The sequence below is a fragment of the Haliaeetus leucocephalus genome, unplaced genomic scaffold (genome assembly GCF_000737465.1).
Source record: "Haliaeetus leucocephalus isolate CR32 unplaced genomic scaffold, Haliaeetus_leucocephalus-4.0 Scaffold656, whole genome shotgun sequence".
NCBI lineage: Eukaryota > Metazoa > Chordata > Aves > Accipitriformes > Accipitridae > Haliaeetus > Haliaeetus leucocephalus.
This window is the reverse complement of record NW_010973092.1, coordinates 18,180,450-18,324,628: the sequence shown is the minus strand read 5'-3', so window position 1 is coordinate 18,324,628 and position 144,179 is coordinate 18,180,450.

Below are 144,179 nucleotides of genomic sequence, written 5' to 3'. Positions count from 1 at the left end.
CAGCGCTGCAGGAACGCGCATTTGCTACCTCTGAATGCACCACGTACCCTGTGCTTTGTACTAGAGAATGCCTGAAGAAACATATAATGCATATATGCACCCCAAAATTGAAGCAACACAACAGGCTACAGATAATCTACTGGCTCGTACTATGCCTGCTAGCAGCAAGGCATATATAGCTCAGTTTAAGGATAGCAGATGAGAACATGATAGATGTACATCTCCAGAGTGTACAGCCACCAGCCAGCAAGCGAGAAGTGCAGCCACCAACTAGTTAAAAGATGCAGCTCTGTGGGGACAGGAACACACATCAGCTATAGCCATTAATAAAATCGGGCAGCAGCAAATGGCAACACAACCCGTTTCTCTGAGTGCTGCTGGCAGGCTGACCTCTGCCCACGCGTTGCACCCCAGCTCCCCCGCTGCTCCACACCCTTGCCATGCTCTCCTCCGCTTGCTCCCCGTGTGCTTCTGCATCCGTCAGGAAACAGGACAGGGTCTAACCAATTTAATGCATCAAAGACCGCTGTTGTTTCTGGCTACATCATTATTCTTAACTCTGCAATCTTTTCTAGGTATAAATCACTCTTTTCCTTGGTTTGCAAGCTCAGTCAATGTTAAAGATCAAATATCTGCCTGGCGCACGTTAGAGCTTTGACAGGTCTATTTATAACCTCATGAACAAACTATCAACTAGAAGTGGTCTTTGCCAATGCTAATCAAGCTATTTGTTAGCCTTGGGTATTTAAATATAATTAGAATTCTTCCTAAAGCTGCAGGTAGTGTGAACCTCATTGTATCATCTCTATGTGGAAAGTAATATTATTTAAGATGAAGGGTGAGAAATCTTGAATACCATTACAAAAAAAAGAAAAAAGGGAAAAGCAAATTGAAAGTCTCCCAGTCAAGACATAATTCTTATGCTAGTTCTTTGAACGATTCTGTGATTTGGCATTAATTTTAAACCACAGTTCTGGATCCCACACATTCCTGGAACATTATATAGAAAAAAGGAGTTGGAGAGGTAGGCCATTCACCTTACAACTGAGTAAACTGAAACATGACTGGAAAGATTTCCTCAAGACAGCAGCAAGTCGGGGCAGAGATGGAGGTGGCGACACAGCCCCTCCTGCACCAAACGTGGGTCCCTGCCAGGACCGGCTGAGCTGGGGCTCTTGCCACCGTGGTTCGGGCAGGCTCCTGCTGCCCCAGCTCCTGCAGGGGCTGCCCAGGGCACCAGTGAGATGCCACCATGTCCCCACAGTCTGTTGTGTTCCCCCTGCACGCCGGTGCGCTCGCAGGTGGCTGCAGTGGAAAATGCACGTCTGTGGTACGTGCAAGGGATGCACTGCCCAGTGTCACTGTCACCTTCCCACTGCCAGCAAAACAAAAACAGGGATTTCACTTGCCTTTCATCTAGAAGTTAAGGTGTGAAGAAGGAAACACAGAACAAAGTTCGTTCAGGTGTCTGCTGGGATTCTGTAAACTTTTGGTTGGTTTTTTTTTTTAATAGTTTGGATGAAAATTCAACTTCAACTCAGCACACTTGTGCTGGAGATAAACTTGGGAAGTGGGATGCAAGTGAAAACATTTAAAGACACGAGCACGCCCTGGGCCTCAGACTGAAAACTACAAATGAAGTAAAAGACAAAAGCTGTGAGCTGTGTAAGGCGGTACATCTCAAAAACTATTGTTATTTCCCAAGATACTGTACAAACTCAGATCTAACCAGCAGTGCAACAATATAGATCTTTACAGAAATGTAGCTCATGTATAGCCCCGCACAGCTGCCAAGCAGTACAGCACTTGGAGGGGCACTGCTGAGGACACATTCGGTGTTTGGTTTTGACCCCACTGCAGCCTCTAAAATGTTCCAGAGACTGAGACACATGATTCCAGCATTAAAAACAGCCCTAAGAATGTCTCGGTGGTTTTTTTTTGCCTTTTAAAATAATAAATGTAAATTCTTTCAAAAATCGTTTAAGGACTCTGGTACTGTCTTAGAAAGCTTGCTAGCTTAGCAGGGTAGAGAAGACACAATCCATATAAGCTGACAGAAAGACTCCCTTTGGCTTCAGTGGGTTGGATTCAGTCCCTTATACAAATAAGCAGTAGCACCATTTAATAACGATGGAATCAAAAAACACCACACAGCAGTGGGGAACAGACTGCCTGGAATATAATTATAAAAAATTTGATTCAGAAAATAAAGCAATCAGATAACTTTTTATAGAATAGTTGGGGACTGAGTGCCTATATTTTGCTGCAAGGACTACTTTGCTCATTTGTTTTGTCTAACAGTTGACTTTCCATTAGCAGCCACCTCCTATTTCATTTCAAAGGGTTTCTACACTAATCAGTCTGTAAAATGTTCCCCAGCCCAGGACAGAGGTGTGATTACAACTGCTGTATTGCTCTGAATTACATCTTTATGACTCTGGCAAGCCAAACTGTGGTTCACGGAGCAAAGAAAATTCAAAGATGTTTCAATTTGTTCTTTGCTTATAGAAAGTTCAGAGGAATCTGAATTACTGCACCAGACATGAATGTTAATAGACCAGTTGTGAACTGGTGTAGGCTGCTGGCGACACAATACACAGTGGCAAACCCTGCTACATTTGAGCATAATTGAGATCGATAAACTTGAAGCTACAGAAAAGTCTGTCTCTACTTTTGCGTGTGGCTTAGCTACCGAAGTACCTGAGAGTGGGGCTGTCCTGGCGGGGGAGGTTGACTGGTGTTGCAGCCCTTCCCGAACACCTCCCAGGGCTCATGGCTCTCATCCTAGGGTTCACGGCTCTCATCCTGGGTCAGCCTCCTGGGATGTTCAAGTAAGACTAAAGGTCATGGCCCCAATCTATCACACATGTCAGACGTGACCTTTGGGTCAGGAAAGCCTCTGAGATGGAGAACTGCTCCCTGCGTGAGAGCTCGGCTGGGGGGCTGGTGCGGGCACCGGCTGCCGCTCCCACGCCCCGAGCAGAAGCAGCTCTGCACTTCGCACTCGCATCCTGAGCATCCAGACAACGAGCCATGTAGCTACCGGCCAGCTGTGAGATGTGGCGTAAGTTATCTAAGAGCCATCACAACATGAATCTGAAGCAGAGACTGAGGCAGACCCCATTTTCCAATGCTGATGTTATTTACCTTAGCAGGAAGAGCCTCCTTTCTCTTTGCTCAAAACCCATCTCATTCGCCCCTTGCTGCCTACCTAGTACAGGAGATACAAGGTGTCCTGGCCCACCAGCCCCAAGCCCATCCCCACAGAGCATGCTTCCTACACACTGAGGAAAATTAATATGATCCTGTCACTTATGCCAACAAGGACTTTTAACCTGGCTCGACAACGACTGCCATACTGCTTCCAGATCTAAGCTGTTAAGTACATGTTCTTCTGATGCCCTCAAAGCTTGTTTATATCCCTGAAAGGGAAACGATGCCCATTGCCTTACAGGTGTCCTAGACATTACTGTAATTCTTTAAGTCGTTGTTAAAAGGCTGCCTGATGACAGCAGCGCCACAAATTGTCACTCAGTGGTGCATAAGGCTCCCGTTGTAGCCCTGAGCAGCATCACCACAAAGCAGCACAAAGTTGTCCTGCTAAAAGGAGCTCAGAAAGGGCAGGATGAACTAGCTGGACTCTACAGCTTATGTACTGGGGCAAAGTCTGCTTCTAACACAAGGGCACCAACTTAAAACTACAGGATGGATTAGCCTGGATTCAGATGCACACAAGGGAACACAAAGTAATGGTTAGCAGAGCTGGTTAGCAGAGCCAACCAGTGCAACGCAATTTTCTCAATCTTCACTAACGTTAATCAGCCACAAAGAAAGGGAGCAGGGCAGAAGCAAGGCAGAGAAAGCACGTTTGAGGGCAAGGCACATTACGTCAGGAGATCATTCTTACCTTGCTTTTTAGTCATGTCTTGGTGAGATCAAGGTTTCCTTAATAGGTTCCCCAGTGTGGTATTGTATAGCTGTATCAGAGTTCTATAAACTGGCAACTTCACCACCACTGGACAACATCAATGCCCCAGAGCAGCCTATAAATCTCTTCATGGGCTCCCAGCCTGACTTAGGAGATCAACACTTCTACTACCCCTTGACTGCATTCTGCAAAGCCATGACCTGGAAAGGGTTAATGGTTTTCAAGGACCATGTTTTAATATAAAGTTAGATATCTATTTATAGAGTTCACAGAGCCTTTACCACAGGCAGCACCTGCAAGGTATGCTTTGACAGAAGGGAAAACTTTACTCTTTCTAGCAGGTACCCTGTCTGCTCATTTTGCAGAAGCCAGGGTTGTGATATTAAAGACATGTTGATGCTCCATCATATGAATGACAATGTATTGCCAGATAACAGACTTTGTCCTTTCTGCTCGATATTTGGCAGTTTAGGATAACTTAGACAAAAAGGCCCGATAAGAAAATAATTACTACATGGTCATTTCATCAGAAGTTCAAAAAATGCCACAAGAAAGGTGCCTGTGCAATACTAATTGGAATGTGCATATGCCACATGGAGTAAACAGGTATTGTTCTTGAGTAGGACCCTGGTTTTATCCCTTCAGAGGGGATGGAAAAGCTTTGGGAATAACCCCTTGGGCTGTAACCAGCAAGATTACCGTATGCGGGAACATGGGGTTCTCACCCAGTTCAGGAGTAAAAGGTAAAGGGGAAGCAGGGAACTGCAGGAAGAGGAATGGCTGGTCTCAAAATTGGGTAACATTATTCTCCTGGAGAACGGGCTACACCTCTGCTACAGAGTGCTTGTTAAATCACTAATTGCAGGAATAGTCACTAATTGCACATTCATCATTCTGTGCTCAGAATGAGAGGCTGGGACTTGATTTGTAAAATGCTGAGTACCCAACAGCTTCAGCTGAAGTCGATGTGAGCTGTGCTTTGATCCTCTAAAGCACTACAAAACAGGGAATAACTTGAGAAGTGAGGCCATGGGTATTCTCCCTGCACGGCCGAGCCCTGTGTGCTGATGGTCTGTGTGATCACAGCCTCATCATGCTGAAGTGCTGTCAGGATAAACGTATTCAGGTTTATAAAGCAGAGGGTGCTATGGTGATGGACAGCTCAGGAAAGCGAATGCATAAATTGTCTACTTACACTTTTGGAAAATATTTTTCTATGGCATTTGTGAGACTTCAAACTGACCATCCACATTGGAGGTTGTGCTACAGATACCCTGAGCTATAGATACACACATTAAACGTACCAAAGATTTTTATCTCCAAACAATATACCTCCAAGCACAGCCCAGCATCCTGTGAAGGTAACAAACCTCTCACAGGCGCTTTGCTGCTCTACAGAAATCACCATTAATCCCTGTCTGGAACCTGCTCCAAGTTAACCCTTGGCTGGCAGCTGCTGCAGATAGGAAGAAACGCCATTCTCAGACACTTTCTTCTCGGCAGCATACTGATTTCTCATGAACTGTTAGAACAAAACACTCAGAATTATGTTCCAACCTTGTGTTAACCACGGTACAGCCTTGAACCAACCGCGAGAGCTTGAGCACTGCAGACAGAGCACTAAGCTGGGAGAGAGAGTCTGTCACCTCTTCTGACAACATGCAGAGAGCGTAAAGCATTTCCAAACTACAGATGGCATTCCTCTCCTCCCTCCTCACCCTCCTTTACGCAGGGCATGCAGGTAGTTGTTTCACCTTCACCAAGTAAAAACTGAAGCATGAGAAAGCACCTTTTCAAATACAGAGAGCTTTCACTTCTTACACCTTCATAGCCTGACTCAAGTTATGTTCTTGTTGCAATGTAGAAAAACAGGAATCCTTGCCTGAGAATGTAGCTGGGATACGTTTCTAAAGGATTCGGAAGAAATAATGCCACAGAGGAACCAAAGAGGGTTTCCCATGTTTTTAACACATACTAAGCTTTTGTATTACTGCTTTAATTGACTAATATGTAAAATCTGCCTCAGCACAGGCCATTACCAAACTAGGGCAGTCTGTTGAAGCTTAGGGACTGGAGGAACACGCCGGGTGTGCGTGCAGCCACTCACCTCCACCATGTACCCTGGGAAGGGAACCTGCAGGTTCTGGGAGAAAGTATTGTAGAGTGAAGCTGCAAAGCACAAGACAGAGCAAGAAGGTGGGAATGTTTCCCCTGCTCCCTTAAAATGTGTCACAAAGCATTTCACCATCATTTTTACTAGTTTTTGCAGAATACTGGCATTCTTTTCACCCACTACCAACATATCTATTTTTGTTTCTGTACAGATGCATCTGAGGATTTTTGGAATACGCTTCTCTCCTTCAGGCATGTTTTTCAGACAGGAACAGTAAACAGAGCTTTTTCCAACCTCAGCCAGCAGAAACGCTCTTCCCAGTCTCCAAAAATACCCACCGTATTTTTCCAGTTCTTTGCTTTGTTCCTTTATTTAACATATAGCCACCACAAATATCATACCTTTTATCAAAGCCACGGTGAGCACCTGAGAGACAGCCATGTTGTCATAGCACCTCCAGGGACTTGCCATAGCAAGGGCAGAGACACTTCTGCTGGGCAAAGCAATGACTGTTTTAGGGAATTCACATTTAGCAGATCAAAATGCCTTAAAGCATCTCTGCCCCACCGTGTAAGATGTTTTTTAACTAAAAGCTGGGTATGTATAAAGTGGATGTTACTTACATGAATAATCCCTACATGTTTGCAGCACAAGCCACCTGGAGACACAGTGCTCCTAGCAGAGCTTTGCATTTGGAAGCACACGTAAGACGTCTTTTTACAGCTGGATGAAATTTGGTTTTAGTAAGAGAGTTGTTTATCAATTTTACTTTTAAGTTGATCTCCAGAATATCTAGATTTTTTTGGTTTGGTTTGGTTTGGGGGGTTTTGGTGTTTTTTTTATTTTTTAAGAAAAAAACTTTCTATATACAGGTGCAAAATACAATTTCAGGCTAAAACATACCAGAGTGAGCCTAGCCTTTTCTGCAGAGCAGCCAATAGCTGGAAGCTGAAATTGTCACTTGGGCAAGAGAAGATGCAGGTACAGGTCCCCATCATGCCTGCTTCAAACTGAGGTCTCAGCCCAGACACTGCCAGGGTGCTGCTCTGGTTGCCTCACACCCTCATCTTTCTCCTTTGTAAAAACCTGGTTTGTCTCAGTTTCATCCTTCTGTGGAACAAAAGAAAATGCTGCAATATTCTCAAATCCCGCTCTATGGCTGAACAAGTTTCCCACCAATCTTTTCTGGTTCACAGGTCTTTTGGGATGAGATGGTTTGCATGTGGAGATTTACAGGACACAAGGAAGCCAGGGAAAGTGACACAGTGCTAAGCAGAGCCTTAGGAAGAGCCTACTGGACATGGAGTAGCTGTGCCCATCAGCCACTGCCACAAGCTCAACCGAAGAAAGAGCTGCTCGTCGTCTCCTGCATCCTCTGCCTCCTCCCCCAAAGCTGAGCAACTCCTGTCCAGAGCACACAACAGAAAGCCAGACTCTCTTAAGCTGCGGGAATAAAGCCTGCTACAGAAGAGAAGAGCAGTGCACTTACTATGTTTGAAAAAATGGATTTCACACCTTCCCAGCGACAAGGTAAGAAACATGTATCAATAAGGCAAAAAAATTGTTTTGACATATCCTGCTCCTCTCTAATGGAGTTGGAGCAAGAGGCAGCCTAAGGCTGTCATCTGCCCAGCAGGCTGGCATCAGTAGCACAGTTTCAGGACTATCTGGGAGTGCAAAGCTACTGGTAAAAATACAAGAAGACTAGGAAGCAAGTAGCTTCTTAGACACAGTGCAGGTTACAGGAGATGAGCTCCAGCAGCTCCTCAGGCAGTGACACAACTGACATTTCCCTGGGTTCCTCTGACATTAGCAACCTTTGATTCTCATACAGCAATGTACAATTACAATTACTTTACGAAAAAAAGTTCAAATATATTATTAGAGGCAGGAAGAGATATCACTGTCAGTATGCAACACAAATTACATAGAAAGAAAGAAAAAAAAAAAGCTTTATTACACATCTGTGAAGCTTTGAATAATTGCAAAGACCATCCCATCCACTGGTACTGTTGGCTGCAAATTTGTCAGCACTGAAGTCTCTGAAGGAGACTGAAGTCTCTGAAGCACTTCAGTTCTTGGCAGAACTCAAAAACTTTGCAGTGCTCTTCTTACACCCACCTACTCTTATCTTTCAGGCTTATGTTTTACCCTGGTGCAGGCCACATGATCCCAAATGCAGAAGGCCTGTGCACTTCCAACCCATCTAAAAGCACCACAAACCTGCTTCAAAGGCTGTATCTTCCAGGTGACTAAACACATCATTACGTGCCTAGATGTTTCCCAGGTGCACTCACAAACTTTAGCCAACAAAATCCAAGTCTGCTAGATATTCTGCTACTATTTTCAGAGCAAGTTCAGGAGCTCCAAACTATAGGTGTGTTATCTAAACTACCCTTGACACCAGCTGAACTTTTTGCTCCCTGACATTTGGAGTGTGCCAAAATACTTGCACTGCTTTTTGGAGAAAACACTGAAATCCAGTTCAAATGAGAAAAATTACATAGGAACATATGTTCTAGATCAGACAATGAAGATAGGAAATGCTTCGGGAAGAGTCTACGACCAAGGAAAATATACAGGTATGTCTTCCCAGGCGCCAGCTATTTGTGACTCAGGGACTTCTGGACTTAAAAGTTGCTGTCTTTGTATTTAAGAAAGCCTATTTTAACACATAGTGTACTTGGAGTTTCATTCTACTGTGGAAAACGCTCACCTAAAGAAGCAGTTGATGTTTGATGTGGAGAGCAGGAAGACAGGAACTGTCACTGAAGCTCTCATTTGCTGTCACTCGGTGTCCCCATGTTACATGAACCGGACACAAGCAGCACTGAACAATTCTCAAACTAGACATCATCTCTGAAGATCACAAGCCAATTTGGTAAGACAAGTCAAAAGGAAAAGTCTCTCTCACATTCAGAATGCTATATTAGGCATGTAGGAAACTGTAAAATTAAGGAATTAATCATTAGTATTGGAAATGTCAATTCCATGAGTGATTATATTATATTTACGGAGACTTAATTTGTCCAATCCTGTACAAAGCAGGAACACCAAGCTCCTCCCCTGCAGTTTTAGACCAGCTCGGAAAGGTATGTTTACAAAATGCTTGTTAGGGATAAAATCCAGCCCAAAACCAAGCCAGAGCACAAAGCTTTTATACCAAACACAGACCACATAAGCCCCTTCGTGAGTTTTAAGTGATCCAAAGGCTTTGCACTGGCACCCAGCTGACTCCTTCCTGGATGGCCCAGTGCTTAAAACTCAAGCAGTGCAGAAAATGCTTTTCAACAGGTTATCACAGTGGGGGGTTTGCAGGAGGAATTAGTCTCGAGTTCATTACTGGTTTGGTTTTGTTGAATACTTAAAATCCCATTAAAAAGCAGAGTTCCTGCAGTGAGGAAGAAACCAAATCTGCATAAAGGTGAAGCTCGAAGCCATCTGAACATTGCACAAAGGGAGGGTGTGGAAAGAAGCAAGGACAAAAACATAAGCAAGGAGAAGAAACTTGGCGTGGAAGGGAAGCGCAGTAGTTACTGCAGACATTTGTAAAGTGGTTGACAGATTTAGAGTGCTTTGAACCCACAAGCCACTCAATACTGGCCCATGGAGGAAACCGCAAGGACAATCAGGGTCAGAAGGACTTTGCAACATTTTTGATGATTGCCGTGCTTTGAGGAAAACAGAAATACCAAAGCCAGGAGAGCAATGGTAGCTGAGGAGTAGGATCCCAGTGCTTGCTCTTTCTCAGATGTAATCCACCCCCTTTCCTCCAAACCACCACCTCTGAAAGAAATCCCTGCTCTCCTGAGCAGCTGCGCAGTGTCAGAGCAATGGGAAGGAGTCACAAGTTACCTCCCCACAGCAGGAACAGAGAGGTGGAAAGAGGTAAAAAGGAGACAGCAAAACATCCAAAGACTAGAAGATCAGGAATACAAAAGGGAAGAATAGGAGGGGAATCATGTCACAGGAAAAGTAGAAATTTAAAAAGAAAGGTTTAGAAAAGAGCAGGATGTTTAAATCAAGAAGCAATTAAAATAATCAGTGCCAAAATGCCTGGAGACCAGGCCAGAAACTTTGGCAGCAGGACAGCACACTGGCAGAATCTGCATCAGGAATAACTTCTTCACCAGGGCCCTTTTATTATTCAAAATACAGCAGTTTTGAAGCTGGAAAACGAAGAGTAGGAAGTGTTTAAGTGCTTTGTTAAAGGTCTCCAAAGATGCCCCATGCAGATACAAGCTTACTAATCCTATAGAAAAACTACAAAGCCCCACCTGAAGGGTGACTCTAAGCATTTGTCACAGCACAGGAAACATCCCACCACCCGAAACACTGTTTTATCAGCCTATGACCCATTCCCCATGTCTACATGGACAGTGGCATAACACTGTCATCCTCCACAACATCCAGAGAGAAGTTTCCTTTGGTTATTTTTAGCTTTGTGAGAAAAACTGAGCTTTTGACGACTGAAGTATTTGTTTCAGTTTGAGCTGCCAAGGAGATCCCCCTGTTCCCTGGGCTTTGCTGCTTTTCCAGTTGGGCGAGGGGAGAGAAATGGTGCTGCACACACTGTACCTCAAGCTAAGCAAGTCACAGTTTTTAGGCATGCACCTCTGAAACTTCACTGTTTAAGGTAACTGTGCTGCATCCTGAGCGTGGTGCACAGGAAGGGAATAAACCGGCAGCAGAGGAGGGGAGGGAGCTCTGCACGGCTACACCAGCAAGTCCTCACTTGACTCGTTTCACCTTTGAGACTCTGGACAAGAAGGAAATGAGATTAAAAGAGATGTATCTGAAGGACACACAGAGGTAGTCGAGTTGAGGAGGAATGTTAATGTTCACATTTTTGTATTGCCAGTCACGCAGCATCTGAGATCCTCCTCTCCCGCATACACTTACACACGGATGAAATGGGAAACATCAGACTTTGAAGTTCCCCACCTAACCTATTCCAACCTGGCTACATGATGGAAACTCTGATGCCTGCTGCTTCTCGAGCTATTTCAGACAGCCTGCACAAAACCTTCAGTAACACCCTGAGCACAGAGCCCACCCCACTGACAGCTTTTTATCCTGTTCCTGCTTTCAGAGACCGTTTCCTCCTCTTCTCAGGTGCTAATTATAGCAATAGATACAAGCCAGCAGTTTGTTGATGCAGTTTAACTACTGAAAATAAGATACAGGATCCATGCTCCACAGCCTACCAGCGATCCAAAGCTGAAGGATTTGCATTAGCAGGGAATCTTTCTTTGCACTAGCCTGAAGATGGGCTGTATAACGTAAGTCAATTTTTCCCTATATATTATAGCCATACTTAATCATCAAGGCATGGAAAACAGATTAGCATCCAGAAGGAGCACAGGTCATTCCTGTGCCCAGGCAGCTGCTGATGCTGCGGAGCTCCTGCTGCCGTCAGTCGCTGTCCCCACCTGTCCCATCTCACATGGCTTGTGACAATAATAGACCTCAAGGTTTCCGAGACCCAAACTCTCTCTTTATAAAAACGGGTAATTCAATAGCCCAGGCTGCATTGGTCGCTGCCTTTCCAGAGAGTTCCTCGCCTCTGGTGCATGAGACAAAGTGCTAAGAATAACGCAGCGTGAATAGTAAGAATAAGCAAAATGCCTATCAGAGGGGTCACTTCCTTCTCCAGCTGAAATCAAAATCTCGGAGCAGCTTTAAAACACAGGGTTTATTAGGGCCTGATCCAAAAGCTCGCACTGACTGCTCTGGGACATGTCCTACCTGCCTGCATGTTTTTACACCCTTGTTCAACAGAAGCAAATTGTTTCCCTGCCTTTTCTTTGGCCGAGCTAGATGGACCGTTGGATTCCCTTTGCCACCTTGATAACGTCATCTGCTTTCCTTTTTTTTTTCATTTTTCTTTCTGCATTTTTCTTTTACAGATTAATACCAAATAACTCTCCCCTTGACTAAGACTGGGGAACACACAGAAACAACGTTGATACTAGAAAGTCATACCATTTTTAAATATAAATAAAAGAGTCTTGCTTCTTCCTTGGAGCAATTTTGCATGTATCCATATAAAAATACTAAGCTGGCTTTGCATGGCCCTTGCTTGTTATACTGTACTTAAATTTACAAACACATATAAACCCTGGTGAGGCAATCTTGACTGTCCTAGAGATTAATGTCGTACCTAAAAAAAATAAACATGTGAGGTCCTGACATCTCCTAATAGAGATGCAATTCCTTGCCAATTAATTTTCATGACCCCTTCTTCATTTTGGTCCTAACCTCTTACCATGTTCCTTAAGACAACGCCAATCTACCCCAAGGATACACTGGGCTGTAACTCAGGCTGGAACTTCTTGACCTTCTTCTAGTCATTTCAGTCCCATCTCCCAACAGTGGCTTCCTGAAGCAGGTTAGCTCCAGGCATGGCACTGAGGGAGTGAAAAAATGCATTTTGCCAAGGGCAAAAACCTCATTCCCTTATATTCTTTTCTCAGCTTGTCCCTGAAGCTCAGGAAGTAGTGAAACAGTGAGGACAGCCCATCATACGAAGTAAGAGTTCGGACTAGACCTTGGACTTCTTTTTAAGAGCTTAATAAAGTGAACCTTCATCTTTTGAAGGCTTAACGGCTTGAGTTCAGGCAAAATCTAATCTGCTTATTTGAAAGGATGAAAAGAGGAAGTGGAATACTCAGAGATAGGACGTGTACTTCTGACGTTGGGTAGCTGCAAATTTTTCTCAGTATCAATCACTCCTATTCCTTCCATGCTTGATTAAAATTAAAAAAGCTACAAACTAGGACAAAGATTAAAAACATTTGTCACCACAAAGGCTATATAGCAGATAGACAAGGTCTTTGGATGACGGCAATAGGGTGTTTTTTAAACAAATACCCCCCCCCCCTTTGACCTTATTAATTTATGACCTTAATTCAATAATCTTTCTCTGTAAAAAATGGTGCAGTTTCTAAGCAGCACATAAACAGCTTTCCGAGCTGTATGCACGATGATCTCACCAACCTTGCAGTGGTACCAGGGAGCCCACCTCATGCCAGTATCCTAAGGCCATTAAGAGCAGGGATGGTATTTACAGCCTCAGGCAGTGCAGTAGCTTTGCTTAAGGTGAAACTATGGATGCATCATAGTTTGGCAAGCAACAAGGGAAAATGTGTGCCCATACATCCTGTCATGTCTATAGCATGCTGATCACAGTGCCGCTATGTACTTACATTTAGGAGTATTGAGTTATAATCTGTTTAGGGAGGCAGTCTACAGTTTATACCAAAATTATCTATTAAGCATAGACAATGATTGCATTCGGCACAAACTGTACATGAAAACAACAAAATGGCTGTAGGTACAATATCTCCACACATGCCTAAAAGTCAGTGGGGAAAGCTGATAGCTTTCAGCATGTTTACCCATATAGCAAACTGCAGCCCAGTTTTGCTGAAACCTGCAACTAGAGGATGGACGAGCACAGTCGGTAATGAAGTGGCACAGATCCTGTGGAGGGCAAGTGAGAAAAGAGCAGGGTTGTGAGCTGCGAGAGGAGACGTGGGTGCGTACAAAGAGGCAGGGCAGGAGCCCTGTCAGTGTCCTCTTGCAGAAGATGGTTAGATACTGGATGAGTTTGAAATAGATTTTGTTCAGTGGTTTAATGACTTTTTTTCTTTAATGCAATTTGCCTGGGCAATGGCTAAACCTCTACAGGCTACTGCAGGAAATCTACTGAAAAATCTACCCTCTAGAAGAACTTGCCAGACGCTTTGGAAAAGCAGGCAGCACCAAACCCCTCCGGTTTCCAGGGGTCTTGGTGAATCCACGAGGTTGAGTTCAAAGGTTTCTCTGAGGAACACTAATCTGCATTTCACATATGAATGCAGCACAGCTGCCTTCACCAGCTAGAAACTCACCACTGAGCTTCACTCTGAATATCTACTGCTACTGGATTTAATCAGTTGGCTTTTAATGATATACTATTTGCTTGTCACTTGCCAAAACAGTGGCTCCCTCCCACTTTCCTACAATAAAACAACCTAAACTGTTGCTGCTGACAATAGAGCTAATATTTACAATTAATTACTGAAAATATTTTAAGTTTTGTGGATCCTTCAGTGAAAGATGACAATGACAGATAAATTTACAATATAAGATGAGTCACAACAGACAAAATTCCTTGGAGAGCTGGTATCTACAGGTATTTAAATAATTCTGTAAATCATATAGACATTGTACATGCAGAAGCTCTTTTAAAATAGCTGGTATGATGATTTCTGCCTCATGTGGGAGAAAATGGATACATCAGAGTGAAGCTGTATTCCTCTTCAATGCTGTACAGGCGCCAAGGCTGATGTTGGGTGATTTATCATCCCACACACTTGCTAGAACTCCTTCAAAAGACAGTAGCAGCGTGTGCTCAGTTGGGCTGGCCACACTTTCTTTTTTCATTGGGCTTTAGAAATGAAAAATGTCTTTTTGAACAGTACCTTTCAGGGAAAGAAGACATATAGGGTTCAAGAGGTTTTAATCGAGAGCAAATTTGGATTCTCCTTTCTGCCCTCTTTTCCACCAGCGAAGGAATATATCAAAACATGCTTTGTGTTTTACACCAAACAATATTAGCTGTAATAAAAAATAAATTATCTCCAAAGTTTCATCGTATCTTTAAAAGTTTCCCTATCTTTTGGTACATTTTTGTGATCTGTATTAATAGTTCAAAAGGACAAAACCCTGTCCTACTTCTGCCTGCCACCCTTGCACAGAAAGACACGTCCTATTTGGCTTTAAAGGAACTTGTGGAGACTGCTAGAGGGGAAGCTCTTAAACAAAATACATTTCTACCCAGAGAACAAGGAGCACACCACTTCTTGTTATACAAGCCTCTTCCTTGCTTTCCAACTACTGTTGTTGCAACATCCCTATAAAATCAGATGCATGGGGCCCCACTCACCCTCCTTGAGCAAAAGAGGGTTTCCATTGCTTGAAATGTAAATATATTTCTAAGCTGGCTGATAAATAAGGGCGCTGTGTTTCCTACACATCCCTAAGTGATAGTGGCGGTATACGGCGATTCTGGCGGACCAACGGGGAACGGGACACCGCTTTTCAAGGCAGGTGCCTCGCGCCCAGGAGGGCCCTTGGTGGGTGCTGAGCAGCCCCTGCGCGGTGGGCTATGGGGAGGGAGCAGCAGGAGGACAGACTGCGTGGGAAGGGGCTGCAGCCAGCCCCCTGCACCGCAGGCCTGCTCCCAAGGAGGTGGCAAGATAAAAGCCCTTCCCAGCCCTCTGCAAAGACTTGAGGAAGCTGTAGACTGAGACTTTGCTTCCATGCCTTTAAGTAGGTTATTGGTACCAAGGGGAGCAAGAGCCTGTAAATTAACCTGTATGTTAATCTTCTTTCTGCCCACCTGCAATACCAAAGTGTGCAACTTCAGAATAATTGGGAAGGGACTCACTGAAGAGAGCTGCATCAGCAGGAGAGCCAGCCCCAAACTTACGAGGCTGAATCAACCTCGACAAGACTTGGTAAGGTCCTGGGCAATTAGTTCATGCCTTCAAACTTTTCTGCTAGACTCAGAGGATGCTTTAAAAGGCAGGCTAACATTTTTTCCTACACTTGCTGGAGTTTAAAAGGTAAGGCTCAGGGAAAACAAGACACGTGCCAGCTTGAGGTGTTCAAATTGAGAATCTTGCATATGTTTCAGCTGGGAAACAAGGAGGTTTGGGGGGCTGGATTTTACAAATCCACATGACTATTTTGTGGAGGTGTTAAGGGTGACTAATTAGAGTGCTGCAAAAATAAAGCTATCCAACTTATTTACAGTGTTCCCCTACACTGCCATGTGTCAGCAGGTTTAGCATCCAAAACTGTTCGCCGATAAATCCCTTCTGTAATGTGATGTCAACAGCAAACTGCATTACAGTGAACATCAACAGAAAACAGAAACACAAGTGATCTTCCTCACATTTGTAAGCAGTTTCATTGTGCAAATATCTCCTTTCCTACTGCAGTCTAATAAACATCTCTAAGATGGAAGCAGAAAACAGGTGAATACTTATCTCTGGTTTTGAGACTGAACTTATTTACAGGAATTTAAAATCTCTGCTGTTGTTCCTCTAAATTCTCTTTAATTCTGCAAATATCTTACTTATGCTTTAGGTTCTCTGCTTCAAAGCTACACAAGCCTGCAAAGACTCCAGGCACGTGCACTCGGCTGCATGCTCCAGGAGTGCGTGTCCCAGAAATGCATATGCATGAAACGAAGAACCAAACAGCAGGGAAAAGTGTTTTGCTCCATTTTCTGGAATGCCTAAAATGAAAACAGAGGAGGAAAAGAGACAATTTTGGCAGCATCTCCACATTTATGTGGACCATGAAATGCAAATCAATTTGAGGCTCTTTTACTAGTACAAGAAATATTCGGTTATCGAATGCGTTGTTCTCTGGGAACCAGACCTAGAAACCATCTTAATATTAACTTTGTTAGAATTTAAGTCATACTCTGCTGTTTTTTCCAGCACAAACACAAACACCTCCATCTCTGTCTGCTGCTCTCTCCCCACTGCAGGTTCCTTCACACCACCTTTCACAGCAGCAAACAGGTTAAAATCCAAAATGCTATTTACTGAAAGATCAGACTCAGAAAATCAGAGAAACAGGAGGAAAATAGAAAATGTACATTAGTTCATCCTTTCACTTAGCTTGAAGTAACTGCCAACTTGACTAAGGGTACCTTGCCCTGAATTGGAATAAGGACACTCTTCAAAATGCACAGAGAATTTAAAACATATGGATTTGAGCAGTTACTGCTGAGTTCTGTTCACTCTGTACAGTATTTAATGGTAAATGACAAGAGAGATCTCAGGAAGGTGATGCTGATTTCCACGCACACATGTCCCAGCCTGGCTCTGCGGGTTCCCAGCTTTCTCTGTCTGTTCCCGCACCACACAAAGGACACACTCAAACATTCCCACTTGTTGAAGACCACAAATGTTCTCACTGGTGTCCTACCTCCACTGTCCACAACCATACCTGATTTCAAAACATCACTGCAAGAAATCCCTTCTCCTGTGCACCTCCTCCAGCTATTCAGCGTGCTGTGGGAGCCTCTCTTACCCACCCTGCAAGACACCTCACTTGTTCCTCCAGATCTGGTACAGAAAAGTGCAGGCCCTCATCACACCTGAGAGGTAGTGATGGGAGACGACGACTAATCTGTTGCACTGTAATGGTGCTTAATCTGCCAGTATTACAAGAACCACCATGCCGTCCTGAGCTCCTTCAACCACAAAGGATAAAACTGGTTCTTTCTCTTCTGTCTGTGTATCCAGCAAAAGAGCTCCTAAACCCAAGAGGTGCAGAGGAAATGAACTCTCCTGAACTGTTGGAAAGGGTCATAACTCCCATCATGAGACAGACAGGGAACAAACATTTCCCCTCCCACGTTGGGAAGAGACCTATGCCTGTAGCTATCTCAGCATCATGTAAGCCTGTCCACAGCACTGTCAGCCTCTCAAAGCGCAGCCCTGAAACGATCTACAACATCAAATCTACTAGTTGCTTGCAGAAAGCAAAGCAGGTGGTGGTGACGCTACAGAAGACAGTGACTCTGGGACATGGTCTTCAAAAGTGGCCTTTGTTATTCCAGCCATCCTGTCGCTGCCACATAACATCAGTGACTACTAGCTGACTGAAACAGGAGTGTTGCTCCACAGGGAAAAGCTTCTGGAGGTAAATGCTGTGTCAGACTAGCTGCTTAATGTCATCCTTACCCTTCGCCACTGGCAACAGCCGCAGCAAGCTCCTGAGCCAAATGCCTCGTCCGCAGCAAACCCGCTTGCACATCTGCCTCGCGTGGTACTCGCAGGGTGGTCTCTGTGCTGTCTGACGCTGGAAAACAGCACTCACAACATGAATAATGATGCCTTAGCTTTGACCTCCCACTCTCCTAAATCTCGCATGGTTGGGAGCTATCTCATAATGCTTAACAAAATACAATAAAACTAAATCACAGCAAGCAGGCAAGTGACAAGCAATTAACTTAGGCAAAACTCTACAGCTGTTACAGTTATCGCACAAAAAGGGACAGCAAGCCGGTGCGGATGACCAAGGGTGCTGACGCTCTGCGGCTTGGCAGCATCCCATTCTGGAACCGCAGACCGGCAAATTCAGAGCAGCGGGTGCAGTGGAGACACAGACCCAGCACCTTGCACCAGGTCACAGGGAAAGCACAGATGGAATCAGATCTCTTACAGCATTGTCCCCACCTCATCCTGACTCATGAGTTTAATTTATAGGAAAACGAAGCTCTTAAACAGATTGCTTTATGTGCATGGCTAACAGGACAGAAACACACCCATTAAGTAAATGAGCATGATCTGGGCAGGCTTCTGCAGGGAAGCACCTCTTCGCAGAAACACAAGGAGATGATCAAAGGCTTCCTCCTTGCCTTGTGTTCTTTCAGGAATTCAATGGAATTTGAAACATTCTTGCTGCTGGAAAACATTATCAGGTATGCACATACCTCTAGTATTCACGTATATTTGTTTACCTATTTTTACACATGCAATTCAGGCATATTAACTGAAAATACAGGGCCTGACCATAAACTATACCAAGCATTTTAGGGCACTGGTCTCCAGGTGGGAGCATGTCCCTTAGAAATGCCAGATGCAATACTAAAGCAGAGAAGCAAAGCTGCACCTGTGCTTCCCAGCTCTGCCAGGGCCATTAGCTTGGCCTCCGCTCTGGCACTGCTGGAGCCCGAGTGGAAAGCGAGGCGAAAGCAGTAGCACAGCGGGGTGAAGGAGAAGCAGCTGAGGCAGAAGAGGGGAGGGCTTTGTGTTTTCTGAGTGATCAGAGCCCGAGAAGTCAGAGTCAGTGTGGGGATCACGGCATTGGGTTGCTAACTTCACACCCCAGCAGCTTCTAACAACTCTGTCTGGTTTTGATATGGATGGAGGTTAAGAACATTCACCAGCTAATTCCCCACTATCAATAATTTCCAGGCAACAGTTCTAAGGGGACACAGTTTTGCTAAAAATAAACAATGCAAAGAGACATGACAAAATTAATTCAAAGTCGGAGAGTTTCCAGAGTTACCAAAACATCTCACAACCTCCACAGGGTAAAGCAAAGTTTCAGGTTTGGACCAAACTTTTAGTCTAACCACTAATTTGCTTTATAGGTTTTACAAGCCAGTAGTACACACAACATGAGAGTACATTTGCTCCAACAGATATGGCCCCGCATTTAACTTACACACCATTCACCGAGATCTGAGTTGGGCTGTGGGTGACCTCAAAATGGCACATTGCTGTGTTCCCTCTTGTGCGTTGCTGAACAGCAGCAACAACCAGCGCCCATGGAAAGCACACAGAGTGCTCTGATTTCCTGCACCACACGAACTTTTGAACTGCAAGTACTTTACCTCCATCAATAGTCAGGACAGAGGAAAAAGAAAAGGCAGCATCAGCTAAAAAAAAATGCAAATGTGGCCATGTAAAGGGCTGTAAGCTGATAGCATTACCCAGAAAATGCCTGATCAGAAAATTCCCTTTGTTTGACAGCATACTTTCCTGGAGGGCTGCGGTGAGCCACATGCAACCCAGTGCTCCATCGCGAAGGTGATTAGAAATGATAGGGCAGTAGCTCAGCTGTACTGTCCTCAACTCCTGCCAAGTAGAGGATGCCAAATTGCTGTTGTAAATAGCCCCTTTTAATGCCTTAAGGCCCTGGAAATGAAAGGCACTTTGCTGAAAGATCAGTGTCTGGTTGGCTTTCTGTCCCAGCACCAAACCTGCTCTGCCTGCGGGTCCGGTTGCTGCCTACACAAACAGGAATGGACCTTGTGGGACCAGATTTCCTTTGCAGAACTGCACACGCTTGCCTTTGCCCATCGTTCAGTACGTACAAATGTCCACCCAGGCAGGATTTTCATCATGCCCTAATGCAGCTCTGTCTAGTTGCCTACAGCCTGGCTAATTCTGTATGCACAGGACTGCAAACTAGACCTTCTGTCAGCTCACATGTTAAAATATTAGATAAAAACAAACACCATGTTACAGGGATTCAGATCCATACAAGGACACACTTTCAATTCCTGGGGTGCTAGTATCAGTTTGGGGTCATGTCTGACTCTCCCAGAGCAGCATGTAAACTAGTGTGCCAATTCAATTACACTGGCTTATTAGGATTAGCAGACAGCAATCCTCTCTGCACTGACACAAAAGTTTCCTGCTTCCCATTTTTTTCTTTTCATGCGCTGCTCCCAGTTCAGACAGCAATGCTCAAGTCCCTTGAACTGTGAGGATTAAGAGTGCAAAGGCGTGCCAATGCTCCCTGCTGCATCATGGGCTTCACCTGCACACGATGAAACAGCTTTCCTAAGGGAAATTGCCCTTCCCCACAAATGCCATGCTGGTTCCCAACATTTTGCAGCCAGGGAGCGAACAACATTATCCTTCACAGGGCTGTGTGCGTACCCTACAGAGAGCAAGCCTCAGCTCACGCAGTTTGATGTGGTAAATCAGGGGCCTTGCCTGAGATTTCAGCTGATAATCAAAAAATCTATGGGGCTGCTGTGTAGCATCACTCACTAGAAGAAAGCAACAGCAGCCTGGGAAAAAATACCTGGGTGCTCGGCCCCGACCTGCAGGCAGGCAAAGTTAGAATTGTTGTCAAATCATTCAAGCTCCGCTTCTGAAACTGTGCTCTGTCTAACTGGCTACAATCTTGTGAACATAGCTTGTTTCATCCATATTTTCCTGCATATAAATTTGACAGGCAGAAACATTTATCTTGTCAGAGCACTAAAAGCCCCTGATGTTCAGTACTGATCTCTGGCATGCTGTAATTCGGCTCCCCCCCTCCGAGGTCACACTCTCCCTTTCCACTAAGTACCCTTCAGCAGAACGATGCAGGCATCTCTTGGGTTTCCTAGAAACCTGCCTCCAGCAGCACAACATGTATCCTCACAATCATGTTCTCCAGTAGCTGTTCTCAGCCACAATATAAAATGTCCTGTGCCTACCCATTGGCTTTTAGAGACCGTAGCTGTGGCCATCTATGGAAATTCTGGGCACTTCCCAACTAGCCACCCACAGAATGAGCCTGCGGGAAGAGGGTTTTTGTGGAGCAAGAGATAAGCAAACACTGGTGTGTGTGAAGAGCTGCGGCTGTTGAATATGTCAAGCAAGTAATGTTTGGATTGAGGAAAGCCAAACAGATGTAGCTGAGCTCTGCCAGGAAAGGATGGCTCTGTTACCCAGTTCGTGTCTTCCTTAAAACGTCCCCGCACCACGGCCAGGCCAGCTCCCCTGCTGCCTTGGGCTGCCTCCCTCAGCCTGCCCCGCAGGTTTGAGTTCAGCCTCCCGGGCAGTTCTGCTGTCCTGCCTCTGTCTGCTGGCACACAGTCCTTCCCTGCCTCCCCGCCAGCCACGCTTACTGCCTGTGAACTTTGCCTCATTTCTCCTGTGGTTTGTTTGGACTCCTCAGACTAGCCCCATCACAGCCTCCCTATCCCCATCAGTGCCAGCATGAGTTACATCCCCATTTTCATGAACACAGTTAGAAATTAACTGACCACTATCTGTACAGTTTTCAGTCCAAACCAAAGACATCACCCCACTGTGATGGCCACAAACACAGAATGGAGATATCTGGGCATGGCTTCCTTAATTTTTGACTCACTTATTTTGAAACTGTGGATGCAGTTTACACTTTTAACCATTTTTGATTTGCTAAGTACAATCCATCTTGCAATAAGTTATTCCCCTTCCTTCTGGCATCTCAGAAACAATAAAAGGGGAAAAACTGAACACCTTGCTTGGAGCCCTCAATATATTTTGGTTAGAAATGCTGCTGTGGTACCATATAGCTCTAACCTGCATTTCCCAGTCGGGTAAGACCCCTGCCATGCATTTTGGTACCTTACTGCAGGGGAGGATATGGAGTACCCAGAGCATCCTGCACCTGCTGGGAGACACCTCTTTGAGAAAAATGCAGAAGTTTCTTACCTTGCAAATAGCCATGGTATGAGCAGCAACATGACTCAGAGACCCTAAGCAGGTACCCAAACTTTCTGCATCACTGTACCATTACGTTCTCTGAGTAATGATTTTGAATAAGAAACACAGCACTTGACAACTTGACATAAAGACCCGTCCGGGTCTGTCCCATGCTGCAATGGAGGAAATACTTTAGCAGTCACACTTCTCTATTTGGTTCTAAAACTACAATAATATTACAAGCCAATGAAGTGTTTGGAAAGTTTTAGTGAATAACGACAATTATCAATTTTGATTAATGAAACATTTCAGCTAAAAAACCAAAACACTTAATTTTTGAAAAATTTGTAAATATTCAAGGTTTTTAATAAAGCTTAAATAAATAACAAAATAAACATTTTGATTGTAGGTTTATAAGTAGAGAAAGAAAACATTTTTATCCCCCCCATTTAACCAAAATCAGCATGAGTTTATAACTTGCTTTGGTTGACATTGGTCTGCTTTTTTATAGATAAGTTTTTCCTTAAAAGATTTGTATAACCCTAACTGACTCCTGTTTACATATTCGGTGATATTAACAACTGTAAAGCTGGGAATTGGCCAAAACCTCTGTTAAGTATTAAGTTCCAAGCTTTTCAGATCTACAGTGTTAAATATTTTCAACTGCAAAAATCCAAGTTCTTCCTAGTGCCCATTCCAGACATCAAATACCCAGTAACAGACACTGGACGAGCTGATGACGATAAAAGTTGGAAGATTACCAAGACTGGAAGTTAAAAGTTGGAAAATATCTTCTGTTTTACCCTTTTGGATTACTGTGGAGCAAAAAGAAACTTCAAAGCACTGCAGCCTACTAGCATGCAAAACTGAAGTCTCTAATCACCTCTTTTGTAGTGGGATTTCATGGCTCTGCATGGATGTGCTACACTTTGAGTGGCACATAGTACCCATACTCAAGGGCAGGAAATAAGCACACACGTATGCTAATGCAACATAACATATAACACACTATGTAATCTACTTTCCTCCATCCATTTTAATTTATTCCAAACCTCCAAGCTGGGTCTGACTACAGCATTTCAGGCAGGTGCTGTATGCCTGTGGGAAGCACTCAGGGACACACATAGCTTATTTTAATTTAATCAGTGCTTTCCACTCTTAAGACCAGGTATTTGAGATCACTCTGCCTCACTGCCAGTTGTATTTATAGGGAAGCAAGCAGGAAACAAAGCAAGAGGCAAGGGAAGAAATTTAGAGCTAGCAAATGCACAGGAGCTAAAGAAATTTGGGCTGAATGGTGGGGGGGTGGGGAATGGAAGCAGCCACAAGTCCATAAGTTCTACCCACCTCTAAGCAAACCCACATCCATGCGAGCTCTGGCACAGGGTTGCTGAGGACACCGGGAAGCAGGGTGCAAACAGCTCTCATGCCTCTGTGCCACCCATTGCAGGCACGTCCCAGCCATGTAGCTGGGATGTTTGGTACCACGACACCAAGCAGCCTCCCATGCACCTCTGTGCACTTTGGAGAAACAAAGTGTTTCACGCAAAGTGGCATATTCTGAGGAACACTTATTGGTCATCACAATTTTTTCAAATTGCTTCTGATGGAGTGCTTACATCAAACAGTTTTGTTGCTGAGTGCTGTTCCGTACAGCCGTTACAAAGACAATTTCTTGGAAAAAACTGCCTGTCAGACCCTCAGTTTTCAGCTCAGGCAGCTGACCACATACCTGACCTGCCAGACTGCATCGGGTGATGATCAGAAAAAACTAGGGAGAGAAAATGAGATGTCAGTGCCGTGTATTGGCTCTCGGGCACAGCCAGGAGAAACCAAATCAGCCATTTCTTCCATTCACTCAAGCACCTGTAGGCTCAGGTCTCCGACCAGGGGGATGGATGCTCTCCTTGCTCTAGAAGGAAAACGGGTGGGGAACTGAGATCTTCTCTCCATTAACAAAATACCCAGGACACAGGGTTGTATGGTCAGAGTCTTTAGGACACACACATTTGTTCACAACAGTGACAGCTGTCAAGTTTCTTTGAGGAGCAGAAGCAACAGAAGGGCAACTTTCAAACCTTTTCTTTCTGCCAAACATGAACAGATTTTTGAGGGGTAAATGCAAGTCTGTTGCTCCTCCCAGATGAATTTCAAAGACCTACTGCGAATAAAGCCCTGGTAAACAGCTTACAAGAGTTATTTTGTAATGGTACGTACTGGGCAAAGTAAATACCAGGGCAGCTCAACTGCCCAAATCTATCACCTCCATTCTGCAGCTGTAGATCTAGGGCTGAACAGGACCGATTCCTTGAAACACTATTGAACCACTTTTTCTCCTTTTGAGTGGAGAAGCAGATTGTTGTAGCACAGGGAACTGAAAGGGCACAGCCATGACCAGCAATCTTAGGAGCTCAGGTCAGTCTGATATTCTTGTGAAGACTGACGAGTCAAGCAATGTTGAGTGGTTTCCTGGTTAAGTAAACCACTTAAAAATCCAGCTGATCAGACACAAAATATGATGCTTTTGGACAATAAGTCATTTCAAAACAAACTTTCCCTCAAAACAAAGTCTAGAAATTGATCACTATAAAAATGGCCCAACTGACATTTTAAGCAAAGTGAATTCCTGCTGTTAGCTCTTGCAAAATTAAACAACTGTACTCACATTCAACAGATGCAGATTCCCAATTGAAAGTGGTGCTGCTTTCTGCTAGTGCAGTCAGGGTAAGAGCTGGGGCCTGAAGCTCTAAGGCCAACAAGATTCGGGTATTGAGAAATATTTGAGTTTTATTTCACTTCCACTGTGCGGGGGGCAAAAGACAAAAGAAAGAGCAAACGTAGCTTATCCCTTATTCCTTGATTTTCCTTTTCTACTGTAATTGAATTTGCCCACAAATGGCAGTGTAACCATCCCCACTGCACACTACCACAGAGATATGGAAAGCAGTCAAAACAAGAAATTCCCCCTGCTTTAGCAATCTGCTAATCCGAACGTTTCCATGACAAATATGGAAATGGCTGATTCTAGCCACGAATTTGGTAATGATTGGCTGCAGACTGTAAAAAACACATGAAAAACCTTTATTTCTGCAGCTAGTTGAAACCAGAGATGTATTTGTGTGTGCATTATCTGCTGTGCTGGCCCCTCTGCCTTTTAGTGTTGTTGTGGTTTTGATTTCTTTTTCCCTAACTCATTTATTGTTTTATTGCTTATGTTTGCTGGAGGATATACAAGCAACTGAAAATTCTCAAGCCCATCTTAATCTTGTATCTAAGCGCTAACTGCTCATGTACTAAGAGAGGACCAAGCACTCCTCCCAGCTTTGTTGGCGTTTGGTCCATACTGAGCTCTTAATGTTTCTTCCTGTTCCCAGTACCCTCAAGTCCTTACATCTTTAGGTTTTTAAAGTGACCGTAATCCCAGAGCCAGAGGGTTGGTGAGGTTGGAAGGGACCTCAGAAGATTGTCTTGTCCTATCTTCTCCTCAAGGCAGGGTTAACCACAGCAGGTTGCTCAGGACTGTGTCCAGTGGGGTTCTGAGTATCTCCAGGGATGGAGACTCCACAGTCCCTCTGGGCAGCCTGTTCCAGTGTTCACTCACCCTCACAGTAAAATTTTTTTCTTATATTGAAGTGCAATTTCTTGTATTTCAATTTGTGCGCATCGCCCCTTGTCCTGTCACTGGGAACCACTGAGAAGAGCCTGGCTCCATCACCTCTACTTCCCTGCATCAGGTATTTATACACTCTGGTAAGATCCCCCTGAGCCTCCTCTGCCACTGGCTGGACAGTCCCAGCTCTCTCAGCTTCTTCCCATATGTCAGATGCTCCAATCGCTTAATATTCCTCGTGGCGCCTCAGTGGACTCAGTCCAGTAAGTCCCCACCTCTCCTGTACTGGGGAGCCCAGCACCAGCCACAGCACTGTGGATGTTTCACCAGTGCTGGGCAGAGAAGCATCACCTCCCTCGACGTGCTGGAGATGCTCTGCCTAGCGCAGCCCAGGAGGCTGCTGTCCCCCTTTGCTGCGGGGACCCCTTGCTGGCTCACAGTCAGCTTGTACCCCAGGACCTCAGCCAGGCTCCGCTAGGACCCCAGGAACGCTGCGCAGCTTTGCTGGTCTGAGATATAAGCAAAGCAAATGTGGTAGAAAGAGGTATTATCTTTTACTAGGGCAACTCAGAATGCTGGAAAAGGCAGACAAGAAGAATCCCAACAGTGAATGAAGTTACAGTGCCATCAATTGAGATCAGAGGAAATAATTTCTAATGAAATGTACAAATAATCTGTGGAAATGCCCCGAGCCACTACTGAAGCAAACAGCACAAATCTCATAGACTATCCAGGGACACTCCAGTGAACAGGGAAAGCTTCTCCAGCTTTACTGATAGGATTGCAAATCTAAGATGTAGAAATCTTTATCCCGCAGGACAGGGCACGTGGCTAATAACCTGCCTAGAGAAAATGCCCAATTATATTGGATTAAGTTTTCACATTCAAGCCAAACGAATGATCTCCTCCTCTACAAACCCACAACACTATCCACTCCCAGAGACAAGGTCTTGCACTTGATGGACCACTGCTCTCAACTTTAAGGCAATTTCTGTGCTACTCTTTCCTTTATTGATTCAGGCTCCCCATTTTCATTAAAACAAGGAATTAAATCTTGTACTCTTGAACAGCGCTACAATATATCCTCAAGCATTGCTGCTCCCAGCTGGAATAACTGAACCAGCCACGAGTCCCACTGCCAGCGCCCCAGACCCAGCCACGAGCGGGGTGTGAGGGGGAGCAGTGGGAGCGGAGCCGTGTCCTACACTAGAGCTGGAAGGATTCCGCACAGGCCACTTGAGCCCACCATGCCAGGATCCACCACGTGCTTACTGATATTAAGCAAGCTCTGGAAACTCCTCACCTTAGACATGACCTGTTTATTTTACCTATTCTTAAAACAATATACATGCATGGTTTTTGCTTCTCGTTTATTACACCAAAGATAAGTAGCTTCAGATACACGAGTGAGCTGCTTAGCTAGAAAAGGCTACATAAATTGTCTTCAAACTACTTGGAAGAGCACATATTTACCAAGATGACAGTGTATTTGCAGAGGGGTGGATCTAGCCCTGTTATAACTATTTCTTCAAGCCCTTGTTTTAGCAGCAGTATTTAACTCCTACTTAAATCGTGAAATATTCAAATAAACACAAAGATAGATATAATAAATAATAGTAGATGATAATCTAATAATAAAATAGATAATAAACACTTTACTCAATAAAAGATAGACACAACAACATCAAACGGAGCAGTTACACCCAGGCATCGTTGGCAAGGTGCCCTCTGGCAGAAAAGGCAACCTGCACAGCTGGCTGCATCAACAGCCATGCAGCCAGCACTGGGACGAGTGATCCTTCCCCTCTGCTCAGCACTTGCGTGAGCACATCCAGAGTGCCGTGGCCAGTTTTGGGCTCCCCAGTACAAGACAGACGTGGATACACCAGAGCAGGGTCTAGTGGAGGCCACCAGGCAGGATGGCCTGGGGCTGGAGGAAATGCTGAAGGAATGGGTGGGCAACACTAAGGGATCCATCATGTAGTGATGTTTGACTTCTACTAACTATTTAGCTCACAGACAAAGAATAACTTCAGATTGTATACAAGCCCAGCACATATTAGTGTGTTTCACTGCTGACAAGGTGAAGCGCTCACAGTCAGTGTAAAACACACCTACCAGCTCAGAGGCATGCGTGGCAAACATGCCTCTGTGACTTCCTTTTGGAGATCTGGGGGATCCTCTGGGCATCGGTCTTGAACATCTGCAACTGACTGAAGTCAGCTGAAACCAGCAGCACGTTGTTGTGTAATGCTCTTTCCTGCCAGGTAAATAGTGACTAAAAGGTGTGAAATTCTGTACTGGCTTTGAAAATAGCCAAGAAAAACAAAGGAATTTCTTCCAACTTGCTGTCTCCAACTGGGTGCCCTGCTAACCAGCAACACCACATGGATAACACATCAGAGCCAAGAGGAGATAGCTCTGGGAACACAAGTTTTGATAAATATAGCTGAACAACCACTGCCAGCAGGCATCAACAAGATTGAATCCCACTGTAAATGTTCAAATGTGTGACCAGGTGCTGGATTTTTACTGCTCGTGAACTCCAACAAAAAGCAATTTCTTCCACCCACCAGAGAGTTCAGCCAATCACAAGACAACAAAGTAGTAGAGAACAGATACATTCAGCCAAAAATTATCTACGTTTAGTGGAAATCAGATCCAGCTCCCAGGTTTCTGGCAGGTGGATAAGACAGCCCTTGGTGTCACAGCAGCCACTATGGCAGCGCACTGTGTTCAGCTCTCATGTACTTCACAGTGCCTAAACACAACTCTCACAGCTTCAGGTGTGACTCAGTGCTTAGACAATCATACAGTTATGCTTGCATTATAAATAATATCATAAACATTCCAGACGATTGTACAATTATGGTTGCATTATAGCAGCACAGAAAGGTAAATTGTAAAGCATGTACACGCATTTCAATGTAAAATTTTATTCTACCCTACCCGTCTTGTACCAGGAAAACAGAATTTTACACTTGCTCACAAACTTGCCACAATCCAATCCCCTGCACAGCCCTTCCCCATTTCTCCTTAGAGTGATTACTTGATGTTTGATATTTCCCAAGACAATTTTTAATTTAAATTGCTAGAAAATCCATACCAACCTGCAATTCAAAAGTATAGATATGAACTGAGCAACAGATCCAGTGGAAATAGAGACCTAACCTAGAAATACTGAGAGACTGTTAAATGCAGAGGTTCTGGCAGGGAATATTTCCAAACAGCAGAAACACTTGCTGAAGTTACAGAGTCTTTCTGTTTTCTAAATAATACTCATTCTGTATGGTATGGACGTGCCCCTGACAGTGCTTTTAACTTTCTGCTCACCAGCACCCTGGAATTTTTGAATTAAGCCTGAAGGAAATTGAGCAAAGCTCAGGCAAACACTACACAAACCAGACCTGAAAAAATCAGCATTTCACAGCCGGTATTTATAGATTTAAGGATTAAAATCCCTGGAATTGCTGCTTACTTGCTCATTTTTCATGAGCTTCTCCTCCTCTCCTTCTTTATGAAACACCCTAATTTTTTTCCCCTCTCGATAATCTTTATAAAACACACATCATTAGTACTGCACACTTAGTGCTGGATTACTGAATATGCAACACTGACTCTAACAATACTTTCTGAGACAGAAACCACAAGGTATTGGGAAGAATTTGCTGTGTATCTGAATCTTATTCCCTCCTCAATAGGTTTATACAACATGGGATTTGGAAATAAACAGGTCTTTTCTGCAAGTGCTCTGCATATGGAGTCACTGAGTTTCTCATACATGCTTGTACGAAGGATTACAGTATTTCAGATGCTTTTCACCCCCAAGCCCCTCCACAGCAATTTCCTCATGCCCACACGTTTCCTCCACCACCTCGCATCCCACTCTCCTCTGCAAATTACACCTCACATAAACATTGCTGGGTTACTTGCAAGTGGCACATGTTCATTTTCTCCTCCCTTCCTAATATAAATTTCTCTCCTAGCAAATATACAGAAGGGACAGGAAAAGCAAAACAGGAGGTCTTACCTTTTGATGGTCTTCTTTGTTTCGTTTGTAGAGAAGAGAACGTACCCATTACAGCACCCATTGCAAAAGCTACTTGTGAGTTTTTGGGGAGGATTTATTTTGGCTGTGGGTTTTTTGGGTTTTGGGTTGTTGTTGTTTTTTTTTTATTCTTCTCACCCCACCCCCCCACCGCCAGTGAACAAAATCTATGTGAAATGCCCCCAAGAACAAAACAAAACAGAGGAAGTCAAGAGAAGAAAGAAAAGAAGAAAGGAGGAGGGAAAAAGCAAAGCACTGCAGCTCAGCGTTCAGCAAGCGTTAAGCTTTGAGGGTTTTTTTTTTTTTAAGTCAACACACATGCACTGACTCACAGCCGGCTGCACTGTTATTATTCAAAACAGCTCCCCATCAAAATTTAAATGCTAGGTAGATTCCCTCAGACCAGAGCTGGCAGCAGATGCATCAAAATATTTACTGGAGCACAGCCACATAAACACACAGGCTAATTCTTCCTCCCGTTCCCTTATGGCTCCAACCAGCAGCCTGTAGGTCTAGTGAGGGAGCATCAGTGCATCTCTTCCAGTGAATACTAAACTGGAGTCCTGTAGACATGCTGAGGGTCTCAGGGGGGAAGCCAGGGCTTTGGGCTGGGTACCAATTCGGAATGAATGGAAATCTTCTGAGTGGGAAACGGTAGTGAGCAAGGCATCAAAGCCCCAGCTGCGCGGACTGCGTGCTCCTGCTAATTAAGAGTCTGACAGAAAGGTAGGAAGCAGCAATCTCTAACAGTCTTCTCAAACAGAAAAGTCAGGGGAAAATAAGTAAGCGCAACAGGGGAAACCAGAAAATTTCACTACAATCCTTTTCCTTTGCATACTTTCTCATGCACTAGAAGCAAGACAGTTGCTAACAACTTATTTTTCTGCCAAGTATGTATGCGCATATCCTTTTTAAGGATGTTAAAACAACAAACCATTGAAGCTAAATTGTGCAAACATCCAGTGGCTCGGAGGAGGTAGGACAATTCCCAGCATTTTCTTCAGTTCTGTCATATTTCAAAAAATCAGCTATGCATCTTCTTATGTTTTCTCAGAAGGTGAAATAGCAAGTGCTCAAGTACAGAAAGAGTTAAATATACCTAGGCAGCTGTCAGAACCAGAATTAATTTGCTATTTGCACACGGTGACTGAGATTAAGGCGGCATCTGTGCAAATACTGTATTTGTCTAAAGAAATTCATTTTACACCAGAGACCAAAGCACCTTGTCTCAACAGGTTTCCCCAGCTTTCCTCTAACTTTGCAGTAAAGATTTCATCAAACGCAGATCCCAGAGCCCCCAGGATCAGAAGCTGCACAGCATCGGTGTCCCTGGAGGTTAAAGCCCTGTGTTACCTTCTGCTCACACGCTGCCAGCAATGCTGTCTTTCATTCACAGGTGTATTTGCATCCCTAGTGTATACCAGCAAAGAGCTTTCAATTAGTTGCTAGTTGCAAAAGGCATTACACAAAATAATTTGGGGTGGGTTTTTTTTCTTGTTTTCTTTTTTTTTTCTTCTTGTTTTACAACTCAAAACACAGCAATTAAACTTTTTCTGAGGAACATCTGAGGTAAGGTCCTGTTTAGATACCAAAGTCCTAAACTGAAACATATCAGTTTGCAGGCAGGTGCCAAGTACCTGAGACTTGGGGCACACAGTGCTGCCACTGTCATCGTGGGGGGAGCCTGTCCTGCCTTGTGCAATGCTCCCTGCCTGCCCCCAGTTCTTCCCCCAGGCTAGCCACGGCTGTTGTCCCACAGCCCCAGGGCTAACAGGCTTCTCCATCCACCTGGATCCAGATGGGGGTTCCTCAGACTAAGGTGATATCCACAAGGCACTGAAAAGCTGTTTGAGATTCTTAAGCTTTTTTATTTAAATATTTATATTTATTTTATTAATATTTTATTTGTGTTTACACATTGAAATGTTAGATAGGCTACAGCACGCATGTGGAAAATCACTGCTCTTGGTATTTGTGCACACAACAAAGGCTGGAGGATGATTAGAGGCCATGGCAGTTGTGCCCTCACGTAACAGTGGCTGCTTCATGCCATGGTTGCCGGCATGAGAAACCAGCAGGTGAGGACGTGCCTGGATTTCTCATTTCTCATGCAAACAGGGAACAAAGAGAGATGGTGGGGCTCCTGTTTGGCAGGCTGGGTTCGCACCCCCTTTGCCACCTCAGTGATACATTACTACCCTTACTGGACGTGGGTGCCATGACAGAGCCTCCACAGCTCTTGGGGCAGCAGCTGTGCTGGATCAGGCCTTCACTGGTGGGTGAGGGCTGCGGTGGTCCTGCCTCCCTGCAGCAGGAGGTCTCAGTGCCACCTCTGGACTTCTCTATTGGCATCAAGTCAGCTAAAAGCATCCTACCACAAAAAGCAACAGCTGTCAGTGGGACACTGTGCTCCCCTGTCCTCTGCTCCCAGGCATGGTGTCTCCAAGACATCAAAAATGGAAACCTCCTCAATCTAGGCAAAGTTGTCACTAGCAGAAGTCAATGAGCTGCAACTCCTGTCACATCATCCACTCGCAAAACCACACATGAGTTGACTCATGTGAGACAAGGGGAGTCACTGATTGTGGAGTCTGTTTTCCGCACGTCACATGCACTGGGGAAAAGTGTGTTAGACACCGAAGAGGTCCAAAGCAAATGGTCGCAAAGAACTACATGGATTATCATAAAACCACAGAATCATTTAGGTTGGAAAAGACCTTTAAGATCAAGTCCAACTGTTAACCTAGCACTGCCAAGTCCACCACTAAACCATGTCCCTAAGTGCCACATCTACACCTCTTTCAAATACCTCCAGGGATGGTTACTCAACCACTTCCCTGGGCAGCCTGTTCCAATGCCTGACAGCCCTTGTGGTGAAGAAATTTTTCCTAATATCCAATCTAAACCTCCCCTGGTGCAACTTAGGGCCATTTTCTCTCATCTGATCGCTTGTTACTTGGGAAAAGAGACTGACATCCACCTTGCTACAACCTCGTTTCAGCAAAAAGCACCTAAAAAGTAGCTGGCTTCAGGATTTATCCTGACATCAGCTGGATCCCAGCCACGCAGAAAGGGCTCGGCCTGGGAGCGACAGATTAGGCTGCCGATATGGTGAGATACCCTAGAAAAAAGTAATTCAGGAAGGTAAAATTGCACCCCTGATGCTGCACTGTTGTCTACTTAAAACAGCATTGTATATGAAGACAGAGGGCAAATGTGAATATTTGGTTTTCTTTGAAACTTGAAAGAGAAAAGATTTGTCTTGGCTGGAAACCAGTATTGACAGATCCCTATGAAATCAGGGGGATAAATGGTTACATACATTTCTGTTTGTATCACTCAAATATACAAGAATGGGGACAAGAGGAGGGACGACGTCTGAGACTGGGTGGACAAGCACAGAATCCCAGATCACCAGGTCAGAAGCAGCCGCTTTCTCTCACAGCCAAAAATCAAGACCTTAGAGGAATAGAAGCATTGCAAACACTAATGAATTAGGGTATTTGCCACAGCACACAGGAATTCTCTTTCCCCAACAAATTTATCAACCTAAGAGATAATAATTGAGACTTAACAAGTGCTGATGGTCACCCTCTATCCAAGGAGCTGAATAATTTTCAGAGTATTTCCTTTAGAGGTGAGATGAAGACTGAGCTCTGACTGTGATGGTGAAATGTACAGTTCTAGCTGTGTGCGTAACTAAGCCAGCATCCTGGGTAAGAGCTACTATCAAAGGATCAAAAGTACCTCAAGGAAAGGAGATGCCATATTATGCCAAACCTGACTGCAGCCTGCAGTATTGATTTGCAGTGCTCCAGAGTCCAGCCATTGCTAACTTCCCAGTGCAGTCAGAAACCCCAGCTGCACATCGTGGGGCTCTCTCACGGTATGATTTACACAGTTCTCCAGCATTTGCTTGCACAGCTGAAGATATGTAATGCTTCATGATGCCTGTGCCATGCCTAAACCCATCCACTTTCCAACAAAAATGTCACCCAACAGGTGACTTGTGTGACCGTCCCAGCAGTCACTGCTAAGGAGGGGAGAGTCCCCCACAGGAAAGGGCCACAAGTGCTTTATGCAGGCGACGGGCAGGCACACACCAAGCACTCACAGATACAGCAACACATGAAAAGCATCCATTGAGGTATGCCTCTGCCCCAACAGAAGCCTGTGTACATACTCAGCCAAGCACTCAATGCTGGGCGCTCATCTCCCAAGCTAGGTCAGATCAGCAGGGCAGACATGTCCCCGTGGGTCACCGCTAATCCATCATTATTGTCTCCCAGCAATGAAACCCCATTCCTTTTACCACTACTATATACCATATTGTAATAAATTCTGTCTACTGACTAACAAAACCATGACCTAATACTATTCACTGACCCTCTTCCTGATTTCTTTCTGCCTCTTAACTCTATGCTGTTGCTTTTAATAAGCATCCGTGAGACTTTGAAACATCAGAGCAAAGAAGACAGACACTAGCAGTGATGTAGGTGCTTATTTGTTGGATGTAACCAGAAGGTTTGGTCAGAATAAGTAGTTCATTATTTTTAATAAATGCAAATATAGCATCTTCAATTAGGGAGTCATATCACCAGCTAGCTGATACCGGTACAGGATGGAATTCTCCTGGGAGCAAGGTCACAAGGATTGCTACAGCTCTGCTCCCTGATGCAGGATCAGGTTGTCTTGCCACTAAAGACAAGTGCAGTCTAGCAAAACGGAGCCAAACCACACTTGTGTTACATCTATCCCGAACTACGCATTTCTGGTATTTTTGTGGGTATATACAGGAAAGTAGAGCGGGAGGCCGTTTTTTTCATCATGCAGAAATGTGGACTGTTGCCAGGAGAATACACCCTCCCTAAGCACAGTATCTAGGGACGTAATCTCTGTTTACCAGCCATCCTCTCCTACAAGGCAAAGCTGGCGACGTCGATATGTAGGACTAGCAAGGGAATGCCTCAGACATACCCAGATTTTAAAACTTAGGGCATTGGTAAAATTCTTTCTGATGTATTTTTTCTGTCTCCCAAAGTACAGCAATAAGCATTTGCATAATAGCAACACAAATAAAATCTGAAAACTGCCTGTTTATAGCAAGCCCTTGTCATTCACTCTGTATCTATCAGCTTTGAGTGGTTCCAGGTAGGCTGTGCTTTAAAAAACCTATATAGAGCTGGAAGTGATAGATTCCTTTTCCCTTCTGGGTATTTTACGAAAGAGACCTAGGCAGCATTGGTCAGAGTTTCTTTCTATGTGCTTAAGACTAAAGGAATTTCATTTTTCATATGTCAGTAACTAACACTTGTTTCAGGGAAGCATTTTACATTCACCCAACAAGGAGTGCTTCACTTTAAGGCAGAGGTGACTTTCTGTTCACCTGAGAAGCTACTGTTTTTCTTGAGGCCGAATGTAAACCAAGCCCTTCCGACAAGCAACTGAGAGCATACAAGTAGCAAACTGGGAGCTGGGATGATGCCGCCTGAGCACTGACATAGAAATGCCAGGACTCCTGCTTTCAGCTGTGTCCAATCAACTGTAGCTTGGTCAGGTGTTCATAATTGGGACCCATGGACACCAGCCCAATTACCGCTCAGTGCTCTGGCACAAAATCACTTCCAGCCATAGTGACAAGCTGGGTACCCCTAGCAGTGCAAATGCAGTTGCTCCTGTGGTACTCTGGGCATGGATTCCTCCATGAGGGACAGCAGCCGGAGTGGAGTAGGAGGCATGAATTTTGCATCAATTGCACAGGCACCGATATGGCAGCCCCCCTGCAGAAGCTGCCCGTGCACCATGAGCGCTGTCCACAAGCTCTTGCCCTCTCTTCCAGCTCTCCCTGATTTTTAAAGCAATTCATGAGACACTGAGACTTGGCTATCCAGGGGGTGGGGGGAATAAAAATCAAAAGCAACAAGGAAAATGTTCCTTTTCTAAGAGAATGAAATGAGAGTTTCTGTTGCTTAGCAAATTTTTAACCAGTTGCTGTCCTTGGCTGTCTGTGCCAGAACATGCTCTGCCAAGTGCTTTGCCTGACCCTAAGCCCAAGGCTCCACAGAAGACCTGCCAGGAGCCTCTCTGAGCCATAACCTGTCCAATTGCTGGAGTCACTGCTTGCTTGGGTGAGGAGTTACAGAGAGCATATCTACCCCACCATGCTGGAACACTCCACATGCTCCTCCAGTGTCACTGAAGGGCTCATCCTTCAGGTCATCTCAGTGGTAAGGCTCCAGGCAGCAGCACTCCACACAGTCATAGACCAACTAAGGAAGACAAAGGTGGAAAAGCATGGTAAGAAATGGATAAAAATAGCTCCAGCTGGACGCTGAAGAGAAGAGGTAGAAATCATCACCGTCACAACCACATGCACAGAGCTTGGGATGGTGACAACACTCCATAGTGCAGCCCTCCCCAGACTGAACCCACAGGACTCCAAGGAACAGGAAAGCCGAACATACCACTTCTCTTGCAGTAGTAGTCATCATTTTTCTTTTCTTTATTTCTCTGCTATTATTAAATATAATTCTTTGATTAGACTGCTAAGGTTTCAATTACACTAACCAATACATTTTGAGGTGTGTTTCTTTACTACAAATGTATATTATTAACTCACTGAAATTGTCCCGGTTCAAAGCAGGAAGGCAGACAGCTAAGAAAAGTCCACCTACTGAACAAACACACACAGCCACTGCAAAGACATACAGGGATAAACTGAAGCAGCATGGGACAATCTGCTCTGCCACTGGAAACCAGCTTGATCACAGAGACCAAGATGAGGCAGTTTTTTGCTGGCCTATACCTGTAAAAAGTGTTTGGGGATCTTTGTGGGCCATCATTTACCTTTTTATCAATATAAAGACATATCGGGTCTTCCTACTCTAGATTTTCACGAAGTCAGAATTCACCACATGTATTTTTTTTCCAGCACCTATTTTTTGGAAATGCTTTTTTCCAAAAAAGCAACAATACACAAGGGCCTAATTTCATTCTGTTTTTCTCTATTCATGAGCCATTATAATAAATGGGGATGTTTTCAAAGACATCTTTTGCTCTTTGTAAGGACAAGGTAGCAGAACAGGAGCTATTAAAAGATTCATTACTGCACCTCTACAGACCCAAAGCAAATTCTCATGCTAGCTAGCTTTGGCAGATCTCAAAAGCTAAAGGTCCTCCCTTCCATTTTGATGGAAATATATTTTTCATGACATGAAAGCCAGCGAATAATAATGCTGAGAAATCAGATGGAATAAATGAGCCTTAAAGCTTTGGGATCATCTAGATTTTCACATAAATCAGGCAGTGACAATATTAAAGTGTGGGAAAGCCACTTGCTTTCCAGTCTATAGCAAATACAGCTATGCAAAACCGAACAAAATAAATGTAATGGTCACTTAATACTGCCAAACAGGGAACAAAAAGCCAGGCGTTGAGGTCTGAGCAATAAGCAGTGCTCCTCTTCTTTAACATCCTGAGAAGGAGAGTGGAGAATGGAGCTGGCATTTTGCATCCTCTTGTTCAGAGCAAGCAGTCAAGCATCGGTCTCCTGAAATCAAGATCAGATATCCCTGCTCTGTTCTGGCCTTTCTTCTTGCAAATACCAAAACAGATCACCATTGCAGCTGCACATAGGTATGCATGGACATACACATTTGTGTACTTAAAGGAAATAAAAAGAAAAAAGAACAACGTATTGTTTGGCTTATATGAAGCAGCATAGTGAGATATAAAAAAACCCTACACTATTGTCTGCTGATTCTTCTTTGTTATAGTAATAAAACTGGGCAGAACTCCACTGAGCAGACCTAATGTTTGCCCTAAGGTTATCACATTAAAAAATAGATAGCTGAGAGCTCAGGAAGGGAATACTTCACATTTCTAGTGACAACTTACAAAATATGAGGTTACTGGTTTGTAGCTTTGGTTGGACTATTTCTTCACTAAAGAGAGGGAGACTGTTTCCAGATGAGAACTTGAAAGAATAGGAGACAGATGAAACCTGGGCAAAGCACATGCCCGAAGTGCAAGGAGAAATGCCTGATGACAGGAGACGAGGGATGCTGCAGGAGCACCCAGCGGGGTTGTCCTGGCACACCACTACCAGCGGGTGGGAGTGAACGCTGACAGACGGGCAGCAGGACACTGTGCTGAACTGTACGATGACCTCACCTCACGTCATAAAGGTGACGACAAGAAACTTCAGCTAGGCAGAAGGCAAGGGAGCCAGGAGACCATCAGAAAAGACTGACGGCATTGGTGTGCCAAAATGAAAAGGAAAGTGGCAAACAACAGTGATGTGAACCCACCTGGTGAAGGGAAGGAGCTGAGCAGAGGCCAGGAAGCAGGAACAGGAAACGGCTGCGCTGCTCCCCAAAACACGAGCCTTTGACAAGGAAACTGTCAGTAAAAGGTGGGGTTTGGGGACAGGGAAACAGAAAAACTGGAAGAATTTCATAACAGCATCCATCTGGGAGCAGGAGGAAGACAGGAGTCAGTCCTGAAACAAGGCTGCGGAGCCAGAGTGCTCAGAGGAAGAGTGTGTCTGGCACAGCCAAGGACGCCCGAGAGGAGGCTGCACGCAGAGGAATCAAGAACTGCAACCTTTTGTTCTCAGGATGCCATTACAGTAAGGCCTGAGGATGAAAAAGCTCATATTTCAGTAATGAAAACCATCTATTACCCCATGAAATCTGTTTGCACGTTGTGCCAAGTGAAGTCTTGCCTTTCAAAATTATCAAATCCATACATGAGAAATTTCAAGATGGTTTCAAGCAGAAAACCCTGAGGAATATTACTCAGAACCATCAGGCCACAGAGAAGGCTGAGAAGCAGGACACCATGACTGCACTGTGGGAACCACACCAAAAAGAGTTAATGTCATTTGAAAAGTAGTACATGGATGTGAATGTAACATGTTATGGCATCTTTCACGTACAGAACAAGGTGTGAGAGACTGAAAGAGTTAATGTCTCAAACATTGTGGTGGGGCAAGTTCTGCTTAAAGACAAACCCTGCACAGCAAGGAACCAAGGTGAAAAGCCCATCAGCTCAGACATCAGCAACAGGAGGGGGAGGGCGTGCTGGAGGGTGCGCAGCTCCCTATTCTGATACAAATATCAAACAACAGCCACGTCTGCAGGGAAGGAGAAGTTACTCCACAAACCCACAAACCCAAAGGCTCACAAACTGCTCATTAGCCTGAGGAGTTCTGGTGCCCGCCCGAAGGAGGGGCAAGGATGATAAGGACACAAACTGAAGCCCCACGTGCGCAAGCCCACTGGAACTGGACGCCTCGGCTGACTGAACCAATGCTGGACCCAGGACTGGTGAAATCTTTCTGTCTTCCTTTTTCTCTCTCTGTCTTCTTCTCTCTTTCCTTTTCCTTTTCCACAATCCCTACACCTCATCTGTTTCAAGACATAAACTGTTGACCAAATCTGAAACTAAGAGTGGATCCAGCCACCCCTGGGCCCTTCTTTGAGAAGGAGTCTGGAAAGCAAAGGGGTCTGCTCTGAACCTCGGGACTCAACAGGAGGGATCTCCTTATTCCCTGAATCAATGTATTTGGTTACCCTGGGTTACACGGTTTACAGAAGTAGTCTTATGCCAATTCCTGTTGTGAGAAACCCCGCCACCTACTATCATGCCTCGCCAGTTCAGTTTGCTTCTGTCATAAATAAAATCTTTAACTGATCGTTTGGTGTTGTTTCACCTTAATTTAGCCTGAGGGAATTTAGAATTAAACAGGACTCCCTGGTCTGTCCAGTCTGGATGGTGACACAAGGGGAGAGCTTTTAAGGGAATTTTGGCAGCCAGTGGTAACAGAAAATCCCCAAAGCCTTTTCCCTTTGTGGAAAGAGAGGCCGGGGCAGAGATGCTGCATCACACCGTGTCGCGCAAAGCACGATCGAGACTGGCCTATGTAAGGGGAATACGATAACCTGGCCACCAAGTAAACATTTATTCCTGGTCCCTGTGATGACACTGACAGCAGAGATGGCAATATTCACAAAACAGGCACTTGGCTGCTAAAAACACCCCAGGGAACATCAAGCAGCCAACACCAAGTACCAGGTAGATGCACAAACCCAAAGCTCAGTAAACCACTTTTTTATCTTAATACGTGAGCATTTCTAACGCATCCAAACATTACAGAGGAAGCATACAGCTAAATTAACAGGCTCAGAGTGATGTATATTGTGACCAAACACAGAAAAAGACCACAGGGCAACGTGTCCTGGTCATGTGCCTGATGACAAGGACATCTCTCCCAACAGCTGGGACCGGCAGTGCCAGAGCATGGCATGTACTTGCTGCCTTGCTCACACACCCAGCGTCAGCTCGGCACTGTTTGAACTTACAAACTAAGCAAGCTGAGCGACAGGCAGGAATTCAATGGTGTTTTGTTCCCAGAAGCATTAAAGAGAATATGTCAAAACTATATAAAGAACGTGAACAATAAATGTCAATCCAGGTTAACAGCCAGTTTCATTTCTGTCTTGTGATAATGGTCAAAGAGGCCTCATTGAGAAAGTAAAAGCAATTTTTAATTATTCAGTATTTCCATGGACGACTGATAAATTGACTCCAAACAATTCTACAGTGAGTGAGTTTGCTTTAGGGAGGAGAAGAGGGTAGAGAAGACATTCAGATGATCTTGGATCTCTCCTTTCCTTTTGCTTTAATGCACTTCAAAGAAATGTGCCAAACTAACCACATATAATTCAGGTCATTGAACAGAGGCACATACCGCTGGGTAACTAACGTGGATAGTTAACCAGCTATTTTTGTTTCACATTTCAATTCTCACCATAGGGTCTTGTAAAGGAGAACAAGAGCAGCCATTAGACACCCCCAGGTAAGTTCAGCTCATGTCAAGTTAAATCACATCAGGCAAAAAATATGCTAAATAAGAGGATATTCTGTTTGTATATTGGTACTGTTTCATTCTGAATGTGCTAGGAATGCATGCCAGACATGGATGCTCCCCTGGCCAAGTCCTGCTAGAAGGTGCTCTAGAAAAGTCAGAATTTTCAGTTTTCTGATCATTAATGGCATCACGCTTTAACTGAAATGATGTACAATGTTCATCACATCATTTCTTAACTTTCAAAATAAGCACAACTTTCTTAAATGAAGATTCATAGTTTTATGTTTCTGTTTTATGCTGTACTGTTTCCTGCTGGGAAAAAAAAAAAACAACTGATAGGATTATTCCACTAAAAAATGCTGTTTGAAGCTGGATAAAACAATGCATTAAAATGGAGATTAGCTTGGCAAGTTTCATTAAGATAAAGTAAGCACCAACACCTCCCAAACTCATCATATCCTGCACACCAAACAACCAGGTTTATGTGTGTCTGAATTTTCCATCCTGCAAATGCACACCATCTGATGCTCCACCTGTACAACCTTCCTGCAGTAAATTAAGAGTTTGGTTTTGATACAAAGGTGCCCCTCGGTACATTAGCATCAGTCTAGCATATTGCCTGGGAATATTTGCATCCATTGTTAATGTGTATTGAACTACACTACTTCTGTGCAAGATGGAGCATACTTGCAGACTGGACATAAACAGGCTTTGAAGTTAAGATGTGGCACCTGCCCTGAATACCCAACTAAAACCAGATTATGTCTGATACCTAGCTATAGCTACAGCAATCCCAGACAAAAGCTAGCTTAGGAACAAATGTCAGATGTTAGCAGGGCAGTGGTTTACCAGTATCTATCCAAGCAATCATGGGGAATCACAGCGTCCCTATGGAAACCTCAAGGTCTGTGACATGTGCAATGATTACTGCCAGCAGTTAATATACTGAAGTCATTCACCAAATTAAAACAAAGACTAAATTACACCAGAAAGATCATACTCCAGTTTACATATAGAAGTAAACGTAAATTAAGTTGGATCGGGGATGACTGAGAAAGTAGGGTAATAGTGTGATCTTTAAACTGAAACCTCCTTAGCGTGTGACCCACAGGACAAAGTAAAGTTTGTTCTACAGTGGGTTTCATGGGGTGGGGGGAGGTGGTGGGGGTGGGGAATTGTTTCAGGTAGCTCTCAAGTCGTTAAAATCACTGGCATTGTCAATAAATGTTTTCAGGATTGATGAAATCCTGAAATCATAATGGGAGCCAAGTCCTACCTTCCTTTGACCAAAGGAAAACAGCAGTCTTTTTGGAAAAAAAGGTTTTGAAAATCTGTTTCTTAGGCAGCTAGTTTTTATCTAGATTCAGTAGCATTATTAGATGGCAAAACTACAAAGATATGATGTGAAAAATCACTGTTAAGACTCTCAAAAATCTTGACAAATTTGGAGGTCTCCGCATTTTGCAGAGAATCACCTGTTTTGGGGATTAACTGCAGCGTCCCTGTAATGTGTTTCTTTCAGCAGTACCAGTGAGTATTTCCATCTGTAACTCCATCTTAACTTCATTTATGTGAGAGAATTCACATTAAGGTCGCAGCAGATGAAGAATGCTTCCAATAAAAGGAATATGTGCCATTCCTATAGTGCTAGCTGGTGGACTGAATTATTATTATTATTATTACAGTTACATAATAACTTTCATCCTGATGCTGAAGTGCTCCCCAAATCACATCATCCATGACAGTTATTTTCAAATTCTGTCCAATACACCAATCCAGATACTCTCTGGAGTTATTAACTAATTAAAAATATTCCATTTCAAGATGTACCTATGGCAGGGTGGAGACAGCTCTGAGACAAACTGCAGTACTACTTCCATTGCTGGCAGCAAACTGGTGTGTGCAATAACCCCAACTAAAGCAAATGGAACCAAAACTCAAATGCAGATACTCAGGTCAGAATATCTATATTATTTTTAATTTGCCCAGTCAAGGGTATCTTCAGAACTGAGTATCAAGACTTTTTGGAACACATCACCACTAAAGTGCGAGTTTAACAAGCCACGCTGGCAGAGTATGATTTCTCTTAGCCACAGAAGGGCTGACAGGGAAGCAGCGTCCCTGCTGTGCTACCAGGGCCAAACCCTCAGCTGGAGAAAGGATCAGCACACGTCGTCACTTCAGGAAGCAATGCTGATTTCAGATACACACAGGAGTCTGTCAAACATTGCCACTCCTCATGCATAGCCCCCAGAGATATATGGACAAAAGAAGAAATTTGTTTGCAGAATAAAATTTCCAAAGCAAACAGAATTAGTCTCTTGTCCATCAGGTACTTTTCACACATGCAGAAAATTGTACTGTTATTTTTGCCTTTTCCCCCCTCCTCTATCGGAATCCAGAGCATACCTTCCAGTAGCCTAAGAAGTTGACCCATACTAGATTAGTGCAAGCAGTATATAAAACTCTGTTATTTGTTACTGGAGACTTGTTTCAACACACAGACACAGACTGCATGTACACCAAGAGTGAGCACTAATCTTCTTTGGGCAAACCAAGTATTTGCTGCAGCAAATACATTATTAGCCAGCTGTTGTCTGACCTGTTCAGTGTTCTTGCAAGGGAGACAGTGTTTTACTCCTACGCTGGACAATGGGCAAGTGATTAGCGTTCCCATAGATCCCCTTCTCAGTAAACCCCTGCTGCTAATCCCTGTGGGGTAGGAATTTTTGCATCTCTGCAGACTAGCAGGGTATAACTGGGAATGCCTCTCAGTGGAAGAAAAGCTACACAAACCTCTGCCATAACATGGAGGGAACATTAAATAGCTAGACAACTACAGCATTAGCAATTTTCTCATGAAGCTGATGAATAACTTCCCATCAGGTGCAGATCAGTAAATTCCAGTCAGCCCTTTGTTTTCTTCTCAGGTCCCCTTCATTTGGCTTCTGCTGAAGACTTATTCCTTGGTTTGGATTTAATTCTTGCCAGAGAAATGACAGCAAAAAAATTAATAGCAAACTTATACGAAACAAATCTTCAGCAATCCTCTTTCGTGAGCTATGAAGACTGTCATCAAGATTTCATTAATCTAGTGGAAAAAGCCCTTGCATAAACCTGCCATCAGGAATCTAAAAGATGCAGGTTGGTTCACAGCTGTGGCTGCTGCATTCCTAGCCCAGGGAGTGGGTTCTGCAGGGCCCCGAGGGCAATGGGGGTCCCGGCCACTGCTTCTCTGTCTGTGCCTTTACCCTTCCAGTTTACAGAAGCCCCTGAAGTCAACTGCCCCCCAGCACAGCTGGTTAATACAAATTGCAAGTAAGTTTGGGTATGAACGGGGGCAGAGAGAGACAGGCAGACGTCAGCTTTAAGTTAAAGATGCAAACCCTAACTGGACAAACACAGAAAAGTATTATGCATGAGGTTATAATTTTCCCTATGACATTCAGACTACAGCACCATTTTAAAAACTGAAATACATAGTATCTTCTGTCCTTAATGCGTCTAGATGAGAAAGTCTAATATTTTCTTGCCCTTCCACATGGAAAGATAAAAAAAATTTCCGGATTCACTGAACAGCACAAGAAAAAAATGGGAATGAAGGCTCACTGCTTCTGATCTTAGTGGAGTCACTCGCTTCATTGCTGTAAGATACATAAATACGCAAATAAAGTAATTCTTTGTTCCTTCTGTGGATATCCGAGTACTCCAGGAACATAAATCCGAGACTCACCTAACCACGTACAATAAAACACCTACTGGGATGTACTGACCTTTCCTAGCCTTCTAATATGGGCCTGGCATTCTAAACAAAACAGTGTCCTGTAATAACTAGGAATTATTTCCAATGACATGGGCAAAGGAGGAAAAAAGGAAACAAAGGAGAAGAGAGATCCCTGTTGCACCCAATTCTACCAGACCAAATTCTGGGGAAAGTCAGAATGACAGTTTCATAAACTGCTGAAATTTGAGCAAGTTTTACACAAAAGTTGAGTGTATTCTATATTTTGGGGCATGAATCTTCAACGTTCACTCTAAATATACGTTTGTGGGTAACAAAACGATCTCCTAAGTCTCCTTGTTAGTTTTTTCTTTGCTGCCATTTACATGAAGATAAATACTCAGATCCCAAATTGAAATTCAGATTATGCTTTGCCAAATACTTAAGATAAGCACACGTACAGCCATTGTTCTAGAAACTGAATACAGAAAAACACATGTATACGCACAGCTGCAGGCTTATGCTCGTAAACAAGAGTTCTTGCACAGATCCTTATAGTACCAGACAGAGAACATACAGGTCTGCTTACATGTTTACATATCCACAGTGCTGCATAATGTATATATGTGGAGTTAGTTCCTAGTCCAAAACACCTGAAGGAGCTATCTGCAACTTTAAGCAGAATTAAAAGTTTAACCTAGCTAGCCTGAGATCTGAATGATGTATAGATCCCAAGAACAGTTCTTTCAGCACTGAGCTGCTACAAAAGAAGCACTTGTGTCAGGGCTAAGCCTGACCTACTGCTGAAGTTATCAATTTGAAATAAGAGCCAAGCCCAAAGGGGCTTTTCCACTCATCTCTGCTTTGCATATCAGCTCAGTGGAATAGATGTTATAATGCTACAACATGATACATTTTGCAGCAGCAGGGAAAAAAAAAAAAAGAGTAATGAAAAGCATTCCTCATCGTTTCATTTCTTTTCATGTTGGCAAATACAGAAACCTTTCTGGCTGCAAATCCATGCTGGTTAGAGAACTCATGCACCGTAAATCTAAAAATGTTGGGACTTGTGATCTGGTTGTTATATAGCCACTCCAAAGCAATTTATCCTTTGTTTCTTGATTACAAATATTTGTTAAAATTATTTTTCATAGCTTCCTGTCACAGGCAAAATAGCTGTGCCTAGCATTTAAATTATGGCATTCAGCAACCTTGCTTATGCTAACTGATACTAAATATATTAACAAGGCATGGATTAGCATAACATAAGTATTCACATGTGAAAATGACTGGTCCAGACAGAAGCAAAAGAGATCAGCAGCAGCACATGCATTTGAAACTGTTCCGTCAGTACACTCAATCCAACATTAAAAACATTTAAAAAGGGATGACATATATAAAATGTGCTGTGCCTTGTCATAGATAAACCTGAAAAAGAACTCACTGCTTCGGTGATGAGCAGAAAATCTCTCCATTGGCTGAAGTTACAGAAATTCATGGGCAGTGAAGGTAGAGAGTAACTATCGCTGAGAAAAGGTGTTTTCCACAAAAACCTTGTGTGCCCTGTCCCTGCAAGATGCCGACCACAGCTCAGAAGCTGGGAAAGGAAGGGGCCCAGCTCTAGAAAGCAAACTCCATAAGCAAACAAACCATTACAAGCAGCAAACCTGAAACAATTTTAGATAAATTCTACTCATGAATAAATGCCTCCCTATTCCACATGCACCAATACCAAATCTTTCTTCCTTTACTAATCGGCATCCAAATATCTGACACTCACTCTTTATCTTGTGCTCAATATAGAGGATGAGGTCTAACACTACCTCATGTCTGTATTCCTGGTGTTGACTATGCCTCAGTTGCACTCTGTGTCCAGGGTCAGACAGCAATAAAACTGGAATTCAACATGTACCAAAGGCAGCTGAAAGAAGAAACACAGGGCTGAGCTGTAGGGCATCACGTGGGAGGATGAGCAAGATAAACAAAATACCCAACAGGCTTGTTAAAGCCAGGCTTTTCCTTTAGTCTCTCACAATCAGAATTGCCCACAAACGGTAACAGCATATTAAATATTGAATCGGGGTGGGAAGAGTAAGTGCACACAGCAAATGAAAGAAAAAACAGGAGAGGAGGATATAAAATCTTTTTTTTTTTTTTTTCCCTTTAAATTATTTCATCCTTGGCCCACTTGAAGTTGATTAAGCATCACTTCTCTAAAGTTGTCTTCCTGGAGTGCTGGGAGGCATCACAGGCTCATTACATTTTGGCTGATCCTGGGTGAGCGTGATTTCCTCCAGCATTTTCTCCCTTCCTTGTGGCAGGTTTCTATCTTTCTGGCATCTGACCTCCACTTTGCCAGGTGAGCACTGAGGTTGAGAATTCATTAAATCCCTCTGAGAAATGTCTGCTGTTTTTGTCAATAAATCGCTTCTTGAAGCCCTGCTGAATTTTTCAGTGACCTCTTGTTCCTTTTGTGCCTGAAAAATTTCAAGTTCTTTAACTTTTTCTGCAGTTTTCCTTTCTCCCTTCAGCTTTGCTTTGCAGTCTTCTCCTACATTGTGCTCAGTATTGTTCTTTGATCTTCTGATGCTTCTTTTGTAATTACATCTGATGCTTCCACTCACCCAAACCTTTCTGAAGCTGTTTTGGGAGGTTGAATTTGAAGGATCACCAGGCAGAGGCATTTCACTTTCCAGTGAATACAGTCTTGACCAGCAGTAATACTGCTGTAACAGGCCATATTTTCTCTCCAGATTGCATATGTAATCAAATATTCACTCTCACTTTCTGTTTAATGATGGTGACTCCAAAGAATTCAAAGAGCTATTTTGGTTGTAATATTTTCTAATTGTTTCCCTGGGGAGGTGGAAAGACTTTAACTAGATGTTGTATCACGTCTTCATCACTACTTTGAGGTAGATAATATGCAACTTCGGATGTACCACAATTATTCCCTGCAATTAATACTTCCTTTTCATTTTTTGCCATTAATATAGTTTTCCTACAGCCTAGTTAAGTGCTGTAGCCTGCATTTATTCCATCACTGATGAGCTGTTGAACAAACCAGTACAACAGACCAACATTACTTGTCTTTTCTATAGTATCAGAGCTTATTGCTGATTTATTTGCAAAGTATCTGGACCTGTTGATTATGAATTAAAGAGCATTCCAGGTGTAGGAACACTGGGATCCACACATCCAATAGGGCAATATTGCTACTGCAGAAGGGCTGTTAACTTTGCTTACGTGTTTTTAAAGTTGCCACTTGCTTTTTCTCCAACTTGACTTTCAATATAGAAGACCTATGTTGGGTTGCTACTTATATCACTTACCCAGACTAAGCTGAAAACATGACCAAGTAAATAACAGACACGACCTTGCTTTTTTCACTGCACAAATGACAACAAAACCTGCCACATTTACAGAAACCAAAGCCACATTTACCTCTGTGATAATCTGTCACAAAGTAAAAACCATTTCATCTTACCCCCCAAAACCCCAGGTAATTACTTTGCTAGCTTAGACAGGTTGTCTCTTCTGTCCTTTTGTCTCTATGGCATCAGCTTTTAGCCAGGTAACAATCTTTTTAGCTTATCAAATAGTAATGGATCGATAGCTCAGGACACCTTCTTGGGGAACCCCCTGTATCAGAAGTGCAGGTGAGGGGAATGGAGCAGCCTTGATCACTACAATGAAGGTGCCCATCGAAAGCACCCAGCCTGTAGGCCCTTGGCTTTCTGTGACTCATGGATTATGCTCTACTTTAGGTTCAGTCCTGTGGGAGTATTTTGTAAAAACTGCTGTTAAGGTGGGATACTTAGGACGTTGGACATCAGTTTACTTTCAGCTTATGTTCTATGTTCTAACCTTTTAACCTATCTTCAGAGGATAATGGGATAAAGACGGTCCCCACGATCTGTCACTTGAGAGCCTTTTATGCATAGGAAATGCAGTGTATGACAGAAGAGACGTACAAGGAAGACAGGAGGCAGCCACTGCATGTGGCAAACGCTGAGCGAAACCCTTGTGCTAGGATGCAACACAAACATGCACACTAAGACCGCATCGGCCAACTGCCCCGGGCTTGTTGGATCCCACTGACATCTTCTCAGGTGTGATCAGGCAGCAGCGTACACTTGCTTTTTCAACTGAGTATCAAGAAACCAACATTCACCAAGAGACTTAGTTCTAAAATCCAGCTGAAAACTCCTTGAAAGCAAATTTGAAGACCTTCACTCATATAAAACAGTAACAAATATTTCAGACTTACAGAAGCTGATGATTAACTAAGCTTAACATTGCTGCGGTGCAACTCTGGCATGTTATCAACCTCCAAAACAAGGAGGGCTGCATAACCATCCACCCAACACTGAATTATCCCTTAAATAAACAATCAGACCTACAGCAAATTTCTTCTCCCCAAATAACTGCATTGCTAACAGATGGTCTTCAGGGCTTGCAAAACAAGATAGAAGCAAACTGCAAAGCCAACAAGGTCCAACTAACACCCTCCTACAACTAACTAATCACATGTCAGAGCAAAGGAGAGAGTGTTTTGCCTAAGCAAAGAAACCTGAAGTTCATCGATTCTGACAATTCTGGTAGCCAGAAAAGGTGGGCAATCCAACTCTTATAATGTATTTACATTACAGATTTACATTACACTACATTACATTTGGACAGTACAATTGGCTTGAGTGTACGACACTTTTGTGGGTGAGATATTAACAGAAACTGCCTCTCAATCTTAGAAATATGCTGTGTTTCTCCTCACTGACATTACTGCATCTCAGTCTTCTCAGAAGAGCAGGATTCTTCCGTAAAACATACCACTTTTGTATAGCTCATGCTAGGACACTTCTCAAATTTAGTCATGTTTGCAAATAAACACAGTTGGTGATGTTAGCTAGCATTAAGAAAGATTTCACCCATTACTTCAATATGCCACCACTAACATCCTATTAATAAATATCCTGGTATGGTTACTTTCTTTTATTTCTAAACTTCAGTCCATGCTGGCACAAGGTGCAGAAGTGCTGTGCACATGCAGTTTGTACTTCTCTCCAGAAACAGTGGCACAAGACAGGATATTACTGAGTCAGGTGTATTTATGTCAAAATATCTTTCAATAGAAATCAAAACACATAAGAACCAGAATCACAATGCCATCAGCTTCAGCATCTGTATTTGATATGATAACTCAGTGTGAAAACTCCACAGGAAAACTCACACTATTCACCCCATTTATTGTGCATGCAGATTCCCTGCTGAAGCTTCCACATCCTTATGACAGTTATTTTTATGCAAGTTGACCAGCACTTTTTAGCGTGCTTCAGAAACACAGCAGTAGCAGAGGCAGTGCAAGCACAGCATGCCCACAGCCCAGCTGCAAACAGCAGCCACAGCTCTGCTGAAGACATTTCTGTCTTCATCCCTCCTTCACCCCTAAATCCACCTCTCCTTTCTGGCCACGAGTGTTTCTGCAGCAAGGCTCTGCAAAGCACTGCCCAGCTCCAGAGCTCTAACATGAGGGCACTGCATGGGCACAGCCTTGGGCTCTGGTGCTCAGCATGTACATTATTTTTACGTAGCTTCTTCCCTGTAATTACCAAAATGTCAGCTCAAAATTGCATGGCAGAATTTCAATTCATTTTTAGTTCTGTGGAAGATGATTGTGGCTCTTTAAAAGTTCACTTGATATCTAAACAGCCTAGAAAGAGCAAATGTAATTAAAATCTTCCAGGAACATTGTGGTTGATTAGAAGTTTAATCACCAGCAGCCAGTGAAGGAAACTGCAAATACCACCTCCTCCACTGCCATCAGGAAAACAACTCAGCTGCTCTCGGCACATATAGCCAGCTCCTGATTTGATAACCTCTGTGTTTTTATAGGTTACTTATTATCGCTATAAGCATATGGAGATTTCCCCAACTGCCCGTAAGTACACCATAGAGCACAAGAAATGGGATATGCCTAACTTCAAACATTTATGTATTTCCACAGAATTCCTCATCAGCTGCTTGTGCTCAAACTAAAGTTTTTAACTCATATAGAAACTTCATGCCATAGGTAATGCTGACCAAGATATTAGTTTGCAACCAGCCAGCAACAGACTTATGTAATACATAGGCATTACGTACATCTCTAGCTCCTCTTTCATAATAAAGTTTGAAAGGTGACTCCATGGGCCTCAGAATCATTATTGTTTTCAAGTTACGGAGGAATGTTTTTAGCGAAGAAGTAGCTCGACAAAGCCAGAAATAAAACATTTGTTACACTTTTTCCATTCTTAAAAGAGAAAGGAAATCACAACCAGTCATTGCACCACTCAAGCTTCAGTAAACAAAAACCAAGTTCCATGTGTAGTACATGAAGGAAGCAGAGATCAAAATCATGTCAGATTGTATCATCCAACACAAAAAAAGAGGTTTCATTTTTTACCCAATTTTTGTGTGAGCTTGCAGAGCATGAGCACTGCCTTGCAATATCTGAAAGTCACTAAAGATAAAACACTTCTCAGTTGACTTTATGTCCTGAATGACTAAGGAAGACTGACTGGCAAAACCAAAAGAATAATTTTTAAGCAGAGTTATGTCTATGTCTGCACATCGAAAGTTTCACAAGGGGTCATTTCAATATTGGCATGTTCTTTTTAAAAAAGATTTTCTTTTAACTTGCTGCTTATATAAATTTTAAAAATCCAGATTAATCCCATTCCCCCTCCCCTTTTTTTTAATCAGAAGCCTCATTTTTCAAAGTAGTATATTTAAAGTATTTCATCATGGCACATTCACAATCTCACATTAGTGGTAAGCTTTATCAGCTGTTTGCCACTTATACTTGTATATATCAGATCAGAGTAGATTTGCAGGCACTTCAGTGAACACAGGCTATAAAACAATGGGAAAAGTAACCTTAAAACAGAACAGAAGGAAATTTGAATTTTGATGGTCACCAGCAGCAAATGCAAATTCTTATTAGGTCCTACTGGGTTAGGTATCTGTAATGCCGTTGGTCTTTGTACTAACAAAATTAATCAATGTTTAAATAAGCACCGTTATCATGCACTGATTACTGATAGCAAGCAATAATACTTGCTCTGACATTGACTCCAGGTGAAGTAGAAGCAAGTTTGTTATCTTGAGTATGGAGAGAAGGAAGGATTGGAAATAAGAAATAAGAAAAATATACTTTATAGTTTTCAGGGAAAAAAAACCCCAGGGCCATTCTGAGTGTAACACTTATTACTTATGGGTAACAGGAGACATTGCTTATGGGGGAGTATCTACTGCAATTCTGCAGCCTTAGCTCCATGTTGCAGCAATCCTATATACACACAGAGAACTTAACAGTAATTAAATCTGCATTTGCCTTTAGGTATGGAGGTGAGGGTTGATCTTTTCTGTAGAGCTGCAGGAAAGACAAGCATTTATTAAAAAATCATTTCCTAATGAAAGAAACATCAATAACTGATAGCACTCTTTGCAAGAACCTATTCAACCAGTGTTGCTTTTTGACAGCCTGGGAGTCACAAACTTCCTACGCAGCCTTGCCTTAAACACCAAAGCCAAAACCCAATTTGGAACCAAGTTGGGTGTAGTGCCCTTTAACATATGGGAAGCTTGGCAAAGATGCCAGAGAGGAACAAAACAAGCATCTGCCATTTCTGTGCTCCTTGCACTTGGACAGGCCAAGCCACGGTTTAAAAGGAGTTAATGCCTTGGTCAGAGAAGGATATTTTCAAACACAGCTCCCAGAATTACAGTGGCTTTTTTCACGGCCATAACACACAGAAATAGAGTACTTGATCTGCAGTGAGACATTCAGTGACAGAATTTCTACCTCCGAGATTTCTCCTCCCTCTTCAGTGTTATATGTGATAATCTTCCTTTAGAAAGACTTTCTCTTTTTTTTTTCTTAAAATGAATTGGTTCTTAGTAGATATTCCACTCATTTTTTTAATAGTCATTGATGCCTTTTAAATTTCTGTCTCTTCACTGGTGTTCCAATGCCTTCCAATTTAGTATCATCTGCAAATTTCATTAACGTCCTGTTCAACACATCTTCCCAGTCAGCAATGAACTTGAATCAAGTCCTGCAATTGATTCTGGCAGCTCTCCACCAGAAGCTTTCCCCACGTCAATGCACTGCCTTTGTGTAAAATCTTTCCGGCAGCTGTCAGTCCGCGTGGTCACGGTCCTATTTAAACCAACTGGGATTGGTTTTTTAAATGGCAATCTGAATGAGGAAATATCAACTGAGTTATTAAAATCCAAATATATCACATTAGGTGCATTCTCTTAATTCACTGAAGCAGTTATGGCAATAATTAAGTGAAAGTAAATTGGTCAATATCATTTATAGATAAAAACTCAAGACAGCAGGGAGCTGTTAAAGCAGGTATCTGAAGAGAGGAAATATTTAAAAAATGCAGTACAATCCAGCTAAACCACTTCAACAGTGTGCTAGTTTCGGCTGTGGTAGAGTTAATTTTCTTCATAGTAGCTAGTATGGGGCTATGTTTTGGATTTGTGCTGGAAACAGTGTTGATAATACAGAGATGTCTTCATTACTGCTGAGCAGTGCTCACACAGGGCCAAGGTCTTTTCTGCTCCTCACCCCACCCCACCAACGAGGAGGCTGGGGGGGCACAAGAAGTTGGGAGGGGACACAACTGGGACAGCTGAAGCCGACTGACCCAAGGGATATTCCAGACCATAGGACATCATGCTCAGCACATAAAGCTGGGGGGAGAAGAAGGAAGGGAGGAACGTTTGGAGTCATGGCGTTTGTCTTCCCAAGTAACCATTAACACGTGATGGAGCCCTACTTTCCTGGAGATGGCTGAACACCTCCCTGCCCATGGGAAGTAGTGAATGAATTCCTTGGTTTTCTTTGCTTGTGCGCGTGGCTTTTGCTATACCTTTTAAACTGTCTTTATCTCAACCCACAAGTTTTCTCACTTTTACTCTTCCGATTCTCTCCCCCATCCCATGGAGGGAGGAGTGAGCGAGTAGCTGTGTGGTGCTTAGTTGCTGGCTGAGGTTAAACCACAACAAACAGCAATCACATAATCAGCCATGCTAGACTAATTATCATTAAAAATAAATAAATAAGAGGGAGACAAATATTGTTCATTAGACCGCTATATAAAGAGCCAGTGTGGTTCTGGGGGAGCTGTTTCTCTGGTTCAAGCAGTGGGCATGACAGCCTGAGTAGAGGCGGCTACTGGACAGGCTTTAGTGGTGGAAAGCCCAGATCAAGTAACTTCCTAAGTCATTGCTTGTACATAAACCCAAGATTTTGAGCCATTTGTCATTGTCCAGAAAATCACTGTTTGACCCTGAGCACGTAATTTAATTTCTTCAGGGCTCATTTGCATCACAGCTGTTTAATATGTTACAGATTGTGATGCTTAATGATGTTCACCCTCTTTATTTGTGTGTAACACGCAGGTTATGAGTTCGCCAGGCAGGGATACAAGCAGTGAGCAAAACCAACTTAGGCATGGCTCAGCACAAAAATGCACCAAACTGAGGTCTGAAAATTTAGCAGCATTTGCGCACCATACACAAAAGCACAGTTTCTGCTAGAAATATGCAGATGCAGCTCTGTTACCTGAGCTGTGAGTACTGGAAGAGCCCAGCACAGAGGTGACAACTCGAGGGAGGGTGGCTCTGGAGAGCCTGTTAGCTCCAAAGCTGCTGTTTAACAGCTGACTTTACCTATCCTCATGATGCTGTGACTGATTTCTGAGAAGTGCAATATGACCGCAAGTCTTAAAGGACTTACACAGTGCCTCCTTATGATTGAGTATCGATGTTTCATAAATACCCTAAAATATTTAACAGAAATTTTCCAAAACACAGGAATTCCCAGAACTTGAAGTCAAAACACCGAACCAGCAGTATGGTGAGGCTCACAGCTGGAAGACACTGCAAAGGGAAACCTACTTCTGCCACATGTAGAGTCCCTTAGTTGGGGCACTAACTTTGAACTCCCTCAAGTTCTGCATTGCCCCATTGTGCAACAAGCACTTAATAAATGTTGTGATTTTACAACTCCTTGCTTATTTTCAGCACTTAAAAAAGCGCATCTTGCTCTAATATGATCTGCTTTCACTCAGAGCTAGCACTTTGGGGAAATGCTAGAAGCACTGAATCAAACAATATCTAAAGATAAGCAGTAGCCAGGCTGTCGAGATATGCTAACAAGTGCTGACCTTGTATCTGCTTCCTCAGAAGTTGGACTTCGGTTTTGAAATATATGACTATACATCCTACACTGGTATTAGCAGAGTCTTAAAGCTATCAGACTTCAGGGAGGACTTACAGCCAATTGCTTGTATTAATCAGTTTAGGATCTGACTTGGGTGCAATCCAGGCTTCTATTATTTACTACTGACATATGCTTAGTTAAATTTTTTTCTAACATATCTGCTTGATTCATAAGGACTCTAACAAGAATATTAAATACGAGCCATTAAATTTATTTTGACTTGACTAGGTTGTCTTAATAATTAAGAATTCTATTTAGATTAATACAAGGAAAACTCCTGACATATATTGCCTAGCAGCACTGAAAAGATTATGGGAAATGACTGTGTGCAAGAAGGCTTCTCTTTGAAGTACAGTATTTGGGTAGAGACAGCTTGAGCAATGCCTGTTAGGCAAGCTTCACATTCTACTGCTCAGGCGTGTATTAAAACCACAAGGCTCAAGCATCTAACGTGCTGCAAGTTCAAGCGTCTGCAAAACGACAGTGTTGCCATCGTGCTGCCAGTCTAGTAGTGCCTTTTTCTCTCACATACGCACTGCATAACGTTGGCCAGGTGAGGAAGGATGGGTGGTTTCCCCTCACACAAGTCTAATACCGCTTCTCAGGAAGGATCTCAGGGAGCATTACCACAGTCCTTGCGGTGGACACCCTTTGTCTTCCCCCTCATTGCTCCCACACACACTTTCAGCAGACAGCTGCTCAAATGAACCACTCGAACCACTCTCCTCTTAACCCAGTACCTACAAATGGGCTGCAGTCCCCTGCACCTCGCCTTGCCTCATGAGCCTTTCGTCAGAGGAATAAATGGGTTTTCATGGCTGCTCTGAAAATAAGCAAGCCAAGATGCTTTCACAGATGGAAAGAAGCAAATTTCAGATAGAAAGTCCCTCAACAAGAAGCTCTCCATCTCTGACCACTAGCTCAGATACTGGCAGTAGACTCATAACTGCCCATGCAGAAGCTCAGAGACTATTTGTGTCTATAGAAATGCAAAAGTGGAGACAATTTAGTTCCCAATAGAATAATTTCAAAATCCTGTTGAAAACTTCATGATATTTTAAATCATAGATGAAAAATGCCCTCTGGGCCAGCTGGCATTTTTGTCTGAAACCAGCTTCAGCGGGGAAGCTCCACTGAGGTTCTTCATGATACTTAAACTGGATGCAGAATATAAATGGTTCACAAGTCTTTTTCTAAACCAACTTATTGTTACAAATTTTGCCCAGTAAAATATATTAAAAATCTCTCACTATACTGTGAACATTAACCTCTGTTGCTAGGCTCTAAGCATCTCATCCCTATTCTCTTCCCAACTCACATAGGAGCTTTTAGCCAAAGTTACAGGAGATGCGTTACTTTTCTACAAAGCAGCTCTCACTAGAGGTGGTATGGTACCACTCTGGGTTTGGACCATGCAGACTTGAACACCAGGAGCACAAAGAACCAATGTGGCACCTCTTTGTCTCATTTTCAATGCCTTTCTCCATCCCAAGACAGACTCCCAAACTCACCTCATTTAAAAGAATTGCCTACCTTAGATTACAAAACAAAACAAAACCCCCAGTAAACATGGTCCTCTTACACACACTAACCATTTGTCACCCACCTGCGTGGGTGACTTGCAGGGTGTCACTGAAGCACCTTCTGTTTTTTTAAAAGTTGTTTTTTCCACCTGTTTTTTTCTACAGTCTTTCTGAATTTCTGTTTCACTTTCTATTTCTACTAACTTACTTTCTGGTTTCCCCCACCTAAATCTCTCCTCCAGACCTCACCTGCTGTGTTCTTCCTCTCTTTCTATTGCTCTCACTTCTCCTGCTGACATCTCAGTACGGACTTCTCTCCCTAGCTAGGTTTTAATCTCATTTTTCTTTCTTCACACAGAAAACATCCTGTCCCCCCAAATTCTTTCTTTCTAGGGCAGGAGAGCATTTCTTACCTTGATATATTCTGTTCCTCACTTTGATCAGCATCTGCTACTTTATTTCCATCTGTGCATCTTACCTACCAGCTCTGGCTCTGTTCTTTGCTTTGAATCCTGCCAGCCGGTACCTGCTGGTGGGTGAGCCGGGGGTGTTTGAAACACTTGCAGGAACTCAGCAAGAGTCTCTACACCACAGAGGACCACAGCAGGGTCCCTCGTCCCGGTGAGGAGGTGGTAGCTGCCAGCTACCTCTTACTGGGTCCTTCTGCTGCCAGAGCCACAGCTGGTGAGCTACTGGTTTAGACTCGGTGCTTCACCTACAGGTAATTTAATCCAAAGACTCTCACTGGTTTCTGACTTGAGGATCTCCTTGGTTCTCTCTCATCCCTTTCCAAGTACTGGGATCACAGTCAGCTGTGAGTTAAACACTCAATTAACCTTGCAGGAATATCTTGCTAGACTAATCAGGTAACCGAAGCCCATAATATAATTATCCTTTCCAATGCTCACATTAAATTTTATAGACAAAATTAATCATCAAATCAAAGGTGTCAACTGCAGATTTTAAGAAACTATCAAAATAACTCTGATATTACATTAGCTTGAAAAGGGCCCAGCGGTAATAACCGATCTGACAGGAATATAAACATTGGCATTGGCAGAGGTAGTAAACTAACAGAATCTGGGTATTCACTCCTTACCTGCACAGCCCGTCCCTTCATCGTAGCAAGTTATATGCTGCACTCAATCTGTGCTACTGTTCCTGACTGCCTCCTCGTCCTCCCAGGTTTGGGAACAGTCTGCGAGAGGACGTGCTCCCTGCAGGGACTGAGGCACGGCTGGTTGGCCTCTTGTACCCCTGGTCCTCTTCCCTGCCTTTCTTAAACATGAGTGCAATAGCAACAACATTTCTTCAGCCATCCGCAACCTTCCCTAGTTGCCGTGTTTCTTCATAGATGATAGACAACTGCCCCAATCACTTTGACTAACATTTTCTGCACCCTCCAGCTAATCCCACTGCGTCAAATACATCCGTCTTCGTCACACAGTCCCCAGCCTCTGCTTCTGTGGCTGCCTCTCTCCTTCCTTCCTCCAGCGCTACACACAGGGGCAGCTGGGAAGATGCAAAACAGGCGCTGGGAACTACAGTCTTTCCAGTATCACCTGCTGCTGGGTGTCTCTGCCAGCCATCAGCACACAGATTTCGGAACACGGTTTGCAGAAAGCGTCACCTGGTTGGCAGGGTGGCCTGCACAGACCCCACCACAGCAGCCCCCCTGCCCAGGGCACGCTCTCTCCTCTGACCGGCACTAGGGACCTCTGCAGGCTCATCATCGGCTTCTTACTGGAACTCTGCGCAGCGCAGGAGATGCACTTTCTTCTTCTTCATTATAACACATTTCTTTCTGCAGTACAGCTATTACAGCCCCTTAATGGAACTAATCAGTATTAAACCCAATTAACTTCTTCAATAATTCAGTCTCTTGCCATTTATTAACCTAACAGTGGACTGTATATATTAATAATATTAAAGGTTACTTGGTATAAAACCTATTCACATTGTTAAGTGTGCCCACAGTTAGAGCATTATGTATGCTCCCTGAGCTAGTCTCAAGTGCAGTTCTTACAGCCCCAGTACATCCAAAACACAGGGAATACAATCACCTCGAAGTACCATGATGTTTACTGGTTACTGGAGAACAACTTCTAAAACCATGCAACACACCTTTCCCATTCCTTCCCTGCTCTGCTACCCCAGTCAAGGGTTTCTTAAATGTTAATTAAAATGCTGACCTTCAGTTGCACAAGTGCAACATCTTCCGTGTCTGTGTGTTTTAACAGTTTTTCATCTACAGCAGAAAGAGGCTGGCTCTCTGAGGCTGTTTACAAGACATCACTGTTTTTATACTGCTCCAGGGACAAAAGCATTGAACCCAAAGCACACATAATATCCAACAGTCATTGAAAAAGTACACCACAAAAGCTTCAGAAAGTATCAAGAAGTTGTAGTGTGCAGCACAGATGCTTTTCAAAAGCACACACCTCACTGCTGAAATCATGTGTATGAGGCAGAGGCTTAGAAAATTATCAATATTTCTTTCCAAAAGCCGTTACATAGCTGAAAATCAAAATATTAACATGGGAGAATTCTTTTCCCTAAGCCAAGCTCAAGGCACGTGAATCAACTACAAAGAGCTGTTGCATGGTTTAGGCAGGCAGTAGAGGGATAGCTGAACATGTTTCTCTTGTATCTGGTTTTACTTCGCTCTAATTAAACACTTCAGACGTGCACAGAGATGTCACTTGGCTCCCACGCCAAAGCAGGCTCTGTGTGGCTCTGGGGTATTTATATTACTATTCCAAGGCAGCATTCTAAAATCACAGTTTTTGGATTACTTTTTCCATTTCTTACAAAGACTTTCAGTCTCCCCAGAAATAAAAAATTACCATGGAAACACACACCCATGAGATACACATGACTTCGCTTCTGAGCTGGTATATAAGGCACTTGGCTGCTGCAGCCCTTTTCTGCAGAATGGAATCATCGGTTCAGTGATTACTGGTTCTTTTCTCCTTCCTATCATTTATGCTCCTAATGAATTTGGACTAATTACACAATTGGGTCGGCTTACATTCCAGCCTTCCATAGACATTATACTTAAAACACTAGCTACTAAAACCAAAAAAAGCTAAGACATTTCTTATAAACATTTTTCCTAGTTTGTTTTCTAAGATCTGTAGTTATGATTTTACTATGCTTGCTTCATAGGGCAGATTTGCTCCTTTCGTTTTGCTTTAAAGCTATGCGATGACAAGGATGAGTGGTTTGACAACGCAAATCCCCCTCTCTGCATTTTGTTCTAACTGGCTGCAGCCTGTTACAGGAGGGAGAAGCATACGTGTCGGCCATGCAACCTTCCTCCTCACTGCCGCTGTTCAGATCCAGTAGGTTTTGAAAAGGGCAAGGAAAGCAAGTGAGAAAGGAGACAGGCATCACGAGGGAAGGGTGAGAAGAGAGAAACAGAAGAGCTTCAACCCAGAAGACCCTGCTTCTGCAAGAACATGCAACTGCTCTCAAAGGCCTGACTTCATCTCCCCTTTTTGAGCAAAAGCCCACTTGACAGGACAGACTCAAACTTGTTGCAGTTAAACTGTTTCCTTCTCTGCATTTTTAGGTTTTGTTTCCAAAACAAACACATTTAATTAGGAAGGGAAAAATAACCCAAAGAGTACAGTGAGTATCGCGACAGCACGTCCCCAGCGCCGTGGCACCCTGGAGCGGAGGCCAGGCAGCCCTCTGTCCCTGCAGGCTTCCCAGGCCACCTCCACGCAAACTCTGCCATTGATTTTTCTCAACCTGCAAAGTGCTCACAACCTGAGCGGTTTTCAGAAGCAATGTGATCATATCCCCCCCCCAAAAGGGATCTCCAAACCACAAATAGCAGCTCTGAAAAATACTTAGCCACTTCTGAGTCTAAAAAACAGTAGCTCAGCACAGCAAAAGTAAAACATAGAGGGAAAGGCACCACCTTTGGAAGTCATACTTCGATTTTTTCCAACTATATCAGAAGATTATTTTTTTTAGTAAATAAATTTATAGGCAATAAAAGAGAAAAAGCACCAACACACAAAGGCGTATTTCCTAATTCAGATTAACATCATGGCACATGGGCGTTAAGTATCATGACATGTAAATAAACGCTGTATTAGACTGAACATTTGAGATGGAGGACGTAGGATCCCCATTCTGCCGCCTTCTTTATAGTGACCTCAGCAAGCAATACTTTCCTCTGAACTATTTCTCTGTTTTGTCTCAACCTGGAAATGCTTTTCTTCTGGAGGCAGAGTAAGCCTTTTATTAAAGCTCCATAATCCAACTATGTAAGATAATATTACCAGTAACAGTTTTGTATAGGCTATGCGTGAAAGTGGGTTTCTCGATTAACCACGTTATAGGATTCAAATAACCCTAAATTATTACTGTTGCATTTAAAGAGGACATTTGATATCTAAAGAAAAAAACTCTCTTGTTTTACTGATGACTAACAATATTCTCCCATCTGTTGAAAAGTTGCTAAAGATGTTAACTTTTCATTGAGCGGAGTAATGCAAGATCACAGCCTTAATTAATTTTATGGGAGAAAACCCAAACTGATTTTAATTTTTCCTTTTTTCGCAAGTGAAAATCACATAGTTCAGTGAAATGTTATGATCAAAAAAAGCCTAAATTTACCAACATAAGTACTCTAAAAAAAGCAGCAATTGTTTTCAACCGGTTAGTCATTACTATACAGAGAAGTTTAACTCAAGTTTCTGACGTGAAGATGTTTCTGGAACTTTTTTTTTTTTTTAAACCTATTGCATTTGAAAACTGAAAACAGATTCTATGAGGAAAAAATTTTGAATAACATGTATTTTTCAAAAAGGCATAGGGACATCTTTAATAGTCTCTGTGGTTACTGAATACAAGTCTTGCCAAGGAAATTCCTCCTAGAAGCAGCAGAGGCTCACGCTTTGCTGCAGGAGATGGGAGGGGACCCACCTGCTGCCATTTCAGGACCCTTTTCAGGATTTCTTTCCCCTGCCCCTCCAGACTCCCCCAGGCAGCTCTGCTGGCCTCTGTGGGGGATTGCTGAGGAAAGCTTTCCACACTTCTTCCACAGGTCCTGTCAAGGGCAGCATTTTTCCTGCTTTATATGCCATTGGTTGCAGCGTGCGCTGTGCTGGCAGGAGATGCTGCTATTCCCAGGTTCCCCGCCTGAGGCTATGGCATAGTCTCTATGGAGGCACTTGCTTGTCACCTCTCCTCCACCACAGCCAGTCTCAAACCCACCAGTCAAGCTGCCACTCAAACCCAGCAGGCCTTAAAAGTCACCATGAGCCCACGCACGCAAAGCCACCCTGGAAATGACACAATCAGGTCTGCAAGGCAGCATCCTCAACTTGCAAAAACCAGTTCCCTCCACTCTTTCCAGCAGTGTGCAGAGTTAACATGCTCCAAACATGCTTTGGACAGATGCAGTATCTGCAGCTGTTAGGTTAGCTGCACGTGTGCATCCTACCGATCTAGGACATCCACAAAGAGTAAAAGACGTTTGGGTCCATACAAAGCAGAGACACACTACGATTCATTGCAGGCAGACCTCATCCCATGCACCATTATGTTCTAGACTATATTTCTTTCTGTCTCATAGGATGAGAAATCCAGGTCACTTGGGGCCCTCCTCCAAGACAGCAATTCTCTTCTGTGCCCTTGGAAGTAGGATGCCTCCCCTCCATTTCTCCCCTCTGCGTTTTATTCCCAGCTAGTGCAAGTGATTCCTGCCGAAGGAGCGTCTGAAGACTCTCCTTTCTGCCTCTCTCGGCATACCGTGAGGGAAGGCTGCCAGTCCCTCCAAGTGCTGAGGCTCCCGCTTAGCGCCAATAAATACAAAAGACGAATTTCTGCATTACTACGGGGTATTGCAGACAGCGAGTACTGAGACTGCTCTACCTTCGCTACCCTAGAAATATCCCTGAGGGCAGAGACTATGGAGGTGCAACTTTCAACTCTACAAATCATCATGAAATCAGCCATTCAGTTTTCTTCCTGGGATTAGAGCTGCAAAATAACATGAGAGAAAAATTGCTGGTCTCAAAATCCTTCCTGCCTGCTCTGTTCTTTATTGTTGCAGGAGATGCCCTGTTGAAATTATCCTGATACCTCTATGAAGGCAGAGCTTGAAAGCAGAGTACTCTGTGCCAAGAGCCACAGAGTTTTGCAGGGGCACATCCTCAGGGAACTACATGCAGGATGCCTCTCCCTGCCATCAGGCTGCCTAACACAGGCTGGACAAATGAGGTTAACTGCCCTCCCTCTCCCTCTGAAAGAAGGCTTGCCAATATACTCAATTAACCCTTTTCTAAAAGCAAAGGTGAAACTCCTGCCTTACTGATAAGTAAAATGCGGCGGTGCAGGTTTGTTAGCATTTAGAAGCAAACACGGGCAAATCAAAGCCATCAGGAGTAGTGATGGGACTGATGCCAAGAACAGGGGTCGTGACAAAAGGCAAATGGGCAACTTTCCTGCCAAGGGTCCAGACAAGCTCTTTGAGTGGACACATACGAACACATACAATAACTGCAAACCTCCAAAGAGTGCACACTCTCCATGTAAGTGTATATTCACGTTATAATGGAGTTTGCAAAATTCTTCCCTATTTTGAGGGCTTTTAAGAAAGAAGCAGAGCTGGTAGGACATACGTGGAAGTGTATAGGTAGGTGTCTTTATTAAGACCTCCGGGGAGACAGGAGGAACTTGAATTCAGAGCAGCAGTTTGGATAGGTAGGAGCAAAAGCCATCACATAACAAGGGTTGCACGTGACGGGACCGTTACTTCACATTTCCTCTTTTTTGGCTATTGGGTTTTGTGAAGGGAGTAGAAGTTAAATAAAAAAAAAAACCCCACAACAACAGAAAAGCAATTGACAAACATTCACTTAGGTATACAAAAAAGGACACGCTTTCATGCTGTCAAACCCCTTCAGGCTTCTAATCCTGCCATTGATGTTAGAATCTGAAACACCCAAGCTGGATTCTTGGCTGGACTTTGGGAATCAAAATAGCTCTAGGAATTCATTGACATTACAGCCCGTGGGGTGAGCTAGCAGAGCACGATGTCTGATGGCTGTCTGCACCTCCTCTTCATTAGGAGCCATAGAATGGGATTTGCCATAAGCAAAGGCAAGTGGCAGAGTCAAGCATTGACTTTGCATAGGACAAACAGAATTTGTATTTCCCATGGGTGAACAATAAAGGGCTAGAGAAGTAGCTGGGTTAATCATGTCCGAAATTCAAATGACATACTCAATACTAGACTTTAAATAGCATTTTCAATTAATGTCTAAACATACACTGGATTTTACAATGAAATTAAGTTACTGCAAAAACACGTTACTGTCAGCTGAACTCTTTTTCTGCTCACAAATATATATGCAGTGTTATTGATGATCTAACGTACTCAGAGATTTATGACATCACCTACTATTTTTCTGACCGCTGAACAGCTCGCACGCAGCTCCCGAGTGCGTGCTGTGCACAGCGAGAGCCTCTCGTGTGCACATGCAGGGAGTCCGAGGAGGAGGCTACAGCGGCACGCAGCTGAGAGCAGAGGACGTGCAGAAACCGGCTTAGGGGGCACATGCGTTAAAAGATGAGCACAAAGAGAAATATTGAACAAGCTCAAGCTGCCATTCACTGAACGACACCCTGTGGAAAAAATACTGTGTAATCATGTAACTGAAGGCTGTGTCATAATGCAGGCTCACAAGGGAGGGAAATAGCATTGTGCAAACATTATTAATTCTGTCCTTCTACTTCAGAGTGCTTAGCATGGTTAAAAAAAAAAAACAAGTGACTGATCACAGTGTGTTGCATAAAATTTCCTCTTTTCCTAAAAGAGGAAAATCCATTCTGCATGACCCAAGGAGGATCTGCACACCATGACGCACATCTCTATCACTTGGGCTGAAGGTCAGACTACAGAAGCAGACATGAGAGGCAAGTAGTTATCCCTCTGTGGACCAGCTGCTCTGAAGATAATATAATTGCAGGTTAAATGTGTTTGAATAGCTCCATTTTACATATGGAACAGATACAGATCCAGTCACGGTGGATTTTTCCTAAAAGACAGAAGAGTATTCACACAGGTTATCTTTAGTCTGTCTAGGAGGCTTCTCTCCAGAATCTGCTCCACAGCCAACAGTCAGAGCCTGGCTCTGGACAGTGATTCACACCAGCTAAATTGGTCTCCTGCTCTCAGTCCCTCTCCAGAGGGGCTGCTCATTCTCCATTCTCTTTACAGTGGCCCCTGGAAAGATGAGCCTCACGAGGCTGAAATTAGCCCTTCTGAATACCTTCCTGTATCTAAGCAGCACAGAGTCATACTGATCTCCGAATTTGCTGCCAGCAGGGATTATTTTCATTGTATCATGCTGGCAGGGAGCATGGTTTTATTGCTTTCCTCAACGAGTGGAAACACTCAGTCATATCTCGTCTCATCAGTTCTTTGCTATGGCAGGACCCCCAGACACAGGCAGCTCCTGTGCTTATCTGGTTCCAGCGTGTAGCACACGGGCATGCTATTCTCATTGACCAAAACACTTCTGGTCTTCACTACCTATTTTTGACAACAAAAATTGTCTTCCTAGACATGATGATGCTCATATAGGCCTCCAGTTTTGAGCTTGCCTGCTTTTAAGCTGCATGAAAAGGTGAAGGAGTTGCGTTCTTAGCTTGAAAGCCTCCAGAGATCAGAAACAGAAATTTTAATTATTTCTGACGCAAAGAACATCCAAGGGATAAAAACCCTCTCTTGTCCAGTGCCCTACAGTGACTAATGAAAAGAAAAAGTAACACAAGCAGATGTGTGCGGAGACTGTTTGCATCAGCTTGAGTCTGTTCAGTGAATTAAGGCAGACAGCCTGATGTGCCATTCATTTCATGCACTTCGCATTCACGTGTTTGTTACAATTTTCACTTCAATTTGACCAGCAGGCTGCTTTTTTTCCCTCTTTGTTGGCCTGCTTCCCCCACCCCTCCAGCTTAGCCAGGTAGTGCTAGAAATCAATAGTTACATCAGTATTAAACCTCGGTTAATAAGAGGACAACAGAAACTGCAGAATCTTACTGTAAGTATTTGATACTCTCATGTAGGGAATTGAGCTGGTTTCCAAAAGAGACTCAGCTGGTTTAAGCTGCTCCTTCCAGGAGAGCCAAAAAGAATTTCATTTGGCAGTGAAAGATATAAAATGCAATTCTGTTAGGAAAGTTAATGAGATTTCACAGGCAATAACTCATTTGTATGGCCCCAAACAAGTCACAGAGATCAAAATACCTTTCTGTATACAGTGGAAACTATTAAAAATCCTATAGGCTTCCCACATCGACAGCTTCTAAAAATTCAAAGAGGTACCACACTACAGGCAGCAAAATCCATATTTCAAACACATACATTCTAGTCCTGTATCGCTTGTAGCAAAGGAAGTATGGTTTATTATGCAGCAGACCCAACATGCAATGGAGTTTCAAAGAAGAAAAAGTAACAGTCCCTTCCTCCTGGCTCAGTAGCCATAGCAAATAAAAAATACTAACCCCCCCTAAGAGGCTCCACAGACTGTCTTTTAAAGGCCAGCACTGGGCATAGCTGCCTGGGGTTTGGGGCTTCAAGAGTTTAAGATGATCCTCTACCCTCGCAGATGCCACAGGCTGGTGGTGCTGGTAGAGAGAACTGACAGGAGAATTTCTGGTGCGGAATGCCCTGTTTCCCCACACAAAGAGAAATATGTTGACTACCTAAGAGGACACTGATAGAACAATCCAAATATACCCTGGATTTTTAATAAAAGATAAAACATTCCTTAAATCAAAAAAAGTTAAATGACTGTGAAGCAGTGCCATGCCTGTGCAGATGAAGTGAATCATTAATATTGAACAAACAGCTGGAAGGCTGTTTAACTTAGCTGTGCTATGAAATAATCAAATACATAACCTTTACCCAATTGCTTTCTGCAGGTTCCAGCTTCTAGCAATTTTTGACAAGTGAAGCTGACAGGGAGCCTTACACCACACTGGATCTGTAGCTCCACAAAGTACCTTCCCCATCGCCTTGCCAAAAAAGATCCTGGTATGTCTGCTGTGAAGAGCCCCCTCTGACAGCTACAGCTGTAGAGTTTTTCTGTTACTATGTGCCTCAGCTACAACTATCAACACAAATTATGACAGCATTAATCTTCCTCTCTCACTTAAAGTATGATTTGTCTCAGAAGTGAAAGGGCAAAGATGACACCCCCAGATACCAGAGCTGATTATTCGTAGCCCCTCACAGACCCTTAGTTACTAGAACTGCATGAACAAGCATAAGGAAAGGTAGATTGGACTGGAAAAGAAGGAACGAATTTGCTTTAGTTCTTTTAAATTCACCTGTCATCATTACTACATGACTAAATAACAGATGTAAAAATTACCTTTTGGGATTTTCTGGCACAATTTAATCTGTCACTCTAAGAAAGTGCACAGATCCCTCCTGAAGCTCACTTTATTTACTCATATTCTATGAGTGTTACAAAGAGGGACTGTTCAGTGCCATGTCATCTCATGGCGTAACTGACCTCAATTATTACTGCATACACTTAACTGGCTTGTTTCTTTCCTTAATTTCACATTAACAGTTGCCCAGCTCTTTCATTCAGGAGGTAATTTTTAAGATCAGAATTTTCTGAGATCAAGACTTCCTTACAGGTAGAACTGTCACATTGCCTGTTTACCAAGTATAAAAAACCTCAGCAAAAATTAATGTTGGAACATGAAGAACATTGCATAACCTGAAAGCTTGGCATTTTATTACTCATAAAATCTAAGAAAATCTAGAAACAAGGCTGAGAAGAAAACAGACAGTGAACGCCAAGCTAGCAGGATACAAAAGATGCTTGTACACAAAACTGTACAACATACAACTATACTTGTTTTATCAGACTGGTTAAATAATGCCACAATTACTGGCAAATGAAAGATTTCTAGCATTGCAGTCTGCTGCAGTACAACATATTTTCTCTCGTTTCTCCTCTTGCAATTCCCACAGCAACAATGAAGCAGCAAAAACTTATAAATTTTGTCTGACTTTGCATGCATGCTCACATCCCCATACCCCCACCATAGCCAGCGTATCCAAACGGGACGAAGCAATGGATTTCATCTGAGACCAAGTCACATTACATAAAGAATGGTTAGACAGATAAATCTGGAAGTCCCACATTTAGCATGTGAGAAAGACAAGCTAAAAGGAAAAAATAAGCTTTAGTTGGATGAAGGATTTCAACAGGCTGCATTCAGGAACACACATATAGGTAACCCAGTGACATGGGCAGGCGTGTGTCTCCTCATCTCCCCAGAGTGGCCTCCCTGCATGCAAAGGAACAGATGAATCTTGCCTTACCTACAAACCATCAACCTGTTTCCCTTCTAGAAGAACAAGATGATGATGAAAAGTCAGGTAGTTTATCCTCTGTCAGCTGCACCAATTGGTTCATTAGCGGCACCGGCTCCTGGGAAGCCAGAACCTCCTTCTGCAATGTGCATTCACAGAGTTTTTAATCAGAACTTATCCCTCCCCCCGAGCTAGCTAGCTGCCAAAGAGTGGGGAAAAAAAGTCTTCATGAAACATAAAAGCAGCTCATCAGAACCCTTCTTTTAGGAGGAAAAACTGCTGAAGCCCATTCAGAAGGCAGGAGCCACTTCTCGGAAACAGTAACCCTCAGAGGCAAGTGCACAGTTAATTATTCAGCAACAAAGGCTTGCGATAAAACCTCATCTGCAGATGGATGCTGACCACTTAATGCAGCTCCTAGCATGCTGTTCATCAAAGGTACGGCTCATCTGACCTCAATTACTATGACCCTCTTACAAGTTACTTCTGAGAAACTATTCCAAAGTTTTGGTGGAGCTGTGAATAAAGGGTTGTAATAATAAAAGTTCAGATTTATATAATTCTCTGCACAGCCAAAGTGACCTTAAGAAGTCAGGAAAACCACTTCAGAATCTACCTGAATGTTCACGCAAAGGTTTAAGCATCTCTGCAACTCCTGTGTCAACACAAGCAGTTCTGCTATTTGTTTGTGGCGATTGCATGTGCCAATAATTACACACACACACCCCCCCCCGATATATCTTGTGATGCAAGTAAACATGTTAACATTTTCCTCTGGAAAAATCTGATCCACTATGGCCATATCTTTTAAGTATAAGCTTTTTAGTAAATGAATGCTTAAATACTTAAACAGATAATCTGATGCTGAAATGCAGCCATCTCAGAAAAACATTTTTTTCTTCACTTTGTTTACAAAACAAAAAGACAACTCTCTAAATATTTGTAAGAGAGTGCCCATACAATGTTACAGATTTTACTGTAATTTACCTAACTTGCACAGAGACTGAAAAACAGTTTGGCCACCTGACATAACAATGTAACACCTGTAACACTACCATACCAGCAATTCAAAATAATTTTCCCACCTGCCAACTTGCATCATCTATTCGCACCACCCTGAGCATCCAAAACCCAGTCTAATAGGCAAAATGCAACATTGGCAGATTTGATTCTGATACAGGAATAAGAGCCCCACTTTACTGCCTCTAAGTAGCATTGAAAATGGTAACATCACAATATGTGTTTAAATTTCCCCCCATAATAAGCAGCAAAGTGGTGGTCCCATCATCCTGGACCCAAGTACAAAGCAAAGGAAAGCCATTAAATTCATTCTCAGCCTATCCACTAACATTCCTCCTTGCCAGGCTGCAAAAGCCCTGCAGAAAGGACCATCCACAGGAGGTGACATTAGTCCAAGAGTCTGAGAAGCTCCTTGCTGCTGTCAGCTTGCTGGAGTAGAAAACCAACATGCTCCTCCTTGCTCCACTCTGGTGGGATTTACAGCTTCAGCTCAGAGTGTCTCTGACCTTGCAGGGTAAGGGCTAAACCAGCTACAAGGCACCACTGCCATGGAGGTGATAGCACAGCAGCCATTCAGACAAGTACTGGCTCTGCACAAAACTTAAGCAATCATTTATTTTTATAAGTTAATGAAAAAGAGTACGATACCATTACTGCAAGAGATGTGAGTGATGTGAAGCTGCATTCATTGAGCTGAGACATCTTTTCTAGCCCTAAGACATAACACAGTTTTTGTGTGTAACTACTACAGAAAAAGATACGATAATGGTGATGCTGCTCTGTCCACTAAGCTCTGAGGAGGGGAGAAAAAAAACCAAAAGAGTGGGGGAAAAAAATTAAGACAAAAGCCCATCTTCAGGAGGCTTGGAGCAGAAATGCTTAAGTACTGCTGGAGAGGTACGGCACTGCCAGGATGAAATTGATACCCACCAGAACGTTGTGGGTCATGGGCTGCCCAGACACCAACTCACTAGCCAGAGTCCTGTGAACGCAGCCCCTGCGCGTGCCTTCCATCTGCTAGCCCAGCTGGCTCCTGTGCTACTGCTGAACGCTTTGGAGGAAGACTATTTCACAACATGCTGCTAAAGTGCAGATTTCTGTTATTTATCAAATGTGCGGCATACTGGGTCATTTGACACAGACAGTATCCTGATGCTGCTTCTGCCCCATCAGAAAACAAGTTATTAGTGCATTTTCTGAAATCTGCTTTCAGTTGTACTGGTGAAACAAAAGATCCATTAACTTCTATAGCAGAAATTCACATTTACCCGCTTGTTCAGCCAAGCTTTGGAGAAGATTCCCTAAGTATGTGAACTCTCAACTTTCAACACATCCCGGAAGACCAGCATGTTTTTAAATCTAAACCACATGAAATTCGCAATTTAAACTAATTGGATCAATTCTGCAACTTCACCTAAGCTCTGTTTTGAAGTTTAGATGAAATCTCAAACCAACACTTAGGGGCTTAAGCCACAGAAAGAAAAGTTAGTATTTTGGGGGCAGTTCCCATTGTCACCAAGAATTGCTGGTTTGGTACAGGATCAAATGTCTCCTGCTAAAAGAAATTTGTATTACTTTCTAGCTTTTGGGTATGTTTTGATACTCATCACTTCTGACACCTATTATCATCCTCCTCATCACATCACTAAGATGGTGAGCATGATCTGCTTCACACGGTACACCATAGCAGGGACTCACTGATAGGGACAGGGACCACATGGGGACAAGAAAATTATTCTTCTTCTCAGATGTGTCCCTGATATGTACACCCCATTGGACTGGAAATTGCTACATTGTCCAGGTGTGAAGCAAAGACAGGGAAAGAGAGATGAGGATATCATAGAGATTACAAAGCAGGAGAGGAAACAGGAAGCATCAATCCAAGATGTACTATGCAAATCTGAAAAGCAGATTTGAGAAACTGTATCTCACTTTTCACATTAGCGTTGAAACAAGCTGGATTCACCCTCTAAAAACTGCTTGTCATTATACTGATGCTATTTTCCATCCCAAAAGACAGATTATTCAGGCCTGGTCTATGTCAAAAAGCATGATTACAAAAAGGACTGTAATCTTTCTTTTTTAAAGCTAACATAGTTAAATCAGCAGTGAGTACAGCTATCCTAGTGTAAGTGTGACTTACAGCAGTTGAGCTCAATAGTCTCTTGCATGAGAACAGATATACCTCCAGAAACGGGGCTACACTGATGTAACTGTATCCACCAAGGAGGTATTTTACTGTCGTACACCGGGAAGACAGTTAAAGCAGCACAATTCTGATGCCTCCAGGCCATGTTGTGCTCGCAAGGGAGCAGCAGGAACAATTACTGAGGTTTGGGAAGGTATACATTAGTACTTTAAAGTTTAACTGATATCTTCGATAGTATCAGCAGCCCTTTAAACAGCCACAGAAAAGCTGGTCAAATAGTTAGTTGTCTTCAAAATGTGTCTGGTGGTGTGACCTCACCCAGCTGCCTCCAACCACTTCTGAACTGAAGAATTCTTGCCACCAAACAGGTTTTCATTTCCAGTTACAAAGTGAATGAAATGCAACCAAAGATTTACAGAAACAAATTTAATTATCTAGGCCAAGCTATTGCCATCATACATCTTTATAGAGCAGAGGTGGCATCTGAAATCTGGCATTTCCAGCACCACAGAGTAGAACTGGGCACTACAGTAACTACAAAGCAAATGGCAATTTCTACCAATAAACCAGGGCTTTGGATTTTCCCAGGTCTCCTCCCTGCACTTACTGACCAGAGCAGATGCTTCAACAAGTCCCTAGCACACTGCAGCAAGGCACCCAGGGTCCAATATCTTTAAGGCAAACTGGAAAATATATCTTTTTTTATTATTATCTACTCTGCAGATCTCTGGTGTACGAAAAGCAACTCAGGTGCCACCCACTACAGCCATGGTCCAAGCCCCTTATACCGCCATTGATTACGCATCAGCAGGTATGCTCATTCAACAATCTTTCTGACCCTGTGGCTTTTTGCATAGAGGTCTTGAGTATCCAACGCAGAAAGTGATTCAAACTTTGGCAGCAGCTGTGGACAAAACCTGCATTTCATTCCCTACACCTTGCCCTCAAGCTTCATTTTCCCCCCATTTCCTTGCAACGAGTTAATATCACCACCTTTCTTACACCTACCTTCACACACTCCCCCCCTTACTCGCTGGTGCGAGGAGCAATGAGGAAACATTTGGCTATTACAGCCTTTTATTAATGCCATACTCAGCAGAACTGCAGGGAGATTGCTGACAGCTTTCACCCGTCAGCACAGGCACATTGGGCAGCCGTGCCAGCCCTGCGCAGTCGGAGAGCCCCATCTGTCCCCACTGCGGGGCTGCCTCGCAGCACACTGGCCAGGTGCTGGTCTTCACTATTCATCCAGCTGTAACCAGGCTAGTCTGGCAGGCCTCTGCTGTTTGCACATTTGCACATCTCCCTCCCTTTTATTTATTTATATATTTATTTTTTTTAGGAACACACAGGGGGGTAGAACTCTCTGAGATGAGTCAGAAACAGAAAAACTTAAAAAACAACACGCAAGATTCCCTGTGATTCCACTGATGTGAAATGGTGCAACTTTTCTCTGTAAGATTTAACTATGTATTTGAATCGAAGCTCAGAAAATAACTTACCACAGCTGCACAAGAAAACAGCACACAACCCGTTAATACCTGCCTCAACAGGAAGAGAGATGAGAAAACATTACTGCTTACATATCTGCAATGAAAGATCGGTCCTCACGGTCTGAAGGAGCTGTGACACAAAACAGAACCAAAAGCACATTTGGGGAGAAAAATGAAAATGCAGAAAAACTGAGACATTTTATGAATTCCTCTTAAGTTGCTGGGATATTCTGAATGAAAAATAATTCTAAGATGTAAAGACTGCTTCTGTACATTTTAGTGAAATATCCACACTTTTCTCCCTGCAACTAGTGTTTCCCTATTTCCTGGTATTTTAAACAAGGCACAGAAAAGAAGATTTAGAACACCAGAACTCCAAACAAAGCAGCACAAACCCAGGACAGCATCCCTCGCTATTTCTAACCTTCCCCCCCATGCTTTTAAAGTGCCACTCCACCACAAAATCAGTTATTACCTAGCCCTGGCCCAGAGACAGCTGCTTTGGGTGAGGCAGCCAGTGCATTCCCTGTTTTCAGTTTCACAGGAGCCCTTGGAGAATCAAGGGCTGCACATTAGAGAGTCAGGCCTCTAAGAACACATCACCATAGTTGGCCTGACTGAAAAAGGTAAGCTGCCTATAAATGACTGCCTGGATGCTTTGTATTTTAGCTATCATGCATACCATATACAGTAAGTGGGAAAGCTGCATCAGGTTATAGATTTAACCTTAGGCAGAGAAAAAAACACCCCAACCCAAAACTATTTCCAGCTTATGACTTTTGATTAGTCAATTCTCTTGGCTGTTGTATGTTGGCGTAACAACATTGGTTTCAGAGGCGATCTCTTCCAGTTAAGAATATGACCATGTTATGACCATAAATTTCTGTATTTCTACCTATAAATATACTGAAAATAGCTGTATTTTCCACTTAGGGGGGCGCTGAGAATGGACTGGTATTTGCCAGCATGCCATGACAAAAGTTCAGAAACAAATATCTCCACTTTTGTTTCCCACTGCCAGACTAACAGGTACCTGCCACATCAGGCTTCCTCCCTGCTTCAACTACTGACCTGTGCTGAACCACCACTGCTGTTCATCACCACTTCTTCCCCCATTTCTTGATACATTCACCACTGATGATTGTCCCAAAGAGCCTGAGAATCTGTTTCTCAATCTGATGAGGGTGCACAGCTTATGCTGCTTCTAATAATGTACTCCAACCCTAACGCATGGGGCTTACCTGTGCACAGGGGCTCAGGCACCACTTACCCCATGACTTCCAGGGCAAGCCAGATAACATAAGGAGGGTAGCAGCTTCAGCGATGAGAACATCCATCCCCACAGCTCATGCATTGATCACTGTCAATACTTTCCCCTTTACACTTAGCTGGCAATACATTTTTATTTAAGACTTAAACATCTTTCACCGCAAGCTTATTCTTTCATCACATGTGTACCCATCACATTTTATTTCATAACAAGGTACTGATTTTCATGGCATCTTTGTTGAAGTCTGCCCTGTGTGCTATCTGAGCGGTACAGTGGGCATTTGGCAGGGGGACACTTCGCCTTCTGGAGGGTGCTGGGTTTCACATCTCAATCACAGCAACAACTCTATATAAACAACAGGTCCTTTATTTTAGGAGTTTTAGAAGCAAGTTACATCATAATCTTATTGCTGCAGAAAGGTTATAGAGTAGGAAGGACAGGACTGAAACAGATCTCAAGAAATAAGCAACATTAAAGAAAAAAATCAAGACAGCTGACTGGCGTTTTATTTCTGTTCTACGTCCTTGTCGAGATAATTTACTGAGTTATTTAAAATAGTTCACCATCAAATTCAGCATTAATCTCCTAACCTTGCTGTTCTCCAAAGGATTATAAAATTCATTATTATGGCTATTGAAACCAATCCTGCAGATGCAGAGTTTCAAAAGGACTGGATAATTGTATAACTGTGAGTATAACTAGTTATGCAAGATGAAGTAAGGAGGTCAACAAAGTATCGTGCTTCAAGGCATCCATACATTAGAGGGGTCAGGAAGGAATTACACTCTGTGTACAGCTTTGCAAACCCAGCTACGCTTTTTTCGCTGAGACAGAAGATACTATCTTGTGTAAGAGAAAAGATGAGAGTTTGCTGCTCCTACACATTTTTCTTTTGAGTCAACTAACCACTAAATCCCATTGGGTTTAGGAGGCAACACACAAGAAGGACAAGAGATCCCCAGGTGGTGAACTCCTTTGTTAAGGAAAAGCTGAATTACAGAAATACATTTAACTCTTTTTTTTTTTTCAGTCAGCTGCTCTAAGTCATCCCAGGCTAGATATGATCTAAGGTTTTCTCTAAACTTTCTTAAAGTACATCCCACGGAGCCTTCCTGCTCCCTGCAATGATGCTGACACTTTTCAGCTCTGTGCTTGGGAATGGTAAAATAATGAGTACAAACCAAGTGCCTTGGCCATGCAGAGCTGCCACAGGGCTGGGGCTCAGTGCTGGGGAAGTGTCCTGCTGGACTGCTCCTTACACCTGGGGGACTACAGCCATGTTCAGGGGCAGCATGCTTATTTTTTATATATACTCTTATATAAAATATATATAATGTATAATATACACACTTGCACGTAATTTGCCTTTTTTTTGTCCCCAGCTGTAACTATGACCTTACAAAATCCTTGGCTGAGAATGCTTTGGTGAGGACGTGATATTTTTGTGAATACTTTTAAGGCTTCAAACAGACCTGATACCTTGTCAAAGATGTCTTTCTTGGAGCAAACACCTACATAAAAAATTATTTTAACACAGATAATAAATGACAGAGATGACAGTGCGCTTAACCACATGTTTATCTGCAGACTCACTCGCCCAGCCAGTCTACCTGGCATGGGGGTTATTAAGTCAGCTCTGGTTCTTGCAAGCGCTCCCTAAACTTGAAGGATTTCTGGAATAATCACAGCAGCCATGTAGCAGCCCTATCCCACTGTGCTAGAACGGATTTAAAAATGATAAAGACTCTCCATGAAAGACTATTAAAACAGCCTTTGTTTCAAAAGCAGAATCGCCTAACAATTGGGTGTCTTTTATAGAACAAAATTATTTGACTCTTTCTTTCTTCCTTCCACTGAGGAAAAAGCACGTATGCAAACAAGGGAAAAACAGGTAGGAAAGGAAAAACACACAAAAAAAGGTCAAAACTCAAGATGCTTACGTTTGGTTAGACATGGACATTCTCTGGGAAAAATTCTACTAGCTTCAAAAAAATGCATTTGAGAGGAGAGAGGAAGGAGAGAAAAGCAGCAGCATTTTCTGACCTGCTCTATGAAAAAAAGAAACTATTCTGCATACAGAAAAGCCCCTCCAGCTTACAGTGCTGCTGCTCCCCAGGACAAGACCGCCCCCATCTCAAAATGTGCTAAACTAGAACCCTTCCTCAGCACAATATTGATGTGGAGGCGCAAAACCCTTTGTACACCTACAGAGTGCAAGTATGAGGCTTAACATTAGCCTTGAACACAAACCTGCAATCTGCACTCCCCTGGGACTCATCCAGCAGCAATGTTGCTTCCCTGTGACAGGCAGCAGAAGGGGCCAGCACGGCACACGAGCCAAAATCAAACTCACTCAGGTATGTGAAAGATTATCCTCATCCCAACCGGTATTATTTATATTCTGCCAGCAAAACCTCAGACCTACCACTGCAAAGTTACCATTTTGAGTTTGGTTGTTTTTTCCCCTTCTCCCTCAGCCCTAAGTCAGTGTCTTCCCCTTTTTAAGGGCTTCCTCCGGTCGCAGTGACAGGAAGAGGTGGCACTTGATACAGAGCAGAAGCCACCTCTGCCTCCCAGCAGTGGCTCTCCGCTGTGCCATGTCAAATTAGGAAAAAAACATACCCAGTGATGAGTGCCGGGGGCTCAGGAACACCCCTCGCCACTGCCGCCCGCAAGAGCTTGCAGGAACCAGAGCTGGGAGGCAGGTGATGCACATCACAGAACATATATTTATGAACTTCGGTGCTTCAGCAATACACCGGCAAAAGCCTCTTCTTTTCCAGTCCAGTTAGCAGTTGTAACACTGAATGTCCAACCAACTGCTCCTTATTCGCCCTGCCTCCTAGGAAGGCAGCGGTTCTCCCAGGATGGCTGGGGCGTCGCACAGCACCGCAGCGGGCTCCAAGTGATGGCGGGTTGCCAGGGCACCCCTCTAACGTGGCACTCGTATCCCACCAGCACACATCCCTCTTTTCTGCACTTTATGAACCTGCTCAAAGGAAATAGAAGGGCCTCAAAGATGATTTCCAACCTTGCCATCAGAAAAGGCAACCTCACCTTCAAACCTCTTCTAGGGGACCAAAAAGAGGCCAACACTGCACGTGCATATAGCAATGCTCTTCAATAAGATGCATGGAGAATAAAGATATATTAAACCAAGCAGAAAACACCACAAAAGTTGTTTTCCCTATCTATCTATATGATGTTATGTAGATAGATTAATGGATATATAATATTATATAGACAGAGAAAAGTATTATGATTGAACTTCTCCAAGGTCAGCCCTCTTGTACACCTACAGGCATTTTTATTGCAGCCTGTGCTGGCTTTGCTTGGTGTACGTGGCAGCAGCACTCACTGCTTTGTTTCAGAAAACGTGGACTGGGTGTTCACATGTAGATCGTGGGTTGTCCATAAACTCACCTCAAGCAAGGCAAGCACTTACCATCATTACGGCAAGCTAAACGATATTTTGTGGTAATATATTTTAGTAACAGAAACATGAGTTTTTAAACACTTACGGGGCAGAAGGAAAAAGAACACATGGTTCCAGCACTGACAAAAGGCGAAGTCATGCTAGACATCAGGCAGCTTCACAGCCAGATCCCGGTAACTGCAGACTAAATGCTTCCAGATACCGTCACAGCAGGAGGATCCCTTACATGTACTGTGTGGCTTACCATTTATAGCCCCAGTGCAGTCTCTCACCACCAGTGCCTTCGCTTACCCACACCGAAAATGTTGGTTAGGGACGTCTTTCCCTAACTCTTGTTCATTGAGTTATCTGCACTAACTTAATCTAATTATCCATTCTGCTTCAAATCTGAGTACAAAATACAATGCAGCATCATGATGGGCATACAGTATAAGCATATCAGTCATTGCATTAAATAACAGTAATGTTAAGGTAAAGAAAAAGTTTTAAATGCCCAGATGACTTTTTTTTAAGAGAGAGTGTAAAACTGTTGAAATACTATCTTTTAGAAACATCGTTAAAAGACAATTTCACTTTTTTTCTTGCCAATTTGGAACTTCAAAGAGAGTATAACAGGAGCAGCAAAATTACCATTTTGATACCAGTAAGAGTTTTGCCTTCATGGATGTATAATTTAAGCTGCCAGACTTTTGGAACATTTATGATACAAAACATAGTCAGTCAGTAATGATCGTGTCCCTCAAGACATCTACTAATTTGTTTTATTGCCTTTTTATTTTTGTCCCCTTTCATTTTCTGAAATATAATCATAGTTCAGTGACTTCATCTGCAAGGAATCCAGCAACAAAGCTTTTGCTGTAATGATGTACAACAAATGAATCACAATTCCTTAATCGCCCCGTTCCCTTTATTGTTGCCTCATTTGAATTCATGGATTCCCCCCAAAATTCAATTATATTTGCAATTTCTTCACAAAAATTACACAGATAAAGAACTGAAAGCATAATGGTCCCTACACTTTCTGAAAAACAAAGCAAAAATAAAAAATAATCATAAGTTACTGCAAAAATAGAGAGTACGTTTTCAGACATCAAAGCTTTCTTCGTCCTCAGAGGAACAAGAAATGGGACTGAAAGAATACATGTTTTTTTCTGCCATGTGATGTTACACAGTGCACAAAAGCAACCTTCCCCACTGGAGTAAGACCAAAGGTGCCGTTACGAAAGAATCATGAGAGGAGATTGGAATTACAGTAGGGTTTTTTTATTCCCATTTAAGACTTGATAATGGCTAACAATATACTCCATAGCGAGAGGAATCAACACCATGGATGTAGAACTGCTGCACGAGCAGCCAGACGCACGTGGCTGCAGGGCCTCATTATTGGCTGAAGAATCATCTTCAAAGTAATTTCTTAGTATTTGCATGGAAGGAAACACTTATGTAGGCTTTTTTTTTCTTATTGTCTCTTGCTGTCACGATGATAAGAACAGTAATGAAATTCCCCTGTGCTGTACCTCAGAAACTGCCTTTTCTCTTGAAGGACATGCTCCTGCCTGATAGCTTTGATCTTCCTTGTGAATCTTTTTGGTTCAGAGCATGTCCCACGCCTCATTTACTTCAGTGTTCTCATGAGATCCCAAGATAAAAAGGCCAGCTTCTGTAATACCCTCTGAAAGACTTTCTGCAAGCCTCAAGAAACAGTTTTTAAGCATTTCTAATGGATCTAGTATCCCGGGGACTTTCAGGAGCAAGCAGAGATGCGTCCCCCTGCCCCATCCCAAAGCAAGTCACTCAAAAGAGGGGCTGAACAGGCTTGGCACGACCCACAAAGCCTGTCAAAGTTTTGAGGAGAGAGAGCCTGGTTCTAGAGCACAAGCAAATGCCACATATTGAAGTCTGCTCAAGAGATAAAATGAGACAAACTGGTATGTACCTGTTCTTCCCTTGAGATAATCATCTTCAGTTTCAACCAGTTTATCTTCATATTTTGGGTTTCCAGTCCACATACCCAAAAGTAATTTGCACATAAAAACTGGGCAAGTAGATGTTGTTCCATGTGCTCACAGCACCCAAATCCTGTTGGTGCATAAAAATTACATTTTTCCTACCCCCAGAAAACTGACACACTAAAAGGAAAATTATTTATCTCTAGGCAAGTCAAGAGACATCAAGAATAAATATTTAATCATGCAACTAACTTTAAAAACAAGGAGATCTGACAAAGTTCATCACATTAAAAAGAATCCTTACCTGAAGTAGGACCATTGTACTTAAACTGGATGCTAATATTCAATTCCTACATTGAGACCACTTGAAAATTTGGCTAAGGAGCTAAGGCCATATCCTGATCTTACTGACGCTCTCGTAAATCCACTGACACCAAAGGAGTCAGTCTAGATTTTCACCCAAGAAATGGTAATTTTGACCCATATTTGGATCAGTTTTGTTGGAAGATGTGCCTTGGAGAGGTCATCTCTCTCATTTAATTATCTCTTTCTTTTTTAGGGGAACAGTATAAAATCCCACCAGTCCAAATTTCAGGGTATTCTCCTTCTGTTGGGAGAGGAAAAGACTTTACACACATTGATACAATTATTTCCCATAAGCTCTATGCAAATCCAAAGCTTTCAGTTATGGAAGGTGAGGAAATGTTGCGCTTCCAAAGCAACCACCCCAGATGCAATTTTGCAGAAGCAATTAGTAATAAACTTGAGAACAAGAGAATTTAATTCTTCTCCTAAGAGACAGTAATGCTCTTTTAAATATATGCACAGGCATTTAGATATTATATGTGCACTAGAAGAACAGTAACTAATGAATAATAATTTGCAGTTTGTTCTCATTTTTCCCTTAGCTTTGGCTTTCAGCCCCGTGGGGTCCAATTGCACTGCCAAGGCCAGAGGGAAAGTAGCAGAAACTATGCTGTGCTGAAACTGTGAATGCTGTCCAGTTTCTCATTCTACAAACCCATAAATATGCCCAGCTCCTGCAGCTTCACACAGAACCAAAAATCAATGCTATAAACCAAATCTTGGGTGACTTTTGCATAAAATTCTCAGATTTACAACTAACCCTTTTTAACGTTCGAGTTCCTGACAAGAAAAGGTATGATGATACACAAACTTCCAAGCAAATGTCAAGTTGGCAGAATATAAAGAGGAAGGATCTGGGAGAGCCAGACCCGCTATCCAAGAAGCTTCAAACTGATGGCAAAAGCAGCTTAAAACTTACTGAAGTGCAGTAGGAGCCAGGTCCAGGCCTGCGCTGCAGCAGTGACTTCGGGTTCAGTGCTGATCACCCCCCTTCAAAAATTGTATGAGGACTGCCAGCCCAGTAGGCTAACCCCTTCTTGAAGTATAATTATTTAACCCATTCTGGGCAAAGTGAAATTATTTGCCATTGCATCTTTGAGAAATTATCAACGTCCCATTCAAATGCATCTCAGTAACTTGGGTCTTATTTTCAGCTTTCTAAAAATGCAGCTGTTTCTCAAAGGGCTGGATCCCCATGGTCCTTAATGCTGGTAGCAGCAGCTCAGGCCCCTGTCTACCCTGTGTTTCCAGTCACTGCTGAGGACCACCAGCTCCCACTGTGAGCAAGTTCACAGAGAAGGACAAGAAATAAGGAACCCCAACTCTATTCCCACAATTTATTGACATGATAATTCGTTGGAGATGGGGAAGGGCATGCCAAAACCAGAAGGGAATAGATGTGTTTGAGTCAGAGAGAAACCCCCTGACATCTGCTCCTGCATAAGGGGATTACAAAATGGTGTTTTGCCCAAGATTAATTTGCATGATTAAAACCAAATTTCTCATCAACCCCTTCCCATTCCTTTCCCCTGTGGTGATGCTGCCCCAGATCCTGACTCCATGTTGGTACTCAGACCGACATGATTGGAAGAAAAATTTTGTGTCAAAAAGTAAAAAAAAAAAAAAAAAAAAAGTACTCATGGAACCAGATTGGTAACTGCCCATCTTCTTATTTCTCAGGGAACTTTTTTCCTTCTGACTTTTCCTCACCTATTGCAGAATCAACTGAGCACCTTCATCTTCAGATTGCATTGAATTCCCAGAACGTGGATAAGCATTCAGAATAGCTCAGATGTCAGCAACAATTTAAATGTAACCTGCTCACTTAGATGACCAGCAGACTTCAAGATATATAACGATCCATTTTGAGAGTCTAATTTTATAAAACTGGTTTCAAATGCAATACCAAATCTGATATTAAGATACCAAAATGTGGATTCAAACACAAAAGTAGCTCTTTTTACATGCATGAACATCCAGTCAGGCATATAGGATTATCCTAAAGAGTGCTTATATTAAACAATTTAGGTATTCTATATCTGGTTACAAGATAAAAGTATAAAAATATAACAACTCACTGGTTTCTTGGTCTGAAACTTCAGTGAAAATATTTAATACACAGGGTAGTTTTCAAAACTGAATTAATTATAAGAGGACCTGCAAGAAGAGGAGCTGTTCTCTTACGCGTAGGAATACTTTTCTGAGAACATGCCTATTTTTGCCTAATTGTGTAAATTAAAGGTGTTTCACTGGAAGACTACACATTCACACTAACAATCCGAATTACTGTGAGTTTTTGCAGCAGCAGCTTCTCATGTGCAAATTCTGTGCTTTGTTGTGCACAAAAAGTGCACGTACAGACATATAGAAAGCCTGTAAACCACTAAATAGGTTTAAAACCCCCTTGAATCCCTAGTTCAGCACATCAGCTTTAAGGACCTAAATACAAAGAATGTAACAGCAGAGTCAAGCCATTTCACTGTGATTTCCGTAATTCCACCTAGATTTCAAAGAGTTATTATTTAAAATTACCCATTTGTCATTTAAGCCCCAAATACTGCTAATAGCAGATTATACTTAAAATTGCTCTAACAGGTCTAACTCCCACACAATGAACATCACAACACAGAATGAGAACCCTGGGGGAATTTGCTTCCCTGGTAGAAAAGTTTAGACTGTGAAGCTGCACAAAGAAAGAGAATAACTAAACATTTGTACATGGAATAACATTTTCTCCCAATAGAAGTCTACTTAGGGAGTAGCCTACCAGAATCAGGTAGGGAAATAACCCATATCCCTTCAATTTCTACTGTGGCATGGCTCTTTTTTTCTTAGCTGACTATTCACTGGCAGTGTGGAAATTCAGGGCAGCTGAAGCAGCACCAAAAAAAAAGTCCAAATTGTCCTAGGACTTTGCTACTGTGCTGCTTCTGGACCATTCCTGAAGGTTTTCATCTTCAGCCTTGCTTGTACATCATGAAGGTAGAGCATTAAAACTATTTACCACCCCTTTTTTGCTACCATGTCTTGTGCGCTTGTAAATAAGCACATACCTTCGTATCTCGCAGTAGCCTCTGTCTCTTACTGTCTTCTGTTTTAGTTCCCTGTCCTCTACCCCTTCTATGACACTACACGCTTTTTTTAGCAAATGAAAATTATACTTTTGCATGATTCTTCATAAAACTGTAGCATAGAAATCTGGCTGTAGAAAAAATGAACCTGGACAAGTCTACTTAAATTATTCTCTTCTATGTGAAACCACACCCTTAAGAATTATTTCCATCAATCTTTTCTTTTAACCCAGAAAAATGCCATTTCTAAAAATGCTATGAAGCTAACAGCAAAACTATTCATAGTTACTATATGCTATACGATATAGAAAAAGCAATATATGCACTTGAAACCTACAGTTATATATGCTGGCACCTGAGCCACTATATCCTTTCCCTCCACGCACCACAATTGGCATAGCTTAAGGTTATATGAAAGTACCTAGCAAATATTAATAAGGCAAGAGAAAAATTGAAAGAAGACATTTTGGCATATCCACTTTCCCTGTATGTAAGAGAGGAACAGCAGTTGTTTGCTAAAAACAATTTGCAAAAGCATAAGTAGCCTGTGTCACTGTGCCTCCCCATCATCTTCACTGGACTGTTCCCATTTATTTCGTACTGGCAATTCTCAATAATATATTATCTGATTTAGTTCAAAACCTCTGAGAAGACTTAGACCCCAGGTTTGCATAAGCTGCTTCCCTTAACAACACACTCTATTCTTTGAAAAATCCCAGTGTGTCTCCAGGTTTGGCATGTTTCACTCAGGAGGATAAAATAAATTATTGCAGAGTAAATAGTGTTGCTAGTGAAACTACACTCGCTCTATGGGCACCTGCCTTATATTGTGCTCATACAAATGCATACTGAAAACCACAGCTAGAAAATTCTCTAATGCTCAAACCTTATTTTTTCTTGCTTCATGCAGACCCCTCAGCAATAAAAATGACACTTTTCACTGATGCTCTTCCTTTACTGCTTGTACAGGGGACATTTGTTTCCTCACTCATGGGTTCCTCAACATCCTTGCCTCCACCATCCCACTTATTCCTCTAACCCTACCAATCTGTCCATTCATTTTCCAACCACCAGTGTCCCTTCTGTGGCACAGGCATCATCACTTAGAGCAGCTCTGACAGCCTCTGCTGACGGGGAAGGCTTAAACCCTCTCCGGGAGTCCTACCTGACACATTAGGTGGCAACTCCCAGGCAGGCTGTACTCTGACAGCTCAATACTTCCAGTTCTTGAATGACCAAGCTGTCATTAAGCACACGACGTGGAGTGTTGCCTATGAAGGAATTCCAGGGGCACCTGCTCAGCTGTGTTGCTAACATGATGTGTCCAACCCCAAGCAAAGACTGTTCAGATTAAACCAGATTTAAGACTGAGTGAAGAGAATATAAACAGAGCTAAAGAAATCTGACTGCCTTGAACACATGGATGTGGTACCTATTCATGATCCCACCTGTATAAATATTTGATCCACTGCAGGGATTTGCAGAAGTTAGGCTCAACATTTTAAAGCTATTCAGTTTCCCAGAGCTGTTCAATAGCTCATAGGAAGGGGCACGGGGTAGAGTTTAGAGATACTGGCATGAACCCAGGGTCTAACTTTCACGCATTATTGCAGAAGTATGTCCATTTTCAATACTTCTATTGTTTTCTTTGAAAGGAACATATGGGTAGCTACTGGAATACTACATTGTCCACGACTTCCTAAAAGATACTTCAACCAAAAAAGCCACCTCTAGACTTTTCCCCAATCTAAAACAAACTAGCTTCTCTTCAACTGATGAATATAACTCAGCTTCTCCTTTTGCAGATTTTACAAGGTAGAATATCAAAGAACAATGTTCCTCTTTTTCTGTGTGTGAAAACATTAGTTTTCCTCACATTTTTACCAGGTACAAAAATAATTTAAAGCGTACGTTGGTACAGCACTTTAGCCAGGACCGGTACAGATGCAGTGAAACATTTCATTATAATTTACAATAAAGAAATATTCAAAAGGATTACCTATCATCCAAGACACGAACATTATGACAGTCAAAACCACACAGTTATAAGGAAGTGTTCCTGAACCATAAAAAACAGACTTCAATTTCTACTTACTTACATATGCATTCATATTTTAATTTGAAGCTTTAGGTATGCTGTTTTAAAAGATGCATGTAAAAACTGAAGGCAAAAATGGTTCAGAACTAATCTCAAACTATGAATTTTGGAAGCTTTTACATTTAAGTTTGCTAATATGCCCAGTATAACGAATACTTTTGCATACGAATAGCATTGTGGGCTATCAATAGCCCATCCCTGGCTACAAAAGGAGAAAAGAGATGACCTAGAAGCATCTCCAGAATTGTCTTCACTGTTGACTAGAGCCTTTTCTCTTGCTACCTCTCTTCTTTGCAATGATGAGGTCTGTGTTAGTAAGAGGAAACGTAGCAGTTTTGAGAGTAATTATCTGAATACGAGATGTCATGACCTCAAGCAGGATAAAAGCTGCACCGACTGCCCAACAGAGGTAAATATGCTCCACAACACAGACAAAAAGCCCATTCTCCAGCTCCTCTCAGTATTTACCACATGCCAAGAATGGTTTGCACTATACTGTCTCAAATATAGACGTCTCTCTTGCCACAATGAAAGCTTGTGCTGCATTTCATGGAAGATAGAAGATCACTGCAAACTACAGAAATACCCCACTGACTGGTCGTTCCAACCAGAGATCATCCCAGAGAGAAAAATTTCACATTTCTGTCAGGAGGACAAGTACAAGCATAGATCTGCCATTAGTCACCAACAGACCTTTTCAATACAGTAAAAATCTACCAGTAATAGTCTAGTCACTGAAAAATAATCTGGCTCATCGCTGCTGTCATTTTGGATGAGTTAAGCTGTAACAGGGTGCACATTCAAGCAGGCTGGGTTGTTGTGTATCACAGCCTCTCTCTAAATGTAAGTCCCTTAAGGTCTCCTAGTTCGAGGTGAAACCACTGAAAAGAATCCAGCAGGCTATTGCCCTTCCTATCTGTCCCACTCCCAAGTTCAAATAAATCAGTCTATTACCTTCTAGAAAAGGTGAAGCATAGACTAGTAGACCTAAACTGATCAATAATTGAAGTCAGGACCTGATGTTCTGGAGGGAAGAAATCAGTTCCAACCTGTTCATGGTTGAGCTTGTCAACTTTTTCCACTCCACCTCCACAGTGAATGATTAAATTCACTATAGCCCAGGTCCAAAGAGAGCCCAGCACATAAGAGCGGGTAAGGAGCAGCAGCGTGCATAACAACACATCCCCAAGGTGGAAGAGCTGCCCGCAAACCTTAACACAACTTTAGAAATGAAAGAGAGTAAATCTTAGGCTGTCATCAGAAACAAGCTTCTTTAAACCCCAGGTATTTCCTTGATGACAGCTTTGTGTGAATTGCAATAAGAAAGCATCTTCAGCAAACATTTTCCTGTCAGTGTTAAAACCCAAACTTTGCAACACCATGTTTATTCTCTAATCAAAGGTGAGAGTTTGTTTCCAACGTCAAAGCTGAATGAAAAGCAGGGCTAAGCAAGCAATTTACAAAAGAAAGAAAAAAGACTGTTAAAGTCCTTTTACTTTTAATTACTGAAGATTTCAAAGCCAAAGGGAATTTTGCCTTCACATTTTGCCCAGGACTTAGCTGAGATTTACAACATCTAGTCTCCTTCCTGGCACACATCAAAAAGGAAAGAGGGAGTTTACAAGGAGACAATAGTTTACAATATTTGTATTTTAGCGCCATCATGCTCTACTCTTCCAAGGAAGTCTTTCCTGGTTTTACCACAGAATACCTGGCTAGGCCGATGCATCACAGTATATGCTGTAATACTTCTGCAGTAGATAGCTGCTGTACCATTGAGCTACTGTAAGATGCAAATGTAAATGAAAAGCTAAAATCTTGGAGGGAGAGATGCAAACATTGCTATGCATTGAAACATTTACTTATTTTTAAGTCAGCAATGTCTCTTTATCAAAAACAATCAGAGAACATTATGCATATGATGGATTTCAATAAGCAAGGCTTTACTCCTTCCTGCATTACTAATATACAATAACAGGCAAGTAAAGAAGGATTCTCAATATTCCTTTAAAAATTAAAAAAATGGTGAAAGTTGAGGTGTAAATGGCTAGGCTAGGAGGCACCTGTCCTTATACAGAATATTTTCTTGGCAACAACTAAGAAAAACCATTCAGGCTGCACTGCGGTATGGGGCAGGGAAGACTGCATCACCAACAACATTAAGCAATTCTTTACATCTGCTCAGCTGAGGCATTCTTGCAGCTCTGTGCTTTGTTAAAGGGAATTACAAATTTGCAACCAGGTAGTTTTCATCCAAGATATAAACGTTCAAAAACCCCCTTTCATCTTGTACATGCTCAGTAGAGACTGATTACAGTTAATTAATTCTGTGTTTATGTGTTCTTCCACACCAGATGGCTTGGTGAGTTATTCAAGCACTCCCGAACAGGACATTTTTTGGCAAGTTCCTTACAGAGACTGGACACCACTGGCAGTCTGGCAAGGGCTTTGTACTGCTATGAACAATGAATAAATAACGCTGACAGGCTCAGCTGTTCCTCTGTTCCAGGAAACGTGCTTCCATCTTGATAAACTGGCTTAGTGAGCATAATAAAAATGCATATCCAAACAGGCTTGGACTGGATGTTTATCCATAACCTCAGAATACAAAGCCTTTCTCCAGTAGAAGCCATTTCCATGGAAGTTCCAGCAAGACACCATTACAAATGGTTTTAGATCTAACTACAACTCAAAATGAGAAATCACTTTGGCGTGTGTGTCTTCTGTACATTCCACGGCAAAATGAGGCATCCATTTCACAGATGAAATAGCACATACCAAGATTTATATTAAGCCTTTAAAATGTTCTTGGTAAAGGTGACTAACAGCTAAACTTGGAGAGGATGTAAACGTAAAATAGGGCAGAAGATTGAACTGTCAAAAAGTCAGTGTTCTATAATTTCGCTGCAGAAAAGTCAAGTCTATCAAGGAAAAAAAGGACTATTTATGCAAACAGCTGTTGAAAATAGTCAGGAATTAGTAAAGAGAGGAATTTAGTTCAACAAAGCCATCCATTTTACAGGTTTCTTGTGTACCTCTACTCAGTCTCCTCTCCGATGTTTTTCTTTTCATCGTTAAACTGAGAACATCTACTTATTTCCAATCCTTTGCCACACACTTATATACACCGCTTTGCATTCACCAGAGGCCACAGAAGAGCTGGGAAATGATCTTAATGGATTTTTTGCATATCAGGAGTAGGAAGAGGAGTACTCACCAAAAAAAAAAAAAATCCCAAACAAACCGCAAAACACCACAAAAAAAATTAATATTCAAGCTGTAGAGATTCATGGAACTTCCAGTAAAGTTAGAGTGACCTCTGTTAAATTTAACTGAAGTTAGATCTGACCTTCATTGAACATGAGTAAATGTCTGCCCCAGCTGGTATCCAAACATCTGTGAAAGGGGCTTCCATACTTTCAAATAAGAGTGCCTCAAACAGCAGCCCCCTGCAGCAAACTGAACAGGCTGAACTCGTTAAGAAGAACCTCTGACTCTCACAGCGGTAAAAACTCAGCATCATTACAGCCAGAGTTGGTTAAATATTTATTGCCTGGCAATTTTAGCTCTTCCTTACATGTTATTCACTATGAGATCTTAATTATTATAACAAATAGGTTTATACTTTAGTGTTTTCATGCATGTATGTGGGTTTTCAACAAGCTGAGATATCCATCCAGACCTACTGTTCACATTTAGACTAGTTTTATACAGGTTAATTGTAATGACTCCCAAGAGTTACCTCTGATTTCATCACTATGAGATGGACTCAGCATAGTTCCCAAACCATCCCATATGGACAACGCATGGCTGCTGCTGCAGGGTCAACCTTGGTCACAACCCTATTGCTTGTGGCTGTAACCTCATATCTGAATGCTTAAGGAATTGCCTTTTCATAACTCAATTTTTGGGATACCATACAACATATTCAAGAAGCAGCAGGAGATAGAACAGGAACAACAAATGATGGAATATTTTAAGCCTTACTACTGCCAGTATTTCACATCAACTGTTTTCAGGATGTGGCTATAATCTCCAAATCAAAAAGACATCAATCATAACCACGCTGTGTTCCCAGCTAGCCATCCACTAGGAAGAATGACACCTTAGCTCTTGCATGTTGCTGCAATATTCAGACTAGAGAAGACAGCTCCTGCTGTGGTGCTGAAACCCTACTGGACTGTTAAGAATGCAGTTACTCTATGATCATCTGGGCTGTGTTCATCTTGGGGGGAAAGGTGGAGGGTCAAACTTTCTTTAGGCTGTGCAATTGGCAGTGAGCCCCACCAGAGCCACCCAGGGTGCAACAAGGATGTCCAGGACCTGCAGCGCTAATGAAGGACAAAGCAGGATAAGGACAGACATCCAACAGAATATCAGGTGTTGGAGGAGCAGAACAGAAATAACTGGTTCTCTAGGACAGAGAAGGGCAGGTTTGCACTACCAGAAAGCAGCTTCCCTAATGCTTACGTGCATACAGAACCACAAAAAGCATTTTACCTTTGCAGAAAACAGAAACATTATTTTCTTTTCTAAGCTGAATTATGAAGCAAATAGTATTTCCCTGGCAGACAGCAAGTGTCAGTCAGCATTTCCAGCCCCAAGGAATTATCACCTGACTAAATTTGGGAAGACTATTGTCCTTCATTACAATTTTTATTCTCCAGCCTTCCAGCTTCACCTCAAAAATAATTTATGAGCTTTGTGGCAGACAAAAACTCCCTTCTTTTAAAAGGAGCTACACCCTTTTGCTAAGAAAGCAGCACGGAAATGGGTCCTTTGGTTCATTTCTTTTTGTAACATTCACCTCATACGCATCTCTCTTGACATATAAATAACTAAATTATGCGTGACTGAGATGCTTATGATTACTGGATCCAGTTAAAAGAATACGAGACCCCGGGAGCACAGAAATCTTCATGCACTGAGGCATCACCTCCCTCTGTTACTATCTGAAACTGGAATAGACTCTGATTGCATTAAGAGAAGATAAGACCTCCAAGCAAAATTTTGAAAAGTGAAAACCAGGAGGAAAAAAATCACACAGTTGAGCCTGAAAGAAAAGAAACAATAAGTGGGACAATTAAAGCTCCTAAATAAGTAACAATCACTGGTGAAATTTCAAAATCCTGGAACATTAAAAACAGCCCTGTGTATTGGGTCTGTGTGGCGGGCTTTTGGTAGCAGGGAGGGGGCTACAGGGATGGGTCCTGTGAGAAGCTACTAGAAGCTTCCCTGGCTCCAAATTGGACCTGCCGGTGGCCAAGGCCGAGCCCATCAATGATGGTAGTAGCACCTCTGTGATAACATATTTAAGAAAGGAAAAAAAACCTGTGGCAGAAAGGGGAGTTGGATGTGAGAGAAACCCCTGTGCAGATACCGAGGTCAGTGAAGAAGGAGGGGGAGGAGGTGCGCCGGAGGAGGGGATGCCCCTGCAGCCTGTGGTGAGACCAGACGGCAGGCTGTCCCCTCCAGCCCATGGAGGGGAGCGGGGGAGCAGATGCCCACCTGCAGCCCGGGGAGGATGCCACACCGGAGCAATGAGATGCCTGAAGGCGGCTGTGACCCTGTGGGAAAGCCCACGCTGGAGCAGTCTGTGCCTGAAGGACTGCAGCCTGTGGAAGGGACTCACGCTGGAGCAGTTTGTGAAGAACTGCAGCCCATGGGAAGGACTCGTGTTGGAGAAGTTCATGGTGGACTGTCTCCCATGGGAGGGACCCCACGCTGGAGCAGGGGAAGAATGTGAGGAGTCCTGCCCCTGAGGAGGAAGGAGCAGCAGAAACAATGTGTGATGAACTGATCATAACCCCCATTCCCCATCCCCCTGTGCTGCTGGGGGCAAGGAGGTAGAGAAAATCAGGAGTAAAGTTAAGCCCAGGAAGAAGGGAGGAGTGGGGTGAAGGTGTTTTTAAGATTTGGTTTTATTTCTTATTATCCTACTCTGATTTGATTGGTAACAAATTAAATTTATTTCCCCCTTCCCCCCCGCCCCAAGTCGAATTTAGGTTTTGCCCATGACCATAACTGGTGAGCAATCCCTCCCTGTCCTTGTCTCAACCCACGAGCTTTTTGTTATATTTCCTCCTCCCCAACCCACTAGCAGGGAGGAGTGAGTGAGTGGCCTTGTGGTGCTCTGTTGCTGGCTGGTCTTAAACCATGACACCCTGCTATCAACAAGGAAGGAGACGGACTCAAGAGCACAACAGAGACACATAGAAAATAATGATTTTTCTTAAATGTTGCCCTGAAGCCCTGAAGATATTGATCTCCTAAATATCACTGAAGTAAACCAGGATGAGAGGGCAAGCTATTAACCTTAAGTTTGCAAGTCTGAAGAATATCGCAATCTGAAATACACCTGTTAGGAGATATGAATATTAAAGATGCCTGCAGAAGGAAGGAGAGCCCACTGAAGCATTTTCGACTGCTCTTCAATTAATGAGCCAAAACAGAACTGTGATACTTTGGTGGCTTTTCTTATAAGACAGTGACTGTGCTCAAAGAAGAGACTGCTGACAAATACAGATCTATAGGCAAGGCTGTTTCTGCCTTCAGAAAAATCATATTATGTTGAATGAAAATGTTATAGTGAAAGCAAGGTGAAACTAGACTAGAGACTCACCACTTGGAGAAGAAACTGAAAATCAGATCGTAAGAGTAAGAATTCAGAAGAGATTTCACAGGTCAAAGGGCAAGAGAGATGCAAAAGAAAGCATTGCAAAAGATATAGCAAAAGTACAGCCCCAAATAATTTCCAGCATTTCAAAAACACTGTACCAAAGCTACAGAAGTAACCATTACGAAAAATGGAGCCCACTAGTAGCAGATGCAAAGACGACCAACACACAGGTGCACTGATAGCACTGGGGCAGCCAGAGGGACTGCCATCAACAGTCTGTGAAAACAAGAGCTAAGACAATGCCTCAGTACTCTCAGCAGATGATGGTACAACATTATTTGATATAACTCTTTGAATTACATATCAGTGCTCATGGTTCAACTTGAAAATGTTGTGGAAATCTGAATGAAAAACCTTATAAACTGGTGAAACCAAAACTTTAACGTAATGACAGTTCCCACCGAAGGACTGACTCGAATACAAGCTACAGTGGAAAGTTAAAGATGTGCAGCTAGGTTTGTTATAATTACCAGGAATATTAGGATTAAAAGCATTTGTAGCTTTGGGCTTGATTCAGTGAACAGACACTATGAGACAGAAAACAATTACTCAGTCCTCAAAAGAATGTGGAATACACTTACAAAGTCACAGGAAAACATAAAACCCCGCAGAAAGCTGTGCAGGTTGGTAGGACTACAGAAGCAGGACAAAGCCAGCCCATACTTACTCCAGCTGGAGCTATACACATGATCACAGAGCAGTGCTAGTGGTGTAATTACTGCTTATGTACCATTGAGTTTCTTAAGAGAGTTTATGCTATTTATTTAAAAAGAACGTGGCCTCAAAACCCTTCAAGCAGTTCTGAACATCTCAGGTCATTGTTTCCTCACCCTAAATATGCATGTTTCAAATTTACCAAACAGACACAGCAGCTCATGCTCTGTATAGCTCTCCTAGGCTCATGGGAGCAGTACATCAGTTCACCATCTTGTTTGCAATTTGAAGATTACGCTTATACACAGGAGTTTTGGAAAACTCAGGCCAGATCCTAGGTTCAAATGAATAGAAACCAGAGACTTTGACAGGAATAATCAAGTTTACACAAACAGGACATCTGATATAACCCTTTCAAACATGGCCGTGTTACTGCAGCAAGAAATGACATGTCATAGCTGCCAGAACATAGTCTGCAAAAGGACATCACCATGTGGAGTTACGCAAAAAGGTGCTTTTAGTGGTTGTAATTGCTGTTGGCTTTGTACTTTCTGTTTTCCATTATGGGTGTGAATGAACCTAAAACTTCAAAACAAAATTCCACTGAAAATAATGAGTTCGCATGACAAAAAGAGACTTGCTGAGCTGATATAAAAATCAGCAAAAATTGTTGGAAATTACTCCGAGGTTCAGTTGAAAAGTTAATTAATTTCAATGAACCCAACTATTAATACAGGTTCTGAGATTCCTTAGTATCATGGCCAAACAGAACCACAAGCAGAACCTTGTACAAAGAGGTATCCTGAATTTCAAGGAATGCAAGACTGGATGAAGCTGTGGAAATGATGTGTAGGTGATGACATAACTGTGCCTTCTCACTGTGTGAAGCAGGACTGACTACCTTCCTTACCATCCTTCATGATCAAAGAAGCACAAGGGAAGTATAGTACTTGGCATCCCTCTTCATCGTAGCAGAACTGTAGAGGATAACTCCTGGAGCCAAATGGAAGAAATTATATATTCATGAAGTGCAAAGTGACAAGTGAATTAGAAAAAATGCCCTGCTCAGCAGCCAAATGCCAGACCACAGACAGGTGCAATTAGAGGCAGGTGAAAGTCACCCAGAGCAGCAGGTAGTGACATCTCTGGGGATGGTTTGCAGAAGCATGTTTTTCTAGAACTGCCTCTGGACAGCAGGGTTGTTTAGCCTCTCACATGAACTTTCTGACCAATCCTGGCAATAATTAGCAACTTTGCTCAAAACTTTGCAGATGAGAATTCTGCTTTCTAACTTTTCAGTGCAGAAATTCCTCTTTTGCACCATGCCCAAACTGTACAGAAGTAAGTGAAAAATAAAACAAATGCAGAAAGTCATGAGCAAATCATCCAGGGAGCAAAGCACAGGCACAAATCAACAGAAATCTGAATCCAGTTAGGCACGTTGCTGCTTTCTTGCACAAGTAGGACAATCTTCTCCCTGCTGTTCTGTCAGAAGGGAACCATGAAGATATTTCCATCAGCAATTTTCCACAGAACTTGTCGTTCAGAGAATTTTTTACGCTCTAGAAACACATGGAGAGATTGTGGTTGCAATACTTCACTGGATGCCTACATTTGGCTGCAGGGCACAGGAACTCCCACTGTCTCCAGCTGTAACCAAGCAGCTCATTACCTGAGGAGTTGGGGTTTATGCAGAGTAGGCTCAGCTGTTCCCCATGGTAAAACTTCAAAACTACAGAACTGTCTGTAGTTATTTGCTTTAGGTAAATAAACATTTAGCTATGAATGATTACATGATAGGTACAGACACGTATTATTTGCACAGTCAGGAATATTTCCAAAGTCTAAGTGCTCTTTAGAAAACAAAAAAGAAATCCCATCCCAGCAAACCAGGCCATATATTGCTGCATCACCTGCATTTGTGTTCATTAGTCATCTCAATTCTAGCAGCTAAGACTTCCAGTAGTGAGAAAAACGCCATTCATTAAACAAAGAACTTCTGCTGAGAGATGTAACATACACTGGGGCTTCACGTTAAAATACCAGATCAATTCGATTAAGTATATATTTTTTATGGCACACATCAATGGAAAAGATAAACAAATAATCATTGAAATTAAAAAGACTGCAGAAACAGCTCCCACTTAAGACTTGATGCAAGAACATTCACAGCTAAGGAGCTCCAAGTCATAGCATCAGACAGAAACATCTCCCTGGTCTGGCAGGAGCAAAGAGAAATGCAAGCGTGCATGCGTGCTCATGTTTATAGAGGGTGGGAGAAATAATATATCTGAAGTCAATCTCCCTTTGGATGGAACAATTGAAACATGCTTCTTGCATTTAGTCTTGGGCTGAATCAAACCCCCAGATCCAATGCCTCCAGGTTTTGAGAGTGTCTAAAACCAAACTGGAAGGTTTGCTTTTAGAAACTTTAAGCAAAGAAGATCCTGGCACTTGAAAGATCTGCAGATCCTCAAAGGTTCAGTAATGATGAAGCTCAATCCTGTAAAATTCAGTTAAGTAAATGTCCTGGTTTCAGCTGGGATAGAGTTAATTGTCTTCCTAGTAGCTGGTATGTTTTTGAGTTAGGTATGAGAAAAATGTTGATAACACACTGATGTTTTCAGTTGTTGCTAAGTAATGTTTAGTCTAAAGTCAAGGATTTCTCAGCTTCTCATGCCCAGCCAGCAAGAAGGCTGGAGGGGCACAAGGAGTTGGGAGGGGACACAGCCAGGGCAGCTGACCCAAACTGGCCAAAGGGGTATTCCATACCATGGGACATCACATCTAGTACAGAAACTGGGGGAGTGGGGGCGGGCATCGATCAGTGGGTGGTGAGCAATTGCACTGTGCATCACTTGTATATGCTAATCCTTTTATTATTACTATTGTCATTTTAGCAGTGTTAGCATTATCATTATTAGTTTCTTCTTTTCTGTTCTATTAAACCGTTCTTATCTCAACCCATGAGTTTTACTTCTTTTCCTAATTTTCTCCCCCATCCCACTGGGGGGCAGAGGGGAGAGTGAGTGAGTGGCTGCGCAGTGCTTTGTTGCTGACTGGGGTTAAACCACAACAGTAAATCTCCCACTATCACAAACTGAAGCTTGAGTAAGGGCAACAGGAACAGGCTTGAAGTGCCAGGTCAAAGCAGCACTGCAGATATCACCCCAGCACACTGCTCTCTCCTTCCCAGAGCTGCAACTGGCCCCTGATGAGCAGCCCTCCTCCAGCTGCAGACAAAACCAATTCATATCTCTCTAGGAACAAGATGCTACTGAAAACCATGCTGTGTAAAAAGGTCTTGCTATTTTTTGCAACTCATTTTACTAACTATTGCGGTGTAGCAATGCTTGTCTGTATCCATATGTGTAATAAAAGGGGTGTGTGCATATGCCGATGGGGACAATGTAAGGCTATATTTCATAATTTGGGCATTCACTCAACTTCAGTGTTCCCAACTGCCTGTGTGCTGTTTTATGTGAGAACATATTACGTCTTTATTTTTGCCCACGCAGGAGGTGATAGCGTATTTGCACCTCTGTCTATCCTGATGCTGGATACTCTTTCACAACTTAATGGAGCCACATATTTGAGAAAACACTTCATATAAAGTGGTCTTGAACCTTAACAGCAAACTCTGCAAGCGAGCCTCAAAGCAACCAGCACTTTAAGGAAAGAGAAAGAAAAACAAAACAAAACAAAAAGCAAGACTTCCACACAGCTCCACAACTGATGAATGCTTTGCATCAACATAACATTTGAACTGAAGAATTTTGCTTCTCTGTTCAGCTGAGTCAAAATGGTTTATTTTAGGAAGGCCAGGTTACTTGGCTCTGACTCACTGCTACTCATCTTTTGCCAAAAGAAGTGGTTGTTTGGAGAGGGTGATGGTCTCCCAAAGGAAAAGGCACATTTTACCCTGTAAGAACTTGCCACAGAGCAGACGACCAAGTGCTCAATGCCCTGTGTGGAAAAGGCCCAGGAAGATTAGTCCCTTACATCTACAAGCAGAGACAACCTATCAAGTAAATTCTCAGCAAGGCCACAGAAGTGTAATTTCCCCCCTCACGTCACCTGCAAACTGTCAAACAGGCCCTTTGGCAAACTCCACTCAGCAGCCTGAGAAGGCAATCTCTTGATTGTCTCATTCACAGGCTTAACAATTGATTTGATGCTTCCTTGGCACGAATCTTCCTTCCCCTCTAGACAGACCTGTTAGCACCACCAGGAACGTGGCTGGCATGCTGGTTTTCTGTAGAAAAACTTAAATTACGTATTCTTTGGGAAAACAACTCCAAGGCATAAATGAACACAGTAAGATACATTTCTTACTAAGAATGGTCATTTTGGGGTTTTTTTTTTCTTAATATAGTCCCACTGATCATAGATTTTTTTATACAGAAAATAAGTAACATTTGTTTTCACTACACATGTGAATACATGTATAAACACACACACATGTTTGTTTCTAACCTGGTCAGGCTGTTACATGCTTATTGACTGTGGTAAATTCCATAATTTACATACAGTCTTAACCTGCTTAAAAGGACATGGATTTTTATGTAACATGTCTCTTATTTGCTGCACTTTAAACAGAGACAGAAATGTGGAAACACAAGAGTAAAAGAGTTTATAAACTGTGATAAGTGTCAAGTAGGTAAACTAAATTAGACTAAAAGGAAACAGAATAAGAACCAGCCATCAGAGCTGCCCCTTAGAAGTGAAAAACCAACCAGGCCTTTATATTATTATCAAAAAATTGTGACCCTAAAAAGAGAAATAGGTACATCTGCTTGTATGATATTTATAAATACTTATTATATACTTAGAATAAAGAAGTGCAAGCTGTGACTTGTTCCTTTTACTCTGATCTTAAGTTGATGTAGATGCATGCGCCAAAGCCCTGTTCACAGTGCTTCTGAACCCAAGTCCACCGGTGATCTCCGAGGCCACATCTAGAGCTCTTGAGTGTCAAGACACTGGGTTTATCTCCCTCATTGTTATCAATCATTGTACTTCAGTCCTACATGAATTCTTCATGAAATACCTGTATTGCACTCACAATAATTACTATTATATTTATTACTGCACATCAAAAACTTGGAAATGGTTTTCTATCAATCTAGGTAGACTCTTATTTGTGTAGAGCAGATCCTTGAACTCTCTCTGTTCACAGCTCATGTTCGGAGAGTCAAAATTCACGGTGCATTCCAGAGCTATGAAGTATTAGAAGCTTACCACAATCACTCTGCTACAACATCAAACAAATCAAAGGTGTCTCAGATCTCTGTAGTATTGTGTCTTACACAACAGCAGGTGGAATGCTACAGTTTACAAAAAGTCTTTAGATAGCATTAGGAGGTATTGCATCCTGAGGTTAAATGGTTCATAATGCTTGCCATACAAAATTTAAGAACAGGTAAAAAAACCCCAAACTTTTAATATCTTAGGCTCTGCAGCTACATCATATTTTAAGCACTACGAAAATTTATGTTCTCTCAGACTAGCTAAATGTAGCAATATTTAAATGAAGATCACTCTCTGTGTTTTGTTTCAGCAAAAGCTTTACTTTTTCACATCCGGTTTCTTAACCCAAACACTCACAATTCTTTCTACTGAAAAAGGTTTCCTTGATTTGAACAGTACCAAATTCACCATACCTTTGATTTAAAAATCATCTCCAGATACTTTTAAAATTACACTTTTCAGCTGCTAAAAGGCGTAACAATGAGATATCCTGTCTGAAGAAATGAGAATATTTGCTATTTCATTTAATTATCTAAATGATGATAATAAAATCACAAGCATTCCTGTGAGCATATTTTGCCAGGCCTTACTCACACTAGTATTTGTTACAGTTCAATGCAACACATGAGCCACTTTCAGTGACATAATTCACTTGTCACACTGAATCCCACAATTTCAAGTTTCTGTGGCAAATACTGTTAAATACATGCTCTTTCTTATACATGGTAATTTATTTGGAACTTTATTATTTGCTGATGATTTCAGACTAGCATATTTTTAGACAGGATGTTTTTCTTCTCAATTATAAAGTCAATTCTTCCTTAAGAAGGGATGTTTTGACTTCCAGGCCCACGTGCAGAACTTACACCCTGATTTTAAATTTCATAGTGCCTTCCTATTTCTAAGTATAGAGGCATATACACAGAAGCTCAGCAAAACCTGTTAGCCCACTGAGGACACGGCTGGGGTTGAAGGCACCGGGTCCTCTGCCAGGTCAAGTAACATTTCCACCTGCAGCACCACAGCATCAGCCAGCCTCAGTGTACGCGGCACTGCCCGGGGGCTGCAGGACAGGGGAGACCTACAGGGTGGGAGGATCCTGCCACAGCTCCATGCCAGGATTGAGATCCCAGAATCGCCCACCAGTGGTGCCAAGCAACTGGGAACAGTAATTACATGATTGTCTTTAATTAGATTTTGCTGCATATGTGATGTCATGCACCTGGGAGGTAGTGTCATCAGAGGAAATGCATTTCTGTAAAAGGTGTGACATTCGAAAAAATGAAATTTTATACAGAATAATGCAGTAAGACAAAATGCTAGCAGAGGAAGCTATTACAGGTGATACAGGAATGCTCTCAGGAAATCAGCAGCCTGGTAAGCTTTGCAAACTAAATATCAGCACTGTGATACAGACTTAGAGACCTAACAGGTTGTATATTTGCTTCACAGAAAAAATATTTTCAGTAAAGCAGCAAAGACGGATATGTACGTCTGCTATAAGTACTTAACAACTCCACATCAGCTTGAAACGAGCAGACTAAATACACCCGTCATTTTGAACACTACCCTCTGCTGTAGGAAACCACAAAAGTGCCTGGCTGGACGGCACTGCTGCCGGCACAGCCACCAGCCCCAGGGAAGCCTCTGGACACCGTCTCCTCCTCAGCCAGGGTGAGCACACGGTGCTTTCCCCAGCTGGTCACCCGTGGCCCATGCTGGTCGCTGCCCTGAAGGTGCCATGCGGGGTGCGATGGCCGTGGGGAGCTCCGAGGTCCCCACGGCTCTGGCACACGCTGTGCCCTTAACTGGCCTCGCCGCCGCTCTGCTGCCTCCAGCTCCTTCGTTCTGATAGCAGAGGTTTTATAAAAATAAGGGCATTGAATTACATCGTTTAGAGTGTGCCTGTACTGAAATATACTCACTTAGGCTTTTTGTTCTTCTTCATATTCATTTATAATTTATATTACATATAAACGATTTCTAACTTCTGTTCAGTCTTTTATTACCCTTTCTCCATGCCACATTCTGTTCCCTGTTCCAATCGCGAAGTCACCTGACCCAAATATTTACTTCCTAGAAGGCTGAAAAGAAATACAGCTGCTCTGTTGCAGTCAACAGCCTAAAATCAGAGCGTATGCTCAGCCATTGCCTTAAAGAGCATGGGTCAGGGCTGCTGAAGCATCTCCTCTTCCAGGGTACCTCAGCTTGTGCTGAAGGGTCTCTCCTAACCCCTCAGGCACCCTCTTCTTTCCATCACAACAGCACATAGCATGCAGAGAGCACTGTTACCTGCCTAATAAACCCAAGTCTGAGAAATTCCCAACTCCCAGGCTGAGGACAGGCAAGAGGGATTAGCTGAGAGCCAGATCCTACATTGCCGCTGCAGCAGTGTATGTATGCTCATGGTGTAAAGTGAGGAGAGACCCAGCTTTGAAAAGGGCAGCCGTAGTCCCAGTCCCTGGAGCTCCTCTGCTAGAAACTGAGGCTGTACTCACAGTCCTGGGAAAGCTCGAGATGGGGAGAACCATTCTGTGTGGCACCACCAGAGAGGCAGGGGCCAGAGTGTGCTCCCCTCAGGCAGTCGCACCTCCCCAGCCACATGGGGAGGATGCAGCCCAGCTCCCTTCCCTCCACAGGGGAAGCACAACACAATCCCCTGAAAGATGTGCTCAGAAAGAGGTGAAATGGAAGAGGTTTAGACCCGGCTGTCAGCCCACTAACCCTCTGAAAATTTAACTACTGTGCCCCTGGTACTGCTGCAGCCAATTTAGAAAAAGAGAACCAGAAGCGCCAAGGCCAACTTTATGGGAAGAGTGTGATGCTTTCAGTTTTAGACGTTTCAGCAAACATTACAAAGATAGATAGCACAAGTGAACTTGCAGCACCCCTAAGAGCACTTCTCACAAGACAGCAAGGTGGCTGGACTGCAGAAAAGGGTTCAAGCCTGAGGTTCTTTAGTCAGAAGATGAATTTATATGTGTCCCTTTCTGCATGTCCCTTTTTGTCATAACGCGAGACCACAGTGCTGAGTCTCTCATGCTTAGTGAAGACAAGAAAGCCTCAGACTACAGAAGTTACCCAAAGAAATATTTGCAGCTAGAATGAGCCATCGAATGAACCTATTGCGACTGCAGATTGACCACAGGGAAGGTATTTCACCGGCTAAAACATAATTAATCCCGGGAAATTCTTCCCACAGCTGTTGCAGGTTATAAATTCATATTGTTTCAAAAAGTGACTGAAAAAACATCATGGACAAAAAAAATAATCCATGAAGTCTTATTAAATTCAAAGGTCTTACTTCTAGAGTTCAATAAATTTCTAGATTACCAATCTCTAGAGTTTAGGAGTTTAATTACGGAAGCACCTGGATATTCTTGCCATGCTCTAACAGCCTCTCCTTGTCACCTGATAACCCGCACCACCTAAGACAGGCTACTGAGTCTAATGGGCTTTTGGGCTAACCCAGTATGGCAGCACTTATGGCCAAGAAAAAACATTTTAGGGATTGCACAGTTAAAAGGAAATGAAGAAAATTATGCAGCTGCAATGTTTCTGTGAAAATAGGCAAGAGTTTTTGTAAGACCCAGCCTTAGGCTTTATGTATAGAGAACAGTCAGTAAATTACTTTGAGTTGCTTTAAAAAGTGGCTTAGTTATTGTGCATTACACCCACTTGTTCCTAATGCTGATGGTCTTTAGCCAAAATTGAAGTACCCTTTGTTGGATTCAGTTTATTTTATTTTGAAAGTGAAGTAAAAGAAGAAGAATTATGGGTACTTGAATCCCGAGAAAGTTTCAGCAGCTTTAGGGGTTTAACACACATTAACAAATACAGACTGCCTTCACACATTAGGTCAGGGTGCCATATTAACCTAAGATAGGAAACAGGCAAAGATCTGGAAAACAGCTGCTTCAGAGCCTGAAGTAACAGAAGAATTATGGCCACAGGAACAGAGAATTTCCCAGGGGACAGGACAAAGGCCCAACAACTTGGGAGGACCAAGCTGCCCTCCTCAGAAGCACAATTCCTGTGTGACCATTTTAATTTTCCATCTGTAATGCAGAAATAACAGCATTTCCTTTTGTCACAACACTTATGCACAGATGAGCTTGCTAAAGATGGAGATGCTCAAAAGCTATGGCTACAAAGATCAGAAACAGCTGAGATAGATCTACTGAACTTCAATGGGGAATTTTGTAACTTTTTTTCAGCTACCTGATGAATAATAGCTTATCTGAAAGACTCTGAAGAACGTCATTCAGACTCAAGCAAAGAGGTCTTCAAACCGGCAATTCTACCACCAGGAAGGAACGAGTAATTCGGCGTAGATATCTGATACCAAAGTATGCCCCTTACAGCAACTCCTACTTACCAGGCTGCTCTAGTCTTTTAGCAAGAAGCTAAGCTCCCAAAACTCACAGGCCAGACTGTACATGGCTCAATTGTTTTTTAAAGACCCTTAAAACAGCACTGCTGAGCAAATTATAAATTTATACACCCAGAATTTCATTCCTCAACTGTAAAAACCACCCAAGTCCAGAAGGTTGGCAGAATGGTGCTTCCCCAGCTCAACTCCAAGAGAGCAAGTCTGAGCTCCATGCTGTGGAGCCTGAAAATGAATCTTTACCACAGGCACTGCTACAGCTCTTTTGCTTATGAGTAAGGCATAAACCAGTTACACCCTCAAATGATTGCTGTATCTGATTATAGGAGTGCTTTTTAATTCTATTATTTTTCATTCAAGTATCATTATTGAAGGAAGAGGGTGAAGAAAAGCAATTAAAAGGGAAAAGATAATAAACAAAACCCATGTAGATAAAGAATCACCCGTGTTCACTTGATCCATTGCTGCAGGCAAATTAGATAAGAGAGGCAGGCAGAGTTTTCTGAGCACTATGTTCTATCGCAAGCTCAAAAATCTTAAAAATCAGATCTTGAACGCATTGAAACAATTACTATAATAAATAATATTCATTATAACAAATACACCACAGTGCAGCATGCTGTTCTCTTGCCCACCCATACCCAGCAGGAGCCAAAGGGTATTAAATGCTCTTAAGCCTGCCTGCAAGATTTGGGTCTTTTTGTTAGAGATTTACACCCAGGTCTGGTGAAGATAGCCTTTCTGGCCATGGGCTCGTTTCTTTTGCTCCATCTCTCAGCTTCTACATCTATGAAATAAGATGGACAACCCAGAGCCCCCTTTGGAAATAAGCCCTGACCTACTAGCTAAATGGTACAGATCTGAGGATAGGCTTTTCCAAAGCAACACCTCAAGCAGCGCAGAGCTGAAATGTGAGACCATTAACTATGCCAGCTGTGCCATGGCTACACTTCTGCCATGCTGTCACCTCACCTAGTCTTAATGTGTACAGAAAAATCAAAAATACCCCATCTGTCTTCAAAACAGCCCTTCTCTCTAGAACTCTAGATAGTGTGCACACTTTTGCAGAGCCCTTTTTGGATGAGAAAGCTTGGCCTTACCTTGTTTTTTACTGAGTAGGAAATTCCGTAAATGTTGCCATAACAAAAAAAAAAGTACAATCAACCTATTTACCTAGGGCAGGGTATCGTGAGGGTTGAAATACTGCTTAATGACTGAATTTGACACTGTAGAAAAGATATTCCTGCAAAACCACATGCAATTATTCCTCCCCCATCCCTGCCCTGCTATCTTGTACCACCACCTTTACATAAATACTTGCAAAAATTTACAGAGGGCTGCTGATTATTTGAACAGGCAGGTGAAAGCAGAGCGCTATTAGGACAGCCTGGTAAGGGTTAGGACTTTGGCAGACTATGCATCAAATGGTTTTCACAGCATTTGTCAACAACCTCCACGTTCACTGCATTGCAACAAGGGAGGTGGGTCCCCACGACAGACAGGGGGATGGACCTGCCTGCTTGCACAGCTTTAAACCTTCTTTCTGCATTCAGTCCACAACATTCGTGTTGCTCAGGTGATACCAGCACTGTGCATACCTGAAGCGCAACCTCCAAAGAGTTAGGGAATAAGGACTGAGGCTGCACTCAACTGCAGTTTTATGATGAGTGGAGTGATATGAAACGCCCTTGATAACACTGCTATAGTTGAATAAAAACACTGGGAGATATGCACAAATGGGGTTTTTGGAAGTGCCTCTTGTTGGCTGAGCTCTCTTCCCCTCAATGTGAAGTGGAAAAGCCGTTACTGGCGGATTACAGTTCCAAAAGCTGCAGATAAACACATTTCCTCCCAAAGCCCCCAAGAGCTTTGTAGTTCAAATCTAGTTTCTCTGGAGCGGGAGCTGTTACCCTCTGCTGTTCTGTTACAGAAAGAGGCTGGGTGCGACGTCTCTCCCTTGCATACAACTCAGGGCTCACAGCACGAGGGCAATGGAAGAGAGAAACTGTTTCTTGTGTAACCCACGAGGCAGTGTCCCCTGTGTAAGGTTTGCCTGTCACCACACACAGCCTCTTTTTTCCCTTATTTCCTTGGTAGCTTCTCATTTTAAGGCACAGAATTTCTTACCTACTAGAGACAAGCTGGAGCCTAAATGCTAAGCTATCCCTCTCCTTAGGCTGCACAGGAGCAGTGAGATTGGTACTGAGATTCCTGGGTAGAAGAATGTCAAAGTCAATATGTAAGAAATCCTTTTGGATTTTGTCCTGGGGGCATTCATACTGCTTCACAGTCCTGTGTAGTCCATTGATCTGCATGTGCATAAATGGTGAAGGACTGCAAGCTTCAGAACAAGGCTCTCCAAACAAAGAAAGGATGTTGCGCATATTTTGAGACTGTGGATTTCTCTTCAGATGAGGAAGGAATGATTTCAATGGCTTTATCAAGAACCAAGAAAGCATTCCCTATAAGTGTTTTTTAAAGGAAATTAGAGCAAGAACACTAGTACATTCAAAAATCCACTCATTCTATAGCTACTTTGTGTTCATACATTTTAAAGCACCCCTGCAAAGATTGCAAGCACCACAGTCCATTTACAGATTGAGAGCCAAAATACACAAGGAACCAAAAAGATCTCAGGGCCAGCAGCATGCCAGTGGCAGCAAGGGGACATCTCCTGATACAAACTCCACTAGGCTGTACCACCACCGTGTGGCACAAGTATTATGGCATCAATAATTACTGATGGTACAATACAGAGAGCCTGGTACAGTTATTAGGCTGTTTCCTGATCAAATTAAATTTCCATCACATACAAGTAGGACATATGCAGCATCCAAACCCGTATCATCAGTTATCATGAAATATATTTTCATTCATGCCTGATCATTCCTTTGCTTAAGGTTATTAGGGTAGTTTGTTGGTTCACTAAGATAACACTAACACAGATGCTGCAACATCGCCAAATGGTCTAAACATAAAAAGACATTTTTAAAAATCCTTGTTTACTATTAGTTAATTTGCTTTGTTCAGGTAAACTACTGCTAAGCAGCAAATACAGAACAGAAGCCAAAAGAGTCCCCAAACAAATAAATAAAGACTCAACATTCACATGCACCATGCATAATAATTCACAATTATTCATTAAGTATTCACAAGCCTCCTGACCATTTCTGGGAACGCACATCACACAAATTCTTAATACTGTAGAATTTCTCACTCTGCAATAGCCCAGAGCTCCTTTCTGAGCACAAATTTAGGAAATGAATTATTTTTATGAAATGCTCCATCATGAAAATGCAAGCAGAAATTGCACTTTGATTGCCATAAATGCCATCAATTATTTACTTCCTGTGTAATGGTTACAGAGGCAACTGCTATATTTTAAAAGCATCATGCAGACAACATGAAACATTTATTTAAGTGGCTGCACACTGCAGAGAGCTTGATTTAACCAGACTTTATTGGAATGAAGACTGGCAGTTTGATAGTCAGCACTTTTCGTGGAAGCTTTAACTCAGAGAAACTGAACGCAAAATTTTTACCCTGGCAATTAAACAAGTATGCAGCTTGGTGCAGCATGACACAGACAACTGTATGCAAATCTGAGAAAAAGGCCATTTATGATTAAGAACCATGACTATGCCCAGTAACACAAAACTTCCAAAAACCAAACTACAGCTAAAGAGAAAAGATAGGGCAAAGATACCGTCTCACAGCCAAGTTCTTGGCACATCCAGATTTCACCTCAACAAGAAAAGTTGCTTTCATACTCTTTCCTACTCACATTTTATTATTCTGTGTGTTCTGTTTACAACTCTTGTTGTAATTTTGCAGACTACTTGTGACTAAATTAACTGGACTAGACTCCATTATTTTTAATGCTGCAAATATATATTTACTGCTGGTTTTCCTGCATCATTGGTGCATCATTTTGTTTATTTTTTCTTTGAGAGCTTATACAATTTATTTAACCCTCTGGATTAGCAGATCTGAAGACCAGACTCTTTGTTAGTTTACATTATTTATCCAAATAGCTGTATAGCATGGGGGACCTCATGTTCATATGAAGGTCTGTATCCCTTTGCTAGTACTTCTGTTCTTGAGTACTAAGTATCAGTAATTCCTAATTTGACTTTGCATCCTGAAGGGAAAAGCTGTGAGGTACATGAGCACAAGCCTCTATACAGCCAGACAACATGCAAGTGTTGCTCAAGTTTTCTGCCTTCAGTTCTGGATACCTTCACCATGTTTTTTCTTCCAAGTACATGCTTTTTCCTTTCTTTGTGAAAGTATCATCTACTGCACCCAGGAAAAATAGTTCTAAGAATCAAAATGAAAACAAACTCTGCAAGTGACACATGCTCAGCACTTGGAAGAATTTGCATCCCAGGCAGCAATAAGACGTTTCTGTCTATCAGGACACTCCACATGAGACAATTTGCCGTGGTGCCACCTGGTGTCTCCCAGTTATGTTACACAATCACCTTTATCGAGCAAGGAAGGAAAAAAAAAAAAAAAGCTTTTGCCATGATTTTCAAACACACTCACAGCTAAATTGCTATTTAAGAAGCCCCAAGTCACCTGTTAGCTTGAGGATGGGCACAGCACAGCACTCTCATGTCTATGATTTTACCAATATACAAGAGGAAAATATAAAAACTACATGTGCAAGACAGATAGAAAATAGAGAAACTCAGATTGTGCTCAACAATGACAAATAAAAGGGCAGTGGGCTCCATTTGGATGAGATGTCCTCTCTTCTGGCCCAGTCTCTTCCCCTCTGTATTTACACAGTAGACAACAAAAAAGGAACAGGAATATCTGCAACTCCAACAGTTTAGACAAAACGAGCAGCAATGAACAGAAAGAACTAAATTTATTTTGGAGAGTTAAGTACTGTCTGAAGAGAAACATAGTGATTGCCTGAGTCAGGCAAATGACTGGCTGAATAAAAGTTAAAAAAAGATTTTTGTCAGATGCCTGCTCATACGGAGCAGTACACCCTCGCTCCACTGGAGTGTGCTGTTTGTTTGCAATAGGAATATCAACTCGGCTTCCCGGGGCTGCAGGTAGTGCTGCGATCTCCATCCCTTCGCACCCTGGAAGGTGGAACCCCTGCTCTAACATGACTCCGTGCATTACAGATGTTGGCAGGATTCAATCGGCTGCTCTCTTGGCAGGAGCCCGTATCAGCAGCAAAAAGGCAGCTACTCCACCACTCCACCGGTGCTGCTCATCTCACAGCAAACTTTACCTGGGACTCATCCTAGGCAGATCCCCTTGCTCTGAACTCAGCCAGCCTTGAGGCTAACAGAGCTGGTGAGTGCTGTGACTCCGCCGCAAATACAGACCTTTCCTTTTGCTTGCTTATTCAGTAGTTCCACTCATTAGCCATTGTGCAGGTTAACTAAAATAGAAAGCAAAGAGGGCAACAGCAGTCTATAATTTGACTGAGGACTGTAAAAGGTCTCAAGTTTGCTTCCCTTCAGAGAGACAAAAAAAAAAAAAAGGAAAGAAAGATCAATGCTGTTGCAAACATTCAGTGCTTCAGTAACTTTGCCTTCCACAGCCAATACCAAAAGCCGAACCTTCAACAGGGTATTCAATGAAGTCAGCACATGTTTATACCACTACAGGCTGTGACCCTTAGGACCCAATTTATAGTGGCTGCTCAGGTAGAACATAGTCAATCCATGGGAATCAGTGGAAAGGAGCAAACTTTAAAACTGGATACCTGAACATTTTATTTCCTCTTCATAGTATACATTAACAGGAACTGCTCTGTATAGTAGCAGGGAACTTAAGGAAGCACTTACACTTAAGCTAAGAAGAAATCCTATCACCAACCCTTCTCATTCTTTCACCTATTACTGGTATAAAATCAGCACACTCCTGGCAGGCATTAGAAAGAAAAGGGACCATGGTGATTAACTTGCAAAGTTTTGCTCCTGTGACTTGAAAGCATCCTCTTAACAGACTTTCAAATAAAAAGGCATTTGGGTTTGAGCCTCAACAGCTGCTGCTGGAGTCAGGACACTGAAGTAAAGCCAGGACAGAGACAGTGAAGTCTCAGAAGATTTCCACTTGCAAATTGCTACTTAACAAGAGAGAACCAAAAAGACCTTGCATGGGAGGGTAGAAAGATCATTTACTAGCTCCCCTCTTCACTTACTTCAAATGAGAAATGGGAAGAGTAGTCAAGGAAGCTCAAGCCTTTAGGCAAAACACTTGATGCATTTTTGAAAGAGAAATTACACAGTGGAGCAGCAATGCAATGAAGATGGAGACATTAATTTATCCAAACTCTGCACTAAGATTCTGTATCAACTCACTACCTTCTTTTACCTATCCCATCCTCACTTTTCAAATCCCTCACAACTCAGCCTCACCCTGGAGAATAAGAAGGGCTCCTACAGCCATGCTATCATATCGGAGAACCCCTACCTTCACTCTGAAACAGCAGCAACTTTGCTGGTCCTCGCAACTACAAGGACAGGCACTGTGTGCAGCGTAATGCCCAGGTCTGCAGAAATGCAGACAAATGCCTGCCATGCCCAAGTGCGCTTCAGAGGGCTGGTGCTCTCCCTGGGGCCCCAATGCTGGCTGTGAGGAAGATGCTGAAAAGCAGCTTAACTCACTTGCCTGGGGTGCTGTGTGTGCTCAGAGCTCCCTCCCTGCCACCACCACTGCCAGGCGAGCAGGGAGCCTGGCCACCTCCTGGCTGGCATGGCCACGTCTAGGGCATTTCTGCTTCACAGGAGGATGAGACAACAAGGAAGGCAGTCCCTTCAGGAGAGGAAAACCACATCCCCTCTCCCCAGCAGGCAGTGATAGGTATCACAGCCTATGTGTAAGGGAAGACCCATGCAGTCTTACTTGAACAAGTTCAAATAAAGATGACAAGACTGCAGCTTCTTCCCTAAAATTACCCAGTAGAATGCCATGTGGCTATAAAACAAACTGAATACCATCAGTTTTTACTACTCCATATATAGTGCATACATAATGAAAACACAATCTACTGCCCTAGCCCACAGGAGGGGACAATTTGTTTCTGAGATGAAGTTCACTTGCTAATAATGGCTGGCAGCAACTGCTGCTGCTGTCATTATGATAGTGCTTTCTTATTTTTATGTCTCTATTCCCTTCAACAATCTAGGTGCCTCGCCATGAACTAATACTGCCATCCAATAAAACATTAAAAAAAGGCATTAAGTACAGCACTGTGCCAAAAGCTACTGCAACTACAAACAGAAGTGTCTAAATGACCCTGTTTAAGAGTCTGGAGCACACTAAGGAAAACGTTTTTCTTGCTTACATCACAACATCCACCATACATTCCTCACTGAAAGCCTAGGTTGATGAGGTCAGGAGCAGGTCCCCAACATGTAGGGGCAAAGACAAAATTTTAATATTCATACCAGTACAAATGGCTAGCAGCTGCTCTAGTCCCAAGCGCTGCTATGGATCATGCATACCTCCCCCTGGTCCCTATATGCAGTAGAAAGATACAAGCCTTTCTACTGCTGTGCTGTACTCCCAGAGCAGATGAAGAAGCGGCTCTTTAAAAATGCTGCTGCAAACTACCATTTGGATCTATGCAGTCTTAAAACGTACAGCTGAGAGAACAGAGATATGGGGGTAACTTAGTTCTTCCTCTGTAATCCTCTGGGACATAAGAGCAGCCCCTGTGCTGAGAACACTGATGAAGGTGGGAGAAGTTACTTTAAAAAAAGAGTTAGATGGATTGGTGAAGCCGAGTGCAGAGCTGAGTTGGCACTGCCCATCTTCTGAGTGGGGGTGCTCCTGGTCTGGGCACTGTGTAGCCAAATAGGAGCAGAACTGAGCCCACCTGGCTGTTAAGCCACAGCAGACGGGCACTTCTACTGATCAGCATCCTTTGCACACCATCCCATGTCTACCTATCAGTCACTACAGAATGAGCTTTTGCATCCTGCAGGATGTTGAAGCTTTTGAGGAGAGTTATTAGCCCACATAGCCCAAAAGACAGCTGTTGCAAGTGCTGAACATAAAGATGGCACAACTCAATCCAACCCTGACACCCCTGCAGCAGCCCCCAGTGAGGAGTCAGGCTCACCCTACACAGGGGGCTGCCCAGCATTCAAAGTGATTTACCCATCCTCAGGGTGAGCCTCCAGGACTCGGCCACACCAGCCTAAATGTCAGGAACGGCTTGCCTGTGATCTTCAAGTCACGCCTAGATCTGAAATTTGAAAGGCAAGGCCTGTGCCATAGCTGTTTCACACAATTAATGGCATGGCTGTGCTGAATAATCCCTGCTGCCATCTGTCAAATGGCCAAGGCCAGCAAAGCTGGCTTGGTCTTAGGCTGACAGTCTAGTATCATCCTAAAACAGAGCAGTGGGTCTATTGTAATCATCTGCCAGGGCCTTCCTGCAGTATGTGAAAATGGAATTATACTGTTCACCGAGCAAAGAGATTGTGGTGTGCTGATCATAACCTGGGGGTTACTGATCAGACACTTCACTGACTGTCTGAGCACAAAGCACTAAACTCTTTCAGTCTCTGAAAATCCTGTTGTTTTCCTCTCTAGTTTTAGCCAAAGCAGAAAGCACAGCTTCTTGTAAAGTCAGCTGCTGATAAAGCAACTTTTTGAAGAGCTGTTTTAGCTGTGTGCAGAGGATCAAGCAGTGAGAAGCTGGGATACTGGAAACACCTTCTCAACCATCATCTTGCCTCACTGCAGTTCTGATTCTCCCCAAGCCCAGGGCAGAAATATGGACATCAAATGCAAGTGACAGCACAGACAACCCAGACAGAAAGTAGAAAGAGTAATTGTTTTATTTACTAGTTCTAGTCCTCTCTGTAGATTAACCACCATGCAGGTTAGTTAAAATAAGTAAATAAAAAGAATGGCAGCTGACAAAATACAGCCACCGTCAAGTCCAACTGCACAGCTGGAGCCTCAACTACTTCCCTTAGCTGAGGGCAGAGTATTCAGCCAGAATTAAATGCTGCAACCTCAGCACTTTTCCTATTTTACCCCAAACAAATATTGAAACTCAATATTCAAATGCCCTAGTGTGGCTGAAGGGATACATTGTTTTAGCAGATTAATAGTTACCATTTTCCTTCTGCACTGATACATTATTACAAGCTTTAGAAATACACAAAAGGGGGAGAATTTCCCCGAGGCTGTGTTAAATATAAAATCCATTCATTTTAACAGAACACCCTTTTTATTACAGACTGCACTAGCAACAGCTCTCAGTTGTGTGCATGTTAAGATATCATCTCTTCAGAAGTAGAGTGAGGTTCTTTAGAGGACGTGTTAAAGACATCACTCCAAAGCTAATAATTTGCAAGAGAAAAAAAAAAAGATACAAAAAGCATTGCTACCTACTCAGAAACATCTATTAAAAGTCCTGAGGTGTAGTTATTTTAAGAACATGAAAATTATTTCCCCACTATTGTTAATAACGCTCCAACACTTTGGTATGTCCCTGTCTCCAGAGAGCTCCTGCCCTTTCTGGAGGGGCTGTCAGAAAAGCAACTTCAGAGCTAAAAGCTCCTGTGTTGCATATGCATTGGGAGAACACCAGCCACAGAGTACCTGGCAAATATTTTCCATAAGAGATAGGGTGAATACTTTGTAATAGCTCAAAGCACATTTATCTCAAATTCCTGAAAATGATACTGGTATTCTTTTAAGAAAGATATGTAACTTGGCTGCTCACATTTCTTTATTACTATTATTATTGTTTATAATTAGAGTATAAATGTTTGACAAACTATGTCTTTGCTTGACTGTGGAGACTATTTGTTGCTTTAAATGATCCGGCTGCTTTTTTAGGAACTGGATTTATCACACGCAAATGGAGGGAAATTCTAGGTATCCTTGCTAGAACAGGGTGCAATTCCAAAGTAACAGTGTTAATGAGGTTTAAAAAAATCCCGATGGTTTAGATCCCCCAAGTCTAATCTCCATTAGAACCTATAGAGAGCTGTTGCTATTAAAGAATAGTCCTCTCAGGAGGGTGAGATGAGCTGGCCAGTACTGCAGATCACTACAGAAAATCAAGGCAGGAGCTCAGGACGAACTGGGAGAATTCCCATAGCCAAACCAACAGGAAAAGTGGCTACTGCCATCTTCCAAAAGCAGACTCCTTATTTGCAAGTTCAGGCCACAGCGCTACAGGAGACATATGGTCATCTTCAAGGTTTGCTGGGGCCTTCAACCTTTTTTTTTTTGGCACTGGTTAACTAAACTACTTCAGCAAAGAGTACTACAGCAAGGCTAAGCAAGACAAGCAAGCCCCTGCTGCAGTGGCTCCAGGTCCCAAGGGCTCTCCCTCAAGCAGCGGAGGCTCAGAGAGCTGAGCATGTAGCCACAGTTCCTGCACAGCCATCCTGCTTGGCTCATTACATTTCAGTTTTCCCTGTGCAAATAAGAGGGAAAGTCAGCACTATGTAATGTGGCTGCTAATGTCTGAAAGTGATAACCTAACTTAAGCCTGTAGTAAACGATACTTAGGGTTGCTTGGAAAGAAAAGCAAGCCTTTAGAGTGTTTTGGCTCAGCTTCTTAAGGAGATAAGCTTTATAGAACTGCAGTAGCTCATCCCAGATCTCTTGCCCCACCTGGCCAGTTTCAACTAATTTTAATAGAGGAAAAGTGATGCCCAAAACAATAATCGCCTTCCAAAATCAAGAAAACAGACATGTAGGTAGAGGTGAGGTGCCGCATTAATGCCCCCACATAGGGCAAGGTTTGGTCTTTATCATGAATCAGAAAATCCACAAAACAGAGAAAGATATGAACACTCCCGTCTGTCGTGGTTTAACTCCAGCCAGCAATCAAGCACCACACAGCCGCCCACCCACTACCCCCCCCCCAGTGGGATGGGGGAGAAAATTGGGAAAAGAAGTAAAACTCGTGGGTTGAGATAAGAATGACCCAACAGAACAGAAAAGAAAAACCCAATAATGACAACGATAACACCAACAAAATGACAAAAGCAATACAAAAAGGGTTGGAACACACAAATGACACAGAGTGCAACTGCCCACCACCCGCCGATCGACACCCAGTTAGTCCCCAAGCGGTGATCCCCCCGCCCCCACTCCCCCCAGTTTCTATACTAGATGTGATGTCCCATGGTATGGAATACCCCGTTGGCCGCTTTGGATCAGCTGCCCTGGCTGTGTCCTGTGCCAACTTCTTGTGCCCCTCCAGCTTTCTCGCTGGCTGGGCATGAGAAGCTGAAAAATCCTTGACTTGAGACTAAACATCACTTAACAACATCAGTGTTATCAACATTCTTCTCATATCTAACTCAAAAACATAGCACTGTACCAGCTACTAGGAAGACAATTAACTCTATCCCAGCTGAAACCAGGACATTGTCACAGGAAAAACTTAACTTTCAACTTAGACACCACCCGGCCCAAACACAAGAGGCAAAACTAGGTGAAACCAGGAGATGTCTGCCACTCAAGGAACTACTTGCCTAATTTCACACTGTGGTAGGATCAATAGGGGAATCAAACTGTACCAAGCTCAGCAGGCTTAAATTCCAGCTGTACAGAGTCACCAGAAGTAAATGTGAAGTTTTAAAATTAGTTTAGCTCCTGCTCAAAGGGCCTCTGCTTTACATAGATATGGTGATGTTGTAAAGCACAAGGTGAGTGAATACATAATGAGACTGATTAAATCAGTGGTTAAAAGTGTTAAAGCATTGGGCTTCACAACAGAAGACCTAAGTCTATTGGCTTAATATTGGTGTTTCAGCAGCAGCACAGTAGTGCTTGCAGCATCCAGCTGTGGGAAGGAGGCCAAATACCCCGAGCTGGCACTGGGCTGCCAGGTGCAGACACCCAGGAGAGAGGCAACAGTTGCCCAGACCCTATGGTGCAGCAAGGCTGAAGCTCTCCTTGGTGAAAACTGTAGATGGCACCCAAAAGCTATGCACTGTACTGCAGCCAAGCAAAACCTCTCCACACCCTTATCTTGCAGGCTGTGCACCATTGCATGGGTCACTTCTACCAGCACTAAGTTGCTTCTCCAACAGTTTTCTTTTCTACCCAAGTCTGGCACCATTGAAATACCATACTAGAAAAAGGGTCACAATCCAGACACCAGCTGTTACACGGTTTTTCTGTTTACAACGCTGTTACGCATGTCTTCCTGACAGGGTTTTTAAACCAAGGGGAAAAAATAAAGGTCCAAGTTGAAGAAAACTTCTATACAGAGAGTGAAGAAACCACACAGCCAAGCAGATAATTGCTCTCTACAGCTTCTGCCTGCTGGGGGAAGTAGTCTTCAAATATTTACCAGACAGAATATGCTAACAGGGAGCTGCCTATATGCTAACAGAGAGCTGCCTAGTACTTTTGCTCACCATATCCTGAAAATAGATGTCACTTATGTCTCCACATTATAAAAGTGGTAATACATTTACTTTAGGAACATACAGATACAAGATGTGCTGGTTTGCAGACTCTTGCATTTGTGCCTCAGTTGCAGATGACAGGAAATTTGTTTCCCAGCAAAGACACTACAGTTGAAGTGACACTTCTTCTCTCGTTTTATGTAATTATAGCAGTAATAACTTGGTCAGCTAGGTCACACGCAAGGAAACTTTTTCCTGGAACTATTGGCTTCATCACAGAAATATAACTTTCAGTTTTCCAAAACTACTTAAATTGAAGTCAAATTCAATACAAAGTTCCAGCTGAAACTGCCCCATTGACCACTAGGAACAATCTGAAGAGACAAATCAAGAAGTCGGTGGTGCCTCACCCTGTACTCAGCTCTATTTTGCACAGATACCTGCATTCACGGCACCAACCTGGGAAAAGGGACTCCTGGGTCCCAGTCCCTGTTCTGACAAAGACTTCTTCATATAAAAGCACATTTACTAACCAAGGATATACAGAGAACATGGCCTCCCATCTCCCTGTCTAACAAACTTTGGCTCTTGGCTGTTCTAAAAAGTAAAAGAGGAAGGTTCAGGCACTCAAAAGTGTATCTCATTGCACTTGGATCTCTCCACCCTAAATGTATGCTGCCAAACCCCTGCAATATTTGGTAACCTCCCTTTCCAAATGTTTCACTTTATTTCTATCATTTATCCTATACGTGTCTGCAGTAAAACCCTTTATTCTGAAACAAAATGAGATTTCCTTTTAAAAGAAGGAAATTTTTGCAGCATTATATTTGGCAAGTAAAATACAAAAATTACATGTTTATTCCAGTCCAAAATGATTCCCCGTTTGCCAACCCTGGGTACAGCTGTGAAACTGAAAAGCCTTTCCACAGCCCTAATCATGGCATCTCCAAAATCATGGTGGAGTTGGGACCAAAACCAGAAGCACATCACAATTAACACAGTAAGGAACAATCACAGGAATTATTTTGTTTGCTTAAGCCCTTTTTCTCCATAAGAGCTCAGTAATTTTGGTAATCCACAAGATCCGATGCAGTACCTTTTTCTCTCATTCAGGGTCATTCATGTGTTGTCAGAAATAGTTAATAAGACATAAGGAGGTTGGAAATTTGGCCTAAGCACTTTTCAGCAATGCTCAGGATGGATACTTCAGTTAGAAAAGATAGCAGATTGAAAAGAAAAAGCTTACCTTTACCTTTTTTCTTCTTTTGGTTTTTTTTTTTCCCTTCCTTAAACCACCATTTCCCTTGTACTTTTTCCTGAAGAGCTATTATCTTACAAACCATGCTTTCTCTTGAGCTGGAAACTATGAACTTCAAAATCAAGTACCCACTTGTTTCAGAAATTAAAAGGCAACAGAAGCCACAAGACCATGAACTGTTCCTATTTTGCTCTCAGTAAAGGTGCAGCATGTAACCTGGAAGCACGTTCTGAGTGATGACTGCCTGACTGCCTGCATGGACAAAGCCATAAGGCATCGTGCCCATCCAGGGCAGGTGGCAGGGAATCCCATGCAGAAGCATCCTCAGGTTTTCCCCCTCTGAAAGCAGGGGCTCACAAAATTTTGCATGCTTTTTCAAGCCATGGATGATAGATGTCCTTGAGTGATCTGCATACTGAGTATATCAGCACTGCAAGTAAACCGCGTCTGACTTGCTTAACTTTTCCTTAGCGATGCAAGAACACAGGCAGTCCTTGCTGGACACAGATGGCACATGAACTCCCTGTGCCAGACAGCACTCTGAAATCCACACTTAATCCCACTTCCCACAGTCCCTGGGAAACACTAAGAGAAAACTGAACACAGCAACTTTCCAGTGTTTACAGAGCAGGACTGCTCACCTGGCATTCCTTCTGCCCATATTGCCAAGTCGTTTTCACACAACTGAAAGGGGCCTTTTACACCAGATGGTGCAAGAAACAACAGGAAGAACAAAGCAAGTGATATGTTAGTCCTGCAATCCTAAGGCTTTCCAGGGATCTTCATGCAGAGGAATGTGTTACTTGGTGACAGGCAAAAGGACACAAGCAGCAAAAACTTCTCATTGGTGTTATTTCTCTTTTATTCAGACATATTATTTAATTCTGAAGATCAGATCAAAAACAACCACCAGGACAAATTCAAACTCCCCTGGAAGAAGTACTACATCCTGCCCCGTGACTTGCAGAGTGCTGGGTTCATAGTTGGTACTTAACAAGGACAGATAAACAAATATATTAAATGTAAACAAACAAAAAAGCCCTCTCAGTCCTATGCAATGAATATGCTTTCTGATGGATGTGGGTAGGCCTAATTTGATCTGAAACCAGATAAAACTTTGGATCATGAAAAAAAATTCTAAATTAAGACAAACTAGTATTGCATTTTACAAACGGGAGAGAACAGCTTTGTGCACAGGATATCTCCCACTGCTCTCAGAGTGACAGTCAATAGAAATGACTGAAAGATCTGCATCCTTGGTGGTAGCCCAAGGAATGATGAGGGGAATAGACAAGGCACTATGAAAGACCCAGGCTGGGGGGTGGCTCTGGCAACTCCAAAGTCTTCCTCAGGGAGACTTGTTGCTACAGAACTACCTGAATGGCAAGCACACAACATCACTTGAGGGCTTCGTCCCTACCAGTCTCACTCACGTGGGCCTCCTCCAGCTACTTTGCCTTGTCTTTAGAAGATGGGAGCTGCCAGTATCATGTTTGGGTTGCACCCTATTTTCATCTTGTGGGCATTAACTAAACTTTAAAGAAAGTAATAGTGATGAAAAGGCATAAAGTTTTGTGTGACCTGAAAGAACAGAGCAAAGCTAATTGATCCCTCACTGTCTCTGCTTTCAGTACCTGAGTTATTTTGATGGCTTTTGACAAGATAGTATTTCAGCAAGCTGTACAGATAGATAAATGTTATCATAAGTCTTATCACCAAAGGCTAAAGCAACCCTGGAACAGAATTTCCTCAGGAAATAGGTTATGAGAATCAGTTTTACGAAATATGACTGTTTTCATCTACTACTTCCCCTGATTTCCAGGACAGCAAGATCCGACCTGCCAGGCTTCACAAGTTTCACTAGTCTGAATAAAGAATGAAAGTAGCAACAGCCATTTAGAAGAGCATAAAATGCAAAGAAAGTGCTAGGGTGTGCAGAACTATTTCTATATAGCATCTGGCTCTCTTTGCAAAGTTTGACATTAAGACTGCAGCTGGACAATATTTCAGTTTATTGCTCTGTGCAAAGCCTCACATGAAGCTCTTTGGAAAAGGCAACTATTAATTAGTCTTAATGAGGATACAATTTGCTTTCAGCAGGCTTACTTTATTGAAAACAGCAGAAACAATTGAGCTGAACAGCAAAACAAGCTGCAATTAGAAGCTGAATGTCCACTGGCCCTAGAGCAACATACACAGCTGACAGCTAATGATAAATTAATCTACATCTCCCATACTAAATTTTGACCATAATGTCAAGCATGGAAGAGGTATGGTATGTATCCTATCAGGCTTGAACCTCTCAACTGAAAGTTGATAGGGGAAAAAAAAACCCTCAGAGCTATTTTTATTCCTTGACAACTCTTTATTAGGAGCCAAAACACATCTAGAAACTGCAGCAGCAGATCTGGGAGGGAATCAGGAGACTGTTACCTCTTTGACATCCTCTGACACTCTGAGAAGTCAAAAGCATTTCTAAATGCTGAACTCAGTGCTGTGTGTGGATGGGCATTGGATTAAATGAACCACTGTTCCACACACAAATGCGAATTCCTGAACTGTTGAAGACTACCGTATAAGAAAGGAGTAGGGAAGTGGCAAAGGGGAATGCTTTAGGTTGTTGATGAGGATTAGTAAACCAAAAAGGCTCCACAGAATATTAGGTCTTTGCAACAACAACAAACTGGCATTAATTTTTCCAGATGTCTGGTGCCCAGGCCTATTTTCAGGTACTGCTCTGCTTTTCTTGCCACTACAGAAGGTGGCATCAAACTAGAACTGCATGTGGGGAGCAGCAATACAAGTGATCCCCAGCAGCGTGTGGGCAACTTTACACTCCATTTTCCTGGGACTCAAACCCAGGAAGGTGAAAGGACATCTATTCCTTCTCCCCTCAGCACATAAAACACATATTCTTCTGAGCTCAGATTTAAATCCTATTAACAGTTTGCCATTTCCCTTTTCTCCTCCATCTCTTCACTCTTTCACTCTCTGCACTTCTTTCTCTTTAACATTTGCCTGTCTGCAATCATTTCATGCATTTTGATGTGTGTGGGAGCATGCACACATTTTTGTGCAAAAAACCAAGAGTGGAGAACAAAAGCTGAAAATACACCTAGAAGCAAGACCCTCTCCAACAGCCTTGGAAGGTTGATGATGGAAGAAGAGATAGACTAACCTGAGAAGGGAAGAGGACAAGGACAGAGAAAGGACTCCTGAGGACTCTAGAGGAAGGAAGATGAGAGATACAAGAGCTCTAAGAGGTGGGGGAAACAGGATGGGACATAACTGCTGAACTGGAACTCTTACCCTGTCTTCCAGTTCAACAGCCTGTACTGTTTTGGCAATAGTTCTAGGATCTGTTTTACTTCCAAGGAATCAGCCAGTCAGTACTCCACATATATACTATTATTTGTTACCCTCGCTGATCTCCTCTAAACTATTCCTGTCTGAAGTTATCCCACATGATTTTAGAAGAATATTTAATTCATTAGAGATGGCTTTAAAATTTCATTTTACCTTTTCTGTCCTTGTAGTCATTTCTCTTTCCTCACTTCAGTAGCTCAAAAGACAGAAGCAGAAGATCATTTGTTCAAACCACTATGTTTTTCATCCTAGGATGCCTTTAACTGTGAGTTTTGAGAAAAACTTTGAAAGACACAGTTATCTCAGAATTCTTATCCCCTGGAATATCTCAGAAACATGCCTGTATACTGATCTGGCTTAGTTTCTGTGGCCTCTGTGCACCCTTTGTACCCCCAGCTGATCCTGTTTACATCTGGTAAGGCAGCAGAAAAGACACCAACAGAGAAAACCTTGACCTTGACAGGTGTCATCAAGGCTATAATCTGATGTAATGGAGTTGTACAGGAAATTTTGAAAAAAAATTTTTTGAAGAAATGTGATTCCAGCTATTTCCACACATGCTTTTTCTCCATAATGCTTATTTTGCTCCACAGTGTTATTTCCTGTATTTCCAGTAGAAGTTAATCCATCAAACTAATACAAAAAAGGCTTTTTCAGTATCTCTTGACCTTAGATCATAACCGCACTGAGTTGAACACAACAGAAAATTATATTCTTTTCCAAATGTTTTAATGCAGCAAAAACTGTTCTAACGCTCGTTTGCTGAACCTTGGTTATTTGTGGTACTCTGTGTGCTTGGGGAATACTTTAAGAACTATAGTCAATTTAACTTCTACATGCAATCAATATTAAGATTTTAAATAGCTCCTACTGTACCAAAATGACCTTATGCAATCCAAAAAACCTGAACCAAAATGGAGAAATAAAAATCAGGATTTAACAAAGATAAAAAGCTGAACGGACAGCTGTACATGCCCATTTCAGTGAATAAAAGACATTACACTTCAGAAAACAAGTACCAATGAACCAACCTTTTCCCATACTCTTTTTTATTCAGAAATATATGAAGCATGTAGTTATCAGAAGCTGAAAGAACTGAGGCTTGACCAGTCTCTCAAAGTTTGGTTAGAAGGGTACCCTTGAGCCAGTCCAGCCCACCAAAACCCAGCCTCCCCTCCGTATCACAACTACTACTTGCCTTTTCTTAATCTAGAGATCACAGAAGCCAGGCAATTAATCCTGTATCTTACTAATTTGACCAAAAATTTACCCTGCAATGAAACAAGTAACTGGAAAGATCCCTGACTTGCAATGTGCTCATGGGATCTTTGGATCCAATGCAGAGGAAAGACAGGAAAATGCTACATTCCTGTTACTTCATCAAAGGGGAATCTTGTCCATTGTGCTTAGCTGCTTATATAGTTTGCATCAACTTGCAGAACTGGGTGAGGAAAGAACTTTGAAGGAGATTAGATACAGAGGGTACAAAGATGAGTTTGGATGCAGAGCTCCCAAATGACAAAGGGCCACTGGGTTCTACCAAGTTCCCTTGCTTTTTGTTGTTTGAATTCTCCGAGCTTCAGCCTAATCTAAATCCATAAAGTCCAGTTTGTCCACATTTAATGCCTTCCATTATTTTAAAGTGTTTGGCATTGAGAAATAGAATTGTTAAAAAACCCAAAAATCCATCAGAAAAACACAGAACACAACCCTGGAGAGACTGAATACCCAATACCACTTTTCACTGAAATGCTTCAGTTAAGGAAATAAATTTAAAAAATACTAAGAAGACAGGAGATTATTCCCTGTTTTCACCACAAAATATGAATGTTGGAAGGGCAAATCTTGTACTCCTCCTAAATTATTAATGAAAATTCTTTCCAGTTTTCTGCAATACATACGCATATAAAAATTTAAATAAGGGTTGTCTGCATGGTTTTCTACTCATTAGTTCTACAGAAGCTTTTTGACTTACAATAGGTGCAGAAAGAAAAACTAATTAGTATAATCAGTCTGTGAACCCTACTTTCAGAATGGCTTTGCCACTGTTTTTATACAACCTTTATGGTATAACATCAGTGAAATGAAAAGACCCACCAGTTTACAAGTTTTGAAAACTTAAGACAGTCTCCAAGGAAAAGTATTAGTGCATGAAATTAAGCTATATATAAAATTGTTCCACTTGAACTATTTGAGCATAACTTATTTTATTTGTGATAATGCAGTTTCTTCACATTTGCAGTAAATAAATAAATACTTGCCAAAAAATAAAAGGTGTGAAAAATGATTGACTAAGATTACCAACATTTCCCGTACACCCAAACTGAAACCCTGCTTCCAAATACTTTCAAAGATTATTTGCTCACAGTGTAGCTACAATCTCTTCCAATGGCCAGTCTCCAACTGATCTAACTCAACATTAACGACTTACAAATTTTGGACCTGATATTCAACTGGTATCAACTGAAGTTTGTTCCAGTGAGTTCACTGCATCTGTTTAAGCCAGCACAGCCCAGTCTATCTTTCTAAACCCTAAGTGCACTGACATTTCAAATTCAACCTTTTAATAAGCAACCACAGTCTACACTGACGTGAATCTAGAATGTGTCTATATTGTAAAGTTACTCTACTACATTTTTGCTTTAACCTGTGGAGCGACAGAGTAACTGATTTAATTTAAAAGAAAAAAAAAAAAGAAAAAAGATAAATACATCTTCTGAATAGAAAACAGGTAAGAATTTATAGTGGCCAAGACTTTTAGGGGATTGGAGTCAAATAGTTTGGTACCTAGTCCCAAATAGACTAACACAATATTTGAGCATTATGCTCCCCACTTCCACACCAAATACCATTTTATTGTTGCAATTTATATCACGAATACATATTTTGCTCTCTTTCTTCCTCTACTCAGAAAGCTGCTTTCTGATAATGGATAGGTTATATATTCATGTTCTTTTGTAGCAGTTTCTAGCTGACAAGAACCATGAGAGGCATCTGGTTACAACACTTACAAGGTCAAAAACCTCAGCACAGGACTAAATTCCTCCTCTCTGATCACATTTAGGCTAAGCTGCTTCATCCTGTGAAAACCAGAGCTTTTCAGGGAATGCAAAAATGCAGTGATAGATGCTCCAGGGAACTTGAAAACCTGACAGTACCCAGCCCTGGAGCTTACATATCTCCAAGCTGAGCAGGAGGCAAGCAGTTGTTTTATGGTTGCAAATGAGTACACTAATTTTAGCATATTATAATCCTTCCTTGGATCTGGCACTAAATAAGACCCTGCTAGGGGACAGTCGGCTTCATTGGTCATTTACAGGCCAGGTACTAAAGGCAATTACCACAGCTGCTAATGAAGTATCACTGGCAGCTGATGTTACAGCTAGCCATCACTCTCTAGTGAACCTGAGTCAACTGCTTTCATTTAGCATCAAACAGATCTGTTCTTTTACTAACTTAAACCTAAACATTGCTTGTGGCTTCATGTGCTTATTTCATCTGGAATTGCACTGAAAGACCACCAATTTTCATACTACTCCAGCCACATTGACATAAAACCTCTCCCCTCTGCGATCTCTTGAACTTGGAGAATGATGACTGTCTTGCACTTTCAAACCAAAAAAGTTCCTTATAAACCTCCAGCATCTCCATATGCAACAATTGGAGATTTATCGAGGTCAAGCAAAGAACAGTTTTTCTGCCTATAAGTAGCAGACGCTCAGGAGTCTTATCCTCTACAATAGCCTCTCTCATTTAAAGCATAGTTTTGGCAACATTTAAGTATTTCATCAGGTGCCGATTCCACCAATTTCTGACCACACATGTAAGCAGTTTTTGAAAGATAAAAAAAAAATTGTAATTTTGAAAATGCAATGTTTTGATTTGTTTTTTTGAAATAACTTTCTCTTACATAACTATGAAAGTATTACTTCTTGTGTCAAATACATTGTTCAACTTACCTTTGTTTTGCAACATGTTTTAAACTGATGAATATTGAAAAGCATGTAGTATTTCTCCCTAAGCTTATAGTCTCTCTCCTATTTTTTCAACCAGAAGAGTAATGGTTTCCCTGTGGAACCATTGGTTTGCCTGTGCAACAGTACGAACTGTTAGAAGTGATGCTCTGAACCAAAAGGAGTCAGACATAAGGTCCAAGCTCAATATGCAGACCTGTTGTTGGGAAGTCAGAATAGAATAGTCATTTATTCTCTCTGCATTTCAGCTCCTGTAGCAAATCTAATAATACTTTCACTCTCCCATCTTGTCTTTTGAGATTTATTTTCTGAAAAATTTACAACATCCAGTATGTGTCATGGTCTGTCACAGTGAGGCTACAATATTAAAAGCATGAATGAGTGGTCTATATAGCACATTTGCTGTACACAGTAGCTGAAAAGCAGGTAAATTACCTAATGCAAAATCTAAGGCTCCTGTAACAGTTTCAGGCACAAAAAAAGATCTAATCCATTCACAAGGAGCCTGAGTAACTCAACAGCACAATGCAGTGTTCCCTCATCCTACAAAGTTATAACACAGCATTGGGAGCTTTAATAAATGGTTCAGTGGCTAATCCAGCTGAACACTTGCCTGAAAGCAGCTTCTTACTCATTGCCCTGATTTACACGACTGCTGTAGTTGTCTACGCTGCCAGGTACATGTTTACATGAATGTTTCATACAGTGGCCACAAGCCTGTACTTCAAAGCTACAGTAATTTTACAGCAGTATGTCAAATGCATAGCCTCACTGCATTAATTTTGCAAGTTTATCCACATTAGCTTAACTCTGAAAATACTGAAGGCAAGTTTTACTATTGAAGACAGTGTTTCCATAAGGCTATGCTTTAAAACTGTGGTCATACAGATGTACAGAACACACTGAATAATTTTTCTCTAACAGTTAAATGATATTGAGTCACATGGCAGCTGAATATTCAGGAAAGTAAAAGCTTGATTAAAAAACATGCTTTATCTCACTCTGCAGTGTTACCAGCGACACAAAATGTCATCTATAGTTATCAATATTAATGAATATTAGTAACAGTTAGTTAAGGACATCCATTCGAAGGTTAAAAGTGGTTTTCCATGAATACAGTATGGGCCGAACTATTTCTCTGGGGAAAAAAATGGGAACTTATGATTAAAGTGCTTATTTCACATACCAAAGGCAATATAACCCAGGGGAACCCCACCACCACCACCACCCCAAAATCCCCAAAACCAAAACCGATGTCAGTTGAATGTACGTTTAGTGACTTCCACAGCCTTCAACAACAAGTTCTTTACAAAACTCGGTACGTAACTCAGGGTAAAATGTGTATCTTCATTTGAAGGAAAGAAACTGCTGCTGAGAGCACAGGATAATGCTTAGTAAGTTCAAGATCTGCCTCTTGTATTAAGGCCCAGTGCAGACCTGGACAAGGTAGCTAACACCTTGGTGGATTTCATCCTTTCAATACTGCCTCACCCAAAATGCATCCTCCATAACCAAAGGACATACCAAAGCAATGTACTAGTTCAGAGAAGCTGCTACACCATTTTTGCAAGTGAGAAAGCATCCTACATCTAATCTATATTACAGTACCAGGGAGCAACCTGATTGGAATCCCTCACTGCTGTCACAGACTTCTAGTTTTATATCTACAAGCCTCTCATTATTGCAGAGCATACACTACTGAATGCCTTGGAAAGAGGAGGGATTTCCATCTAGCAGCTGTCCAAGCTCCCAACATGTACAGATCTACTAGGCACCAGAAAACACCAAAGCATACCTAACCAATTTTTTCCTAATAGACTTTTCATACAAGAATTCACTGCAGGGGGGGGAGGCACACAACCTTGCCACTCCTGAATTTGCTTGCTGATGTTCAGATAAAATATGTATGTGCATTGATGCAATGGAGCCTTCACAGCAGATAAGGCTTTTGACAAGGGCTGTGAGAAATAAGCATACTGGTAACATTCTGTACACCTTGCAAGCTCCTGAACATGATTAAAGAGCCACCGTCCAGCTGAGCTATCAAACAAAATTGCTCAAGTCAAGAAACATTTCCTCATAGCAAACAGCTTTGCAAACAGCACTGCAAATTCAACATGTTCATCACTGCACGTGGAACTGCCTGAGACTCACCTTTTGTTAGAGCTGTGCCTCACTGCTTTTGGCTCTTCCTTTCCAGATCAATATCAGCCCAATTTTGGAAATGCAATGTACTTGAACTGTCTGTTCACTGCTCTTACATGGGGGCTGGGGTAGGCAAGGAAAACAAAGGAAAAAGGTCTGCTTTCCTCAGCGTAAGTTGCACAAAACAACTGTCAAAGTAATCACGCCAGAGTAAATTTAGATTTCTAGGAGAAGCCCACCTTGAAGGTTAAGTCTTGGTTTGCTTAAGTCTCTGGCCCAGGAACAAGGGACCGGTTCTACGAGACCGCCCTGGCTGTGTCTCTGCATACCCAACTGTACCATAAGCATGCAGCTGGGCTGTGAATCTCTCCCGAAGCGGAGTCACCTTGTACCTAGAAGACATCAGCTGTAATGGTGCACGCTGCTTTTAATGCAGCCTTTGAAGGATAATAGAAAAGAGCATGAATTTGGATGAGCAGCACCTAAATTACAATCTGAACAGGCCTGCTGGCATGTTGCAACCACGTGTTTTATAGCTGCTTGTTTCCCCACTTATGATTGCTGTTCAGACAGATTAAATTTACTCATTTATTAATTAAAGGATTCCTCTTACTGCTTCCCCATGAACAGGCTTATTCTCTCATGTACCTACAGAGACCTTGAATAAATAAGCTTTGCCCAAGTACCTAAAAGAGGAAGAAAATTTTTATTTCCCAACTTGATGCACAAGGCACCAGGAAGATTCACTGACCTCACACGGCACATCGCCTCTCAGTGCAAAAAAAAAAAAACAGGGTGGCAGAAGGACCTAGGGCACAAAGCCCCTGAATTAAGAGGACCCTACTTCAGCTCTTGCCCAACCTTTCCCGGTCTCGTGTCCTCAGTCACCCATTGATAGAAATGGGCTTGTCACAGTTACCTCTTTGGTGAAGCACTTGGAAATAAACAGTTGAACAGCCTGATGAGAGCTGTTACTGCAAATCATTTTCCACCACTCTGAGCCACAAATGTGTTAAGACGGACCACCATAACTGAAGTTAATGGAGCCTTTTATACATTTTTTTCTCTGCACCCTTCCTTTTTCTAAAGGACACAGCTTTAAAGATGCCTGCATTCAGGGTAAGATTTTAGCCAAGCAAAACCAGACAGTTGCAGAAGAGGTGCCTGTTAGCAGGCTGCAGACAACAGGGACCGTGCTGCAGCAGCACTCCTCAGGAGGGTGTTTCCTCCGGTGCCCCCTCTCCTGCACCAGTCATAGCAGGTATGGATGGGACAGACACCTGGTGTCACCTTCCAGGAAGGCAGGGAGAACATCGGGCTGTGCTGTTCCTCCTCCCTCACATGCAATCCAGGCCCAGGATGACCTGTTACAACCAGGTCTTCCATTTATAGCTTTTGTTAAAAAGCAAAACAAAACCCCAAGCCCCAAAACCCAGAGAACTCACCCGCCAAAAAAAAAAAAAAAGAATTTACATCAAGCATTTTGACCTATTACTCTTTTACCAAAGAGTGGATGTTATTAAGCAGAGCACACTGTATTCTCAGCTGCTGAACCACAGGCAAGTCCTATTTGTGTTCCCCTGCCTGGCTCTGACAGTGCATCGCAGCCCTCACATGCAATTCCCCCAGCAGTCAGAGCCATTTCATAACCAGCAGCACTTCCCTCAGCTTGGTTTGTGGCAAGGCACAGGTCCAAATGAAAAACACCACTCCTGAGCAAGCTAATGCTTAGAAAAGGGGCTAACAAAATACTCCATCTCCTTTTGCTGAGCATACAGAAAGAAGCAAGCATCCTGTGGAGAAAATGAGTTTTATTGTAGTATTTAATATTGTTGGGAGAAAAACTACCCACACATGATCTTACCTCGACCCCAACCCTTCTTCAGGTGCCACACAGCAACCCAGTTTGGGCTGTTTGCTTCCATACCCTGAGTATGCATATAACACACCAGAACAGCAGAGATAGAAATGAAAGGTCCATGCCCAAAAAGGCTGTGAACGCAGAGCACAGAGGTTTGCTGAAGCAACTTTTACCCTGTACCAGCCTCCACAATGACAGCAAGGGGACTGGGGGAGGAAGACAGGACATCAGTAAAAGCTGTGCTAATTCCTCAAGGACCCTGGGGCCACTAAAGCCCATGTAACTGCATCTCTTCCACTAGTTATACTAGCTGGTACACAAACACAGTTATATAGGACAATACAAATCTAATTAATAAAAATAGGCTAGAGCTTAAAAATGAAATTAAATACACCAAAGTGATCCCCTTTTGATGTTTCTGCTCAGAAGCATTGATCTGCTTGCTCTTAATACAGGTATAGTGCCACATGCAAAGGAATGTGTTTTGATGACATTTTAAAAGAAAAATGTTTGAAATGCAGAACAAAGATAATCTTTACATGCCTTAGATATGAGCAGACAAAGAAATGTAAATAAGCAATGATAACATTTGCAAACAATGCCTTACAGTACTGACTTAAAACAGTAGCTGAGCAATAGTTTGGCTTATTTCTGTAAAACTAAAAAAACCAGCTGCTGCCCCTTTCAAAATACCATTTGAGATTTACTGCTTTAAGTTACTACTATAAGTTTTAATACATGCTAAACCCAAGTTTCTGAAAAGCACAAGAGCACATGGAATTTTTTTTACTGCCTTCGCTGTCTGCTGAAGAAAGTCATGTCTCAATGGGTAAATACATCCCATAAAGCAAAACTGTAGAAGTAATTAACAGCATCCTCCAGATCTGCATGCTCTTCTACACATAATTCTCAACACATGCAAACTTTGCACCTTCATTCACATTTACTGTTCATCAGCTACTTGGTTTAACATTAAGTAAGAAGTCAATTTAAAGAATTCAAAGTAAAATTTCAACAGAAGCTTTGAGTCCAGGCAATTGTCCTGGTTTCAGCTGGGATGTAGTTAACTGCCTTCCTAGTAGCTGGTACAGTGCTATGTTTTGAGTTCAGTATGCAAAGAATGTTGATAACACTGATGTTTTCAGTTGTTGCTCAGTAGTGTTTAGACTAGAGTCAAGGATTTTTCAGCTTCTCATGCCCAGCCAGGGCACCTGACCCAAACTGGCCAACAGTGTATTCCATACCATGGGACGTCCCATCTAGTTTAGGAACTGGGAAGTGGGGGGCAGGGATTCGCCGCTCGGGGACTGGCTGGGTGTCGGTCGGCGGGTGGTGAGCAATTGCCCTGCGCATCATTTGTACATTCCAATCCTTTTATTACTACTGTTGTCATTTTATTAGTGTTATCATTATCATTATTAGTTTCTTCTTTTCTGTTCTATTAAACTGTTCTTATCTCAACCCAGGAGTTTTACTTCTTTTCCTGATTTTCTTCCCCATCCCACTGGATGGGGGGGGGAGTGAGTGAGCGGCTGCGTGGTGCTTAGTTGCTGGCTGGGGGTAAACCACGACAGCAATGTACTCTCAGGATGGGCAAATACACCACAGCCTGAGACAAAAAATGCTTTTATTTTGAAACTTGTTTCATGGTAATCTGCACTTTCTCGCATCCAAGCAGCAACACTTACTATCTTCTTAAAATTTCCCTTCAGTTCACACTTAGCTTGACTTTCAGTTGCCATGCGCAGTACAATACCATCATACCAAGATTTCATCCGAAGTGCTAGAAATCAGAAAAGTGATTTAGCTCAATGTCACACAAAGTCAGTCACAATTACACTTCCATATACCCCTCCAATTTTTATTCAAAGTAGCTTTTTATTCATTCACCCATCAATTACTCTGTGCATATTTAAGCAGAGAGAAAGTGTTTTAAAGTATCTGAACACAAAGAGATTTAAACTAATTTAGCCTACACTATACTACCATACTGATGTACTATTAAAACTTAAATACTTCATTTTCAGACGACAGAGATACTGTTTTAAAAGAAGCTGAAACAGATAATGGTACACACTAATAAGATTAAAATTAAGTTATAAATGAGTAAATATTTATGAGACTTGCTGTTCATCAATTATGTACATCAGAGCTTCAGAGCAACACGGCTTAATGGAGGTTTGTCCTCGCAAACTGACAACAGGCCTTCAGCTGAGGAATGAGCACATTCTCAAAAAAAAACCCAAAACCAAAAAAACCAAAAATCACATGCTGCTGATTTTTTTCCTCAGCGTGAGGCTGATCAGCAAAAAACAAGCTCAATGCTTGAGTGAATTTTTACCTTCAGCAGTCGGTTTTAGGAGCAGAGTTAATCTATTTATTTTACATTTGGCTTCCTATTTCCTTGCACCAATATAAAATGCAATTTGTAAATATTAAAAATTCATACAGAAAAAGTAATCGCTATAAAAATTGTATTAAGAATGAAAGCATTAATTCAAGATGTTAGTCATTCAGCAAGAGAACAGTAGATGGTACTTTCTTTCTCCTTTTCAATTCTTTTAAATGGGCAAAACCCCAAAGCACAAGAGGGAAAACCAGCCAATTTGTTGAAATTAAAATGAAGTACATTGAAAAGAATTCCTTACTTCTGAAGCCCTGTCCATTTTAAGCCAATCCCACCAAGGTCAAACACCCTGATCTACTCTGTATAGCCACACATTCACCCTTCCTGCTGTGCCTTACACCAGGCTCCCCAAACCCAAGGATGGTCCCAGGCGGCAGAGCTGGGCATCACTCCAAATGACAGCAAGGCAATGGCAGCCTCCGCTGCAGGGTCCCCTGGGTACAAATAGGCTCAGATAAGAGACTCTTTGCATTCGGTTTTCTACTGAGTAGATGGATTTTTTTTTTCTCCTTTAGAACCAGTGTTTTATTAATTCATTTTATGTGGGTTTGCATCAGCCTACATCTGTGCATTTCTCATTAAATAAGGCAGACCAGATGAAACAGGTGCATGATGGTGAGATGGTTTGCTGTTCAAACTAATCCCCAGCTTTTCATCAAATGCCAAGCATTTGTACCAACCTGTAATGAAACTTCTGACCTGCAGAGGAAGACGTATAACTTTGGTTCATTCACTCCTAGTGCCTGTACATCTTCACAGTGGAACTGCAAGACATTTCACCAAGAGGAATTTCCTAAAGCAAAAGCGGTGGGGTTGTTTGTTCGATGAGCTAAGGAGAAAACTGATATGAGAGAGACACCAGAGTTTGTTTGTCCTTCATCTCCTAAAAATAAATACATGCACAACTTTTGTTCCCAGAGCGATACTGGGTGCTGAAGAGACTCTTTGATCCAAGCACATAAAGCCAGGTGGAAGCTGGGATAAAATGCCTGTTCCTTTCTATGGAGACAAACCCTGCTATCAGAAAGCCTGGTTTTGGAGCAGGACCAGATTACCATTTGACAAGGTCTGAACAAGAAGTATGTTTTTGTTAGACTTTTAGATCATGCATACTACACTTATTCTGCAATTAAAAAAAAAAAAGGGGGGGGAGAGTGCTTCTGACATCTCACTGGAACACTCGCACAACAGAGGGTAAGTTTACCTGGATAATTTTGACAGATTAACGCCATGTGTCCTCAATGTAGAAATAGAAATGATAATGTAATATAACTGTATTGGACTGAGACACCGATACAGTGTTGGAGACAATTTATTCTTCCAGCTCTGTGTTAAGCTTTCGGTACCTAAGCAGGGGAACTACTTGCACCTTAAAACATAATGACTTCTTTCATTTCCAGAAAACTGGGAAGAAAAAAAACCAATCCAAACCCAAACAGGTTCATGACTTGCCTCTTCCAAACCATGGGTGGAGAAGGAATTCTGGCTTTATCACCTGCCAGGACACTCCCAGCAGAAAAACACTATTTGTGTTTAACTTAGTTGGCTATTGCACTGTTGATTGACCACATTGTCAAGGCTGTCATGACAGTTACTTACATTCCTATTAACAAATGTACAACAATCCTGAGCCTCACCAGATGGAAGAATACAGATTCCAACAGGGGGTACTTGCTGTTACATGCTATCCTGTGCTTTTAATCCTGAATAGCACTACAATGTCAAAACTGCACAGAAATTCCACTAAAGACAATAAGTTTTAGGTAAAGGGCATATATAAACTGTATCAAAAATTTTATCTAGTTGATTTTATGGAATAGGTCCAATATTCAAATTTTCTTCTTGTACGACAGAGGAAGGCATGCATAGAAATTAAAACCAGATTATAAAAAGGAAAAGTTTTCCATAAGAATACAGGAAGTTAAACCACCTTCAGCAAAAAATGGTATGAAAACTGTCAGAGACAGTAGCAGGGTTGTTCTTTCATTCTTTTATGCTTTTGAAGGTAGGTGTATACTGCATTTATGTTTTCATTATTTCCTAACTTCCATTTTTAATCACAGCACATACTTCAGTATTGCTTAAGATGGTAAGTTTTGCAACATATACAGAATTTGAAATTGATCCTGCTAAAAATACTTAAATAAGAAAATAAATATACACCAAACAAACATATTTGGATGCTGATGTGCATACTAGAACACTAATATTGGGGAAAAGTAATAAGTAAAACATGTTTTTTTACTGTTTTTGTTAAGGACTGTCCTTGCTTGAAGGAGTCTTGGGAAACTCTCAAGCAAGCTTGTAATCCTCTCAATATTATCTCTTCTGAGCATATGTGGCAAAGAGACACTCATCTTTCACCAATTCTACTCATGGAGATACTAAAAAACCAGCACTGCCATGTTAGCCACGATTTTATTTCCTGACTAAAAAGCCTGCAGCTCCACAGAGCTAAACCATTTGGGCCCAGTGCCTCACTGAGGCAGCTGCACTATTTTGATTGTAAAGCAAAGCAAACTATAGCTAGGACTTGCAGCTGCTGTACTACACAGCATACCACATCTTCAGCCAGCAGCAACACCTCCTAGCTTGTGGGCAGTACATTGCCATTTTGTATTTTCCAAAAATTTTAATGGCCAACCAAATTTAAAAAATGAAGGACAGGTTAAGCAAAAATCTAATGCTGCTCACAGCATACTGCTTGTTGTATAAAGTGGAAGACTGTAGATCACATTACAATTATTAAGTACTACTGGCTCCTTAAAAATAAAGGAACATATCCTCGCATAGTATAGGAATAACATTGCTTATATGAAATGGGATCAGTCGTGTTCAACTCCAAAACAAAAAGAAAAGTGATGGAGCCCACACCATGCAGCAAAACTCTGCTCTGTGAAAGCATGGGTCACTGCATGCATGAACCCACTGATCACGCTTCTCCTCCTCTGTGCAACTGGACTCCTTCCTTTCCTGCTTGAACTCTCTTACTCTTACTGATATTTTATAATTATGCTTGCTTTCTAACAATTCGTTTGCCAACTTTTCTTTCCATTTGCTTTAAAATGACAGCGGAAGAAAACTAGGCATGTTTTCACAGACATACTTGGAAATACTGATATACACTTCACTGCAAAAAAGATCTATTTTTGCTTCTTTTGATCCTCAATAAATAAACTATCCTTAGAAATAAAGTGCTAATGTAATTAGATATGCTAATTTTAGAAATGCTGGCTAGCTGGCTATTTTCTTGAGAAATCTTTCTCAAGTAACACAGATGGTTAAAATAACAGCAATTAAGAATGTGTGAACCAAATCATACAGAGCTCAACCTTAAAAACAAGCAAACCCAAAAATATTACTTTAAACAATTGGATTATAGAAGAAAGCATTATCTGCACAATTCAGAGGCTAACCTAGTTTCAAATTTCAAAAGCTCTAAATTTTGCAAGTTCAGGAGATCAGTGAGCCATGTTTTAACTACAAGAAACTGCACAGGTTTCTCCCCTTCATGACGAGGTCTTTTTGAAATATCTTCCTCATCAGTCTGTACCAAGATCCCCAAGATTTGAAAGGGCAACAATTTCTGTATCTCATTTGTCCTGAAATGACCTGGTGTTTTCAAAGTATAATTTGTTCCTTAGTTATATCTACGCTGAATGAAAATCATCACATAAAAGTCAAAATTGTGGGCATTAAAGAAATAACAACTTCACATAAGTGTTACATGGAGCAGCCTGCTTAGGGAGGCTCAGTCTCAAAATAATGTGACAAAAGAACATCTCCTGGGGGAAACATGTGTAGTGTAAAATGGAAAACAAGGACAAACCAGAATAAACTAATGTGATATCTACTGAATGTGGCAGATGTTTACACATCTAAGACTGATCTTATGTCATTGGTATCCATTAAAACTGTGCTCTTTGAGGAGGGTATGTTACAGGAAAACACAATAACCAACAAAGCAAAGCAATGTTTCCTGGTTTAAGAGGAGAAAGAAAAAAAAGCCAGGGGAGGGGTTGGGGGGGAGAAAACAATGCAAACAGAAATTACACCAAGATACCTTTCAACATCTATCCTACAGAAAAGATAGCTGCAATAACAGAAAAGTGTTCTGATTAATATTAATCAGGCAGCTTTCATGAGCAAGCTTTTTGACCTTAACTGACAGGCAAATTAATCTTCTTGAAATAATAATAATAAAAAAGGTATACACATAATTTCTTTAAAACTGCTGAATTTAATTAACACAAATTAACGGCCATTAAAAATATAACTAAGTTATAATACAGATTAGGGGCCAAAGCTCTGCAGACTCCATTTTGCACTTGAGGACTGAAATTCTTTATAAATAGATTGACTTAACTTCCAGAATCTCCCTTTTCCTTAATGTCAGAAGTGAGCAATGGCAGACAGAGTAGAAAAAAAACACAAACCAAAACCAACGTATAGATGCCTCTCTACTACATTTCAGCAAAAAAGAATTTTACAAGTATGACTGCTTTGCACTGAGGCTAATAACTTGTGCACAACAAATGAGTTAAAGAGACGATCATGAAAAAAACTCTCCCAATTCTGTGGAGCTGTTTCACAGAGCCCGCTCCATCCTAATGGTTTTTAACAGCTACCATCAGTGCCTTGGGGACCAGAAAAGTAAATTCTGCTCACCTGGGCTGCATGAGCAGCCCTTTTTGTACTGGTGCTCATGGTCAGTAAGGCAGTGGTATACCTTACTGCCTTACTGACCATGAACACCAGTACAGAAAGGCAGCCACTGACTGATCCTGTTCAGTGCAAATCATACTCCTTCAAAAAATTACACCATCTTTCCTTTCTTCCAATCAATGAATTTACAAAGGGAAAGCAAGGAGATATTCAAAACTACACTATGCCTTATATGGCTACAGTCAAGCCAATCCATCTTCTTGTATGCTCTTTTGTGTAACCTTTATGAAATAAATTTTCAAAGATTAAAAAATAATTTTAAAAAAGAATGAGAACACTGTGGACTCTCTGATCTTCTCTAATGCTAGCTGTCTCTGCAAATACCTAGAATTCTTTACCTCTCGTAAATCAACTCTTTCATGAAAGGGCCAGCACTGCTAATCCCAGACATCAAGGCAATCATTGTCATCTAAGTTATATGAGCCAACTGGGTTTAAGAACCCATAACTAAGTCAAGTGACCGTGACAGTAATTTATAAATATAATCCCTGTGGCATTTAGCAGCTCATCACTGGTCCAGGTAATAATGGGGAAGGAGTATTTCTGGTTGTTCTTTTTCAGAGTTGAATCTACTCTTGAGGGACAGAACCCATCCATGTCAGGTATATATGCTCATCTGAAGTCTTGGCTCTGCTCACAGAAAGATACCATACTTCCCAAAATACAAAGGGCTCTGTGCTGCTCTAGACTCAAAATACCAGATATAAGCAGATACCGTAATCGTCCTATACTGGCTGCCAGTCCGTGTGCATTTTCCTCATCCTACCTTAGTTTTTAAGCCACTTAGGATTTGCCATTCTTAGTCATTGATAAAAATACTGTCAACATCTCTTGGTGAACTTGGTATTTTGATTTTCTGCTCCCTCCCCATGAAAGTCATCAGTTTGGCTCAGTAAAATTAATCCTGCAAATCAAGAACACGCTTACAAACCAGGAAGAATTCAAAACTACGGTCAGGGGAAAGTTGTCAGGGCAGGGGTGGGGCGCAGAGACTGTAGTATTTTGCAACTGGCATGTTAGGGGGAGAAGTAGTAATTAAAAAAAAAAAACAAACAAACACTTCAGAGTACTCCCAAAACTCAGATCTCTGTCCTAAATTGGTTTTAGAAGTGTTTTTCCCATATTCAGCTTTACTATTTTCAAAAAAAGAAAATAGATCTTTAAAGCAAACAGTGTAAGTCTAAACATTAGTTAGGATTTGCTATTACCAGCCACCTGTACAACAGACCAGTTCCACTTAACTGTCGGCAAAGATGTGATCTCCAGTTTACCCACAAGTAATCCTCAAAATCCCCCTTTTCCAGCTAATGGTACCTGTCCATAGCTACGCGTATCCTGCCATCACACAGACTATATCTGTAACAGAAAGACCTCCCACCGAGGTACATAGCAGGCAGTTTGCCTTGCAATTGAAATGATTAAAGAAGCAAAATTTTAAAGGTTACACATATCAAGACAATTCCTGAATTTACACTGTTGTCCCTGCTCTTCACTCTAAAGAAATATGAGAGACCAAGCGCGTCCCATGAAGTTTAGCTCTACAGCACAGCAGAAGAGGAACAAGGATGTGTGCTAAACCCTGAAGCAGATGGAGCGATGGATGACAAAGAAGTTTTAAAGTATTTCAGCTTCTTATCTATCTCTCTGCAGTATACCGGGTAATAAAAATAAAATAAAAAAAAAAGCATCCATTTCCAAAAGCTATTCACAGGCTTAGAGATAAGCAAAGCTCAGCCTGAACACATACTTACGGAAACATCATCTTTCAACAATGTCTTATAACAGATTTTGGTTCCTGTTACTAATCTTCCTAGCTGGGTATCATCCCCACAGAGTCATGATTACTGAGCTCCACAACTGTCACAGGCATGAAAAAGCAAGCTGAATATTGCTCCTCATTTTTTCTGATGTTTCTCATCATCCTCTATTTCCCTCTTCAAGTAAACTCTCCTCATAATTTCTCTTTTTTTCCCATTTTTCTTTTTCCATTGGTCATCTTTCTGTTTCTCAGCAGAATAGATAGTGGCCTTAATGACATAACAGAAAAACACTTGCATCTCTGCCATTCTGGTTCCCATATAGCTACAAGTCACAAGTTAGGTTCAGCACAGCACATATTCAAGCACAAAAACAAGGCCAAAACACTGACTTGCTAGTCAGTCTGTTATCATCAGAGAGAAGATGTGGATGTAGCAGCACCGGCATGTACTTTATTTCATTGCGGAAATGATGCTTCACCACTCAGGTTAATAGGCTGCAGACTAACTCTCTTCAGGTTTAAGTACATTTGCTATTAAAGAAAGGTGCCATGCCACATTTACTTGGAAACCTTTACTGAAGACTATTAGCAGGTTCAGTAGGCGCAATGCATTCCAGCACCTTACCTCAGTCCTGCCTTGGAGGCATCACTTCTAGAACTTGACCACATGTATTATTTTGTTGAACTATTATGTTAAATACAAGAGTGCCTTCCCCGTGCTGGTAACTTTTGTCTATAAAAGACAGGGGATCCAGGAAGTTACTTCCAAAAATTCTCTGAACCTTAGTAGTCCATACCAAGCCCCAAAATGCATGCTTTCTCTTGCAAGCCTGTTTCTGGTGTTTTCAGCATCCCTCTAGCATCTTGTCTTTTAAATAGCATCCTAAAGAACTCAGGTTGTTTTCCATCTAAGTTACTTACAAGAGAAGCATCACAAGATTTGGTCTATTTTCAAGTTGGCTACTGTCACTACAAAAAGTTTCAATCTTTCCCCCTCCTCCCCCTTCCCTTTTTAAAAAAGGGACTGTTCTGAAGAACTGCAGCAAAATGAAAGCAGTCCGAAGTCATTAGAAGAGTTGCATTACTAAGCTCGGTGGACCAGGAAGTATATTAAGAATAGCCAGAACTTTGACTGCAAACAGAAATGTATTGACAGGAAATAGGACAACAAAAGGCAAAATCGTGACTCCTGAGATGGTACGAAGTATGGGAAAGCTCTGTTTGAGGGACTCAGGAGGCTGACTTCAGTTTCAGAAGCAAGTCCAAAAGGCTCAGTGTGAATTTGGAACTATCCTAAAGTTTATAATCTCGAAAGCAATGAAAAGGACTAAAGGAAATCAGAATATTTAGTGCAAAGCATACTGTATGTTTTGCCAAACCAGTTGTCTGGCATAGACCTTTTATTGCACACATAAACCCAGTATCATTGCACTCAAAGCTGAAGTAGTTAACTACTGAAGCCTGCTTGCCAATGCTTTGAAAGAGTCTTCCTTTCTACATGCAAAAAGGAAATAGTAGGAATTGGAAACACTCCTTTTTCAGAGCACCTGCTGAGGGTACACAATATTGTCTCAGCGCCCCTGCTATAAGCAGAACATAAGGAAACTGGAAGGGGCTAGGATACATCTTGTGGTAACATAATGCAGGCAAATGAGGCAATATGTTAGAGCAGCTGGATATTGTGTCATCATAAATTCTTGGCACGCACACGGTTCTAGTCCCTGTGCTATCTCAGCTCTCTAGCACTGATCCAATGAGCACAGCTAGAGTTCAGATTTTTAAAAGTTTGGATGCATTTGCTTTTTGGCCTGTGAAAGAAATCAACAGGGCATCATATGAGAAATTTGTGTCATTTTCTTATTTGGGCATCACAGGCGCCTTATCAGGTGAACAACAGACAGACAAGTGCTGCATGTTCTGGATCACAAGCACACAATACGAATACAAGTTGTAACTGCCCTTTTATATTAGTTTCCATTATAATAATGTATGGATCATTTTGATGTCTTGTGGCTCTAAAATCCTACAAGAAGTTTGCAAACCCTGCAAAAAATCCCAATCACTTCTCTTGCCTGTTCCCACAGACAGACACCTGCCAATTTCTGCAGATTTTGAAGACGTTTTGGCTAGCATGTCCTTAGTTATTTCCAAAATATTTTAATGAAGAAGCTATGGAGATGTTCCCATGTGCAGCTTTATCCTGGCATAATTAGCTTTGCAGGAATATGATCTTGTTAATTCAAATGCAAAATGTAAAACACTTTATATAAAGGGAACCTCGTACACACAGCTATTTAGTACATGACAAAAAAACCCCAAATCATATACAGGAAGCTTATCACACTTCCTGCACCTACCACGTTAGTGCCAGCAATCTGTAAGCTTTTTGGAGAGCACCTGCATCAAAAGCAGGATGGGGGAGAAATATAAATACATTATTGGCTTTTGTTTTAATAAGGAGTCTGATTAGCCTCAAACAGTTTACACAGTAATACTTGATGATCAGTTTTCAGTTTGAGGTCTTTGTTACGAACCACAAAAATCAGACAGCAGGTTTCATTTATTTTGTCAAGATGATACTGTTCGGTCATGGTTCTCTAATAGGATTATTTATCAGGAATGCCCAGGATCAGTACCTGGGCACTGTGGGCCAAGTTTTAGTCATATATATGAAATTGTACCTGGTATACTACAGACACTTAGTCTATCCCCTCCTGTGTCACCTTTCACTATCCCTTTAGCTTCTCTGCCAGACAAAAAGATGCCCATACCCATACATAGTTGGAGAAAAGACACTACAGACGTCAATTCAGTAGAGTATTGGTTTGCAGCTTTGTTTCCTACATTTTTCTTCTTTTCAGAAAACCTGCAAGAAATACTACAGCCACAGATTCTTCTATTTGTCAAAATTCTGATTCAGTTGCTTACACCAAGTTTTAAATAACACCACTTAAGGTCTGCACAGGCTGTCAGCATAGATCCTCTTGCCATTGAAGTCAAGTTGTAAAAAATCCCAGCTTGTAGAGTTGAGAGGGAACAACATTTTGCTTTTTATCTAGTATTCTTCACCCATCCTTATGTGTTAATGGTTGAAAAAAATCCAACTATTAGAGACACCACCATCCACACCTCCCCCCCCCCCCCAAATTTCTAAATGTCAAGACCATTGACTTGAGGCCCAGTTCAAAGCCTGCTACTGCAAAGTACCTGTATTTCACATACCATCACCATGAACACCACAGTTTTTCGTAATGGATCACACACATTCAAAGTTCAGGAAGCAGTTTTCACCTTTTCTTTGCTTTAGCCTGGAAAAAAAGCTTATTCACCTAGAAACAGAATGAGAAAAGCAACAGACTGAAAGAACCTGAGGGGGATAAATAATTTTGCTAAGAACAAAAAAATCCAGAGGGAGTGCAGAACTGCTGAGCAAGTACAAAGAGAGATAACAACGATTAAACATCTCCACTGTTTATGTTCTAAATTAGCGAGCCATAACATTTCATCAAGAGGTTTCCAAATCCTGTAAAATGTCTCAGAAGTTCCTATTAAAGTGCATAACACCATTAACGAAGCTCACTAATGAAGGGCTGGGGTTTATAAGTTTGTTTTGGATGGAAACTGTGTGTTGGGAGCAGTAAAAATTTATCATAAAATGTTTGTAGTTTCATAAGTCTTCTTAAAACAAACTCTATTGAGAATAGTCATATACAAACAGTTGGTATTTTAGTTTGGAGGCTGAACTAATATGTTTGATTTGGATTTATTTCCCAAGGCCAAATAGAAAATCTTTCATTCTTAATTCCAAGCAAAGTTTTGGACAGAGGCCTTGCAGTTTTGCTTATCAAGTCCACACACATCCTCTTATTCTCTTCAATTTTACAATGTGACAGATGAGCATCTCTCAATTTCTTATTCATGCTACAGCTTTTCTACTTCACATACAAATAAAACTTGGTGGGGGGGTAGGGGAGGATCTCTCTGGAAAGAGGAAAGTATCCATATTCTGAGATAAGGTCACTGACTTGAGGCTGGGATAACAGATTTCTAGTCTCTTCTCCAAGACATCTCCAATTACTTCATATTACAAAAAAGCTCCCCTGGGGATACTGGGAGGGATAACTTATTCCAGCATACTCTATAGCACAAAGGTTAGGGAACTGTCCTAAAATTGCTTTTGGTTTCAACATCATCTCTGGTTTAGGCAATCAGAAGTATGACCTGAAACTAGTTTTCATATCTTCTTGTTTACTGCTCTCGAATTACAATACCATGAGATACAAAAGGGGATGAGAAGGATAAGAAAAGTAACTTTTTAGTGTTCAACTCCCTTCTTCTGCAAGCAAAAGCAAAATACACACTATTGGGATCCAATTCTCCAAGTACTCGTATTTAAGCACAACAGAAACATTTCACTCTACAGGGGACTCCTCAGCTACAAAGGTCTTGCCTCTCATAATCCCCTGCATTACAAGAAATTCGGTCTGTAAAACGAGGCTACAAACCATACGAGCATCAGCACTCACTGCATTTGAGATCAGAAAAAAGTACTCAACCTGGATTTACGGGAATAGAAGGAATGTCCTTATTGCATTCATGGTTAAGAACAAGGTAAGCCAGGGCAAAGCAATTCACACCACATCCTCAGTCAGATGTCCTTCTCGGAGACTTGTTATACATAGACAGCCCTCCAGAGAACAGAACATCCCTTCCTGAAGGAAAGGACGTGCTGAAACATATAGGCCCTGACAGTTCAGTAATTCTTTCTTTTCATCTGCATTTTTAAAACAAGCAGAAAACCGTATCATACCTCCTAAATGAAGCACTCATTCCTTTCACTTCTAGCTAAGACTCCTGGTATTGCAGGACCTCTTTTCCTCTACAAGTGCCAGTTCCTGCAGATGGTATGCATAAACATCAAATTCCTCCCAGCGATCACAGATTTCTATTTGGTTCATCAGTCCATTCCTTCTCACAACACTGCAAGGTCAATAGCAATAACACAGAAACCAAGAAACTAAACTCCAACAGTGAAAACAGTAGGGTCCAAGGGAGAAATACACAGTTAAAGTAAGGGAAGCTGACAGTTAACAGAGTAAGGTCTGTTGGTTTCTTCTCCCCACAAAAAGAATTAGTGCTATTCTCTAACAGTACACATTTTATTCATGTCTTTGAAGACTGACAACTCAGCCCAAGATGGTTGGCAAAACTAAATCTAATTTCAATTTATTTTCTCTATATTTACATATAATCATTGAGAGGAGGAAGAATTTACACATTGAAGCACATTTTTATTAGTGAAAGGGAAGCCAGTGTGGTGTAATTTAACCTGTGCAAGCTGAATCAAGTCCATGCAGGCATACTCTCAAGCCTTCCTAGTGGGGAGAACTCAAAGCAGAAATTGTTCATGTGCAAACACAGCCTATATATAGTTCCAATAGGATATATGTCCTACTGGCCCAAATAATTTCTTTTGCTCAGCTTTGCTTTTTCCCCTTTTCTCTTTGAGAAACTCTTTTTTCCCTTTCTCTGAGATGCAAACATATCCATGCAGCACAAGAACCATTTGCTTCACCACAGTTTCTGGTAACCAGGACGTCACAGTGCCAGCCAGATGCTGCACCAAGAGAAGATAGCCCTGCAGTAAAACTGGGGGCAGAAGTGACACTGAAATGACTAAGCATCACATAACCTTCATCTTTGCCTGCCCTGAAGAATTGCTTCTCCTGCCCAGCATCCGTGCCTCATCTTGATATTTCGGTCTTCAGTTATCAATAAAGAAAGCAAGCAAAAAGTTATACCAGAAGCATGAAGACCAAGATTACGAATAAAAATGCTGCCAACCCAAAAGCATGACCAATTGGCAAAGGTGGAGAAGTCTGAAAATTACCTCTGTTTCTGCCTCTATTCTGCCAAGGTAGGAAGTTAGGGCTTCTGATGTGTGAAAAAGATCATTTCCCACCAATTCTCTCCACCAAATTCCTGCCACACATCTCCTTGCAGCATTCCCCTCCTGTTCTCCACACACAGAGCAGCTGTGGCTTTTGTTTCTCTACATCAGCATAGAGTAAATGTACTTCAACCAGCGAACCTGCAAAAATGCAAATCACAAACTGTGTTCCCCTGATCTGCCATACATGTCAGGCACTTTTCAGCTGAGACCTGCCACAAGTCATGGAGAAGTCCAGCGCCAGGTTGCCTTAGTAGTAGCCTGCATGACCTCCTCTCTTACACAGGCAAAATTAATGATCTCTGCTACCAATGGCTCATTTGAGTTTTTAATCACAGTGGAAATTGCTCCATAAGCCTAAAACTTATCTGCCGTTAACTTCTTGGGGCAATGTTACTTTTAAATGGATTAAAATTCCCCACGTAAAGGAAGAGCTCAAAGTAATCATGTTACTTTCATGAAAAATGTATAGTAAAGCACATAAAATGCCTAGATATTGGGACTGCACTCCAAAAGGAAATTTAACTGCTTCAGGGAACACAAGATCAGTGCTATTATTTATAGGCGACAGTCTCATTTACAGTAACTTTCTGCAACAAAAGAATAATGTTAAGGAAAAGAAGATTTACTTTAATTCCTTATATCAATCTGACTTTCGGCAAAAGAAAATCAAATTGTGAACTTCTCTATTTAGAACAGGTGTGGAATAGAAACAAAGGGCATTTAATAATATATTTCCATTTGATTTTTATTTTTTTTAACCTGCCTTTAAGCAATTTAATTCTGGAAAAAGAAGGCACATCACCCTTTCCACCACTATGTTTTGTATCTCTTCTGGAGACTTCATAATTCACTGTAGCAAGGCTGATACACTTACAGTATCATGTATTTGGAGAGTATAGGAAGCTGAGGGTTAGCACATCCCCTCTCAATCCCCTTTCTTAATACAGGAGAGCAGTAAAGGTGTGAGAGCAGTAAAGGGTGTCCATGCATAGGCATGGACACAGACGAGGAAGCACCTTGCTCACATTAACAGCAGCAGAGCTCCCAGCAAAGGCAGCAACGGCACCAGGAATCATAGCAGGGAGCAATAGGCTCCTCCAACTGTGGGAATTCAACAGGCAGTTCACATGAACCGTACCAACTGCTCTGACTTCCAAGTATTATTTGATAAGCAACAACAAACTAATACCTATGGTATATGACTTGTACTCAAGTTATCAATATCCAGGCTCTCCAAAACACAGAGGTTCTCCCTCAAGCCAGCAAAGAAAAAGGTTTTTATCATTTCTATATGACTCGCTATAACCAGACTGACTGATGTCCAAAACATAGGCAGTAAATTAAATCCTGCAGAATGTGCTGGATTTGCTTAACTTAAGGTGCTCGTCTGCAAATTGCATATGCAGTAGGTCTGACGTATCTAGAACCTGTTAGACCGCACATCGCCATACTGCTTCCTGGGGTTTGTTAGAAATACAGGAGCTCTATTTAGTTTCAAAAAGTAACAAGAAAGAAATCATAACAACTCTCTGATTTCTTCTGCTATACAGTACTATGCAATTCTACTCATCTGCTCAGAAATAACATTCCCATACGCTTACTTAACACCACGCTGTCAAGTCTAGATGTCTTATTTTGTGAAAGCTTCTTCTGTTTTCTGCCTGCATTTTGTCAGCTTGGCAAAATATCCAATACAGGGGGAAAAAAAACCCAAACAATTTTCCTTTCATTGGCCAGACTACATAGTGAGTCATACTCAGCTAATATACTGAGTACCTTCCATTATGAAATTACATTTCATTAACGTATTTGGCCTTAGGATAGTTAGAAAGGAAATACTGTTCCCATTCTATAGATGAGGAGTTGAAAGCCCTTCTTTCAGATACAGTACAAACACTGAACAGACAAGGTTCAGAAACAGGAATTTACCCATTTCACTGCAGAAACCAACTTCACAGATGACAGCAGAGACCATTAGCAACAACACTACCAGAGTCAGCCCTTTGTCCTAACTTGGATAAGCATCTGACCTGTTTATTTGGCAATGCTTATGTCTCCCGGCATGAATACATGGTACCGGTATGCTATATTTCATACTTTACTGTATGACAGAGTTGCTGCAATAAGTTCGCAAGTTCAGGAAAGGCCTTATATTTGCTCCACTTTGTAGTTAACCTGAACATGAGAAGCTGAACATCAGTCTATGTTCCTAGCAGCTTCTGTTTACCCGAAATCAGATAGTATTCAGTATAAAGTTCCCATCAGCATCAAGTGTAATGTAATACACATTACATGCCTGAGACACACTGTCAGACAAAAGCAGACAACACCAATTCCAGACTATGCTGAAAATTTGTTATTCAGGTTTGCTCGCTACTGTCAATACACCTAAGCATATAACAGTGAGACAGCACGAGTCAAAAGGAGTAAGGTGGAAGAGGCCATAGTCTCAGAGCAACATCCATGCCTCCCCTGTACTTCTAACTACAAACTGGACAGAGCACAGTGCAGAAATTCAGCAAATCCAGTTGTCTGATCACCTCTCACTTGCCAAAGGCACTTATCTCCTTGTGCCCATCTATTTAAAGCAAGGATAAGCAATAACAACCTCCCTTTGTAAAATACTTTTAAATTCACAATTGAAAATTCTATACAATGTGCTGTGAGTTTGTTTTGTTTGGTTGGTTTGAGGTTTTTTTTGTGCTGGTGGTGTGGGGTTTTTTTAGATATCAAGGGCTTCTCTATCTGGATTAACATTATTAAGAACTGATTACACATACAAGACCCAAACTGAGAAAAGAGTACATGCACTTATTCTCTGATTGAAAACCATGCCCTTATTCTCTGAAATTTGTTAGTATGTATCCACAGAGGGTTGGATGCAGCAAACAGTTAAACATCCTCTCTAACTTCATTTTCAAGACACAGTAGTAAGAGAGTTCTCAGTAACTTCAGAGAGAAATGAAGTCCTCCCACAGCATTATGCTTTACTACAGGTACAATACATCACAGGGAGGCACAGCTACCTTTCACTCACGAAATCATCACAAGTGCACAGCCACCACGCTGTGAAGTTGGACACCAAACAG